Source organism: Periophthalmus magnuspinnatus, chromosome 15, assembly GCF_009829125.3.
Source record: "Periophthalmus magnuspinnatus isolate fPerMag1 chromosome 15, fPerMag1.2.pri, whole genome shotgun sequence".
Classification (NCBI taxonomy): domain Eukaryota; kingdom Metazoa; phylum Chordata; class Actinopteri; order Gobiiformes; family Gobiidae; genus Periophthalmus; species Periophthalmus magnuspinnatus.
In genome coordinates this window covers 2957010-3101188 of record NC_047140.1, presented here as the reverse complement: position 1 = coordinate 3101188, position 144179 = coordinate 2957010, and the positions used below count along the sequence as shown (strand labels likewise).

General features: G+C 39.4%; 1 protein-coding gene across 1 annotated transcript; it reads left to right on the top strand.

Moving 5' to 3' along the window:
• The first annotated feature begins 39726 nt into the window (after nt 1–39726).
• On the top strand, nt 39727–140968 carry sorcs3b (sortilin related VPS10 domain containing receptor 3b). Its single transcript, XM_033980016.2, has 27 exons — nt 39727–40019; nt 81843–81910; nt 88913–89006; nt 90955–91113; nt 91211–91284; nt 97540–97604; nt 99816–99934; nt 103077–103166; nt 103369–103548; nt 107538–107684; nt 109106–109208; nt 112822–112898; nt 113389–113480; nt 114034–114141; nt 114896–115013; nt 116820–116953; nt 118312–118425; nt 119146–119317; nt 121188–121374; nt 124118–124251; nt 125075–125198; nt 126587–126699; nt 127658–127789; nt 128948–129047; nt 132630–132735; nt 133861–134093; nt 140904–140968. Exons 1-27 carry the CDS (start codon nt 39750–39752, stop codon nt 140966–140968), a joined length of 3378 nt encoding a protein of 1125 aa, XP_033835907.2. The 5' UTR covers nt 39727–39749.
• The last annotated feature ends 3211 nt before the right edge of the window (nt 140969–144179 follow it).

Sequence of the window (144179 nt, the reverse complement as noted above, 5' to 3'; positions counted from 1 at the left end):
GTATGTACACTACCAAGGCAAAAGTCTGGACACACCATCACACACTTTCTACATTTTAAATACACACAGAACACATCAAATATATGAAGCAAGATATATGGAATTAAGTAGTAAAGAAAAAATAATAATAAAAAGTTAAGTTAACGCCACTAAATACACCACCAGTCAAACGTTTGGTGGCTACTTTGAGCATTTGAATACAAAATATAAACAAAATAGTATGGTTATTTACCATTTTTCATTCATAATTCCATATATCTCACTTCATATATTTGATGTCTTCTGTGTATTTGAAATGTAGAAACTAGTAAAAAGAACGAAAAAACCAAAACAAACTTGGTCAGGTACTCAGTGTTAAAGTAACTGCCAATAAACTATGAATTATTTTAAACAATGAATTTACAAACATGACATGATCCTCTCCGCTCTTTAAAGTATATTTTAAATAAACTACACGAGTGAAAGTTCCTGCTTGTAGGTGACTGGAGAACCGCTAGTTGCCTTTACCTCTGAAAAGTTATTTTACGACTGCTAAACATTTTGGGTTCTCTGCTTGATATTCACAAGTGTAGAGCAGACTGCTTTAGCCGCCATATCATTACTCCTCTTGATGTCACTTCCCACTTTGACCTTCCCAGAGTGCACTTCTCAGATAATTCCTGATTACTTCCTATTTGCCACATTACTGCCGCTCGACCTTGCGTTGAGTTTTAAAATTCTTCCACTACCATCAACGCAAATGTCTTGTTGTATTCCCCCCCCCCCCCCCCCCCAGAGTGAACGCCATATGATTTATATTAAGTTTGGGGACATTTTCAGAAGCCCCTCCCCTTTCTCTGACCTTGTGGGTGATCATTCTCATCGGGATAAGGAACTGCACTGCAAGACAACTTTGCATACACAGGTTTTTTAATTTATCTCTTGGTGGGGAGGTCCGTTGAAGCCGGGGAGTGTTTGATGAAGTTGCTATCAGCCTCAATGAAAGGAATAATTTCCAAAACAACACATACGTTCAGCCCCCTATTAGATTAAGGCCCAGTTTAATAGCGCTGTGGTGGGAGTGGGAGGGGCGGAGTAATGTAATTGGTTACAAGGCGGAACGCAGGGGGAGAGGAGAGGGAAATGAAAGGGATATGGAACGCGTCGCTTTGTATCTCTTCTCCTGAGAGCTGCGAGGAGCGTCCAGCAGACAGATTCTGCAGCGGAGGTTTAGCTAAATTATAGACTCAGAAGAAACGTTATTATGTTGTTGGATATTTAAGATGGAAGATATGTAAATTGAATAATAAGAAGAAAAATGAACAGGATGTTGTGGAAATTTTAAGCATAAAACTAGTAATTATGTATCACACTGGTACATCAACAGAGATAAACATGATGCTACGTTTTTATGAGAATTTAAGATGCATTTTCTGAAACTTATACAATAAATGCATGTGTTTTTCACTTTGTTTAGGGGTGTTAACCTTTAATCATTCATACCAGAGCGTAGTTAACCTCTGGGCCTGCACCATTAGAGGTTATAAATCGAAACATATCCAGATTTGAATGGACACAGTACTGCAGTTGTTGTAGTATTTGCTGTGTTGTTTGAGAATTCAAGTCTCTGCGTTCTGTACTGATATAAAAAAAAAAAATGTAAATAAACTTCTCTATGACATCCAGTGCCCTGCCTCTCTTTACACCCTTGGGCTATTTATTAATTCTAACATAATTTAGACTTAACATCTGTCTGCCACACACATGTATAGTGAATTCCAATAATATCCAATGTGATAAGTAATGTTTAAAGTCGTGCGTGTGATCCCTCAGGAGCCCGATCTGCCGTACATCTCCATCTCAAAGCCACATCTTTGAAGATAGCGAGGTACAGATCTTAGCCAACGAAAAGAAATGATGTGAAAGGGGAGATAGGGGGGAATTTTTGTTAGGAAAGACAATCCAACTTTGAACAGAAATGTGGGCTTTAGACATCATCTACTCTCTCCTATTTATAAATCCATCGTCACGACCAAAATTAAAACGAGGAAAACAAAAGTATGCTAATTGGTGTGAGAGCAGCCATTGGGGGCAGCCATTGGGGACAGCGATTAGCGGGTCTACTTAGTGCTGTTCAGTAGACCTATCCCGCAAACAGAAGCTGTAAACAAATATTGGTATTGGTGTTAGTAGCTCCTCCCTTCAGACAGATATAAGGCAGTGTCCACCAACAATCTGACCAGAACTGAACTAACTGAACTACTACAACTATGCTCTACACTTTTTGTCCAGTTGACAGAATTAATATTTAAAGTCCCATTATTTGCATAGTAGTATTACTCCACGAAGTACTGATTCCCAAGCTGACGAGTAGAGTGAATCTTTAATAGAATTTCCCATACTCTCCTCCGCTCTTGTACCCTCCCTCCCTTCTTTCCTCTGGGGCGTGCGTCTGGGTTCACTTGACCGTTCTAATCGCGCCTGTCCTGTGATCTCACAAGTGTGTCACGTAAATGGCTCCTGCGTTTTGTTTATTTCCCCACATCTATAATACACAGCTTCTAAATCCTGCTGGTGTGAGCTGGGAGAAAAAGCATATACCCGAAGAAGAGAGAGAGCAAGAAAGAAATTTAAGGAAGAGGAGAAGAGGAGAAAGAGAAAAGAGGATGTCAGAGACAGCTAGAAAGGGTGAGAAAAGACAGAGAGGCAGAAAAGCAGGAGGGAGAGAGAAAGAGAGTGAGGGGAAAGAAGGGGAGAGGTTCATAGACTAAGAGAGGCTGGGAAAGAGGGAGAGATAGAAAGAGTCAGAGAAAGAGAGGGGCATTGACGGGAAATGGGAGAGGTAGAGGGAAAGAGGGATGCATGAAGCAGGCAAGGTGAGAAAAAGAGGGAGAGGGGGTGTGAGAGAAAGGGGAGGGAAAAGATGAGTGATAGAATTGTCGAGAGAGAAAGGGAAAGGAGCCGGTGCAAGAGGAAGGAAAAGAGGGGAGACAGCGAATATGGGTGGAAAAAGAGAGCGATGACAGAAAGAGGAGGGGGTGGGAGAGAGTTGGATGGAGAGGAAATGAAAGAGAGAGGGAGAACGAGAAAGAGTAAAATGTAGAGCGCAGGAGAGAGTGAGAAGATGAGAGAAAGAGGGAGGGAAAGAGGGAGAGAGAGAGAAAACATCAATGGAAAGAAAGAAAGAGAGGCAGCTAGGATGAGAGATAGATAGAGAAACAGAGAGAAAGAGAGTGAGAGGTGGCACGCTAATGATGTATCTGACAAACATGCTTGGAACAAAGTGACACAAACACACATAAGCCCTGGCTGTAGCTGAGGGGTGGTGGTGGGGGGGTCCTGCTCTGCTCCACTGCACCCCACTGCACCCCACTCCACCCTCCTCCTCTCTCCTCCACCCTCCTCCTGCCAGATCCACGGTTTGGGGGCTTAGGAGGGCTTTAGGCTGAGTTTGATACGACTCCTGTTCCACACTGTTTACAATGAGCGCTCTAACTACTGCGTCGCATTCACCTGTTTGCAAGGTCAACCCCACAGTGCACGTTTAAGATCAGCTCTCCAGAAAAATGCAATCGCTACAATCGCTCCCCTGTGTGTTTTTATAGTGTTGTATTGAATAGGGTGCATTGGCATTCCTGGTGCATAGACTGGAGAGGAAGAGACAGAGAGGGAGGGAGTGATGCACCTGTGAAGCCAAATGTGGGGATTGGGAGGTTTTAGTTACAGTGTCCATATAAACAGTAGTCAAAAGGTGATCATAAACACGGCTTGATTTCTGTTGTGGCTGGTAATGTTGACACGGCAACTTTTTCCAGTGGATTTTTACCTATGATGTCACAAAACTGGGAAATTCAAAATCATATGTTGTTATGAGGCTTATGGGGCTGTGAATAAAACAAAAAACAACGGTATGTATGTTTTGATGAGGGAACAATCCAAGAAGTCCATTTTAATTATATTTGTTCTTAAGTGGAATACACCACCAGTTTCCCATTAAGAAATTCAGGTAAAGTGAAAATTTCATATTTGTCGTAAAGTCTGGGGGATCAAAGATTCAGACTCGGAATAAAAAGTTGAGTTAATTTACAAACACGGAAATGTAAATGTGATTGATGGAGCAGATAGTAGAGAGCGGGGTCGTAGGGCGGGGTCAGAGGCTGGGGTGTTTGTACCAGTCGTGGAGAGCTGGGTTGGAGGTGCAGGGTAGATGATCTGGCGATGTGGAGGTGCAGGCTTGATTGCTCATCGGCTGCAGGTGTGTAGTTGGTGGTGCCAGAGTCTCCGCCCAGCTCCCGGCACAGACACAGAAGGGAGGGGGAAAGACAGCACAAAAACACAGGGACAGTCACATTTTTATGTAGCGCTTTTCCACTTTTAAGGCTCTCAAAGCACTTCACAACAAGGAGCCACTCACCCATCCATACACCAGTGTACACAAACACTGGGTTAAGTGTCTTGCCCAAGGACACAGCTATAGTTTTCTCCTGTGCACTGTCATCCTGTGAGCCAGTAGATCTCACCATTTCACTGATGATGTTTATGTCGAGAGCGGGATTTGAACTGCCAAACTTCAGATCCGTGGGCAAAGTCGAAATAATGTATGTATTTAGCTGCATTCAAAAAGCAGTTTGCAGGCCTACACTTTACACAACACTATCTGTAGTTGAATCTGTACCAAAGAATGTAACAGATTCCTACAATTCAATTATGTTTATATTGTGGAGATTCAATCATTGGCATTTAACTTGTTATATTCCAGCTCTTAAAATTGCCATTGTTGCTTAATTTTTTTCACCAATGACTAAACCAAGCATAGAGAGTGTAAAGACTGATGCAATAAAGGGCATATACACTGCTGATGGTGAAGAGGAGGAGATCTAGAAGCTGCTGAGGCTGATTGTCCTGCTGCTACGGTGCATTATTGAATTCCTTGAGAGCTGATTGGTTGAGAGGCAAAGGTGACAGGCTAGGATTGGCAAACAGCGATGTAGTCTTCATTAAAAAGAACAATATAAAATGTCTTCTTTTAATTCATTCACTGCAACAAGTTATTCATTTTTGATAACAACACAGAGCAGAGAAACACGTCCCTGCGAGACCACCATCTTCGTTATCTGTGATGGCAAAACTGTCTGATTAAAATGAAACATAATTGATTACTAATTCTCCGCCATTCCATTCTTTCTAAGTTTCTTGGCAATTTGCAACTAATTTATTTAGCTGAAACAAATCACTGCTAGTTTCACAGGCTAGCCCCAAGCCTTCTCTATCTCCTAGCATTAGCGTGTTAGCTCCTCACACTCATCTAAGCTCATATATATGCAACAGGCTTTGAATATTTCAGCCTCTTTTAACCCTTCGGATATCTGAACAAGTAGAATGTCATCTGTTTTAGGGAGATTATTGGAAGACAGAAAATTTCGCCCAGTGTGTTGCAAACTAAACACACAAATCGTCTTCTTTTTTCAGATGTTTTGGGGCAATGTTGACGTCTAAATGTTGTGTCTAGCAGCGGAGCTTTGTGCATAAGCGGAGACACGGGTGCATTTCTCCTCCTGGTCTACTCTTGGAAGCGCACAAAGCCAGGATAAACAGGTGTCTGTTTTAAGATTATTCTCCGCAGAACCAAACACGCACACGTTCGAAGGAAATTCAGAAAAAGTAAAGTACGCCGTAGATGTGTGCGAAATATCAAATTAACTGGAGGCATGAGCATAAAGGAAAGGAACAAAATGCTGTTTTGTTTGAGTGTCGTTGGGTTTTTTTGAATAAGCTGTCAGAAATACCCTGCTTTACAGAGGTGAGATCAAAGTGGACTTTTTAATACCTGTCTGCAAATGTGAATGAATACAGTACAAGCACAATGGGATAATTACTAGAAATGCCAAGATTAGCTGTCAGCAAGAACGTAGTTTTCAGGTATAATTATTTGAATATTAGATGTTTTTTGTCAATGGGTTTGACAGATTTTTCTCAAATTAGCTGAAATTCTGCATTTTTAGATAAATCTCTCACCTGCTCTGATCAAGACTTCTTCCTATTCTATAACAAAAGTTTGGCTATTTGTCTCAAACCCCTGAGTTCAGAAGGGTGTGATTGACAGGTGGATTAACCAATCACACCCATACTCATGACCCTACCCCTCATGTGACTTACCTCTATCCACGGGTCCCTAATGATGTTCCATTAGTTTACTCAGTATTACTATTTTTACCTTAGTCTGCTGTCTATTAAAGCTCATTTCAAACAGTTCTTTATTAGAGCAAAACATGTCAATGACCAGGCTAAAGATTGTACATTTCCTTAATTAATTAATTAATTACTAATCTGAGGTCAGGTTTGTCTCTGCTCTGGTTGGAAAGGGTATTAAGCAGTTCAAATGTTTAGTCGTATCTTAATAATATTTGTTTTGGCTTCTGCACAAATCTTCAGGGTATTCATTGGCCGTACATAAAAAATAGGACTACACTTTGATTAAGCCTGAAACTCAATCTGGGCTAGAACAGGACCAAACCAAGTCTACATCAGGACTATCAGGATCAAGAACACAGGCTGTATATATGTGGACATAACTAACTCCTATCTGCCGTGTTGCAAATAGGAAGTGAGCATGGCACGTTTCGGTTCAGTCCACTCTAATTCACTTTCCGCTGAAAAATGGTGCCCCCTCTCTCTGTAACTGCTGCTGTCAGACTCGTCATTCTGACCTCAAAATGTTCGTATTAACCCCGCTCTAGATGATCCTGGTGTTTTTATTTCACTATTTGTCTGCAAATCAAGATAGGAACATTAATAACAGGCTAAAAGGTGCCTCTTTTCCCCAAGGTTGCTCCCGCTAACGTTGACAACAAGTTTGATTGACAGCGTTGCTAAGCACTGGCTCCCTGCCAAACCAGCTGTGCAGGCGAAAAGGGGCGTTGCCTTCAACAGCCTCTCTCCCAACTGACTCTTTGGTTGCTATGATGCTCCAAATTAGCTGTTAAAACAGATAACCTTGATTGGCTTCATTTGGTTAAAGTTGAACGCTATGGGTGACGTCGAGATCATATCAGGACATAAATATGGTACTCAGAGTTTAATTGTATGTAGCTTGTAAAAATAGTGTGGGACTGGGTTTTTAGAGTATTTCAGAGTCCAGGGGGCGCTCTGGGACAGTTATCCATTTCCTGTGAATGCTGTCTTTTACTAACCAAAGACTGTTTAACTGTTTGATTTTTTTTTTTTTTACTTTCTGCTGTTTGAATCAACAATTTTGTGACTCCCTGCAAGGTGACAGCTGTTGTGATTTTGGGCTCTACAAAAATAAATTAAATTGACTTGAATGGAGGTGGGCGATTTGATATCCTTCACCTCACAGTCGTGTTCCCAAATATGTAACCTCAAGATTTGCTTAGATAATTGTGTTTATTAAGAAATCTCATCCAAGAAAATCCTCTTTCAAAGATACTCAATGTTATAGTCCACAATAGACCAATTTCAATTAAAGTTACATCATCATCCGGACAACATAATATCCTCACTGTGTTCAAAACATTTATCCAGAGACAAAAATCTATCTGAAACTAAACTTCCAACATGAGTCAAGCTGTGCATTAGATACCCACAGGACACTTATAGTAGTCCACATGCAATCTATAATGTATGCTCTACAGCCCACACACACATGTTCCACTTTGCAAATGTTCCCGGTGTAAACGTGCTCTAAGGTAGTGTAAGGACAGTTTTTTTCCATAATGTATGAATAGATGAGATTGGAAAGTGGTGGTGATAATGTGCCCCACACTGAAAAGTCAATGCACAATATCCATCCATTTAGTTCACAGGTGTCAAATGAATGTGAGTGTTACTGTTTCATTCTCAGTTCTTACATATTTAGTTATGTTTGCTCAAATGTTCTTGCTGTTCCTCTGCAGCTTCACATCTGAGAGGTTCTGATCAAATCTATAGCTCAAGATCTGGAGATGGCTCTGTCTGAATTGAAGAAAGGGTCAAATACAGAAGACACATTTAAAACGATTTACTGTAGTTCAGGTGCTGTACTTGAGTCTTAAAAACGTGGAAAAATGTGTTCGTTTTAAACCGTTTACCGTTTGCAGTGGTCCAAAGCATTCAGAGCGTTCCAATTATTAACTGTGATGAGTTTAAGCCAGAGAGAGAGCAGAGGTTTACCATTATGCTAAGAACTCTACAATATATGCACAGAGGAAGACATATTTTACTCTATAAAGTGAAAATAAAATCACATACATTATTAACATTAACATTAACCTCAGCTGTTTGTTTATTACACACTAAAAACCCCAAATTATTGAATTTAAATGTGCACTATGTAACTTTTAGTTCACAAACAGCTTGTCTAAATGAAATAAATGCAGAAAAATGACGACAAACCGGGATTAGTTTAGTGTTTAGCTTTAGCCTTGTCTTATAGCGCCACAAACTTGGAATACAAAATGTCTTTGTGTGATTTGCTGTGATCAGCCTTATGAGAGGATAATTCAGGTATGATTTAGATTATTTTTATTAACTTAATATTAGTTATGTTGCGGTCAGTTGTTCATGTAGCAGAGCCCTGTCCCTTGACTCAGAGCTGGACGAAACTTGGCTTGAGTTGCTGTTGATCCTTCTTATATTATTACTGTGAGCAGGCTCTCCTCTCCGCAGATCTGACCTGTAACACATTTATACAGCACTTTTCTACCTTCTAGCCGCTCAAAGCTTTACATCAAGGAACCGCTCACCCATTCACTCACCCAATCATACCCCCAGTGTACACAACACTGGGGGCAAAGGGGTTTAAGTGTATTGCCCAAGGACGCAATAACAGCATTCATCTGTGGGAGCTGGAATCACACCACCAACTTTTGGGTCTATGGATCCGACTGCTCAACCAATTATGTTTTCTTATGTTGAAATCAGTGGACAAACACACCCACTTAGCTACAGTTGCTGTGGTTAACGTCTACTTGGAGAATATCACGCATAGCAGATCCTCCACCAGAAAAAGCCACATAATACACCTTTACATCCCCTCTTCTATCCTGTTAAACCAATACCCTTACCCACCCGATCCAGACTGTACACTCGAATGACAGCGCTGCAAAAACTATGGGAAAAGGGAGAAGTGGCTGAACGGCGATGGTGTGAGTGGCAGGAGGAAGATGGATGCCTGTGTGCTTGAGTGCAGAGCTGTCATAGCAGTCCTCCGCAGCTGTTCCGGAGTATGTCACACCATACCGCCACCACCGCACTGTATGGGCCCAGGCAGGAGGAGAAGACCCAAACTGTGTCACCACACGGGGGGGCGGGAGGGGACGGAGGGGACGGGGGGTGTCTAGTGCAGAGGAGGGAGTGAGGGAAGAGGAAAGATGGAGAATAATTTAGTCTCTCAGGAAAGGGTTGAAGCTGGATGGATGGTTCACTCAAGCACTCAGTCATGTCTGCTGTAGTGTACGCCCATTATGGTATAGGAAGGGTTTCGGATCATGGCTAAGTTATAAAAGCGGAGAGTGTGCTGTTATCAAGTTTGTTCAAAGAGGGGTATTTTACTTCTATGGGGCATTAACTGTAACACATAACATATTTGCTAGAAACAACATATTATCGTGTTTTATAAGCTTCACTTTCATTTTTGATGCTCTGAGTCTCCACCTCTCTTAGCTCCCCACGCTAAGTCACTCCCCCTTCAGAGCACTATCACATCACAATCAGTGTACATCCCACTGATCAAACTACTGCACATCGTGTAAGCTGTGTAAAGTTTTGTATCATGCTTTTGTATATTTACGGAGAATTATCGTGTGGGAGAGTGGGTGACTTAGCCTTGTGGGCGGAGCTTTGTACAGAATCATACAGCTCAGTGTAAGAAGGGTTCAGAAGGGCCTGGAAGAGATCTTTAAATTACTCAAACATGCATGGATGACATCTAAAACCTCTTCAAGCATGTGTTTGATGAGGGAACAACATTATAATATGGTTGAAAGCTAAAAAAAACATTTTGCATAATACCCCCTCTTTAAAAAAACAAATTTTAGTATTTATAAGGCGTGGGCGATTTGCCAAAAAGAAATATCACAGTTTTCCTGGAGCCAGAGCATTTTAGCACAATTCATGTACTGTCAGTATCTGTATATTGCGTTGAAGAGGTGTAACTATAGTCACCTGCTCCTTCTGACAGTTCACACGTCATTGCAAATGTTAAATCCACTTGTCAGTCACTCATTGATGAGTCTAGCCAATAGGAGGTGTAGGTGGTAAAAAGAATGTCAAAGAAAGAAAGTGTCAAAGAAAGAAAGCTTAGAAAAAGAGAAAATGAGTGAAATGTATGTCAATTTTGCAAAAATAGCATATCGTCACAGGAATAAGAGCACAATTTGATTTTCATCACCACATTGCTGTCCCTAATCATTTTTCATTGACCCTTAAACATGTTCCCGGGTGCCTTTGCTTTGGTTTCTGATGTTTTAAAGCATAAAAAATACTTAAATTGAAATAATGTCTATCTTCACACAATAGACACCTTGTTTCTACAGATGCGCTTCCAGTACTCGAAACTGGGGCAGCAGAGGCAATTATTACTGAATAAACACAAGAAGCACACAGTTGCAATGAACGCCTCCAGACTTTGACCTGTGACATAACAATTCTGTGAAATTCAAAATAGTGTGTTTTTGAGTGCTCGGAGGGAGTGGACTTACTAAACAGGATTCAACAAACAAGCGTGAATGTAAGAAAGAAAAAAAAACAAAAACAACAACTCCAGGTCTGTTGATGAGGGAGCTGTGTTACAAGGTTAAACAAGATCAAAAGCTCAAAAAAAGTCAATTTTGCATAATGTGTGTTTGTGTTTAAAGGTGCTCTGGTTTTCAGGTGGAGGGCGCGCCACCCGCTTGTCTCCACTGGGATGTTATTGGTTTGCATAGATTGTTTCACAGTAAAGCAATAATCATCTCTCCAGTGTTTTTATCGCTCAAAAATATAAAGAAAAACATGCATTCTTACTGTGAACGGGCTCACCTCTCCGCAGATCTGATGTGTAACTGGGTTGGGTGACGTGAACATCTCCAAGGAGACAAGCACGTGTCCTTTTGCGTTCTGATCTACTTTACCTTTGAACGATTGAATGAGGAACATGTAGAAACAAGGAGATATTAGACAACTTCAGAAATCATAACTTACAACTTCATTTTAAAGTGCGATATATTGCTGAAATAAATATAAATAATAAACGATAATATTGAAACGAAATCATAAAGCAGAATTATTCTCCCCAAAAAATTCTAAATCTACAATATTGTTAAAAATATGAGCTGCAATAAATACATAGCAGCACTTTAGTAATTAGTTTGTGTCTGTAATGAGTCATAGAAGTTCATAATTCAACCTCAAATCTCCTGGTACAGAAAAATAACCAAAACTCCCCCCCACTACAAAGAAAAAGAACCACGATAAATACTGACTCCCAAAAAGTATTGTTCCAAGTTGATATAGTGTTTATTGTGAGAGGCCAAAGTTGCAGGAACTAAACGTGTGAAACAAGTGAAATGGAGCAGTGGTGAGGGTTAATCTGTGATTCTAGGAGTGTCTTGGTTCAAAGTAGAGATAAAGACTTGGTCACATACATGACACACAACTTCTCAGTAATAATGACAGCGTGTGGCATATTCATGAACGGTTCAGTCCATAGTGTGAAGAGCTCCTTTGAAATGTCACTTCAAGGTCCCAGTCTACTTTTGCCCAGTGGTGGAAGATGTTTTTGAGGTCTTATAACTCTTCAGATGTATTGATTTTGATAAAGGTTTTTGCAGAATTTTTCAACAAAAATAATTAAATCAATTGTTTTTTTCCTAGCTGTTTTTTTGTTTGTTTGTTTTTTTTTTGTATATTTTTGTTTGCTCAGACTGTGAATGTGTTAAAGTAAACTCTTAAACTTTTCAGCAGGTCTCAAACTATAATAAAAAAACATTTTCGTTTTAATCCAGTTAAAAAATGTAGTGGAGTAGAAAGTAAAACATATCGACTTTAAAATGTACTTAAACATAAAATTTATTTTTACTTCATTATGTTCCACCACTGGTTTTGTTTTACATAAAACCTCCAAATAACAGGCCACGTTAAACATGAAATAATAATTATAGTAACTGACACACTTCCACAACACACTGCCTTTCTAAGACTAGTATCACATTCAATGTTAAAGTGAAGCGCTGAGGAAAAGTTACATGGGGATGTCTCTGCTCCCCCAGAGGAGGTTGAGGAGGTGTCTGGGGAGGGAGAAGTCGAGTGTAATTCTTCAGACTCTGCTGCTCGCTGAAATGATGAATGGACTTGTCTTTTATTTGCACCTTGCACACAATCTTAATTTACCAACACTTTTATTTTAATGAAAAAAAACTAAAAAAACAAACGTGAAACAACCACACAACATAGTATTTTTATTTTAGAGTTCTAATTACTAAATATGAAAAAAACAAACAAACAAAACTCCAAAAAAGATACTTAAATATTTAAATCCTTGTTGAGTCACTTTATCAAAGCAGTTTAGAGATGTGTGCTTTACCCTTTCCACTATACAACACAAAACTCTTTAAGAAAGGTATTCAAATATATATATATTTTTCTTTCTACCGTGTTATAACTTTGTTCCCTCATCAAAAACATGTCTGCAGAGATTTTAGATGTCGTCCACACGTTTCAGTGCTTCAGTGATCTCTCTATTCAAACTTTCCTTACACTGAGCTTTAAGATTTGTCCAATGCTCAGTCCACAAGGCGACGTCATCCAGGCCCCATGTGGCAGTTCTCTAGAAGTACACAAATAACAGAACACAACATGATAAATGATGTGCAGTAGTTTCAGTAACAGGATGCACAGTGATTGTGCTGTGATAACTCTTTGAAAGGGGGGAGTGACTTAGCCTGGGGAGCAAAGGGAGGGGACAGAACATCAAAAATGAAAGTAAAAGTTATAAAACATGTTAATATGTTGTTTTTGGAGAATGCAGCATTTTCAGAAGAATAAAAGATAACATGATCATCTAAATATGTTATGTGTTAGCAGTTAATACCCCACAGAAGTAAAATACCCCTCTTTAATACCCCATAGAAGTAAAATACTCCTCTTTAATACCCCACAGAAGTAAAATACCCCTCTTTAATACCCCATAGAAGTAAAATACTCCTCTTTAATACCCCACAGAAGTAAAATACCCCTCTTTAATACCCCACAGAAGTAAATACTCCTCTTTAATACCCCACAGAAGTAAAATACTCCTCTTTAATACCCCACAGAAGTAAAATACCTCTCTTTAATACCCCACAGAAGTAAATACTCCTCTTTAATACCCCACAGAAGTAAAATACTCCTCTTTAATACCCCACAGAAGTAAAATACCTCTCTTTAATACCCCACAGAAGTAAATACTCCTCTTTAATACCCCACAAAAGTAAAATACTCCTCTTTAATACCCCACAGAAGTAAAATACATCTCTTTAATACCCCACAGAAGTAAAATACTCCTCTTTAATACCCCACAGAAGTAAAATACCCCTCTTTAATACACCACAGAAGTAAAATACTCCTCTTTAATACCCCACAGAAGTAAAATACTCCTCTTTAATACCCCACAGAAGTAAAATACCCCTCTTTAATACCCCACAGAAGTAAAATACCTCTCTTTAATACCCCACAGAAGTAAATACTCCTCTTTAATACCCCACAGAAGTAAAATACTCCTCTTTAATACCCCACAGAAGTAAAATACCTCTCTTTAATACCCCACAGAAGTAAAATACTCCTCTTTAATACCCCACAGAAGTAAAATACATCTCTTTAATACCCCACAGAAGTAAAATACTCATCTTTAATACCCCACAGAAGTAAAATACCCCTCTTTAATACCCCACAGAATAAAATACATCTCTTTAATACCCCACAGAAGTAAAATACATCTCTTTAATACCCCACAGAAGTAAAATATCCCCTCTTTATCAAATCAATTTAACATTATTTTAACACATATTTCCTCAGCCTTGATAGAAATGCGCTGTCTTCACCCAGTGCCCCACTTGTCCTTTGCATTTGGCCCATCCTTCAATGTCAGTGGGGCAGGTTGTCAGGGGAAACACACGTAGCCACAGGAGAGACATGCACAACCCAACACAGAAAGGCCATGGCCACCTTGAACCCAGAACCTTCTCGTTGTGAGGTGAGAGTGCTACTGTGCCAAAAACGTGGTCTAATGAGATGACAATTTTCACACAAAAAAACAAAAAAACCTGAACACATTGTGAGTGCATGGTTCAATGTCTTCCTCAGACATTCTATCTACACTGCATCATATTCTTATCTTCATGTGGAAAAGAATTAGCAGTCTGAAATTTCATGTTTTGTTTTTTTACTATAATTACTGCAGATCACACAACCGTGAAACAGTGTGACTAAACAATACAGCTCCTCTGAAAAGCACAGTCCATTTGTCTGGGCTTGTGGCTCCCTGCACTACATTATACCTTTAACAGCACAAGTCTTCAGGGGGAGGAGTAAAAGTGTTGTCACTGTGGATAAGATTCAGCCTGGGGCACTCCTCCTGGAGCCGGTTCAAATCTCTGATATTATGAACCCTATGCCGTGGTAACCATTCCCAATCTCACAATTCTCCACTTCTTGCTCCACTTTGCACAGACACTTTGTTAAAACACAAAATTAGATATTTATTCATGCATGTGCCTTCCTTGGAGATGTTTGAAATCCCGCGTATAAAAGATGAACTGGGCTGGACTTAATTACATTGTCTAGAATTCTTCAGGCAAATAAACGGCTGGCGGAAAGCGTGAGATATGATTGTGGGTGATATGTAGCGTGTACATAGAAGTGAATAATTTAAAGGGGAGTTGAAGGAACACAGCTTTATCTTGGCTGTTACAATGCTTCGAGAGAAAATGATTTGAGCAGCTTGCTATGACAAGACCAAACAACAATTTGAAACGCAACTAACAAGAGTTTCAGCCAATCACATCATTGCGTGGGTCTAGTCAATGTATTTTAATTTGTGACTAAAGCAAATGTTGGATGATGCACTGACTCATCAACTTTGGTTAAAGATACAATATGTAACTTTCTGGAGGTAGCATGTTACCTGCATAATTCCATGCAAATAGAAAGTTAAACCATACTTTGGAATAGATTCATTTTATGCAATACATTTGTCCCTCCCTATATCACGGCTCACTTTTCGTGGTGTTGCTGTTTCGCAGATTTTTTTGTGCAATTTTACATGCTTTTTTTACAGAGTATAAGCGTGCATTGTGTTGTGCGTCCTGATTGGCTGTTGGACTGTAGACCATTGTCCATCAGTCTCCTCCGTGCCGTGTCTCCTGTACAGTACAGAATGTGTTCAGACAAATTTACATAAAGGTTGGATCGCAGTGTGACTCTGAAGTGCTGTATGTTTGCAAGTTTTCTCCCCGACAAAACCCACAATGTCGATGAAAAGTTCTGCACTGACAAAGACGCCTACGAAGGTTTGAACTTTGACAGAGTTTAAACAAGAGAGAAATGTGACAAAATGTTAATACCTGTGTGAGAAAAGTGTATAAAGTGTGTGGTGAGGAGTTTTACAGCTGCAAAACATATAGAATAATTGTAAAAAATAAAGCTGATACTTTGTAGATTTTGCCTATTGAGGGTTATTTTTTAGAACGTAACCCCCGCGATAAACGAGGGACCACTGTACTGTGGAATATTATTGCCAAAGGAACAGCATTTTCACAGAAACAAGCAGGAGGAGACCAGGTCAAATAAGAATCAGGTTTGTGGAGATGCAAGCCTGCTCAGCATAACGACACACATTTTTCAGTGTAAGAAAAACATCCAAAATGAAAAAGAAAAAAAATGCTTCTAGTCTATACTTTAGCTATATTTTAAAGTTGCCTACTGTGTCTTTAATCAGTCTTGCAGATTCACAACAACTGGACTGAACAATGAGCTCATGTGCTTTTATTTTAAGGGAAAGACCTCCGCCTCACAGCCAATGTGCTCTCGTCCCAAAAATTAATTATCACAACCTTTTAGACTCTTTCTTGCAAGTTTGCGAGCGATAAAGTGTTTTATAATTAGATGTACGTGTCAAAGTGGAAAGATGGAATGGTTGAATTAAAAGAATATGCTATGGAAAAGTAAAACTGAAGTGGGAGTCAAAAGTTGTGTAAGCAGAACTCAGGCGTCTGCTGAGGCGGGAAAACTAACTTTACTCTTATAAAGGAACACTATGTAACTTTTCCAGCAGGGTCAGTCCGCTACCATGGAGATGTTCCTGCTTTCTACAGTATGGTATTAAACTTATCTAACAAGCAATTATTCAATTATGGGTGTTAAAAATAACTAAAAACATCCTCTCCACAGACTCGACCTGTAATTTGGCCTGGTGCCGTCTCCTGCTTTGTCTCCATGGAGATAAATAAGTTTGAAGTCATACAGTGGAACATTCTAGACAAAGCAATAATATCTAGATGGAGACAAGCAGGTGGCAGGCCCTCCATCACAAAAGTTACACAGTGTATCTTTAATGTAAAAGTCCGGAGCTTTAAGTTTTAGTTCTTGTTCTGCTCAGCTCTTGATTTCCACAGTTAGGTCATAGATTCTTTGGTCATAATGCTGCTTCATTTAAACCAAAGTCCAGTATCTTTCGCTTCTTTATCAGGTTAAATTTAATCATGCCAATGAAGCAGCTCAGATTTTTTAAATAATCATTATTAAATGAGCCCAAAGTGACCAAACAGAAACATGGATGTTTTAACTTTAAACATTATGGTGCCAATTTTGCAAAATGAACATAGTTTTTTGTTGCACTTGCTTCAACTCTGACCTAGATTTAAATGCCCCTACAGCTTTATATTCGAGAAACGTATCCTCCGTACAGCAGAAATGGGGTGACATCATAATCCAAAATTGCTCATTTTTGCACTGAAACCCATTTACGAGTCCTTATCTTCTTTATGTCTGATAGATTCTGAAAATATCATTACTTTATTAATGAAACATATCCATTAGGGAGCCATTGTGCGGAGGGGAAAACAAAACTAATCTCTTCTTCTGGGCAAAACGACGATGTGCCATTTGGAGGAGATGTGCGGGGTCTAATTGCTGATGTTTACCCAGTCAATACAGCCCAGTTTCATAAAGATGGATGGCTTTATACATAACTTATGCAGGTCACACAAACACACAGACATGAGACGAGCCTTAGCCTTGAGGAATATTGAAAGCATTCACCGTTTTATCCAAATATCCACACACCATCCCTGCAATAACCATAAAGCTGCCTCTGCTGTAGAAGTCCTGTACAGTACAAGTACAGGGAACTATCTCTGCATTCACCCACTCAAACAGTATCACCTGTTAAATGATATCCACTAATTACAATGTGAAATTGATTATTTTTGTCATTAGATTCCTAATTTACCAAACATTACAAGAATTCAATTAACGTGCAAATGAGTATAACACATAATCACGCATATAAGCAGTTATTTGAGCACAAAATGGTTTAAAAGTGCATGACTGACAGAGGATTTTTGCCTGGAATGTAAAAGTGTCTATAGTGACAAGCAGGAGGCTCCACCACTGACAGGTCATACCCGTGGACAGGTTTTTCAAGGTATCTTTGAATAATAAAAACATCTGAAGTTGAATAAAAGCAAGGCAGACAAGTTCAATGTCACGGTGTGGAACATTACAGGCAAATAAATCATATCTCCATGGAAACAAGCAGGTGTCAGACCCTCTATTAGAACAGTGACATGCTGTTTTCTGATCAAAAATAAAGCTGGAGTTTAGTTGTGTTGTATTTGAGTTTGCGTAATCCTGAATGTAATCCTCTCTACAGTTTAAAACGCTCCACATTGTGATGTCATTAGGTGGCAGTGCAGTGTTTCTCCATGTCATACACCTTCACCAGGCTCATTCTGATCATTTTCCTACTCAAAGTCCATTTGATTCTCAGATAACCCACTTTAATGTTCGCAGTTATTGTGTCTTTTCCTTCTTACATTTTTATTTAAATTGAAATATTGAAACAGAAATACATAGCTGTCTAAAAGATTTGTGAAAGCATCCCTGATTCCACTCTTGGGAAAGTGCATTGTATATTTTAGGCCAAAATCTGGATTCCTCTTATGGTTAGAAGACAACTTGGCCCTTATTACAGTTTTTAATCTCAAAAGTAAACAATAAGGCACTATAGAAAACTTAGTTCCAACAAAAGCCAGACCAAACCCCATTTTTTGTCCTTTTGCAATAACAGTTATTTAATGTAGCATTCAGGTAATGTTTTCTGGAAGCCTGTGATTGTGCCACATATTTACTCTCACTTATCTTAATGAAATTGCCACTAGCCGCCTGCACATTCCTGATAAATGTGCGTTGTATTTGTGCGTTATTTGCCAGTTGTCCATCATATCCCGACGCTAAAGGTCGCCAAGCAAACCCACAAAGTCCTATACTCCCAACATCGCTATTTCTACCACGCGTTCAAGGGCAGCATGTCTTTAATAAAGCGTTCGTTTAAAGACATGACGAGGACTATCCCGATGCACCATCAGTTTCCTGCCCGTGAGAAAGCTCAGTCTAATTTGGGACTTTCGCAGTTGGATTGGTCTTCATGGACAACAGAAGGACATTGCTTAGTGGACAGCGTCTTTCACCCATGGAATGCTGGCAAAGTAGTTTTCCTCATCCGCTTCGTTGCGTCAAGTAAGACAAAACTGAAAGAATCATCAGAATATAAAAGGCTGGTTTAGTGGCTTTCAGTGGTATTTCTACAGTTAGAGATGGCGTGTTTGCGAGGTGTAATTGATTACCGTAATAGACCGAATAAAGGTGCCTCCATTATATTAGTTGTCATTTTTCACTGGTCTTGTCTCTGTGCGTAATGTTTTTCAGGAGGGAGTAAATGAGATGGAAAAAAAGACCTTTAACATGACGTAGTATAGCTGTACGTTGTTGTAAAAAGGTCGACTGGTGTCTCACGTTTGATGAATGAGACGAACTGGGGATTCAACAGTAAAAGCAAATTAATAAAAAACTGCAATTATTTGATCCAATTATATTTTTTTTACTGAAAAAAATTATATTCATGGGCAATGTCTTATAAGGATGTTTTTTGGAAAGGAGGCTGAAGAGGCTGATGCTGTACTGCTGCGGTGGAGATGGAGCAAAGGAAAGTGAATTTATACCAATGGTTTGAGAGGTGATTGGTCGAGAGGTCAAAGAAGCAGGCTGTGATTGGCTGACGGCAGACAGGTGACAGGAAATAGGAAAATCAGTCTTCCTGGTTGACTATAGCTTCATTTTTTCAGGTTTAGATCATAAAACCACTGCGTATTAGTCCAATTTAAATAGCATGCAACAGCGCAGTCCGAATTATTTTAGCTATTAGCATTACCTGCAGACAAGGAGAGGCGTTCAACTGCACAGAGTAAGAAGCAGACAGAAAAATATGAAACATGTATTTGAACTTTTACTCATTATATCTCCAAAATTTTAGTGCTAATGCTAAATTATTAGATGCACTGCAATGTCTCGTAGCTCCCGCTCGCACCTGTTTGGTTGTTTGAGCTGCAGGCAGCCACAAGAGTTATCTGACAGGTTTTGGAGCAATTTGAAAATGGTTGTTTAGCACACTTGGAGTTGTCTGCACATGTAAACATAGTGAATGTTTTACCGATAGGTCCGACTGATTTAGTTAAAGCTGATTTTTGTTTTCAGTAATTTATCCATACCCATCTGTGGCTGACTCACGCACCTCCGCGCCCACTGCACACTCCTCCTCTCCTCCCTCTTTCTCTCATCTATCACCATCGGAGCCCAAATTAACCTGAGTTTTATAATTAACTGTCCAAAAGGCCCACATAAAATGTTGTAACATTTTGGGTAGACATTTGGATTGAAAATGTTGTTGTTTTGTAGGGCTAGGTATCACAGAGTCCCTCACGACTCAGTACGATACATGGCTACATGCGATAATCGATATATCGTACATTTTAACAGCATTATTTCTTTGTTAACCCTATTGCGTTGGATGATATTGTTGCTGATAGAACGCGGTTGCGGACTTTCCATTACCGTAACTCCGCAACCAGTTGTTCTATCATGTAAATTCAAATGGTGTCTCAAAGCAGAGGCATGGGGCTCTTTAAATAAAAGAGTTTTATTATAAATTTTACTGTCAGTACAGTGATGTGCTTATGTGCCTCGAAGACGACCAATCAGAGTGCAGGAGCCGCTGGGATTCTTCCAGTCACTTTATTTGCGTCAAAGGAAAAATAAGGATGGATATGTAAAATAGAGGTAGTTGTGTGAAAAAAGGCAAAAGTACATGCAATTTTGTACAGAATTTACATGAAATACTCTGAAATAATCATCAAAACAATGAATATGTCAAATCTACTGCATAAACAAGTTTTCTGTCTCTAAACAGGCAACAAAACTGGAGCACTGTCTGCAAATACTATAAAATAAAGCAAAAAATACTGCCAACGATAACAACACCAAATTTCGTATCACAGTATATCAATATTTCAATATTTTTGCACACCCCTTTTTGTTTTCTTATGACAATAAAGTTTTGTCTCTTGAATCTTAACTCAAACCATTTCTCTTATTCGTATGTTCTGCTGATGATGTTGTAATTGTAGCTTTACTTTTTATAAATTATTGTTCCACATCCAGTCCCATGGAATAAATCAAATAGATACATGGATCATTGTCAATTTTATTATTAATAAAATTCTTGGTTCATTATAGTACCCGGTGAGCCTGAATGGCTTTATGGAAATTTCATCTGAATACAAAATGCACATGAAAGGGAAGTAATGCTCCGTGAGTTGTTAAATTTATGATAGCTTCTACGTATAATAAATTCTGCCTCTTCATCTGAAATTGGTGTTAAATATAGAGTGGTTTAAAAAGTATTATTAGCCTGTCATTGTGTCATGCTAACAGAGATAGGAGGCTAACAGAGATAGGGGGCTAAAGCTGTGCGTGGATAATTCAGTTGAGACATTCATCCATTTTTAAAACTTTGAATGGACTGGAACGATGCTATTTCTTTATGCCTCCATGTACCAGGGGGCCCAAACAATTCAATATCCACCTGATGAGAAGTATAGTTGATTCTTAGTTGGTTGTGATATAAATTTACACATGTAGATTGAAGTAGTTATGAAATTATACATATTTGCAATAACCCCCCAAGAAAGTGTTGTGCAGAGGGCCCCAAAAAGACTAGAACAGGCCCTGGACTTGTTCTGGTGGATGATATTTTTGAACAATACGGCAGACTTTTTCTCTTTTTTTTTTACTTTTTAAAAATTAATTTATAATTATTTTTATTTATTTATTGTTACAAAACCAAGAAAATAACTGAATTTCAATCTATTTTTTTTCCCCTACAAAGATAATTAAGTCTACTTTCCAACAATGTAATAGGGCTTTCATCTCTGACTTTACTGCTACTTCAATTTCTATTGTTTTGACAAACTTATGAGCACATTTCAGCCATACCTCGAGTTTTAGGATTCGCACTTCGCACACCTCATGGATTTTATCAAATAATCTGGAGAACATGCCAAAAACTATGAAACTATTCTCCAAACTGAACTGCAGTTTGTTTTTATTTGAGCGTCTTATTCAATCTAGTGTTCCCATTAAGAGAATCATTTAAAAATCTATAATAATCACAAAGGAGCTGGACAACACTAAGTAATTGCTTTGATTTGACAGAGCCGTCACAGCTCCAACAATCAGTGGATTCAGTTTCATTACATTTTCATGTTGCCGTTGGAGTGTCATATGGCCCCACCAACTGTGCAGTGGACCTGTGAAGATAGATGTGTACACCCGAGCCCTCCCAGCTGCCAATCATAATCTACATCCAAATAATAAAGACACATTTATTATTTCAGAGAGGATAGCATGAAGCAGTGCCAAAACAAGGTGATATTTGTGCAGATATGAAATTCTTTTTACTGTCTAAAACCTGGGGAATCTATAGTAGTGTTTTTGTCACTTGACTATAGAAATACATTAACACTGCAGCCCATTTGAGGCAGGTTAAATAATTACTCTTAAAGATGGGGCATTATAATGTTATTCCCTCATCAAAAATATGCTAGAAGAGGTCTGAGCTGTCATCCATGCGTGTTTGAGTAATATAGTGATTTCTCCTGGGCACTATTCAAACCCTCTTTACGGTTAGTTGTAAGATTCTGTCTAATGCTCAGCACAAAAGCCCACGTCACCCATGCTCCAGCAAAGCAATTTTCCATATATACAAAACCAGGATGCAAAACAATATACTACAACTTCACAAATCTGATGCAATGTGCAGTGGTTTCATTAGCGAAATGCACACTGATTGTAAGAAAGTGAAGGAAGGAGATATAAACCCCCCCCCCCAAAAAAAAACAGATTTATTATCAAAGAGGTGGTATTAAGCAAAATTAACTTTTTGGAGCTTGAGAAAATCAGATGCCCAGGTCAGTTTTGTCTGGACAAGGGTCTGTTATAATATTCAGGGTCTGATTCATCATAATGTCATATTCAAGCAGAGATGTTTTTGAAATGAACAACCTCTGCCACTGTGTCCTTGGGCATGACACTTCACTAATAGTTAACACAGCACAGTTTGCATGGAAAGAACCCACACACAGCACATCAAGTATTTTAATACTGAGCCTTGACCAGATTCAGAGGTACTTCTACTTTAAAAAAATATTTTTTCTCTTTTTAATTTGAAAATGTTAAAATGTAGAAAAAGTGCTTCTTTTGACAAAAATCCTTTAGTGGCACCACCAAAAAGTTTAATTCCTTTGGGAGAGGAGACTCACTTTAGCAAAAGGTCAAATTGAACTAATTATTACATTTATCAGTTTGAATGGAATATATTTTGCTTCAGTCTGGCTTTTCCTTTTTAAATACTACTACTGTACTTCATGTTTTACAACCAAGAACAGCATGTCTTAACTTTTTATTAACGTATTAAAAAAAAAAGAAAAAGAATTGCAAAAACAGTTTATTTTAAGCACTGGTCCAGAGCCATTCCTCAGTTGCCTTATGCATTCTGAAAAAAGCTCAAATCAACTACCATGCTAAGCACACACTTCCTGATTATAGGATAGTAAAATGCTTTAGAATCAGATGCAGACTGCACACCGCTGACTTATTTTGACCCCAAGAGCTGTTATACACTATGTCTGTACTGAGGCAAGACACATTTTGCTCAAATATGTGGGGAAAATATCTTTAAAGCTAGTTTTAAGTGTCTGACACCCTCTGCTGACAACGATAGGAAGTCACACATTTTTAAATATAAAATTAGAAGCATTGCTATTGCTCACCTAGCAAGTTGAAACCTGCATCGGTGCTTAAATATGCATGAAATGATTAAAAACAACTCTGAGTTTGTTTTCAAGGTGCAAACATTACATGGTCGACAAAAAAACAATCTCAACTTTGCATAAAATCTGCTTTGAAGTTTTGCACTTTTATCTCTAACTTAAACATTGATGTTACACAAAAACATGGGCCATTTTATATTCAGCTTGCAAAAAAAACATTTATATCCCATCAAAATTCTGCCCTTGTCTTACTCTAAACCCTTTTCTATTGAGCATAATCCTGGGTTTTGCCGAACCATTTTCTATCAGTGAAGCAAGTGAGTTTGCACCGAGCCATGCCAGGATACACTAGCTTGAACACAGCTATTTACGTTTTCATTTGTCCCCGCACATATTTTTGCACACTCCCAGTGACTTCTCATTTTCTCTAATTCTCTGCCCCCCGCTTCAACAATATATCTTGATATCTGCCAGTGCACGTAAGCATGAAGCGCGTTTGACAGATTGAAACCGAAATCATTTTTCACATCATGCCATGCTGGCCAGTGTAGATTTTTGATTAACAGCTGTAATCGAACTTGAGCCCCCTCTTTCTGAACCATTTCCCCTCAGCTGTCCGAAAATGAGAGAAAAAAAGAAAAGTAAAAAAAAAACCCATGGAGGATTTGGAGCTGTGTGTCAGACTTCAAAAGGGGGCCAAGCGGTGAGAACAGTTTGAGAAGAGACAGGAGCGAGAGGGTGGGGCCAGGGCTGGGAATGTGTTTGAAAGACAGATTCAGAGGAGGGGAGGAAATAACATAAAGGATGTAGTTACACTGCTAGGAGGGCACAATACAGTTGTTGGTTGTCAAAATTGAAAATCCAGTTAAAGAACAATTACTCAAAGTAACAGCCTACTTCTTTTATTAATTAAAATAAATCAAGTATTTTGGACAGTCTACTGTTACCTGTGTAATCCCTCAGTCATCCAGGTCTGATCCATTGTAAAAGAAAAATATAAAATCTGTCAGCTAGACAGAAAGTTGTAGGAGTGAAGAAGTTTCACTGCTCATCCAAGACGCTTCTTCAGTTTTGGTCAGATTATTGCTGGACATTTTGCTTCACTTTGGCTATGGAGTGTCCACTCCATAAGAGGATGTACCAACATCGTTGTGAGAGCTCTTTGGGATCCCAGTCTGCTATACATCTCCATCTCAAAGACACAAACCACTCCTTTAAAGATAGTGAGGTACAGATCTTAGTCAGAGAAAAGAAATGGTTTTAGAGGGAAGTTAAAGAAGCTATTTTTGTTAGAAAAGACAATCCTTCCTTGAACAGAAATGGCGGTCTTAGACATTACCGTATATAACTCCATCCTCAGACCTAAATCTAAACAAAGAGAGCAATAGAGCTAGCCTGGATGCTAATAGGTGTGAAATCACTCACTAGTGGCTTGCATGATTATGCTAAGTAGGACTCACACACTTAGTGTAATGAAAAGGTTTAAAGTATTTTGGATAATCTAGGCTACTGCTTGTTACTACTACCCATGCTGTTACTTATATGACTTTCCATACTTCTGATGATGATGAAGCTGGAGCTAAAGTCTACACTCAAACATAATTAATATGACCCATATAAAAGTACTTACAATAGTTTGTCTATTCAATAATATTTCTCTTGCTATAACTGCTGCCACTAAAAGTACTTGCACGTACTATACTTCTAAACATTTATGGCAACTGCTATTACTACTACTACTACTACTACTACTACTATTACTATTACTCCTACTCGAATCCCAGTCTTGACATAAACATAGTTGGCTGAGTACTCAGATTCACTGTTGTTGTGTCCTTAGACAAGACACTTAACCCCCCTCGCCCCCAGTGTCTGCGTACATTGCTGTATGAATGTGTGTGTGAATGTGTGTGTGAATGGGTGAGTGGTTCCTTTGTGTAAAGCTCTTTGAGGTAGAAAAGTGCTGTATAAAAATGTGACCATTTACCTCATACATGATTGACAAGTGGATTAAATAATCAGAGAAGTATATGGTTCACATGGTGCCCTTAATTTGATAGCCAGACTATTATAAATATGGTTGATTTGTCCATTTAACTGTGCAACATCAGTAACTCAATAAGGGCGCCCCAAGAAGCATACACCCTTCCTCCCTAAAACATAGAAATGGCACCAAGTGAATAAGGAAAACAACTAATTGAGAAGCAACTTCAAGTGTAGAAAAATGCTACAAGACAAATGCATTATATTATCTGTTACTTTGCACTTATGTTTGCAAGTAATCGCCTTCCAATAAACTCCAGTGGATGAACAGGCTGAGCAAATCACCTCTGGCCAACTCGTAAAGTCCTCATTTTGAAATCTTCCGAAAACATTCTACCCAGAGTGGTATTGACAATCCTTTTACACCTTAAGGAATTCCTGGTAAATTTCCACAAATGTGTTTTTTAAATGCACAACAAAATCCATCCATTATAGCCGACGAAGAAGACGTCTGTCCCCTGGCTTCCCTCCTGTCCACGTAAAATATGACACCTCGCTAAACTGATTCCACCATTACTTGTTTATGATGTCGAGGCTAGAAGATAGAAGACTTGGGCTCTTTTAATCACTTCTCATTCGGGACACGTACAGGCTAGTTTTAATTTGCTATGTTATACCTCTATAAATCTGAGCAGCCATCATACTAAATTCTAACAAGGGGAGAAGGATTTGGATGGAGCTGGCGCCATGTTGGTTTATCACTTCTTCTCTCATTCAGATGTATGGGTGTTGGTGTTGTTGTTTGCAGTCGAACTTTATCTGAATGGAAATACACCTCAACAATATGGCCTAGCATTCAAAGATGTAAAGTTATGTAAATCACTGTAGCGGGAGTTGTTTATGACGTCCAGTGAAGCTAAGTGAAGCTAACTCTGTATTTCACAATGTGCGCTGTTAGCATGTTTGTTGTTGTGAGTCATAAAAACTAGTTCTAGACCAACAATAAAAAGGCTCCAGGTTCATAATGAAAAAGTTCAGCCTAATTTTACATGAATATATGAAATGTAGAAAAAAATAAACTGAAAAGAACTCAAAACGAAAACCAGTTACATGCTAAAAAGGATTCTAGCATCAAAGAGGGTAAACTTTATTCCAGGACACTCGTAAAAATATTCCTGTGTAATCATAAAAAAGGTGGTGATAAAAAAGGTTCCAGGTCATAGTAAAATTTGATTCATTGTTAAAATGAAAATGTTCCATAGTCATTGTAAAATTTGTTCCACGACTGTTGCATTTTTTTACTACCTCAGAAAATGGGTCCAACATCAACACAAAAACGTCCCAGGCCCAGCCAAGGTTATCGTTAATACGCCATGTTGAAACTCTGATTTGGAACATTCATAGAAACAGTCATGTTTTATACCATAAAGGTGGAACATTTTATTATCCAAAGCAATAACATTTCCATAGCAACAAGCCTCCAGGCCACGTTTGAATCAGGTTTGTGGAGATGCAAGTGCACTCACAGTAAGAGTGCATGCTAGTTAGTGCAATAAAAACATTTAAAGGATCGTTTCACAAAGGTCACAAAGTGTCTTCATCCAAATGTTATATGGGTTATCATTAAGATTATTGACCGGAGTTAAGGCTTGTCAGAGAAAGTTGTTTTAGGAGCGTAATATTCCCAGAGAAATATGAGATGGGATGCTGGGATGCGTTGAGGACTTTTTTTTTTTTTTTAATATAGTGATAAAAAAAATAGCTGCCATTGTTAATCGTAAATATCCAACTTATATAGCATGCCACACAAAACAGGTAATATTAAGTTACTACTGTTAAACAAACTAATTTTTCATGAGTTTAGGTAAGTTGTAAGTGGGTCAAACAAAATAGTAATAACAGATGGTGATAACTTTTATTGGCTGTAACTTACATCCATTGGAAGTGCTTTATAATTGGCTTCCCTCCCGTTAGTACTAGTGTAAAAAGTACAAGAACTGAAAATTGAGCAAAAACATGGTTCCGTGCCACATATTTCTACGCTACAAAACTCATTTGGTAGTTTTTTCCTTATTAACCTCACTCCTGGATGCTGAGAGCTGGACCCTTATGTGGTGCTTGACAAAAAGTTGCCAGTCCTTCACAAGGCTGGCAGTCCCTCACTCACTCTGCCAATTTTCACTGTGCAATTCCCCAACTAGCAGCGCAACAACATGGGACTGAGAGTATGGAACCTGCCACCGCACTGTAAGGGGCAGGAGTGGTGTAATGATGGAGGGACAGAGCCTATAGGGCATTGCTGTGGAGTTATTGTTCTGTGCTATTTTGGGTGTTGTATTATTATAGCAATGTTCAGAACTTTGAATTCTCCATTGATTATTATTAGCATTTGATTTAATGCATATACTATTACCCTGTGTGACTTTTAGGCTGTCTCAAAGCAGTCTTATTTATTTATTTAGATAGGTGCATAGAGGCAGATGAAAAAGAACGACAACATCACAACACTCGATACCATATACAGGGCTGTATCTAGCTTTACTGGGGTCATATGCAAAATTCAATTTGGAGGAACCTATTTGTGATTTCTACATTGCAGCAATCCAAAAACACTTGCGTCGGCACTAGGGCTGTGCAAGCTCAGGTCTTTTTAATGGAGAGGTTTACAGCCAACCCTCTGTCAGTAAAAGCATGTGGTTTGGAGCAGAGTTTTTTGGAGGGTGAAACATGAGCATATTTTTGTGGTAAATGAAAGTGATTATTGTTATATTAGCATTTTTTTTAAATAATAATAATAATTTTCTTGTCCTATCGTCTAACCCAGGTTGACCCAAAGTTTGGACACCCCTGGTCTAGCCCTGTCATTAACAAACATGCCATAATCTATTGAAATTCTGAAAAAAAAGGCTAACACACATATATTTAGACACTTGATATTCAAATTTCAGATGTATATATATAAAAAAAAAATACTATGATTGAAAACTAACATGAGCAAACATCTTGAAAATACTAAATTCAGCTTTGTCTCTGTCATGGATTTAGAGCAGGGGTCTCAAACTCAATTTCACCAAGGGCCACATTAGCAAAATGGTTCATGTCAAATCTGTGTAACTGCGTAACTTCTGATAAACTGACATTTTAACATGACATACATTTAAATTTACCTTATCACGGGCCACATAAAATGACATGGCGGGCAGCATTTGGCCCCTGGGCCTTGAGTTTGACACATGTGATTTAGAACTTTTTTTATTGATCCATTTATTGATTAATGGGGTCAATCTGTGGTCATCACATTCAAACGAATTGTCCGCATCCGTGCTCTATCTGAGAATTATTACTCTATAAAATGTGTGAGGTTCCAGCGCAGAAAAATGTCTTCACTTCACAAAAATATAACACTCACTGTCCATAAGTGTAACCAATCTTTACCAATTTAATTACATCCATATCCAAGATTCACGCTCTAACACCTGTAGAGAAAAATATAGTAATCCGTTTCACTTCCATTCATTCAGACATAGAATGCCGCACGAACAAAGCTACTGCTGAGATAATTGTAATTTAGGGACTTGGCGGCGAAGAGCGCAATATCTTTCTCCGTGACATGTGTACTTTACTGCGGCGCTAGCTAACTGTCCTCAAGCTAACTGTCCTCAAGCACCCCTCACACTGCGAATTCTAAAATGCTTCCTCTTTCATCTCCAAACAAATAAGACTCTACTGCTATCCTCAATAAACATGGAAACGTTGCCTTGTTTTTAATGGTGCCACGTGTATAGGTGCAGGGGGAGAGTGTGCTAGCTGTCTGGGTGATGGCCATTACGCGTGCTGGTGTTGGTTCGTTTGCTCCTTTGGGATCTACCCAAGTGTTGGAACTAACAAGCCAGGGATGCAAGACAGGAGGCACAAATGGGGTTTTTGGTTGGAAAAGCTTTCAGACTACATGCTTCACACTCCCCTCCTCTGCCTCAGAGTGGTTAGCTCGTACAGAGTTAGCGTGAGTTATGGGCCACCCGAATGAGGTGATTACATCTGATAATCTTCCTAATGATCTTTCTACACCAAGGGGGCGACGGAAAAGAGAATTGTACAGGGAGTAGCTCGGTGTAGGTTTCAGTGTTTTGCTTTCATTGGGGGTTTTGCACAATGTTAGATTTTCAACGAGAAACATGTGAAATTGCTGAGCTGGATTGTATTTGTACTTTATTTGATCAGGAGAGTCTTTGATATTTAGCATCTCCTTTATAGGGCAGTCCTGGCGTCACATGGGACCTTACTGTGCATGTGTGTAGTGGTAGGGGACGTGCCTGGGGTAAATCTGCACAAAGAGAACTCCACGCTTTAACGTCCCACTCATTCAGAAGTCGAACCCTGGACCTTCTTGCTGTTACGCTGAAGCTCTAACTACTGCGACCCCATGCAGCTGAAGACAGCAAGCACAGCGCTTTTGTGCCATACCACCTTGTCAATACCTGATCTCATCTAATCTCAGGAGCTCAGCACGGACAGGCCGAGTTAGTACTGAGATGGGAGACTGCTGGGAATACCGGATGCCACAGAGGGACAACAGTGACTCTAGTCCTTAGGCAAGACACATCTCACCCCCTTTGACTTGTAAAGGCGGGTGCAGTGTATTGCCCTCCCTTGAGCTTGTCCTTGTCACTGTTGTTTTGTTGTATAATGTTATGTCAAGCTCATGTGTCGGTGTCTTTTTGTTGCTAGAAAAGCTGAACTCTCAACAATGATTTATTTATGATTTTAAGGACACTTTTTAGGCCTAGCAAAGATTCAGAGATACAGATCAACAGCACCAGTTATGGTAAGGGACCAGACCTAAAGTCCTGATCTGCTCCACTCTGCTTGATCTTTTATCGTAATAGGGTTTTGCCAGGGACATGCTCATCAAATTCAGATTACATAGTGTCACCTGCCTCTCAGCCAATCTGACTGGTCAATATTCACACCTTTGTCGGTGTTGGGTCAGATTTTGTTGGTATTTACATAAGCCAAAATGAAAGCCTCTCACTCAAATGTGCATTAATGAGAAGAATGTCAATAGTAAAAAACTCATGAACATAAACTGCAAGTGCTATATGGCCTTTTAAAAGCCACCATCCCACACAGTCAATAACACACAGGATCAATGGTCATGGGACGCACCATGCTGCTCCATGCATTGCTTAGATATCAGTGTTTGTGGAGCTGCATCTCATCTGAGACAATGTAACTTTTCTGGTAGAGCATTATGGCATTGCTTGGAATGTTCCATATCTATCTTGCATTTATTTATTATTTAAGTCCAAGTTTTGATATCGCTCAAAAATTCCTCAATATAATCTTACTGTGAGTAAGGTCACCTCTCCACAGATCTGATTGGCAATTCGACCTGGTGGCATGTAGTACTTGTCTCCATGGAGATAGATAGAATACTATCTACACATACTATTGCAAAGCAGTAATGTCTCCATGCATATATGCATATATATATATATATATATATATATATATACTATATATACTCTTAACATGCACAGTTATGCATAGAGCTGTGTGTTTATGTGCATTCAAAACATGAATAAAGTTGGAAATGATTAATTTTAGTACAGAAAGTCTATTTCAAAAAAGCAACAAAATTAAAATGCTTGCAGGTTTGTTTTTTTATTAAATGTCACTTTGATCTTGATTTAAAAACACAGCAACACGAAAAATACCAAGGCTAAATTTGCCTCAGTGGGAGAAAGAATCAACATGCATACTTGGACGTTAGAAATACGCTTTCACTGATTTCCATACACCGTTCAGGCCTGTTTATATCAAAGTGAAAGTATATATTTGGACTGCGATTTTCGTCCAAATGATTGACATTCCTCAGATAAATGTGTAAAAAGAGTAACACGGCATTTGTGAGGCAGTACGGAAATACCCCAAATATTTTTATGAAGAAATGAGTCCTGAGATCTGGCATTTGCTGAAAATTCACATAGCACACGAGACAAAATAGACATTCCCGGGAGTTGTGGCCGAGCTGTGGGTTAAGTGTGGTTTAGTTTTGGTATTTATACATTGTTGTGTCCTTGGGCAAGTGCTTTCATCCAGCTTCCTGATTGAATGTGTTGGTATGTGTAGGGGGTCCGAGAGACTGGTGGCACACAGCTTTGTCAGTCTGCCCTGGGGCGACTGCGGCAACATAAGTCAATGAATAATGCAATGTAAAGTGACTTTGTGCCAAGAACAATACTTTTTTTTGTCTCCTGTTTAGTGCCTTGGTCAGATTCAGTTCCTGGTTTGTGATTCTGTTTTTTGCTACTAATCTGTGTATATGGTGTTTTAAAAGCATTATATTCTGTTCTTTTGCCTTCGATCCAGAAGACAAACTTCAATCTCCAATGCTTTACAAAGATGTGAGTCTGATCAGTGAATCGTTGTTTTCAAATGGCCGTGATTGACAGGTTAATTGGGCAATCAGGGACACGCATGGTCCTCCCATATCAGAAAAAAATGACAAAAGGACAAAAATATGACAGGGCTGAAAAACATCACGGATTTCTGCTGAACCAATGAGCTAAGCAGTAACCTCTGTTAATCTGAAGTGAGAAAAAAACATCATTATGTGTAAATCATAAGTGACCAATGAGATCCTTCGTATCACATGTGTCAATGAAAAAAAACAAAAAACAAAACAGATTTGATTGCACGATCACGTTTGACTGGGCTTGAGATGCAACAGTGTGTGAGGACCAGACTGATGTCAATCTGTATAAAATACAGAGATTTGTCAGGGAAAACTGTTCTTAGCAATGTTTTGCCCATTTTAGTGCAAACTAGGCACATTTGCAGCTTTCTGGTTGAAAAAACCTAAATCTAAGTTTGTGCTGCCTTCAGTGGCCTCTGCAATTTCCAGTAGTTGGTGACATCACAAGAGACTGCTCTAATTATAGCCAGGTGTTTCTGATACAAACACCTGGCTGCAGGTGAGATGGAGTTTAAAAACACAGTGGAGCACTTCCTGGAACAGGAAGAATTCAGCCTAAATACGCAGGTTTGTGTGTTACACGTATGAATGAAACAAAACACAACAATGATGAGAAAACAACATTATAACATAGATCAGAAAATTGTGAAATATGGGCCCTTTAAGATGCATAGTTCATTTTATAAATAAATACATCAAAATACAAATAAATGCTGTTTACTTCTAAATGCATCATCATTTTAGACAAAAAATTATAATAATAATATAAGAACAATGTGTGTATGTGAGGGTAGTAAAAAACAGGAATTTTCAGAGCAATGGCTCTTTTAAAGTAAAATGAATGTACAATAAAATGTAATAAATATAATTAAACTTGCTTGAACCACGCAACAATACAACTATGGGTGAGGTCATGATGAGGGAAAAATGTTTAGCTTTAGAGCTGGCTCTATACACTTACATCAGTCCAATCATATTTTGAAAAGTGAGACCAACAATTTTGTGGATGACACTTGGAGCAGCTCGACAAGCACTGCAATAGAACATGCTCACCCACATTCCTGCCCTATCCAGCCCAAGGTGAGGTCCGATTACTGGGATGTCATTGACGGACCGGGCCTCTTCTCTGCTCCTTACCTCTGCCCTGGCACCCATGGGACCGGCCCACTTCATTTTAGCTCCGTAATGGGTAAACAGTGTATGATGAGTCCAATTACCCCCTCATTGAGATGCTTCAGCCCAGTGGAGATGTCCGCTGCTGCACCCGCCTGTGCACTGCAACCCCCAATTTGTGTGAGCAGGCATGCCAAAAATGGAATATAGAGCTTTCTCGTCATCATTGTTTACACCATCTTTGAAATCATTCAGACGCAATGAAATGTCACCTCAACTCTAAAAATGTATTGTTTTGTGAGGGACTTTCAGGGACACTTTGTATTTACCATTGTAAGCCATGTTTCACAGTACAATGAGTGTGGTAGTGTCATGCTAAATGACACAAGGGCCAGTTTGTCGGCTTGGGAATTTAACTCATAGACTCTTCACTAAACATTAATTCCTGAAAATATTATTTGTAAAAAAAATTTTTAAAAAGCCAAGATAATGCACTGACTTGAAGATGGAATGACTATGCAAATTGTATCCATTTGTATCATAGAATATATTTTTGTTAATAGATTTTTAACCCCAAGTGTTTCTGTTAAAGCAGTTTGTTTTTTTTTTGTTCTATTTTCAAAAAGGGATTATTAAAAGTCCACTATGTAACTTTTCTGCTAAACAGTCCTGAGGAACATCTGGACAAAGCAAAGACATTTCCACGGAGACAAGCAGGTGGCAGGCCCTTCACCAAAAAAGTTGCATAGTGCACCTTTAATACTTAGGAAATTATCAAATACTTATTTGAGTCAGTGTCCAATCAGAGTATTCTCTCCATGCCATCAAAACTAGCCCAATGGCACACTGAAGTAGATTCAAGTACACCAAACACTACAAGCATGGAAACAACTTCTGATAAGCACTGACCCAATCAGCTAGTACACTTTGTCATCAAACTCACTCAAAATCGCCAGTCAAGTTTTTCCTACTTCTACTCCAGCACAAAACCACTGCCTATATATAGCACCAAACACTGTTAAATGGAAGCTAGACAAGTTTATACATTTCATTTCAAAAGTTTGTTCCCAATATGTCAGTTGCTACATGTACATGTACAGAGAACTCCATGTGTGCAAATTAACCAAATTCAAATCGCCTTTGCCCCACAGCCTTCAACAGACTTCAACATCCTCGCTCCAGATTGGCTCTTTGGTTGCTGTGATACTCGCAGTCAGAATTACGAACTCCAAATGGGCTCCTATAACGCTATGGGTGACTTCACACTCACTTAGTCCACTTCTTTATACATCATTTTGCAAATAAAAACGACTATCATACAAATAACCTAATTTTTGGCAGAAATACATAAGCGACATCTCATTTACGTTGAGCATATGTTTGTCAGACATGGGAGGAACTGCATTACATTAGTGATTTGCTCTCCACCGCTCAAATAAACACAGTGAAGCTTTGATAGGTTTTACTTTCACTTTAACGTAGCAGACCAAAACTATTAAAAAACACATGCCAATCCGCGGGGAGGGTTTGTAGTTTGTCATCTCTGCTGATCTGACCCTATGCAGTTGAACGCCTCTCCTAGTTGGCAGCTAATAAATAAATAATAATAAATCGGACTGCTCTGTTACATGCAGCGGGCATCCAAGCATGTGTAGACTTCTCCAGATGTGTTATTGGGATCTGGAAGATTCGATCCATGAGACCTCAATCGTAGTCCCTGGGTTCACATGCATCTTGAAAAATCGGTTTAAATTAGGCCAGTTATCCAGTTTTCCGGGCAATTATTTGTCATGTTTTCACACTTGGTTGAGATCACTTGTTTTTAAATGTACTGCACATTATACATTCATGGATATGCTATAGTATCTTTACCCACGCCACAGTAATATATTCTAAAAACATCCGTATGATTCGCCTATATATATATATATATATATATATATATATATATATATATATATATATATATATATATATATATATAAAGTGCACATTGGCTGTAGAGGTTTGCAGAAAGTAATATCCCTTCCCTTCACTTTTACTATTCCGCTCATAAGTAAATGCCAGGCCTGTTTGACATTTTCACGCAAGACTGGAAAAGTATCTACTGCTGGCCCCAGATTGGTTCGATTTTCTGATTTTTTTCTTTTTAATCTACGAATTTATGTTACACATCCAATTGTAACGCAAGGACGTTTTTGATTTTTTTGTGTTGGCGATGTCGTCCTTGAATGAGACGAGAATACGCATGTTTGTGGACAGGCCTGAGGCACCTGTTTATGCTAATGCGCCTGTTATGTGTTTAGTCAGACTCCATAATAATCTGAGGGTCTTAAAATAGTCTCTTCAACACGGATGCTACACTAGGCATGCAATGGGAAGTGTTTGTGAGAATGTTTTCAAGTCTTATTTTATATGATGGGCGTAATTGGAACGTTGTGGCACACTACGATGTGCGTGTTTGAGTTTTACAGATGTAGTCACTTCTTAAAGCTCCAGCGCCCAATTTTTCAACTGTGGTAGGAGGAAGTAGGTATTTAAGTCTATCTAAATCGTTTCTAGTTGTCATAAATTGCTAGTATTCAACTGCATTCATTCATGTACGACTTTCAGACAGTGAGGTGAGGCGGGGTGGATCATAGTCAATCCGAGTGACAATTATGGTTCTTGCTTTCAAGTTTGAGATTTATAAATAGGCAAAATCCGCAATAGGCGAAGTCCGCAAAGTAGTCAGCATTAGTTTTTGCAATTATTATATATGTTTTGCAGCTGTAAAACCTCTCACCACACACGTTATACACTTTTCTCACACAGGCATTAACATTGTCTCACATTTCTCTCTTGTTTAATTAATTAATTGTGACTCATGTGTATTTTCACAGTTCCTCTGATTTACAAGAGTAAAGTTGGGTACCTCTTTAAGTCATGACACCACCAGGCCAAGTTAGAAGTCAGATCTGTAAAGAGGCGAGCATCCTCACAGTTACAGCGCAGAAACTATTTTTTACTAATACAATCTGGCATTTATAAGAAATCCAGATGTGAACTCTTCAAAATTTGGGCAGATAACCAATATGTTTCATTTATGTTCTGCCAATCTTTATGTAATATTTATTTCAATATATCTTTTGTTTCAGACTCAATATTGTGGCCTTCAGAACGTGCATCATGTTGACTATAAGTGTATTCAATAATAATGCCGGTAAATGTACTTGACCCTTTAAGACCATGACAGGTGGCAATACATCCCCTCTCAATGTAATGTGTGTTTGATTTATTTCAGGCTAAGCACAGCAGATGTTTACACTTTTGTGGATACCTGCTTCACACCAGGTGATTGGCTTGGCAAAATGACAGCAGCACATTGTAATAAACCAGGCCGGATGCCAATTGACACCTACAGCACCAACACCTACAGAAGGAGAGAGAGGATCGATAATGATGAATAATAACACTGAGGATGTACTGGTTATGAAGAGTCACAGAGGATGGCAAACCTTCACCAAGCCATTACAGCTCAATCAGTCACAAACAACTGCAGCAATAACTATTTCTTAAGAATCTGTTGTATTTTGGAGGATGATAACCAATAAACTGAGGGGAGACTAGAATTTTAGCTCAATCTATTACATATTATTGGCTTGAAATGTTGTGATGCCACCTGAAATTCAGTTCAATTTATTTTTGTAAAGCCCAAAATCACAACAGCAGTTGCCTCTTAGGGCTGAACATGATGATTGATTTAACCAACAGAAAGTTAGAAAATCAACAATGAAACAGACACTGATCAATAACAAACAAGCAAATTAATCAACAGAAAACAAGCAAATAGAGAACTGTCCCAGAGCGCCCCCTGTCCTCAGACCCTCCACCTGCAGGAACCACTGTCCCAGAGCACCCCCTGTGCTCTGGGACATGGGTGCCAGGGCAGAGGTAAGGAGCAGAGAAGAGGCCCGGTCCGTCAATGACATCCCAGTAATCGGACCTCACCTTGGGCTGGATAGGGCAGGAATGTGGGTGAGCATGTTCTATTGCAGTGCTTGTCGAGCTGCTCCAAGTGTCATCCACAAAATTGTTGGTCTCACTTTTCAAAATATGATTGGACTGATGTAAGTGTATAGAGCACTGTCCCAGAGAGCGCCCCCTGTGCTTAGACCCTCCACCTGCAGGAACCACTGTCCCAGAGCGCCCCATGTGCTTAGACCCTCCTTCTCGACAAGGAACAACTTCAAAAACCCAGTGGGAAAAAGAGAAACCTTGAGGAGAACCACAGTGAAGGAGCGATCCACTCCCATAGACGGGCAGACTGTGTCCAGGACTAATGTGCATCCATTTACAGATACTCAAGACTGTACAGCCAGAGCCACTCAAGACAAAGGGACAAGGAGACTTACTCACAGTAGGGTAGGGGTCATCCCAGCCACCCCAGTATGGAGAAGACACAAAAACGTATTGTGATATAACTGTGAATGCACTACAATGGATTTTATATTATAAAAGTCAGCGTTAAGCAGCCTTTAGGTACGCCATCAAACATGGTCAATGATCACATTTTTATATAACGCTTTTTCACCTTCAAGGCACACATAGTACTTTACATCAAGGAACCACTCACCCATTCACACACACACTCATACAACAGTGTACGCAGAGGCTGGGTGTGAGGCGGGCTAAGTGTCTTGCCCAAGGACACAACAACAGCACAACAATTCATCTGGAATTGTCAAAAGCAGTAATTGAATTGCCAACCTTCGGATCAGTGGACAAACATTCTAATAACTGAGCTATTCTGCCCCGGTAACATAACATTATCATACATGTTCTTTTTTATATTTCCCTGCTCTGATCTTTTGATGAATGAACTGTTTTCCAGATTTCCTTTATGTTAATGTCAAAGTACCTAGGATTTGTCAATATTATGACAGTGAAGAATGGAAGAACTTGACATGGTTCCCCTGCAACCTTTACAAACAACTTTAAATATATGTTTTGTTGTTGTTGTTCTTTTTTACAAATTGCCACCATGCTCCGCTCATCTTTTGTTGTGATTCATTCTACAGTCTCCTGGGGCCTACAGTCTGGAGTAACATCCCTGGTATCACTTTACCTATGGACGACACAGTGGCACGCAGGTTAGCACTGCAGCCTCACAGCCAGAAGGTCCCGGGGATGACTTTGCATGTTCTCTCTCTGTGTCTAAAAGTGCCATTAAAGAGGATTAATAAATACATATACATTATTTCCATCAGTCCCATTTCCGGTTGCATTGTCTAGTCATTGTGTCATGACTTATGCATCTATTTTCATGAGCTGTTTGAGTCACTGAGATTGTATAACTGCTCCTCTCTCCACCCCTGCCCACCCATGTCGAGGCATAGTTAAATCAGCCATCACTAGATTCCCTGATAAGTCTCGCTATGCCCACAAAAGACTAGCATTAGAAGATTGTGGATTTCTGCAGACAGACGGAGAGCCCTGTCAGCAGGAAATGCCAATTGCCTTTTTTCGGGATTCATTTGGCTGGACAAATTGAAACTAATACCTTTCAAATGGCATATTGATCGGAAGAAAGCAGCATTTTTCAGAAGTTGTAAAAATAAATGAACAATCAGAAATGGGAAAGATTAAAACCCGGGTTGCTGAAGAGTTGTTGGCACAAGAAGTCATTAAGATAAGTGACTTCACAGACTTCTTTGTTTCCTGTGTGCTGTGCAGAGAGGGCCGCGGGCAGAGTGCGTCGTGGCATAATTAAAAGAAAAGTCGCGCAGTGTCACCGTAGGGATAGCGCGCTCTCTTCCGCTTCGCTGTGTTTACGCACGAAACCAGCAATTGATTAGGACCAGAAAGTGCGGTCTGAATGCCCCCGCCCTGTGGCACACATGCATACAACACACGACTGACGGGTGACGCATGCAAATCACGGCTCTGTCAGAAAATTGCACTGCATAATAAAGAAATATAACATCCAGGAACAAATTCTTAGACCTATTCGTAAAAAAAAACGGTCAAAATGCTCCGTTCCTGTCGCTCAAGCATGCAATTGACAGGTGATGGACACATGCAAGTCACATCTCTTAAAAAAAGAACTTCATAACAAAGAAATAAAATATCCAGGAACAAATTATTATCTGACAAACTTTTGCTATAGTAAAAATAACGAGCTATGAAATCCAGGCTGTCCCAAACGGATTTACGCACGGCGCAGCTGTTGTTATTGTCCAAAGAGAGATGCAGGGCGCTCTAACCTGCAGTCACTCTCTCCTCCGTGCGTTTGGCTGATGCGCAGCACCTCCCCACAGAAGCCCTCACTTTGACTAAATCCTAGACGCGAGTGGGAGCGCCTTCTGCTCGTAAACATGGGGCAGATGACACCCTGAATATTTCACTCTAAAGCACCAGCGCCGTTTGCAGACTCCTTTTACACGTGTCAGCTGCGGAGGAGAGCGCACACAATGCCCGGACTGTGGATGCTTTGGACTTTGGCTCTTTTGGCTCTACTCAATGCTTTTCATTCCAAGTTTATTTTTGTAAAAGCGGAAATAACTTCAGCTTCTGCGAATAGATTTTACCTCCATGATGTGAAACAAAAGGATGCTGGGGTGCTCGTGTCTCTTTGGGGAGACGCGAAAGTTTTCAGCGCGTCTGGAAAAGGGTTTGTTAATGCTGGAAACAACGAGGAGTGGATGGAGAGCAGCGAGCAAAGTGGACCAAGAGAAACAACACCAGCGGATGTGGGAATAAACGGGAGAAAGTACGGTGACTTGTCTATTGAAGTTGATTCACAACCTCTTGAGGGGCAGATGAAGCCGAGGAAGGCGCGCAGCGTGGGGGCATCGCACGCGGACGCTGTGGAGAGGAGTATAAGTGCCGAAGCGCAGTCCAGGGAGAGCTTTGTGGAAGCGGTACAGGGTGGGTTTAACCCCAGACCTGAGCAGAGACGCCCGGGGGAGGAAGCCCGAGTCTCCAACCCGCGCCAGAATGAACCCCACCTGGACACGTCCACCTTCGCTTTGGCGGGAGACTCCGCGCACAATCAGGCGATGGTGCACTGGTCCGGACACAACAGCAGTGTGAGTCCTGTAGTAACAGTCCAGTCCACATGTAATACACTTTTCACAAAGCACAATCACTCACAACTTAGTGTTTACTTAGTGTTTACCATATACTTTTCTGTGTGCTTTATTTTACGCACCAGATTGTTCCAGAGACACAAAAGCACAGTCCTCCAAACAGCTCTATTCTCGCTGGTGCCATTGTGTTGTTTGATATATCTCCTTTGTCATGTGTTCTCATTGTGTGTGGAGAAAGTGGCTCAGTGCGCAGTGCGCGCCTCTGTGCTGGATCACATTCAGGGACTCTCGCATCAAACCCAGAATAATTCATTCTAACTAACTGTGTGTCACTCCAACTTTACAAGTTCCAGTTAATTAATGTGACACAGTGCACTGGGGAACGCGAGCCTTTTACCAGCCATCACAGCACATTCATTATAAATGAAATCATCAGTAGATGCCTTTGAAGCAGGTGCATTTGTCCGATCTGGCCCTTAATGTGACGCTGATGATGCGCTGTGTGCTGTTTGGCAGAAGAAACGCGCGTGTGTCATTAACATTTGACTCGCACTTGTGCAGTGCGTGTGTCCAAATTGCACAAACATTTTCACTTCAGTGTGCATTAGTGAGTTGTGCACTATTTAAACACAAGATAAGAATGCACCACTGCACACCCACAATGAGATTACACACAATTTTATCATCAAAAAGACAAAGTGGGAGATGCTATCTCTTCTTTAACATTATGCAGCATGCAAAGCACATCTATCACTGCACACATCTCTGGAGTAGCCCGCGGAACTGTCTCTTCTTTATTCAGTGTTTTGTTTGTGGAAGATTAAGTCTGAAAATAAAAACAAGGCAATATATAAACAAGTTCACTTCTTGAGGCAAATTACCAAATGTCCAGTCCAGGGGCCAAATCTGGCCCTTATGAGGGTGGGACTTCCTTGTCTTTGCATTTTTCCCTCAAAAAAGATGTTGGACACATTAACCATATTTATTTGATCTCAGGTACAAAACATTAGGCTGATTAACAAGAGGTCATTATGTCATCATTTATTACTGGCACAGGATGGTGAAAATCTACAGTTTATATATATATATATATATATATATATATATATATATATATATATATATATATATATATATATATATATATATATATGTATAAACTTATTGATTTGTGCATTTACATTTGCACTGTAAATGGCTGTGTTACGTGTAAAGCTATTCTATTTATTATGAAAGGACTCACATTAGACCTCATGCTCTTATTTTGAAAGCAACTGGTAATCTGTCTCTATTGCCATGACTTTGCCTATTTCAGAAACGCACATTAACACGTCATAAAAATATATTAGTGCTATATCTTTTCCTGTGGCGGGCCTTTGTGCATCGGACACTCCTCACCGCATCACCGCTGATAGGCTTGTCACCTCCGCCTGCCACTCTTCCACCACAGATTTATACAGTCTCCACCCGCTCTGTGCTCCCAGAATGCAAGTCCCAAACTGCGACTTTGAAATTGATGACATTTTAGGATCCAAGATGGCATTAGACGTAAATGAGAGATAATAAATCCAATCTTAAAGGGACATTTGAAGGGAAATTACTTCATTCCCCAGGTCTCGGCTAGTTTTATCAAATATTCACTTTTAGCTTTGATGTGACCAAGATGTAAAGTCTCGTGGGGAGTGGAGTAAGGTGAATGATGGTAAAATGCAGTTCTAGTTCAGATTTGATAAAAGAATTGTACAATATAAAAGGTGCCATGGCTCTATAAATGGGTCTCCCGCTATTATTTGATTTGGGCGGTTGTCTGGAACATCAAAGCGTGTATTTTTGTTGCGTTGTGCAGTCGGACTTTATACGAGAGATAACAAAGATTGAACTCAGCCATGGGAATAAAACATGCATGAAAGCCCTTTAAAACCCGCCTTCTTAACTATGTTCTATTGATTTGGAGCATGTTTCGTCTTTGTCTGTCTGGAAAGTGAAAAGAGGTATGAGCTTGGGTCTATTGTGTGAGTTGGTCGGCCATTTTGAGAAAGATTTAAAGGGGCACTATGTAGCTTTTCTGGTGGAGGGTCCGCCACTTGCTTGTGTCCATGGAGATGTTATTGTTTGACAAGGATTGTGCAGGATTTTAGTCTTTAAGCTTTTCTATCTCCATGGGGACAAGCAAGGCCAAGTGACAGTTCAAATCTGTGGAGAGGTGATCAGAAAGGTAAGTTTATTTGTACAGCACAGTTCGTACACAAGGTAATTCAAAGTGCTTTACAGAATAAAAAAGACATTAAAATCACAATTCAACAAATCAAAACATAGATAATCACAAATAATCATCAGAAAATTAACATTAAAGGAGAAAAGTGCAGAATATATGATATGCACAGTTAAAAAGAACTGTTTTGAGTCTGGATTTACACATTGTCAAAGTAGAGGCCTGTCTACCTGTAACTGAATGAATGCAAGATAGATAACTCAAAAGCCATACTGTGAAACATTCCAAAGCAAACACATTTCCGTGATGACAAGAAAATGGCAGACCTTCCGCCAGAACTCCATAGTGCACGTTAATTATATAAATAAATGTGGGAGACATAGACACTGGAGATGATATTACACAATTACTGCAAACGGTTTTGTCTCTCCGCAGATCTGACCTGTAACCTGGCTTAGTTGCATCACTTGTTTGTCTTTGTGGATAGTTTAACGCAATATCGTGGAGCATTCGAGGTAAAGCGATAACATCTCCACGGGTACAAGGTGGCGGGCCCTCCATCAGAAAAGTTACATAGTGCCGCTTTAATTCGTGGGACTAGAACTGCTGTCACGGTGTAATTTTTCTCCTCGCCTGAATGAATGAGATAGATGGACCTTGCTGGCGTAGGAGGTCATGGGAGGAGAATGATAGTCACAACTGAGCCAATCTGGCACCTAGACAACTGTAGCTGCACAAGCAACTTCCCTCCACTAAATGTTGTGAATGAACTAATGAATGAACTAAATTAGAGTAAAAGAAATAACCTAAAGCATTATTATATCTGGACTACATTTGTTTACGCACGTTCCGATTTTGCTACAACTGAAGTTGAAACATGCGACCAAACTATCCGATGTCTGGATTCCATATTTACTTCAGTGTGGAAAAACATTCAAATGAGAGATTAACCCACTTTTTATTCTACTAGTTTTCCAATCAATATTTGTGTCTGCGGTCTGCGTTCTTACCCTGGAGTCTTTTCTATGATTTGAATTCACGACCGATCCCCTTAAAAAGCAAACGTCTTACACTGGGGATGCTCCGGCCCCTCCCTCACCCCCTTTAAGGCATCAGACTTAGTGAGCAAGCCAGATGACTGTTTGGAAGCTACCCCGTATTGGCACCAAATGATTTTTTAAGGTTGTGATCGACCAATTTCTTAAGTCCCCGGTTGACCGAACTAGGACAGCAGTTAGTGGCAGACTTTGCTGATGGAGCGTCCTGGGAGTTCAGCCTCTGCCAATATGTTCACATAATCATGCAATCATCAGCACAGCTTTCAGATTAGACTGCAACAACTTATTACACATGAAGAAATAGTGTATGTTTGATTGAGCACCTTTGCATTTCGATCATTGGTGCTGGTTAGGTCGATAATCTAATATGACTTACAGCAAAGAAAGGTTTTTTAAAGAGGGAGTATTCAGCAAAATCAACGTTTTAGAGCTTTCTACCATGTTGTTTCCTCATCCTGAAGAGGTTTTATATATCATCCAGGCATATTTGAGATTTTGAGATCTCTCCCGGGCAGGGGGCCCTAAGTCGTCTCTGGGGCCCCCGGCAGTGGATGTACCAGGCTCAGCTATTGATGATTCACATTTGACAACATTCTGACTCTGCTCTCATCACCTCGACCAATTGTATTTGTGTTTATATGACCAACATCAGACTGAAAACATCCAGAATGTCACAAATACCACAGTCACAAGAACAGAACACAAATGTGTAAGGGAGGTCTAAGGGCCCTCCCACAGAATGTTTTTATTTTTTAAATTCTAAAATTTTTTTCCTTGTTTCTGGTGGATTTTAACATGTTCCAGTTGTCTACAGTGACCTTCCATTTACATTATAAAATATAGAATGTACTATTACTTGAGTTGTACTTAAGTAATAGCACACTTCAAAATAATATTGAGTACTCATGAAGAAAGAAATACAAAATAGTGTCTTGACCAAAATGTAAAAGTAAGCATAAAAGTATGGTGTCAGAACACGATTACAATTTAATTGTATAAAGGGTTACACAAGTAAATGTTGCCTACTAGAGTAACTGAGTACTATGCATCTCTGACAAAAAAAAAAAAAAAAGATGACTCTGGTCACTGTATTATGCTTGTTCACAGGCCCTTCATTCGTCCAGCAAATGTGACAGTGTTTTATCAATGTTACTAATTTGAAACAGGAGCAGCCTGCGGTAATCTAAACATCACAGAAGCCTAGTGGATGGCTGATTGCAAAAGAAAGAGCCAACAATGAAAAGCAAACAAATGAATAAGCTGACTCACCATGCTGTGTTCATGTCACTCAGATATATATCCTTTACGTTTTATATAAAAGTCCCGCTTCACTGTTTTATCCTGGCATGTCATGTCCTTTAGAGTAATGATGTAATATAAACAATAAGTAACAGGCTATTTTGTGTCTCCTCACCATCTTTCCCAAAACATCTTCTTGTATCCTTGTTGTAATGCTCAGTGCTCACTTTAGATTCACTCACTTTAGATAGAACTTTCAATCTAACTTGTAAAAGAGCCATTCAAATGTACGACTGAGGGATTACACAAACAGACACATTCAAATGGCCTTAGTACACCTCAGGGGAAAGGGCTCTTGCACCGGTGTAAACACATAGCTGCCCACACAGCTGGCTCAAAAGTGGAGGCAGCAGCAGATACTTTGCTACTATAGATTAAAAAAACAACAAAGCAAACTAAAGAAATGTAATCGTTTCAAAAGGATATTTAGGCTGCTGTAAACACACAAGCCCTGTTTTCACTAAAACTTCACATATTATGGGCTCCTGGGGGCCCTCTGGTGGCTTTGGGGCCCTAAGCAGCTGCTTAGTCCACTGGGCCGGCCCTGCTCCTGCGTTTGAACCCTCCTTACGCTTCTGTCCAATGCTTCATCCACAAGTCTACCTCACTCATGCCCCTGTCCCACATGGCAATTTTCCATGTACAAAAGAGTACAAAACAATACACTATGACTTCACAAACCTGATGCAATGTGCAGTAGTTTTATTAGTGGGATGCAGACATGTTAATATGTTGTTTTCTGTGAGTAAAGCATTTTCAAAATGTTGAAAGGGGGCATGGTGATCTAAATATGTCACGTGTTAGCAATTCATATCCCATAGGCGTGTAACAGTCTATCCTGTCCTAAAGTATCGATCCTATATCCTAAAGTGACACAGAGATAATAATTTCACCCAGAATTCTTCCGTAATAGATTTTTAAGTGAGATGTAACAGTAAATGAAACAGAAGCAGTTAAATTGTTAGTTCAAACAGTAGAGATAAAGAAGAGGGGAGAGAGTGCATTTATTGGCTAAAAACAAAAGTTAAAACATGAAAGGAAATTCAATCTTTGTGGTAGGTTAGGTTAACTCATTTGCCAATCATTGGAAACATTACCATTAAAAACTCCAACTTCTTCTAGTTTGGAGAAGTGGCTGAATTCAGATGAAAACATTCAGGCAGAACTTGATGTGATATTTTAAGTACATCTGCTTGTGCGGAAAACTTTTTGAAAGATTGGATATTCTGTAGTGCAGACAGCTACAGGTTCTTTAAATCAATACGTTCTGTAGGTGTCTAATGAGGAACTGCAATGAATGAATGAGTGTGTGTCGTCATTTTGTTACAAAGTTTAAAAAAAGTGATTTGAGAAAGTTTATTGCACAAAGTTTTATTTACCTTAAACAGGGAGTAGATATCGCTCACCGAATAGCAGATGTCCACTTTGTTTAAGCGGCTCAATGCGTTCCTCGAGACTTCTATAATTAAAAATAATAATAATGAGGAGGTAAATTAAAAATTGATTTTGTTGCTACACTTCTAGATAAGATAAAACACACATCCAAAATCTTTTCACGACTCGCTGCTTTCTGTTGTTTACAGTGAGGAAACAACCTTTTGGATTTAGAAAGTACCGCAGAGCACATTCTGTTTTAAAGCTAGGACTAACCTGTAATAAATAGTACAATGTAAGAAAAGCCTGTAGTTTATACTGAGATAGTTAATGGCAGCTGGAATTACATCATATGGAAATAAGCCTAGGCGTATTCTCATCCTTTGTACCTTTATCATGGTTTGGATGATTGTGTGATAGGTATATAAAACATTAAAGGGGCTCAAAAGCAGTAATGGTTTCTTTATTATTTGCCATTGTGTCATACAGACATAAGTAAACCAGAACTAATGAGAAAAACTAAACTACTCACATTTAAATCCAGATCTGGTCTTCATACAGCTGAAACCAGAAGTTGACACGCACTATATAAAAAGACACATGCTTTTTTTTTTCTCACTATCTGACATGAAATCAGACTAAACCGGAGGAACTAGTGTGCTGCAAAAAATAGATGCATCATGAAGAAAGAACATTATGTGAAACACTGAAGCAACATGTCAAGACATCTGTCAGGAAGTTAAAGTGTGAGCACAAACCGGTCTTCCAAATGGACAATGACCCGAAGCTTACTGCCAAACTGGTGACAAAGTGGCTTAAGGATAACAAAGTCAATGTTTGGGGTGGGCATCTCAAACTTGGCTCAGTTACACCACTTCTGTCAAGAGGAAAGGTCCAAAATTCCTTGTCAACTCTTATGAGAAGCTTGTGGAAGGAAATCCAAAACTCTGATCCAAGTCCTATGGTTTAAAGGCAAAGGTACCAAATACTAATGAAATGTATGTAAACTTATGACTTTGAAGAAAGGCATTTAGCAAATAGAAATAATTTTGGTCATCCTAACTGACCTAAAACAAGAAACATTTAGCCTGATTTCATATCAAACAGCGAGAAAAAAGTGTTGTTTTATATAGTGCAGTAAACTTCTGGCTTCAACTGTATATGGAATTGTGAGTTCCAGCTCCTTCCTTCTAGTAGGTAGTACTACTGTACTACCTACTGTTTTCTGATCGATTGTTTGTTAACACATTTACCCAGTTGCATTCATAAGTGGCTTATTATTGCCAGCATAAACACTGACCAAATGAATTATAAATGTCTCATTAAAACAGAGTAGCGGGATTAAATATGGAAATAATAACGTACTATAACATCTTAAAGCGATATAAAATTAATACTAAAAAACATAATCTTTATTTTAGTTTACAATCTATCGACTCATAAGAGCAGATGACTGTAGTTGTTAGCATTGGTCCCAATTACTTATGCATCAATTATACTATTTCATTGTATAAAAATACATTTAACTGAATCTGAAACTTTAGTATTAGTGATCGAATCTTGCTTGTGGCTTGCATATTTCTTTGAGGTTGGGAAGAGTTGAACCAAGCGATCAAATCTGAAACTTCCTTTTTCTTTTTCCCTAACTGGGTAGAAATGAGATGTTCCTCCTGGGCTGCATTGTCCCTACAGTTAATCAGAACAGAGCCATTATTGTTGCACATAATGTCATTGGTAAAAATAGACAATAAAAAGAGGGAAATGACACAGCCCTGGGGGACACCTGTGCTTAAGAGCGCCTCATTAGATCGACAGCCATTCAATTTAACGTGCCGGGCTGATTCCATACAAAGTCCTTGATCCATAAAATCAAATGGAATGCTTTGCCAATCCACGTTCACACTTTTATTTTTCAGGAAATTGGAATGTAAAAGCGACTGTGGTTAGATTTGCAATTTATGTTGACAAATCAGGACACAGTTCACAGTGCACATTTTAAACACATAAAGGAGTACAATGTAATTTGTATTGGGCCCGGCACCTTCTTGTTTCCATGGAGATATAAGATATAGGAAGGAGTATTATGCAAAATATTTTTCTTTTGCGCATTCTTCATGTCATAATGTGGTTACCTTATCAAAAACATGCCAGGTATTAGATGTCATCCATGCATGTTTCAGTAATCTAGTGATCTCTCCGTTCGAATCCGCCGTATGTTTAGCTGTAACATTCTGTGCAATGCTCCGCCCACAAGCCTCAGTCATCCATGCTCCAACACTGTACACAGCAATTTGACAAATCTGATGCAATGTGTAGTTGTTTCATTAGCAGGATGCAAGCTGGTTTTGTAACATTTAAATCACAAATCAAAAAAGTGTGCAACCAACTTGTCCAATTTCAGATTCATTAGGTCACATTTATCACTGCAGGCAGCTAAAATGTTCATGCTATGGTCCTTTCGCACATAACATACTGTCTTACAACATGGTCACAGGCAAACAAAACAACACTAAAACCCATTGGATCATTATACAAACAGACAAGATTCTAGATAAAAAAACCTTCAAGACATCATCACTGCACCATTTTACAGAAGCATAAACTGTTAAGTTGGGAGAATGTCATCAAGTATTCAAACCTCTGTCTAATATATAAAATCATTAATGGTCTGTCATCCCCTCCACTCAATCAGTTTGTGAACACAAGAACCAGCTCTCAGAGGGTCACACGAGGGTCTGCCCGAGGAGACTGTATTGTTCCTCTGAGGAGAAGTGTCTTCAGTCAGAGCCTTTTCAGTTACAGCTGCACAGGACTGGAACTCGGTCCCTCAGAACATCAGAGAAATAAGCACCTACATTCTGTTCAAAAAACATTTAAAAAACTGGTTCATAACACATCAAACATGTCTGCATTAACATTACTAATGACTCCCCCCTGACTAACCAAACACTTGTGTTTTCTCTTGAGTTGGATGTTGTGGAGTAGCTGTGGACTGTCTGTATGATGCCTGTTTTGTTTGTCCTTTCTGAACACTTTTGTTTACAGTGTTTGTTATATCTGTTTTTAATGTTTTTTCTATACTATATTGTAATTTTTACTGTATAATATTTTTACTCTTGTTTTTAGGGAGACAGGTTTGCCATCTGTCCAGGGACAACAGATGAAAAATAGCCTTTTGGCTAATTCTGGTGCATTTGCAGCAATGCTATTGATGTACACTGTCCCTGTCAAATAAACCAATAAATAAATAAATAAATAAATAAATAATGAAAGCTCTGAAGGGGGAGTAATTTAGCGCAGAGAGCAAAGGGAGGGAGAATCAAAACGTCAAAAACAAAAGTGAAACTTACAAAAAATGTACAATACGATGTTTTGGGTGAATATAGCATTTTCAAAATAATAAAGGTAACATGCTCATCTAAATATATTATGTGTTACAGTTAATGCCCCATAGAAGAACTGGAATTTTCCACTTATTTTATATTTCTGGCATTTTTAACTGGAATATAGAGACAGTTTTAATGTGGTCATCTGGAAACTGTTTTTGTGATCAAGCCGTTTCAGCTCCCATCAGGAAGCCATTTTCAGTTTGATGGTGCTGGCTTAAAACACTGAGTTACTAAGTCCAGCCCTAAAGGGAGAAGTTTCAGAGTGAAACTGCCTGCCTGTACTTAACTAGCTGACATCATTATGGGTCGTTATGCCCCTATTGTGTGTTGGCTGTCTCACCTTCAGTCTCTCAGTGTTTTAAGCCAGTACCATCACATTGAAAATGGCTTCTGGATGAGAGCTGAAACGCCTTGATCGCAAAAACATTTTCCAGATGACCACCGTTAAACCGCCTCTACATTGAACCACTCCTGGATGAATGACGGATTACACCGGTGTCTAATTAACTGCAAGCATTCAATTTGATAATTGCAATTCTGATTTGATTGCGATAAGTTTTGCAGTCCCAGCCGGTGCACTAGACAAACACACAATACACTGTTGTTGTTGTGGCGATGTCTCTGTATTTCGCTTTTAGACAAATTTTCCACAGTTATTCGAAGGGAAAAACGGCCTTGATTAAAAGACATAGTCAGAGAGCTCTTGAGTGATATCTGACCTTGTAAAACCTTTTATGGATGCACTTTTCATTACGACTGGCCCCTATGCTTTTGACATGGTTTTGATCCGTAACACATGTCATCCAGCCTGAGGCAAACACATTCTTTTACTGTGAAAAATATGCACCAATTTCCGACGCTGATTTGCATAATAGTCGCTGACATTTCAGACTGCATGGAAGCTAACAAAGTACGCAACTGTAGTAAATTGAAGGTGAAAAGTAATTGTAATATGTCAACTATGCTCCAACCTGGGGAGTAGTGACAGAGTGGGTTGAGGGATCATAAATCAAAGGTTAATCAGTTTTATCCACACCCTAGTGTTTCTCAAACTGTGGTTTGTGAGCTCCTTCCGGTGGAGTTCAGACCTATTTTAGATCTTGATTAGTCTAGTTTAGACCTGGTATCATTCAGGTTCAGATCTGGTGGAACTCATGAAGCTAAATGTTTTATGAGGTAGTAGTTGGTGTGAAAAGTTTGAGAACCTCTGCCCTAGGGCAGTCATTGTGCCCATGGGCAAGACACTTCATCCACATTACAGTCACATGCAGCTGAGAGCGAGTAGAAGGGCATCTGACATAAAAATAATCACCAAATAGAGAATTACTAATTGTAAACACTGTAAATTATAAAAACAGCATCAAAAGAAATAAGACAAATGAATATTTACATTTACATTTTTGTACGTTTTGTAAAGGCGTACAAGATGAATCGATTATTATTTTGACAATGTAAGTGCTGAGAGCTGTGTCTCATCACGTACATGCATTTTAGAATGATAATGAATTATGACAATAAGTAAATGATGTATTTAACATTTATTTCACAATAATACTTTTATCACCTGATGTCATTAAATATTTTTATATCATTTGTGAACTACTGTGTCGTTTCCTTGTGGTTCAGTCTTTGTGGTAATTGAGAGAGTAATCATGGAGAATCGTAAAATTGGGATGTTCTCACAATAATAGTAACTGTAAAATACAACTGGGCAATTAATTCAATTTTAATCGAGATTTAGATTCAGTCATGTGGAATTATCAATCATATATTTTATTTATTTTAAATTGAGAGGTCGAGGTAGAGTTCAAACATTGGAGGAATAAATCAAACTATTTTTTGTCTTAAATGTCACACATAAAAGTCTGCTTGGTTTATGTTCATGAAATCAATGTTTTATTTTGTTTTTGAAAAGAATAAAAAAAAATGAAGACAAATGTTTTTGTCCATTTCGCCCAGCCCTACCATAAAATTGCACACATCTATAGTTGTAACGATTGCAGTGGTATCATGGAATGTTCTGCAGGTGACATTACCGTATAGACATACACTACTTTATATACTGTACCACATGTATCTGTCCTCCTCTGTCCTCATGTCCTTTATCCCGTCATTCCCACACTCGAGCTCATCAGTCGCAGCTGTCTCACGTCCTTAAAACCCTCTGTCCACCCTGTTCCCATGACACGCTGATGCAGCCCTAAGGGGGTGCAAAACACATCCAATTCCACCAATCTTAAACATTGACACTCAAAATGCACTCCCCCTGTTGTTTTTGCCTGCACCGTTTTATCGCACCACAGTAATAACTCACGCTAATCTTTTTTTGTGCCTTTAAATGACATCCAAGTGTGCCCCTGTTTTATAAATCACCCAGGAATGATAATGCAAAACCATCAAGACAAGCGTTCAGTACATCGTCAGTACTTAAGACTCGGGCTGTGGTTTTGAGGACCTGATAGATGCCATCAAAACACGCAGTATTATTTTAGATTTCTAGAAGTAGGAGTGAGTCGTATTGACAAATGAAAATCAGTACTGTTTGTTTTATTATCTTGAAAATAATATTCAGATGATATTTATTATTTATTTGTTAACAGCACCCTAGAAATGTGCTAAAAATAAAATGAAATCATAGACAATCAAGGGACAATCCAGCAAAACTGCACTTAGACTTAAGGATGTGCAATCAAAACTGCACATAGACTTAGAGATGTGCAATCAAAACTGCACTTAGACTTAAGGATGTGCAATCAAAACTGCACATAGACTTAGAGATGTGCAATCAAAACTGCACATAGACTTAGAGATGTGCAATCAAAACTGCACATAGACTTAGAGATGTGCAATCAAAACTGCACATAGACTTAGAAATGTGCAATCAAATCTGCACATAGACTTAGGGATGTGCAATTAAAGTGAATTAAAACCACCCATAGGTTGAGGAAATGTGCAATGAAAACTGCACATCTGCTTTGGGAACATGCAATCAAAAATGGGCATTGTTTTAAAGATAAAGATAGTCTGAGGAAATGTGCAATTAAAAGTGCATATAATATATATTTAGGGATGAGCAATCAAAGGTGCACATAGCAAATGCGCAAAATTATATTACCCTATTTACTTCATTTACTTTGAACGGATCATAACATTAACTGCATAAGTGCGGAAATATCACCACATTTGAAAGATTACACTAGGTTTTTGCTTCTTTTATGTGCCATTTGTAATTAGGATTACGATAGACTTGATATCCAAATTTTGCATATCTCCAGAGCAACAACTGTGATTATTATGATCCATTTTTTGATATATATCTCCCATATCTATTAGGACGTTAGTGTGCGCGTGTCACTTGATTTTGTCCATATTGATGTCCGCACTTGCACACCTTTAATGTTGATCAAAGTGGCAAAGTAGATGCTGAATCACTGGTGACAGCTTTTGCATGTGATTAATTAGTTTAATAACTGTCGGCGAGTGGAAGACACATATTATAGCTGTGATTAGGTTATGAAAACAAATTTATGCATTTTCTGATTGAGGAAAATGACAAAATTGAAATTCAAATTGGGAGACTTTATTAATTATCCCACTGGCACTGTCGGAATAAACAGCGACACTTCCATGTAAAAAGTTTTGCCTGTTAAATTCAAAATGTCAAAGCTGATTTTGTTTTCTTTAATTTGAATACAGTTTGTACTAGGGGTGAATAGTGACAGCTACGGAAGCCTCACAGGGACATATCGTATAAACACCTCTCAGTGGGGAAAAGGTCAGATCATAAATTCTGAAGCTGTATTAATTTATTTGATCATAACATTTCGAGCCTTCATGCTAAATGTTGTGTGCCAAACATATCTGCTGACATTATATCAGGCGTAATGCATTTTGAAGAGTTTTGCGAAATATTAAGTAACTGATATAATTGGACCTGGGAACAAGTGAACCCATGAGCCCGTGAGTTTATCATTTTCAACTTTCTTGTTCTTGGTGTAGACAACGCAGGCTGTGTGCCACAACTAAACGGATCCTAAAGATTGTTTTCTTTACTGTGCTTAAAATGATGGTGGATCACACAAATCTAGCTGCGACCTTGTGGTTTGGGGCGATCTATTTTTTTTTATGCTCAAAAAAACGAGGCTGTACAGTAGAGGTGCTGTGGCTTGGGGCAAAATCTAGCCCTCAGAAAAAAATACATAAAAATATTGATCTTCAGGACTCCTGCTGAAGTGGCTCAAAAGATCTCTGGTGGTACCTTTTACTGCACGTGTAAGTCTACAACTATAAATGAATCGACAAAAACACGTGCTGTCATACAAACCTAAAACTGTCAAACACATTCGCATGACTCACTGCACTGAACATCAGTCAATGGGCATCAAGCCTTGAATATATCATCACATCAGGGTTATCTTAATACCATAACCCCAACTCCTTAATTAAGTAGTTACTAAGCCTGACTCATTCTTAATTTGCAATTTTTTTTATTCATTTTCATTCATTTTTATTTATACAGGGAGAGCCCCAATGAGAGCACTCAGACTCTTTTTCATGAGCACCCTGTTCAGATACAGAAAAATAAAAACAAAAACAAACAAAAGAAATGACTGCATAGGGCCATTTAAAACATTAAAAACAGGAGCAGGTGTGCTTATAAATGTTTATCACCAGATTATTAAAGTGCATTAGTGGCACCAATGTATCCAGTTCTGCATGTCCTTGAAATATATTCAATTTTTGAGAAGCAAAATATTCAAAAGCTTTTTCCCCATTTTAGTTCTAATGTGGCCAGTTTTTAGACTTTATTTTTATTTTTTTGAGATTTTAGAGATCTTGTATTAAAGGTTCCTGTAAGGCTAATTAAGGTACAGTATGTTATTATATTAAGTCATTCCAGATGGAGAAGAAGTGAGAGATGCACACACAAAAGCTCCACATACTTTGGGAATTTGTGAATCGTAGGAAACATTAAACCTAGTGTCTGAATTTTAAGTTGTTGTGGACATGTGTTTGGGTGTAGCAGACCTCAGTATTTTGCCAATGTAGTTTCAGCACATCAATCATTATCAATTCTAAAGTGAAAAGTTAGCAAAGGGAGCTGACTATGAGATCCAGGTGCTATTAATCAAAAGAAAACTTTAACTAATATCTTTACAACAGCCATTCATCATGGCTGCCTGACGATGTCTTATTCAATGTTTAGCTTCTTTCGATTAAATGGCAAAGAGAATTGGTATTGTCACAAAGTCTGGGGGAGATTTTAAATTCTATAATTTAAGTAGTGTACTGTAAATTAACATTAAAATACAAAGTTGAAAATGATCCAGTTTCTAGATTCTTAAGTAAGTTATTATCACATTCTTTGAAGTGGTTCTTGATCTGTGAGCACCTTATGGTACAGACACTTTTTCAGCTCCAGGTCTGCCCCATTTATAATCTAGTCTATTCCCATTTTGTCCTCCTTTGGGTATTTTTTGGTTAGAACTAATGTGGCAATACTTCTAATAATAGTTCTAGAGACCAGTTTTATCACACACTGAGGTTTTATAAAATAGGTTGCACTCACAAAAGGCGTTTTCACACATAACAGTACTAAGAAGTCCAAGTAAAGTGTGTATTATACAGTATTATTGTCGCCAAACATTTCCTGATCTGGATGGAAAGCATTTCCCAGAGCAGCAGCTAAAAAGTCCCCAAAATACAGCCCTGGTCCGTAGTTCCTGGTCTGTGTAAACTTCAAATGGGGACTAGTACTACAAAAAGTACGAGGAACTGCAAAAGCTTCCTACAGTGTGAAAAAGGCATTCTATAATTGACGTTATAAACACAGCTGAGTGGTGAAAGTCTAACTCCACGGGCAATTATGCTACCACTATAATTAAAAATGAAGACGCAATATGGATTGGCCCAATGATTAAAGAAATATTAATCATAAACCAAATCAAAACAGTGACAGTTAAAAATTGAATACTACCATAGCATTTATTCATGGCATTATTTATGGGACCATATTTTGTTTTAAACTGTCAATTGCCATGGCGACGGTCCTAATTTCTCATTATTCTGAACCCCATGGATAGACAGTTTAGAATGTGATTAAAATGAAAACCTGTTGAACTCTGCAAATTCCTCTGCAAACCTAAAGTATAAAACTTGTATAAAAATATGCTAGCATTAGAGTAAACCACCATTTTTATCCTCCCAACCCCTGCCAGCGCTGATTTTGTTTTCTCTATTTAAATACAGCTGTAGCCGTTGTCCCAGTATGCTAGCTTTACACACTGGGACTAGCCAAGCCTTGAAGCTGCGTATTGCCTCTAGCGACACCCCGACTGTGCTCACTATCATGTTTAAAGATGACTGGGGCTGCTCAGGTGGCAGTCAGCCTAAATAATGGTTTAACGTGGCACTTTACGCTGACAGGAATGTATTAGGCAGCAGGAGAAATGGATTTTCCCATCTAGTGCAGACCTAAAGCACCACACACTGTGCAATCAATGGAGATGATGAAAGCCCCCCAAATACGGAATGGCACGTTTAGGAAATAGAAAAGTCTATCTGGATGGGCGACAGGCCACAAAGGCTTTCAGAGTAACTATAGAGGTGGAGGTGTGGAGAGCAGAATAGCTTATATAAAACATAATCAAGTGAATCAGTCACCGATGCTTTGAATGTGTTGACTCGATAACGGAAAGAAATTTGACTAAATCAGTGAGATTTGTGTTATATTATTCACATTTTTGGACATTTAGAATTTCAGGAAAATATGGCAATTCAATAATAAGTACACTTTTAACAGCCCTGACAAAATATGAACAAATGAACAGATAGTTAAGAACTGTATGGAAGATTTAGATTTTCAATTCCATAAACATGTCTTATCTGTGTCTCCTAATATGAGGTAAAAATGATCAAATCAATTATAACTTTTACTGAAAAGAATTGCAATTCTGATTTATTCTTACAAAAACATTTGGACATGATTTATTTGAGATGATCCAATCAGAAAGCAGAATGAGCCTCCTATGAGTCTCATTTGTGTTGCCAGTTTCAATGCTGAAATCCAGCTGGTTTAAACCAAAACGGACTCTGAGCACCTGCATGTGCTGTTACATTTTTTCCCAACAGCTATTGCAGTTGTGATTACTTTTGCGATGTAAGTTTCAAAATCTTACCTTTGATTCACAGTGCACTGCATAAACACGCCAAAGAGAAATACATTCAGACATTTTATTTCCTAAATAACTGCACTTTTTGCCACCAACCATTCATTGTGGTGTATTTGTTGGTATGCATACATCGGTATGATGAATTGGCAAGCTGCTGCAAGTGTCCTGCATGGACCAACCTGACCTATATATTTTGGTGTGCAGGGGACATAAAAATAACATGAAAACTTTTCCAGTAGTAGTTCCTGTATTCCCTGGTGTTGCCTTTCTCTGAGTTCAAACCAGATCCTTCCTGAAGTCTCCCACCAACTACAAAGCACTGACCAACAAGTCTGTCAATTTGTAATAGTTAACTTTTCATTTTCAAGTAAAAATGTCATTATTCAAAGTAATTGAACACATTTTCCAATAAAAAAACACTATAGACTCTTAATAGGAAAGAATATAAGAAGATATATAAGATCTATATGCCAAAATTCTTTATAGTGGAATAGATATATTGGTATCGTATCGGATTGTACCACGATACTTGCCATAGTTGTTACTGGTTCAGAAAAAATAATGTGTATCTTTCATCACTACTGTCTGAGGTTCCCACAGGCTTTTACCTGTTTTACATGTCATTGAGGTGCAGAAGTAACTTAGTGCAGGGAAAGCCACGCGCCTGTATCCATGGAGATTTTATTGCTTTGCCAGAAAGGTTCTAATCTACAGTACAGATATGTGTAATATCTAGTGATACCACCAGGCGAAGTTACGTGTCAGATCTGTGGAGACACAAACCTGCTCACTGTAGTGACATTGTGCGTTAAGAATAACAATGACAAAGTTGTTGATAGTGACATTTGTGAGCTGGCAACAATTACAATATGAAAAATTCTGAATATGCTTTTAAATCATTTCAGGAAAAAGGTGCTCAGTCACAAAAAAAACAAAAAACAAAAACACTTAATCCTAGAGCAGGATTTTGTATTGATTTATCTTATTCACGTTAACGACATGTCTGACTCGGTGAGATGTGAGATAGAAGGTATGTTTCAGGATGACCTACAGTGTTCTCGTGGTGACATTTAAGTGTAAGAACTGCTGAGGGAGGTGAGCTGTGAGTGTTACGCAGATAATGAAGCCTCATGACATAGACATAGATAGACAGGGACAGTATGAATAAGGCGACACAGCAGGAGGGAACAGTTTGCAAGCTGTACTAAGAACTTCAGTGTACAGTTTTAATTTCAGGCTGAATAAGTTAGAAAATGAAATAACAATGTCACTCACAAATATAAGCTTCAGGGCAGTCCGCTTCAGTTTAAGATGTGCAGACACAGCTGTGGTTGTTTGTATTGTCACTGTCCTTGTCTGATTTAAAAATGGACCAGAGCAAAAATGAATTGAATTGAAATTGAATTGAAATATTGAGAATTTGGTCATGTGGTCCACTGTTTGTGCATAGCTTCCTTTTGGGTGCTCTGATTTCTTCCCCTTCCACAAATTTGAAGGTCAGGTTTGTTCATAAAAGTGCTGTCACAGTGCTAAAATGTCGAACTCCGATAATAAGGAAAATGCGCAATACTTATTTCAATATATAGAACTTGATTTTCAACATAAAGCAATCGTAATATATTTGTCACTCGCTATATCGCTGTTCACCCCAGACTTTTTTAGTGCAGTTTTGCTGCATTTTTTTTTAAAGCATATGAATGTACATTGTGTTCTGCTTCCTGATTGGCTAAGGGACTGTAGAACCATTGTCAATCAATCTCCTCCGTGTCTCCTACATGTTCACTCAGTGCTGTATGTTTGCAAGATTTCTCCCCGACAAAACCCACAATGTCGATGAAGTGTTCTGCACCGACAAAGGCGCCTACAAAGGTTTGAACTTTGAGAGTGGCTAACCCTATTGCATCGGATGCTAACATTGCCGATAGACTCGCGGTTGCGGACTTTCCATTACCATAACTCTGCAACCAATTGTTCTATCATAGAAATTCAAATGGTGTCTCAAAGCAGAGGCATGGGGCTCTTTAAATATTTTACTGTCATTACGATAATGTGCTTACATTCTCTCAAAGCTGACCAATCAGAGTGCAGGTGCTACGAAGATTTTTCCAGTAAGTTATTTGATGCGTTAAAGGAAAAATATGGATGGATATGTAAAATAGAGGTAGTAGTGTAAAAAAATGCAGTACATTCTGATACTTCCTTTAACATGATTTTTATGGCTAAAAGGAATAAAAGTTTAGGTGAGCCATACAGGGATAGAATGTGCTCAGTCCTTAAAGGGTTAAACAAGAGAGAAATGTGAGAAAATGTTAATGCCTGTCTGAGGAAAGTGTGTAAAGTGTGTGGTGAGGGGTTTTACAGTCTTTAAACATATATAATAACTGTAAAAAATAAAGCTGACTACTTAGTGGATTTTGCCTATTGCGGGTTATTTTTAGAACGTAACCCCTGCAATAAATGAGGAACCACTGTAAACTATCTCTCTAATCTACAAAGATACAAAAATGGGCAGCTAGTCCTGACTTGTGCTGGTGGTTGTGGGGAAACCTCCTGTTGCTGTTGGGCTCATGGACCTGCTTCTCCACGTAATCGCCCTTAAAGATACTCATGTTCTCTCCAGGTTTGGTCTCTGCGCCCTCATGGCACAGGCAGAAATGGGACTTGTGCTGGTTGTCCCGAAATTGCACCTGGCGGATGCCAATCTAAAGACAAGTTACAAAGTCTTTTCAAACCAAATTTTGAGATAATAGATGAATATTTGGGTGTTTGTTCTTACTTGACTATAGACGAGGATGCAGTCTTTAAAGGCATACTTGTTGTCATGATCAGAATAGGGATATTTTCTGGGTTTTTGTGGAGGGAAAAAAAAGTAATATTTAACATGACTTTTATACACAAAAAAGACATCAGTACATTTTATCTGTATTGACATTGAAATTATATACATATACATTTTCATCTGTATTGACATTGAATATATATATATATATATATATATATATATATATATATATATATATATATATATATATATATATATATATATATATATATATATATATATATATATATATATTCAATGTCAATACAGATGAAAATGTACAGATGTCTTTTTAAATTGTGATATCATTGTTAATAGTGACATCATGGCACGGTCGCCATGGCGCTGAGTTACATCTTGACGTGCACAAACAGATCAGGTCATTTGAACAAAGCCTTTGACAGAGACAGTCCACTTTCACACGAGCTCGTACAACCACTGACTTTTGCAATGTCTGCATCACTTTCCTCACCCGTCACCTGTCCTCCATCAGAGGAGGCCCGCCCCGAGCTGGGAAACTACACCATTCTGCAGTTTCTTGGGGAAGGAGCATATGGAAAAGTGTTTAAATGCTTTAACTCCAACACCAAAGAGGTGGTGGCAGTGAAAGTATTTGAAGATGATTATGAGATGCAAGTGGAGTTGGACAACATCCAGCATCTGAGCAACATTGACCCAGATGAGGTGAATATCGTCAAATACATCGAGCACTTCACTTTTGAGAAGTACCACTGCATCGTTTATGAAATACTGGACTGCCGCCTCCTGGATCTCGCCATTAACCGCCCTGGAACTCTTTCACCGAGTGAGATGAGGCCTGTCGCCCAACAGCTCCTTGTAGCTTTTAAAGCACTGAAGGAAGCTCAAATTGTTCATGGTGACTTAAAACCTGACAATATTATGTTGGTCAACCACCAAGAGCAGCCATTTAAAGTGAAGCTGATCGACTTTGGCTGTGGGGGCTTCATCTCAGACCTGGAACAGGGCATGGATATGATGTGTGACGGATATCGTGCTCCTGAGGTAACCCTGGATGCTCCCCTGTCCGAGGCCCTGGAGATGTGGAGCCTGGGCTGCTGCCTTGGAGAAGGCTTCTTAGGCTGCCAGCTGTTCTCCGACGTGTCCTCCTATGACCACCTGAGGACCATCATCCACCTCCTTGGACAACCCAGTGATGAGATGCTGCAGAGAAGTGTCTACGCTGATAAATACTTCCTCCAGACAAACATCCAGTGGAGATTCAAGAGCCCCATCGAATACCAGGCCACAAACTGGAAAAAGCCTGAGGTCTCTGAGTGTGAATTGGATCAGTTTTCAAATCTAGAGGAAGCCATAATGCTACGGGCTGATGGCATGGACAAAGATGCTGTGTTAGATTTGGAGGTTTTCCTTGATTTTCTTAAAAATCTTCTCCATGTCGACCCTGAGAAGAGGCTGACTGTCGGCCAAGCCCTAAGGCACCCGTTTATAACAATGGAACACCTGATCAACAGTGTCAGCGAATATGTCCAAAGTGCAAATGATCTTATGGCAGTAACCCTGAAGACCTCCAATCGAGCTGAAGGAGATCCAGACCAGGACCCTCAGTCCTCTGCAGCTTCACTCGAGAGTCCACAGTCATCTCTGGCCTTTGGAGATGTGAGCTCTCCTCCTGAGGACCATCATATGTCATCTGAACCTGAGGAATCTGACTGGTCCTACAGCCCTGTGACTGAGACTGACAGACAGTCTGTCATGGGAAATGATGATGTTTCCTTCATCATTCAGCCTGTGGAGGAGAATAACCTGTGCATGGACACAAACGTCACTGACCCTGATCTGCTCTGGGACAAAGGACCCGTCCTGTTCTGGTTTGAGATGGACCAGTGTGTGTGCAACAATTGTGTCCACAAGAGCACCTCCGTCTGGTCAGGCATCAAGAAAAGGTTTGGAGATGTCATGGCGCATTTATGCAGATCCATGGCCCCTGTGCGTCGTTGCTTCACCTCCAGAAGGCGTTAAAAGGCGCCACTGTAAACTTATTTAAATAAAAATTGTTCATTAGCATTGAAATCTATTTGTATTTTGTATTTTTTTCTAAAATTCAACTTTACAATTTTAAATAGACAAATAACTACAACATATGCTTGAAATGCATTTAGCAGGAATTGAATTAATATAAAAATAGAAAACTGTAAATTGAAGATCTGCAAAAGAGCAAATATTAATTCATATTATGTTAAGTGGCACTGACCACTTTATAAAGTTGCGTGCACCACAGTACTGTAACAGTTTAATGTTTAACCCTGTGGTCTCATACTGATATAGATTAAGACCATTATAAAAGAAAGGTTATACAGTATAGTCATATTTATTCATTTGCTTCTGTATCAGTACTTTTTAAATGAGTATCTAGTTTCAATACTACTTTTAGCATTGATTAGTAGAGAGGCAACAATACAGTTTTCCATAGCACTATACATTGAAGTAATACTCAATTTTGTTACTTAAGGAAAAGTACAGATAACAGAGCAGAAAAATACTCAGGTAAAAGTAAAAGTATCACATGAAAAAAATTACTGAAGTAAGTATTAAAGTACCTGTTTAAAATGTACTTAAAGAGTAAAAAGTAAACGTATTTTGCACCGATTTTGAGGTCTTATAAGGCTGAAAAGTGATTTTGATAAAGAATTGTGCTGAATTTTGTTCAAATTAAATGCATCGTGTTTCCTAGTAGTTTTTATTGGTATAATTGTGTTTTCTCAAACTACTAATGTGTTAAAAATAAACCCTCAGCCTTTTCAGCAGATCTCAAACCATAATGAAAAAAAATACTTTTACTCTTCAGTCCTGTTCAAAAATGTAGCGGAGTAGGAAGTACAGATACTGCTCTCAAATGTAATGAAGTAAAAGTAAAAAGTATCCACTTAAAAATGTACTTAAGTAAAATACAGATACCAAAACATTCTACTTAAGTACAATACTTTACTACTTTTACTTTGTTATCTTGGTTTTCCCGCCTGTGTGACTCGTGTGTATTGTTTTGTGCAGTTGTACTGAATGATATATTATATTGAGTATTGTTGCATCTCAATGGATTAGTATCTTGACCTTCCATCTGATCTATACTGTTTTGTTGTACAACTTTTGTCAGTTAAAATACTATACAAAAGTGAAGGTATTGCAACAAAGTTAATCCAGTGACTGAAGGCTGTGCAATGATAGCCTCTACTGCTGCAACACTTTCACATTGCATTTGGAGAGTTGTTCTAATTAGGTCTAACTGCTGTAGAAGCCATGTCTTTAGCTGTCTAATCAATCATCATTGACAACAAGCTGGCTGGCCAATACATCACCCCGGCCAAAATCCACACAGCTCTTAAAATGAGCACTAAGCATTTGGTGATTAGCTGCTGTTGCAATACATAGAAGGGTTATTAAGAGGATTGTTTTTGAATTGACGTTAGCATGTAAACCAAAACTATAGCCTCTTAATAAGTCAGATGTGTATGAATATTTAGGGAATATTTATTTAGATGTGTATGAATATTTATGTTTAGGGGGGAAATGTGCACTTCTGACAGTGTTTCTCACACTTCTGACATTCTGCACTTGGACATTTTGAAAGAGAAGTCTTACTTGAGTACAAAGTTCAAGGTTTCTTCATTAGTACACAAGTCTGAATTTGTTTGCAGAAAGGATCACAGCAGTTCAGTAACATTAAGATTAACACATGACACAAAATGACATAAGGCACTTAACACATATGTTTTACCCTCCAATAGTCACAGTGTTAGCTCAGCAGAAGACTCGGGTTCTGTTTACACGTGTATTTCACGTGGACACCACTCCTGTTCAGTGTTCCTATCACTGCAGGAACAGAACTGTCCCTGTACTGTTGGGTTTCTCCTGAGGGACCACGTAACAGCCATAGAGCAGTGACACTGGAGCGCCGGGTGCAGCAGGTGTGTGCGTCCATAGTGATTGACCTGCCCTTGTGCAGTAGCTGAGTGGAGTACAGCTCTGACACACTGTGCTGAGGCGGACCCACCAATCTACTCACACACTTCACCACCTGCTGCAGGAAGTTCCTCCCTCTCAAATCCAGGTCACCAGAGGCCACAATCTCCAAGAACAACAAAGGCTGACTAAAGGCTCTGTGGAAGAGTCAGCATGGTGCTGCTGCAGGTTTAGCTGCTCTTCCCAATATAGAGTACCTCTACACCCATATAACTTGTACTTTTGGTTATTTGTTGTGCCTTAAAGGGGAAATATTATGTAAAGCAGAGTTTTATGAGTTTTTAACCATGTTATAATAGTGCTCCCTCATCATTCGCTTCCTCAAGTTGTATTTTGATTGATTCATGCATGTTTAAATAGGCTTGAGTTCTCAGATCATTTCATTTGTCACCTACGCCCCATCTCTGCCCACTGTTCTGTACTTATTCATTTATTATGATTATTGAAGAAATGTATACTCTGGGTCTGGAGGAGGGGGCTCATCAGTTCTGAAGTTTTGAGCATGAAGTGTGTGGATTGTCTGGGCATTTGTTATAGTTTAATATTACCTGAAACAAACAACTATGACTATGACTATGAGGGTGACTATTTCAGCTTGGAGTAAAATTATTTGAACTCCACTGATCTTTGTGAAAGTTATACTGATTAGAAAACACATTTTATTTTGAAGTCTTTCCTCCTCTAAAGAATGCTTTGTAGTGTCCCTTTGTCGTTGTCTGGCCTCATCCCTTAATGTTTTATTTGTCTCGAGTTTGAGATATCCATCACTTAAGTTGTGTGCTGCCAGCCCTGCACAATGATGACAAATGGAACGGGACCCAGGGAGCTCACGCGACTGAAAAATGACATTTAAAAAATCAACAGCAATGCGTCTTCCTCCCAACTCCGTCCCCCTCACCCTCCTCGTGTCACCGTGGCCCATTAAATGGATTTGTCCCATTTAGAGTCTCAAAATTGTAAAAAGTATGTCACTTCTAAAATGAGATGGGGACAGACAAAATGCAATGGAATCTATCAACTACTGGCTTAAAGTGAGCACGGCTGACATAAAAATAAAAACATTTTTAAAAATCTATGTATTTTTGCAGTGAATAAAAAAATGTATGTATTTTGAATTTCTTTTAGAAAATTATTATTATTTTTTTAATTGGTCATACAAACTCACCATATTAGTCCTCAAAACAACTGCTTTTGTTATTCAAACTGCTGCTGTGTACATTTTAACATACAAAAGTATTACATGACTACATATTTTAAAGCAGACCTATTAAGCAAAATCGACTTTTCAAAGCTTTGAACCAAATTATTGTTGTTTCCCCATTTCATTTATCCTCTTGAAGTAGTTTTTGAAGCGATTCGTGCATTGTTTGGGCAAAATGTAATCACTTATCCCTCATGTTGTCCTCGGGTCATAATGACCCACTATTGTGTAAAAAAAAAAAAAAAAAATCATCTTAACGATTATTTTTGATCTTGAAATTTTTGGACTTTTCCTAGATTGACCCAAACTTTAGAAAAAGTTAATTATTGCCTTTATTCACATTATCATGCATGCTGTACAAAAAAAGGTACACAGGTCGTCTTCAGGCCAAAATGACCCAAATGACCCAACAGTGAAATTCAATAAAAATCACGGTCACAGAGTCATTTACACACCACAGAATGTGAGAATGTTTTAGTTCTGTCTCAGATCAATCAGTAGCAGATGTAAACAAGACAACACAGGAGTCCTTCTCATGGACAGTGCCTTTGATCTGTGGATTTCCAGAAGTTATAAAGGTGCAGATGACATTACCCCGAATTCTCTCTGTGCTGAAGCCATGAGTGTGCGTCATAATGTCCAAAAGGCTCTAGAGCTGATTTTTCCCAATGTCCAGCAAGACAACTCTGATTCAGAGGAGGAAGTGGAGGATGTATCAGAAGAAGAAGATGGGGAGGAATACAACCCAGAGCATGATGAATCATCTTCAGAAGAAAAAGAAAACGCTGAAGCTGAAAGAGAGACTTTCGGCAAAATCACATGGTTCTCGCAAGCATATGGCCAACATGGCAGGGAGGCAGAACAAAATGTCATAAAGATGACCCCAGGACCCACAAGATATGCCGTTTGTTATGCCCATGACATTGTCTACATTCTACCTGTTCATCACACCAGCAATAGAAAAAATAATCCTGGAGATGACAAATCTGGAGGGTTTTCGCAAATATGGAGACAGTTGGAAAAAGATGGATGAGACTGACCTGCGGGCCTACTTAGGGCTGCTCATCTTAGCAGGTGTTTACAGGTCCCGAGGTGAGGCTGCAGCTAGTCTATGGAATGCAGAGAGTGGAAGGCCAATTTTCTGAGCCACAATGCCACTCAAACTCTTTCACACCTATTCAAGACTGCTACATTTTGATAACCGTGAGTCAAGACCAGCGAGACGTGAAACAGACAAACTTGCAGCCATAAGAGTGGTCTGGGATAAATGGGTGGAGCAGCTGCCCTACCTCTACATCCCAGGGCCTGATGTAACAGTGGATGAGCAACTGGTTCCATTTAGAGGTAATTTATTTTCATATTTCTGTGCTTTTCACTATTGAATTCTATGACTGTTTTCTGTGACTCTGATACAAATCACTGATGCTAATCTCTTCTGTCCAAAGGTTGTTGTCCTTTCCGACAGAATATGCCCAGCAAGCCCGCAAAATATGGGATCAAGTCATGGGTGGCTTGTGATGCCAAATCAAGCTACGCTTGGAAGATGCAAGTCTACACCGGGAAGCTGACCAGTGGAGGCTCAGAGGAGAACCAGGGGATGCGAGTTGTACTTGATGTGACCGAGGGACTGAGGGGTCACAATGTGACATGTGGCAATTTCTTCACCTCTTATGAACTCAGACAGCAGCTCCTGAGGAGGAAGATCACCATGGTTGGCACAGTTCGAAAGAACAAGCCTGAGCTCCCTGCACTGCTTGCAACAAAGGAGAGAGAGGTCTTCTCGTCAAAGTTTGCCTTCACATCCTCCACCACCCTAGTTTCCTACATCCCAAAGAAAAATAAGAATGTAGTACTTCTGAGCACACTGCACACAGACGCTGGCATTAGCGATCGTGAGGACAGGAAGCCATCTATCATCCTAGACTACAACTGTAACAAAAGAGGTGTGGACAACCTAGATAAGGTGATTGGAACATACAGCTGCAGAAGGAGGACTGCCCGCTGGCCCCCGGTCATCTTCCACAACATCATTGATGTTTCCTCCTACAATGCCTTTGTGATTTGGAGAGAGATCAACCCAACCTGGATGCCTCGCAAGCTGAACAAGAGGAGGATGTTCCTGGAGCAGCTAGGAAGGGAACTTGTAACTCCACTCATTGAAAGAAGGAAGCATGTTCCGAGTTCCAGAAGCTTCTGCAGCAGTTGTCAAAGCTATACAGAGTGAAGGAGCTCCTGATCAACCTGAGGATCCAGCTGCCACAGCCGCTGCCCCAGCTGGGGCAAGTAAGAGGAAGAGATGTCAGTTCTGCCTGCCAAAGTAGGACTGTAAAACACAGACTGTGTGCTGTAGGTGTAAGAAATATATCTGCAAGAGCTGTACATTTGCATACTGCCCTACATGTACTAATTAGTTGAATGAGTTATATTATTTTTTGGTTGTATATTTTCTTACATTGTTCACTGGTAAAAAAAAAAAAAAAAAATCAGAAGAATCTGACTCATTGGGATGAATAAAAGTGCATTAAATTTTTTTTTTGCACATTTCTTTTGTTTCTAAAGCTATAGAAATACAGATGAAAAGGGAAAACTCAAGTTTCACATATTTTATGTTTCTTCAAGCAAAGTAAAATTTGGTGTTTAAAATACAATTAAACTGCTTATATTGGGGTTTTAGTGAAGATGGGTCATTTTGACCGGGAGGACAAGGGGTGTATACAGAATATGAGGACAACATGAGAGTTATTTTCAAGATGCTATAGTACACCTGCATGTTACTGTCACATACTTAATCTGTGATACTCGTAGGATTCGGCAGCAGAGCGTAGTCATTTTGGTACAAATGAAAAAAAATCTTCAACTTGCTAGTGTAATCTGTAGCTATCCATTGGAGATGCCGACTCTGTCATTTACGATGATGTCAGCTCCCAGTTTTCTAACACAGCAGTCAGTGAACTTGTTTCTTTTATTAAGTCGTTTTAGATGGTGCGATTTAAAATGTGCAAATTATAACATAATGACACGTTATATAGCAGACACAAGCACAATATGTCTGCTTTAAAAAATCTGAATTATTGACACATTATGCAAAATTATGAGTCACTCCAACTCTCAGAACATGTTACACAAGACTCATTTGGAGATAATGCTTGAAAAGAACTGAACTATCCCTGATTAAAGTGACCAGTTGTTCCATTAATATTTCTTTTAGAACTAGAAAGAAGCATTTTTTGCTTTCTCACCACAGACCTGCGAGACAAGCTCGGCCTAATGTTTGTCCCTAATGTAATGGGAGGCATTGTTGTTGTCTAGGCCAAAGACATAACTTGCCCATCATGACCGGGTCTTCCGCCCACAATGGAGAAAGCATTTGAAAGCCAATCCCCGGTACAGCCAGTCCATTTCATTAATTTCCCGCTGTAATGGACTGAATTGATTGCCGCGGTCCTCTCAAGCTTAAAGCATCAAGAGCTATACGACCACAGCTAAGGAAGTGGGTAGGGTAAGCAAACTCGGAGGCGAGCTAATGCACGGGGGACATCTGACAGGAGCGCACTTGATGAAAGCACTATCCCCGGAGTATGTTTTTCACCCGCAAAAGTACAAACAATCAATTTAGTCCAGCGATAAGATGAGGACAGACAAGAGAGGAAGGCCGCTAGCTAACAGCGCACGCGCCATTTCTCCTCAAGGACAATGGGCTTTTTTCCACACACATCTTCTACATATGAGCTTAATTTTTCATCTGGGGTGCAGTGGGTGATCGTTAGCTGCACTTTGTGCTTTTGGTTAGACACATTTGCAGTGCACAGGTGGGAATGATACAACTGTTTGAAACACAATTAAAACTCATTAGGATTGATAAGCTCTCTTGCCTCTGGTCCTGGATGTGACTGTACCTTCTGTTCTCATCTCTTTGGAATTTTTTGCTCATTTCCCCCAGAAATGTTTAAAGGTTTGATATGATAAATTTCTCTTTTTAGCTATCTTGTTGCAGTTTTAATCTAGTTATTCCCGATTAAGAGCCAATTTTGGTTTTCCAAAGATTCTGAAGGGGCTCCTGGAGTTCCTTCCTCCACAGTAGAAAGCTCGAACTGTAATGGAAGAATGATGAAGTGATGGTAGAAGAAGAAGGTTTGGGGGTAACATCATCATCAGTCCTTTATGTGGATGTTTGTCTGCTTCTCACAACAAGCTCATGGTGTGGTGTCACCAGGTGGTAACCCAGTAGGAGTTTTTAAAATCAACACACTTTGGCCAGACTCATTCTAATCTTTTGAGCTTTCACATCAGCCACACAGAAGGGCGTCTCAACTTCTCATCTCAAGCAGCTATTGTTTTAACCCATAAGAGAGAAGCCAAGTCACTGCACAATTCGCTCATAATTGTGTTAATTTATTGAGAAATCAAGGCTTAGCTCTACTACATTATTTTAAGCTTTAAAACTGTATCAAACTTCGTCCCTGAATAGCTCAATATAGAGGTCCTTTAAAAATGTAATCAGCTATAACGTATGAGCCAAACACATTTCAACAACATTTTGGGAGCATTTTTAGACACAATGATGGTACTGTTAATTTCTTTTTTGCGAGACAGTGTTATAACTTTCATTTCCACACACCAAAGCACAAACAATCAATGTGTTCTTCTTCCATCCTCCAATCAAAATGCTTTTTTTTACCCCTCAACACAGCACTTAAATTTCTCTTTTCTTTTTTGTCAAGCCTTAAAGAAATGTATGCTAATTTCCAAACGCGCTGTTATCTCTGCAGGTGTTTGTATCAGATCACTTTCATAGATGCGCGAATACATTACCGTGACAACAAAAGAAAAAGATGTTTTTTGTGTCGTGCTAAACAGGGTGAAAGCTTTCCTTCCATTCTTTTCAATTCTATTTAGCTGAACAAGACACAGTCGAATCCTACGCTAATCTCCCAATAATGAGATTTTTCTTTTTCTTTTTTTTTCTTTTTTTTTTTTTTTTGCACCTGAAATATCCCGAATGGAAGAAATTATGTGAAATAAGAGTTTGTTAATTAGCCAGTTGACTTAAGAAAAACTGTTTGTCAGAATAATCAGGTCCCATGTTTGTCGCCCTGGGGTTCGCGTCTCTATCCTGCTAATGAAGCTGAGGATGTAATAGGCTTCACAACAAATCAAATTGTCTGTATTTTTTTATAACGGCCGTGCTAGGCTAATGTAGAAATATAGTGGGATAAACAAAGCTAGAGAGATGGCAGTTTTCTTGATATCCTTTGACATTTAGTTCACCTTTGGATAGTGTTGTGTGCATTTTAATATGTAAAAGGCAGGTTCGCATATGTGAGCAGTGACATGCACACAAATGAAGTTAGTCCTGGTTATTGCCCTTGATGTAAAGTGACAAAACAATTACAGCGAGCTAAGACTGAGCTAATTAGCCGCTGAGCAGATTAGCTGATCCACAAGAGGATGTACATGTGTTGGAAAGGGAAAATAGGTAACGTAATGCAATTTATATTTTTGATCTATAACTTGATTTAATTACAAAATTTAAACAAAGTATATCCTTTAAAGGTCCTATATTACACAACATTTACTCCTGACGCTTTAAGTCACGTTATAACAATGATATAACCTCCTCAAAAACAGACCTGTTGTGTTTTGCAAGTTTAGAAATACAGTGGAGCACTTCCTGTATTACTGTGTGACATCACAAGGTGGAACAGAGCCTAAATTTGCAGGGTTTGTGTGTTAAACATGTGTTTGTGATGAGGAAACAACAATAGACCAGAAAATAGTCTAATATGAGCACTTTAATATATATAGACCCTCAACTGCTCAAACAGAAGGCAGAAGGTGTTGTTTTTTTTAGTGTTTAAAATAACAATGACTTGTAAAATGACCATGTCTAATTATCTGACTGAACTGAAGAATCCAAGCTGTTAGCTCATCCCTTCAGCAGATATAAGGCAGAGTCCAGCAGTAATCTGACCAGAACTGAAAAAGTGGCTTGGATGAGCAGCCAAATGTCTTCACTCCTACAACGATTTGTCCAGTTGACAGATTTATCTTTTGCTTTTACAATCCAAGCTGTATTTAGCCCTAATAAAATCACATTAAAGTGGGACTAAAAAACAGAACTCCTCCCACAACCATATTTCAAATCGAGCTGCTGACACTGTGATTGGTCTAACAGGCACAATTCAAACTCTGCCCAGGTGTAATCAGTTTTGGATTGACTGCATTATACCTGGTTCTAAAGCTGGGTATAACGCCACTTTAAAGGGGCACTATGGGGCGGCACTGGCTAGGTTGGAGTGTTTGTCCATTGATCCAAAATCTGGTGGTTCAAATCCTGTTCTTGACATAAACATAATTGGTAGAGCAGTCCAATCCATTGACCCACAGGTTGGCAGTGCGATCGCAGCTCTCCCAGTGGATACACTGGTGTGTGTGTGAATGGGTGAGTGCTTTGAATGCCTTGAAGCCGGAAAAGCGCTGTATAAAAATGTGTTAGTACAGGGCAAGTTTTTTTGGGGTATTTTTGGCAATAAAAAACAAATACAACAAAGGTAACTTTAATGCCATAATGTAAAATATTTCAAGAAAACCAATAACATGCAGATAAAATGGTGATAATTCACCTTTTAAAATCAGACGTGTGCGTTCACTGAAATGTGTCTGTAACATAAGTCAGTGTATGTGTGTAATTAGGATACAATGATCAGAGATATATAACACTCTGCCACAGGTAGTGTTTTCCCTGGTACAAAGTCACTTCACAGTGATGATAAACAATGGCCTCTGTGCACAGCAGCATGTTAGCTAGCTCACTGTGTCTCGAAGCCAACAGTCACTTGATTAAAGTCGGAAAACATACAATAAACAACCTATTACAATTAAAATTAATTAAAGTAGACTACCTCAAGAATATCTCAGTTTGTGGTGCTGTTTTAATATTAATTATGCCTCAAAATTAGCATTAGCATTAGCATTGAGACACAAACCTCCCTTCTGCTAAACACAGAAGTGTCCTCCGGTTAAGTAATCATCTTTTTTGTCTAGTTTTTAACATGTTCAGTGACATTCACCCGCAGCTCCCTGTCCACTGTCTGACCATAACCCCCTAACCTCTGACCCCTGACCTTCCCGCAGCTCCCTGTCCACTGTCATGGGCCTAACCCCCTAACCTCTGACCCTGACCAACCTGCAGCTCTCTGTCCACTATGTAGCAGCCAGCGGCCCTTTGCCATGAGCTACTAGACTAACAGAGTCCAGAGGTGTTAGAACGTGTGGTTAAAGAGCCCAATACTCGTGTGTTCAGTGTAGAATCCTTTCATTGCCATTATCTACACTTACACAACCACGGTCAAAAACTGTCTGCTCTGTAGCACTACTCATCCATTAACTAGCCTTTAAATAGGCACACCTGGGCACACCCAGCAAGACCAACTAGGAAGCACAGTGCCACACAGTGGCTGGCAGTGTAAACATACACAAGGGTCTCACAATGGCTCTTACACACTATCTGACCCTAACACCGTAACCTCTGACCCCTGACCCACCCGCAGCTCCCTGTCCACTGTCTGATCTTTAGATATTTATTCTCTGTACTGTGACTCTGCAAAAACCTCATAGAGATAAAATTGGACAGGAAGTAGTGACGCTAACGGTGGTTGGTGTGCGTTGTTGTGCACGGAGCCTTTTGCCCTGTGGCTGAATACCAAACATATGGTGGCCCGCTGCACTTCCAACCACCAATCACACACTATCACTCATACACAAACAGACGAGGTGAATAAAAAGAAGGCATGAAAAGTATGCAGTTTATGGAAGCTGTTTTGCCGCTACTGCCCACATGTGTCTTGCTTGCATTGAATAAAAGTAAAAATGCAGTAGAGTAATTTGTCATAATTTGATCTCGCAATGTAAACACAAGCTTTTCATGGAAGACATTTGCCTGCATATACCACATATTCACACTTACCTGTCCTTGCTGGCATCAAAACGTGTACGGTACAGTCTGAATGGAGCGCTCGCTAATCGCTTGATGGATTCAGATCAACCTCTTATGGGTCACTGGGCTCCGGAAACGCCAAGCTGAAGGAAAACATCAACTCCAAGTGTCGAAAGAAGGACACGCAGCACGAGAAAAACATGTCATGCATTTCATTTGTCACTTATGCAAATACGTTGAACTTTTCAGCAAATGGTAAATAATGATAAAATGTTGTCGTATGCTTGCTAACGCACAAAGATCATGAATTCACTCGCAACTTGTGGGTCCCCTGGAAATTAATTTAGACCTGCCAACTGTCCCTTTTGGTTAGGGTTCAAAAACAGTTGCAACTTGAAAGTAATTCTTGTATTTCTTGCAATGGCGTGCGTATGTGGAGGTGTGAGGCCAATTAGTACAAGATCATATTTGAAGGAAACCGCAATGAAAGCGTTACTGGGGGCGCAATTGTCAACATGACTTGGATTGCGGAATGCATAATAAACCGGTCCCATTTGTTTTAACATGGAATAGCTAGATAGAAATAGCAGCTGGAGTTAGCATGGTGCTCACGTCAAGCAGCAAGCAATTTTGAATTTTGAAAAATAGGTTGTTATTGAATGTTGCGGCGCTGAATGGCAGTGTACGGCGGCATATACGCGCCACATGCTTGACTGGCTACACAAGTTGGATTTGTAGTATGGGATATTAGCATTGAGGAGAGCAGGTAGTATCACTATATGACATTATGCCTGGGACATTGGTGGTGCACAGGGGAGATGGGTAATGCAGCCAAGCGGAAGAGTCCAGACCTGTGAATGGACAAAAAGGGAAGATGTTGTAATGTGTTTTATCATGGGAATAGGACATGGGAAAAGCAGTTTATGGCTTTTTACTGTAAATAAATAGACGTGTATAGACGTGACTGTGATAATTCAGCATTTTATTATGTATGTGTATGCAGAATATGGGTACTCTCAGTATAATAAATGCACAATTATTTTACTGGAAGAGACAAAAAATGACTAAAAAAAACGCTACCTGTTGCTGATGTTAATGCATGCCTCGAATATTCCACTGTATGGCATAAAAAAGACATGAAAAACATTAATTCCGACAGATCTGACCTGTAACTCAGCTTGGTGACATGGATACAGATAAGTTTAATACCACACACAACATAAGCAGGTGCTGACATTCCATAATTTGACTATACAAGAGGCTTTAGCTTATCAAAACCAGAACATTTACAATCAGAATCATTTATAAAGCGTTGTTCTTTATGCTCCACACTGATAGATTACTTGCTTTAGCGCTTTGTAAAAAAATAGGAGATTCACAAATTCTCTGCTAATGAAAATAAAACATGTAGTAATAGTTTTCTGTTAGTTCTTATATTGCAGGAGTGTTGGTGAATACTCCTAAAGTAAACGGTTGTCACAAGAATAGCATGTGTGTGGATATAAGGCTGACTAAACCCCAGCTGCTCTGAGGGGAGAGCCAATTTGAAAAAAATGATTGGTTGACTTACCCGGGGCAAATCTCTCTCTCTCTTTGCTCACATCAATAAAACATAAACATGAATAAATGCACTGCTTTTGGCCTTCCAGGGTCCTTACTTAATTTCATGTACGGCAGTGAGCGATGATATGCATGGAGAATTGTATTTACCTCCCAGGCTCCAAAATACTTCTTAGACCCATTTTTGTCTGTCGCACATATTTACATAAACCGCACAATAAAAATGTAATACTTTTTGGTCTTGTTTTTACGATTCCAATGTTGCATGCAATGATTTGGATGTTGCAGTAGTCCATTTGCAGGAGTTGTTGCATTTCCCCATTGACCATAGCCACAGATGCGCAGCCTATCAATAATGCCGGAGACACGATAACACCTACTGCGTCTTGATGTGCACTTGAGGTATCCACTTAGGAACAAATCATCTAAACAGTCATCTGCTTCACTAGTCCGCACTCCCTATGGTGGACCGAAAGCAGAGGGTCAGTGTTTGGTAATGAGACAGCAGCGAAAGTAATGTGACAACTGATAAGGTACAGGTTTTATAGTGAAATAATTCTGCCCTGATGTCTTGCGTTGCTAAATTACCCATGCAAAAGTTCAATTCAATTGTATTTTATATAGCACATATAAAAAACAAAGTGCTTCACATAAAAAATCTACAGTAAACAAATATACAGATAATACAAAGGCAAAGAACAATACAACACCGAGATATCCAGTCTACCTCATATTAAATGCCAGGGAGAAGAGGTGGGTTTTCAGTCTCATCTTAAACTGCCTTAAAAAGTGACAACTTATGTGTGTATGTACATTATTATATTATTAAGTTATTCTAAACTGCACTATAGGTCTAAGGTTGTTGTCATACATGAGTGACTCTGTAGAGCGCCCCCCAGTGGCAGTAGAGTTTGTTCTGTTTCCTTCACTTTTGGGTCGGTCCTGTTCAAATACACCGCACATCCTTCACCCCAAACCCCAGGAGCCATGTGAGAGTCAATCAGCTCATCTCCAAACTTATTTCTATGACAACTTGCTTCAAGCAGACAGAGCCCTGTGAATATGCGCGCTCACGCTCTCTTCCCCCATACACAGATCTTTTCTTTCACCTGTGGCTAAATACACCATGAGGACTGTACGCACATGTGACAGAGGAGAAAAAGCTTTTTGAATGACCCAGGCTCACCTGCGCAGACAGACCCAGGCTCACCTGCGCAGACAGACCCAGGCTCACCTGCGCAGACAGACCCAGGCTCACCTGCGCAGACAGACACAAGAGAAGACTGTGACTGATATAAACATTCATACAAATATATATGATCTGATCAGAGCGTTTTTTTGCCTGATTCCAAGCACGTTTACTGTCACAGCTGGCTGCGTAGGTCGGCCCGAGGTCGGTGCGAGGTCAGCGCGAGGTCGGCAAGAGGTAGGCACGAGGTAGGCCCGAGGTTGGCCCGAGGTCGGCTGCGTTTGAGTAGAGCCGTTCCAGGATCACCTGTTTCAAACGCTCTCAGGCTGTTTACTGCAGTCCAGAATGCGCAGAGCGAATGCTCTTTTATTTCAACCCAACTAGTGTCAGTGAGAAAATGACCTAAAACAACTTCATGAAGGAAGCAGGTCTATTGACTTCCAATTAAAATCTGCAGAACTAATAATCTGCTGCTGCCCTGCCTCAAGTAGCATTTACACTGTAGCAGCAAAGTTACAAGTTTTGTAATTGGCTCAGAACCACCACATGTGAGTACAGGGCCGTGGGCAAAGACATGAGATACAATCCAAAATTGTTTCAACTATTCAAATATTAAGGTAATTAACTTTATAATAGGGCTGCAATGAATAATTACAACATTTGTGAGAACTGCAAACTGAAATGATTGTGGTCATCATTATCTGTAAAACACGTCAAATGTTTACTAAGAAAGACAGCAGCATATTTAAAGCACATGTGACAAAAGAGAATAAACCATTTGTGATTTGTATCAATAATAAAACTTCAGTCTCCATATTTAACCTTTAAAATCTCAATGTACAAGATTATTATACAGATATAATCATTTGACTAGACTAATGAAATCATTCGCTTACTGCTCGACCACTAAAATAATCGTAAGTTGCAGCACTTTCTATGGAAATGTGTGCTCTGTATTTGGCACATGCTTTAATGTGAGTGAGAGATCCTGCCAGATATAAAGCATCTGGATTAGCTGGACAAAAGTCCACTGACCAAGAGGGAGACCTCCCATTCAGTTCCAGTAAATAACTGCAAAGCTTATGTTGGTTTTTAAGATTGTAAGAGCATTCAGATATTCAAACACTTATGATAAAAACAACAAAACAAAACAAAACAAAAAAGACATTAAATGGAAATGGCGAAGGACAAAGATCAAGACATTCCTGCCAAAAATTTCATTTCTGTTAAATAAAGCCAGTAGATGCTTTGCCAGTTTTGTAACGTTAAGAAAATGAAGTTGGTCAGTTCAGTTTATGTTTTGTCTAATGGTCTTAACGAAATCCACAAACTCCTGATTAAAATGAGAACCACTGCTAATTGCACAAGTGATTGCATCCAGTAAAAACTCTCAGCATTTGCAATTCATTTAATTAATTCATTAAATGGTTGGTACCTGACTTTTATTTCTTGTAGAAAACACTTTCAACTCCATACAGCACGTTGTAAAAAGAGCTATTTGTGAAGACAGAGACTGGATGAGTTTGTCTATGCTTTGAAAATATTTTTGGATGAGAACCATATGGAATCAACTGCCAGAGACATACAATTTTATCCAAAGACATTTCTGGATAATAAAAATGTGGAAGTGCCTGTGAATATACCAGAAAGTTTCTTCTCTATCACGGTTCATAGGATAAGAAACAAAAAATGAGTGTAAGAGTAGGGACAAAGTGGGCGGGGCTAATGGTTCATTCTGAAAACGTGCTCTTCACTCTTTGAAACGGGTTTCAGTTTCAACTGATCTTTGGAACTTGTCCTTTAAGGAGCTCTACCCAGTTTTTTCCATGAGCTAAATTTTGTTTTGCCCCAGTATAGGTATATTCTAAAAGGTCTTAGGATCAATAGGAAACTCCTGCCTGAATCTAACTATAAATCGTTTTAACCTCTGAAACAGAAACTGTACTGTTAGCATGCTACATGTTGTTAGCATTACCATGATGGCAAAACTCCACTTTCTCGAATCTGTGAAAAGGATTATTAAATTTGTTGTGGGGTATAACTAGTAATCTAGGAATGTTTTGGGAAAGTGAGGAATCATTTTGGACAGTTTAAATGAACTAGTTCTGTTCTTCACATTTTAAGATGCAGGCAAAGCGCACATAACCTCATTTGGTTTGTAAGTCCTAGTTGGACTGATAAAATGCATAGTAGCTTCAGTTTATCATTCAACATCGATAATATTTCATGGCTCTGACTCATTGTTGTGAGGAGAATCACCATCAACACTTTACCTGAGTTTTCTTACCCTATCTACTTTCCAAATAAGACAATTAGGCCAAACATCACAGCCATTTAACTAAGTCTGTCGCCCAAATTGATTCCGACTCCAACGCTGGACCTTGCAGACATGGCGCATTTAGTTATGCAAATGCTTATCTGTCTGTGTGATTGGTTAATTAACCTGTACCGCAGACAGTCCCCGCCGCGCGCTGGCCGTTTGATGGCTAAATCGCGGGTCAATTGGGTTTTTAACATTTTCCGAGCAGACTCCGAGACGTGCCTTTGTTCCCCCCAGTCGCACGCGGCATCTCTGGGTTTAATGAGTCATTCGTCGGGTCCCCTAAGGTTAATGTGTTTAAACTGACTGTAATTGAGCTTTCGACCTGTCTTTTCAGCCTTTCAGACATGTGTCATATTAAGCCATGTTTCCACACTCTGATTGTTATTATCTACTGTTCCGGCTGTGGACGGAGAGAGAGTCTAAAACCTAAACTCCACCGCCGCCGCCACCCCGCTCCTCTTTCCCCCTGAGTTATGAGCACACCCCTGGGAAGTCGTTTATAATGCCATTGGAGTGACAATAATGCCTTTGCACACCATTTCACTCTGCCCTCCGTCTTTTATGGGCCACAGTTTTGTTCCTCCAGAAAGACATTGTCCAACCATCCTCAGAGCAGAGCCAGGCCTGGACCATTTCCAGTCTGGGAAATAGAATCGTATGCTCTATTTCAACTTGAGTGATGCAGTTAGTTGTCTGAGAAAGCAAGAGAGAATTAGATGTTTTTCTTCTAGAGACATCTTAATACCTGTAATGAATCCATACGCTAACTATTATGTTTTATTTTGCACCATATTATGTATGTTTAAGAAATGTTCACCAATTAAACTGGGACTAAACGCACACGCCCACAAGCACATTTCAAATAGAACTGCTAAACTGGGGCTCGTTCTGTATTGTTCAGATCATAACTCCTCGATCCCAGGCTCTTTCACCTAACTCTTTTACCTGTGGTCAACCATAAGAGTCCCAGGCAGGTAGGAGAAGGAGCTTCAACTGCCTCTGGAGAATCTGACCATCCTAATCAGCATCCTAATCAACGTCCTAACCAACGTCCTAACCAGCGTCCTAACCAGCGTCCTAACCAGCGTCCTAACCAGCATCCTAACCAGCGTCCTTACCGGCGTCCTAACCGGTGTCCTAAACAGGGTCCTAACCAGCGTCCCAATCAGTGTCCCAACCAGTGTCCTAACCAGCGTCCTAACTAGCGTCCTAACTAGCGTCCTAACCAACGTCCTAACCAACGTCCTAACCAACGTCCTAACCAACGTCCTAACCAACGTCCTAACCAGTGTCCTAACCAACGTCCTAACCAACGTCCTAACCAGCATCCTAACCAGCATCCTAACCAGCACCCTTACCAGCGTCCTAACCAACGTCCTAACTGGTGTCCTAAACAGGGTCCTAACCAGCGTCCTAACCAGCGTCCTTACCAGCGTCCTAACTAGCGTCCTAACCAACGTCCTAACTAGCATTCTAACCAGCATCCTAATCAGCGTCATAATCAGCGTCCTAACCAGCGTCCTATCTAGCGTCCTAACCAACGTCCTAACCAACGTCCTAACCAGCGTCTTTATCAGCATCCTAACCAACATCCTAACCAACATCCTAACCAACATCCTAACCAACGTCCTAAACAGCATCCCAACCAGCGTCCCAACCAGCGTCCCAACCAGCGTCCCAACCAGAGTCCTAACCAGCGTCCTAATCAGCGTCCTAATCAGCGTCCTAATCAGCGTCCCAACCAGCGTCCTAACCAGCGTCCTAACCAATGACAACGGAGCAGTCACATGAGACTACAGGTGTTTAAGAAAAAACTACATTCACAAAACAAACTACAATAATTGCTTCTGATTCTCCTCAACTGCACTGATTTGAATGAAAATTTCAACATGACCTTCTTCCGACTCAGCTGCACAGCCTCTGCTCTGTTCTCTGTCCCAACAAATATCCTCCTGTCCTTTAGTCCATACATGGCGGAGCATAGAGCATTTCGATTCTAAACATAAACAATGTGAGATGATCTTTCCTCATGTGACGCACATCCCGTTTTGGCTTAAGGAGCTAAGAACTTTGTGGCCAGTTTGACTAATTTGGAATTAACCTGGACAGTATCTGGAGGACTAAAGAACAGAGGGATGAAAGAGGGCAGGGTCTGGAGAAATAAAGAACAGTGTGGTTGATCTAACAGGAGTCCACACTTTAAACTCCCCCTGCAGCCAGGTGTTTGTATCAGAAACATCTGGCTTTAATCAGGGCAGCCTCTTGTGATGTCACCAACTACAAGCAGTTGCCATGGCTACTGAAGACAACACACGCTCAGTTTTACACATTTTTAAGCAAAATGAATTGGAACTATACTGTATGTGCTATCAATACACCATACACACAGTTAAGTACCTAAATAAAGTTGATTTAGTGTTTAAGTTTCACATTTTATACATGTTGCACTAAGAAACTTTTAGGAAGAGCATTTAATTTTATTCTTTTTTATTGAAAATGTATTCATTTTAACATAGATATCCCTCAGGAAGAGATTCAAGTGACACACTGGAGGTTAGCAGGAAAAAATTCTTTAAAAAAGACATCATTGTAAAACTTTCTGTCATTTACTTACATAAATGTGTGAGACAAAATGTAATACACTTTTTAATCCTGCTATTTTTTTCATATCCAATCCCTTATACATACATTGTGAATCTGAGAAATTGATAGAGCCAGGCCCAAACCTGGAATCTCATTTTATAATCTAATTAAGGGAGTTCTGGCAGCAGAGATGACCTATGCAGACAGACAGTTTTCGTTCCAAATATCGTCAAACTGGCCACAAAGCTCCTAGCTTCTTAAGACAAAACCGGATGTGCGTCACCATCTGCCATGATAAGGACTGTCCCAATAGTCTGCTGAGTGAGGAAAAGGAGCCTGTGTGCTTCCTTTCATAGCTCCTTTAGCATAGGAACCTTGGGAGCTTAACCTGCAGTAAGGAGCTATGAGGCCTCCCACAATACAGTGCACATATTTCCCGAAGGTTTCCAAACAAAACTGATCACTTTATTCATGTTTATGTCTGGAAATGAAACTTACAGCCACATGGCTGATTTGCATAAACTCTGTTCTATGCTTCTGCAAGTGGACTAAAGGACAGGATTTAGTGGAAAACGTAGTCCATTTGTGGATGTTGTAGTTTTTCATTAACCAGCTGTAGTGTCATGTGACTGCTGGTTGGGACAATCGGATTTTCCAAACGCAAATGAAGCTCCTTCTATCTGCCTAGAACTCTTATGGTTGACCCCATGACCCACTTCCAGAGGTAAAGGAGTTGGGAGCAAGGACCTATGATTTGACAACAAGTCTGTGTCTAGTATAAATGTGGTGTTGTTTGTCCCTTAAAGGTACACTATGTAACTTTTCTGCTTGTCTTCGTAGATGTTATGTTTCTATTAAATAAACTTGCCTCTCTTCACTAGATGTTTTTTTTTGTTCCTTGATGATAAAATACCTTGAAAAGAGAGTTCAGCTCTCTGACAGATGGACATGGCCAGGTCCCAACACCGGCTTGTCTCAATGGAGGAAGATAGGTTTAATGCCATATTGTGGAACATTCCAGGCAAAGGAATAATAGCTCCCTGGAAATAAAAACAAAAAAACAACAACAACAACAAAAAACAACAGAAAGTTACATAGTATATTTTTAAGCCTGTTAACTGTTGGTGTACCCTTTTGCATTAGTATTCTGAAGGTTTTTCTATATGCTACCTTTCAAAAATAGTATGTTATGAACAGGGAACGCTTGACCTTGTGTAGGGAAAGAACACCACGTAATAGAACAGAAAAGATTTTTATTAAAAAATTCAACTGGCCTTCCTAATTCCAAAGATTTCCAAGAGCACCCATGTATACCATCCTCTGTCAAACCTACTTATTTTTGTTTTGGCATTTTTGGATTCTTAAAGACAAAAGGCTCCACAGATGAGAAGGTCCTGACAGAGGGAGAGGTGTGGAGACTACATTTTCGCTTATTGCTCAGTGAACAATTACGTGGAGATTGGGCTGTCATGTAGCTATCATTCCACATGAGGTGCACACGCTCATTCGACAGCGTACACTAGTGTTTCCACAGCCTGCCTGACACCTCCTGACAACTTGAGCAGCACTTGCCACTGGGATGCTCTATATGCACATATTTATTAATGGGGGGGCTGCATGCTGTAGAGGTAGCAGGAGCATAGATGTGGTAGTTAAAGGAGGAGTAGTGCGGTCTAATTAAAGGTGTCTGTTGTACTTACTCCACAGGTGATCCTCATCTTGACCAAGCTGTACGACTTCAACCTCGGGGCGGTCACCGAGAGCTCTCTGTGGAGGTGAGGATGTGCTTTTAGCTGATGTTTATCATTTGTTGCACATGTTAATATTTTGTAGTCGGTAATATTGATCCAAAGCAACTTAAAGCTGCTCTGTAACATCTCAATCTAGACAAGCAGGTAATGGACCCGCCTCCAAAAAAGTTACACAGTGCACCTTTAAAGATAATTTTATACTTCTGAAGTTAAATAATGCCTATGCTTGAAAACAATCCAAAATCTACTGAAAAACATGGAAAAAACATGGAAAACACAAACACCAGCCGGCACGCTAATGTATAAGCATGTAGTTGAAATGAAAGTGATTTGAAGGGAGAAATGCTCAACAAATTTGGCAATGATTTAAGGACTTTAAAAAGCTCAGGAGACCTTCAAATTTCTATCTGTGATGCAACAATTCTGGGAAAACTGAAACAGAAAAACAAGTCTGACTCTTCATAGTCATTACAGTTCTCAAATGAATAACTTAAAACGATAAGTAATATAAACTACTATATATATATATATATAAATACTATTATAGGCCGTATCATGCAATAAAAATAAAGCTAAAATAAATGTATATCAAACACCACAGTCGGCTGGTGCACAGAGAAGAGAACTATAAATTAAAAACAATAGCTGCTAGCTTCAAAGTTGAGGTACATTTTAGTGCAGGCGATTTGAGCATTGAAACGATCAGTATGATTCAGATAATGTTTACAAATATAAAACAGGTACTTCCTGGAAGACGTTTGATAAAATGGTCAGATGTAATCATAGAAAGTGCCTAAAAATGTGAATGCTTATACTATACTTATTGAACATTCATCTAAAGGACATCAGATCTGCTTTTAGACAAATATGAAAGGTTTGGTCGAACAGCAGGACACGTTTATATTGACTCATAGATTTCTCATCTTCAGTCCAAGTTATGTCTGTGCCAAAATTTTATAAAAATGCAAAAGCACCGTCCTAAAAACATTAGGATAATATATGCAGTGAGGATGCTGCGTTCTGGAAGTGTGATTTATGGCGCTCTCCTCTATGGGGATGTGAACAATCTACTTAAACTGGGAGCCAATATGAAGTATGTTTTAATAAAGCCTCTGAAGTAGCTCACAATGAAGCATCTGTCTGCGCTTCCTGCAGTGTCATGAATATAACAACTGAGACTGAGCTGCAGCCTTCACAACCAGAGCCTGTTTTATGTCCATCAACTTGTCCACATCTCCACATTATTTTGAGCAGCTCCCCTGTGCCATTTTTTATTCCTCTGGGAGACTAATAAAGTTAACTAACAAAAATGGTGCACTGTTTTTGCACTATGATCTAGAAGGACCTACATAACATTTGTGGATTAGTAGTAGTGTTGAGCACTACTTACTTTTAGCTTTAATATATTCCTCAAAATCTATTTTAAATGAACTTAGATTTTTGAGATTAATTGTAATATTGTAGTAATAGTCATTTTGGACTTGATGTTCAGTGATCGTTCAGACACTGGATGATCCCTCCTTTTTGCCTCACACCAGAAATGTCCTTGTTTCATATCCAAACTGTTCTGTTTTCTGTATTGAGTTTGCATGTTCTGTCTGTGTATTTTTGCCCTGGGTAATCTAGTTTTTTTCTTTTTCTTTCTGGGAAACCAATGTCCAAACAGCAAGCAATATTATTTTCAACAATACTGTACATACATTTTTAAACATTCTAAAAATCCAAAACAATACATTTTACACCAGAGAGCTTGTCATGTGATGTTGCCATACTTGTTCTGCTGTCTAAGCTATTCTTGGCTCACTGCACATTTTAGCGCTTCTCCCATCTCAGATTGTGACCTGCAGCCTTTTTGCTACAAGGCCAATTGACATGCAGTCTCTCCTGTATATCTACAGTTACGTCATTGAGTATGCATTGAGCTCTGACTTACGGTGGCCTGTCGGGTCATAAATAAGACTGGAATTCATTACGGATTATACCACAGTGCCCAATCCAGGAGTCCGATATGGCCTCCTCCCTTCACCTCCTCCATAGCCTGCAGAGAACTCATTTCAATTTGAAATACACGAGGAATAGAGGGACCACCGGCACACCAAGCATCCACTTTGAAATTAATATCTGTTCCACCAGAGGCACAGCGAAGATTTACACCCGACTCGACACGTTTTGAAATCCCATATTGTGTACAGCAGGTCTTCCATCATCAAGGTGTCTGCCTAACAATGGGACGATGACTAAATTAGGGAGCACCTCGGGGTGGCATGGCGCGCGTCTTAGCAGGGTGTTCACCATGTTATGAAAAGACTTCCAGGGGTAAATGATTCTTATGATCGCACAATAAATGATTCAGGAGAGCAGCTCGGGGCACTTTGAGCGACACTAGACCAATGGCTGAGTTAGAACAAAAACACTTATCAAGAATGTGTTGTTTTCAAGATGATTAGCTTTGATTAGCTATTACTAACTATCCTCTAACTATTATTTTGTTACGTCTTCATATAATTGTATTCCTTCCACAATGTTTTGTCTCAAATTTTGAACTTAATCAGAAAACTATATATTATATTTTTATTTTATTGTTTTATTACTTTCTCTAAGGAACCATGTCCTGTCGCCACTAACTTTGATGGCTGTAATTGACAGTGGGTCAAAGAAATGCTAAAACCACTACTACTTGTAAAAGAAAATTGGATTCTGAATACATTAACACCACTCATCCAGGTAGTTTCTTCACTTTTGACAGGGTTCTAGTCACTGCCTTGTATCAGTCTGAAGGGAGGAGCTAACCACAATGAAACTAAACCACTGTTTGTTTACACTGTATGTGTCAAACTCAAGGCCCGTGGGCCAAATGCTGCCCGCCACACCATTTTATGTGGCCCACTACAAGGTAAATTAAACGGCATGACTGTCTTAAAATATCAGTTTATCAGGAGATACAGTTACACAGACATTTTTTCATATCTATGCAAATCTATATGCAATATTTATAACTTGAATAAGTAATAAATATAGAAACTGTTAATTAACAAGATTAAAAAGTAGTTTATTTATTTTACATTACATCTGGTTACATTTAGTTACATTTATACGGTCTTACAGTTACATCTGGCCCTTTGAGAGCGACCATTTTGTTGATGTGGCCCTTTGTGAAAATGAGTTTGACACCCCTGGTTTACAGTAAGGAGTATCGGTTATAAATTAAGTTGATTAACTGTTACCTGAGTCATATTTTGCATAATCCGTACTAAGTAACACTTTTCTAAATAGCAAAGATGTTGGTAGTATTAGATTCACTCCATTGCCAAGTGTATTTTGTGTTGTGAAAATGATTAGCTTTTAGTGTGCCAAAGAAACTTCACATTGTAATAACATCATAATCAAAGAGCGACGTGGTGTCTGCGAAGAAAGACAAAACATACTGAGGGGCCAACTCTTTGAAAAACAATGTCAACAAGCAAATGGCACTGTTCAGATTAATGCACAGACAATGAGAGCAGACTCGGCCTATCTATCCAATTATGTGTCGAAATTACATTTGGAGGCACTCAGGTAGAACTGAGAAAGATGATTGGCCGGCGCTGCACAGGAAGAAAATGAAGATTGTTACGACTAACTCATCTACCCTTGTCAGCGGAGGGGGACATGAGATATCCCTGTGTCACTGTATGCTGCTGCTGACGCATGTGTGAGGCTTTGACTGATGTAAACATACACTTTGTTCAGACAGACATAGTTAGCAGTGCCTCTCGCAAAGCTTTTTCTATTATTCCATGCCAGCTAAGAACTAGCACTCACTATGTAAACTGTGTTCCCCACTCTGGCCATTGGTTTATTGGTCCAATAGCAAAACAACAGGAATCTATCCATCTTATTTTGCCCCATCCATTTTAAAATCTGACTGCGTAGTTAGCACTCCAAGCAAGAAAGAAAGTTCTTGATTCAACTCTTTCGGGTCACACGGGCCTTTCTGTTTATTTCTGCCCATGTCTGGTGTGTATCCTAGCTTAAATATGACTGCTACTAACCTGCATTTACAGTGTGATTGGCACTTCCGGTTAAGCAGAAATCCACTTATTTCAAGAGAGAAATTCAGTTATTTATTTTTATTTTTTTCAGTTATTCTTTTTATTTTATTTTATTTTTTTATTTTTTATTGCATATTCTGCGTGATTTGTGTTTTGCTTTCTGAGCCCATATTATTGCTTCCCATTAATATTACCACTTATTATGCTTATCATACTTAGCTACAGCTATTATTATTATTAATATTTTATGTATTTTACTTTATGCTTTTTTATTTTTACTTATATGTGTGCATATATAGGGATGTGTGTGTGTATGTATATACTTTTTCTGTTCCTGTGCTTACCCAGTGTCCATCTGGGCGAGAGGGGTGGGACGACTGTAAAATGTTAAAATGCAATAAAAAATATGAATAATAAAAAAGAGAGAAATACAGAAAAACTGTGCTGCTAAACAATGATATAAAGTAGTTTGATTTGTGCAAAATGTCTCTTTATGTGCAACCACAGTGCAGCTTTTCTTTGCGTGTCTGTATATAACTTATTTGCTTGTTAAATCGTCCGCCCTATGCAAACTCATGCAACAGGAATGATAACGGCGACACCCGCAGCAACTTGGAGAATAAGGTCAATAGCAGTCTGTGTGAAATATCTGCCCCAGTGTTGTATTGTATCCAAGTTATAAAATATGTTTTATAACAATGTCTCAATACAAAAAGAGAAATCATTGTCTGCTTATTTGAGTCTAAAATCCTTCAACTACAACAACCAAGTGGAGTACGATATGCAGAAGGGTAAAAGAGGCGGAGGGTAGCTAGACTGTGATTTTTCTGCTGTGCCCTTTGGCAAAACACTTCATCCACCTCAGCTGCATGTGTTTGAATGTGGTGTAGTGTCGTCAGTGAGTGATTGACAGTGGTCGGAATTACTGACATAAAATGGATGTGGATTTTTGGGATTTAATAAATAACCCAAAGCAATTTCAATGTCTAAATGGGACTATAGGATTATTAAATGAAAAATATCCAGGCTGAATTCTTAATATTGAATAATAAAGTCATTTAAAAACAGGAAAGTTAAGTTTTCCAATCATAGTTTTAAGTAAAAGCTGTAAATATCGATATTATTGAAAAAGGCTGTATATACTTTATTCAAATATTGGCAGCTGCATGGCTTGTCAGTTCTATCTATTACTTATCAACATAGCGCAGATACAAATGCCACGCTCCATGCCCAGAATTCTTATTACAGTTGATGTGGCAATATTTGGACTCAGCTTCACACCACAGTAAATGTAATTAAACTTTCTGGCACAAGCCGATTGAAATTCGGAATCTTTTCCCTGACCCCGATAGTTGCACTACTTGTTGGCAGCGAGCTCTGACGGATTTTCCAAGTCAGAGCATTCCTCTTCTTTATTTTTACATGACCTTGTGTTGCAGGTGCCGCTACTACTAGATGCATGTGATCCAAGATTACACTCAAAGAATTAAAGGTGCATTATGTAACTTTTTTTGAAAGGGGTCCACTACTTGCTTGTCACCTTTGTCTGGAATGTTCCACAAAATGGCATTAAACTTAAATAACCTATTATATTATATTTATTCAATTACATGTGGTTTATTGCTCAAAAATGCTTTGAAATACTGTACATGCATTATACATTTAACCCCATCACAGATCTGACCAGTAACTTAGCCTGGTTACATCACCTTCTTGTCTCAATGGAGAAAGATAAGTTAAAAGCAATACTGTGGAACTTTTCATGCAAAGCAATTAAAATCTCAATAGAGACCAGCAGGTGGCTAGATAAAAATCCACATGTGTTCCAATCAAACACTGTGTAAAGAAGTGGAGTAAGTGAGTGTGACGTCACCCACAGCGTTCAGCTCCAAATGTAGCTCATCGAGGCTAAAGCAGTTATAGGAGCTAATTTGGAGCAGAGTTCCATATTTGGAATTCCAACCACGAGTATCATAGCAACCAAAGAGCCAATCCGGAGCAAGGCTGTTCAAGGTAACGCTCCTTCCCTCACCACTGGTTTAGCAAGGAGCAGGCGCCTAACAACACTGTCAATCAAACCTGTTGCTAACGATAGCGGGAGTGACCTCGGGGAAAGAAGGCGCTTCATTTGGATCGTGTAGAGCGGGTTAATACAGACATTTTAAGACAGCGGTTATGGAGAGAGGAGGGAGAGTTTTTCAATGTAAAGTGAATTGGAGCCAGAGTCGCTGAAGCTGTAAGTGCGCTCATGATCACTTCCTGTTTGTAACGTGGCAGCTAGCAGGTTAGCTATGTCCATTAATATATACAGCACATGTGTCAAACTCAAGGCCGTGGGCTAAATGCGGCCCGCCACGTCATTTTATGTGGCCCGCGACAAAGGAAATTAAAAGGTTTGACTGTCTTAAAATGTCAGTTTAACATTAGATTCACAGTTAACCAGGCATTTTTTCATGTCTTTGCAAATCCATATGCAATATTTGTAACTTGAATAAGCAATAAATATAGAAATGGCTAATTAACAAGATTAAAAAGTATTTATTGTACATTAAATTTGGGTACATTTAGTGACATTTATCTTACAGTTAGTTACATCTGGCCCTTTGAGAACAACCGTTTTGTTGACGTGGCCCTTTGTGAAAATGAGTTTGACATCCCTGATATACAGTGATGGTTCCGATGCAAAATAAAATGACAAATTCTGCTTAAAAACACATTTCCGATGATTTACCACGGTATTTCAAAGAGAATAACAGCTGCTTAAATCAGTATCTATCAAAATTTGATGTTTAGCCTGCAAACATAACATTAGTGTTAGTGTGGGGGGAAAAAAAATCAATGAAAAGACGAATTGTATACTTTGAGAAGTCAGTCAGGTCGCAGGTTAATGATTTTTAGTTAATGGATTAAAATCAGTCTCATTCTGAAATCTTTGTGGGGTCTTTGGGGTCCCACGATTGATCCGTTTGGTAATGTGTTCCTTGGCTGTGTGCAGGTCCAGTGATTATGGAAGCACCTATGTCAAGCTCAAAGTGGGATCCAGGACGGTGCTCAGCTACTTGTATGTGTGCCCCACCAACAAACAGAAGGTACAGTGCGTCCTTATGCTCATATACTGGACAATTATTGGTAATACATTATAACTTCATAACTACATCTTAATTTGGCATAATAAACCATGAAGAAAGACTTAATTCATATAGAAGAGAGCACGTGCTTTCTAATTTCAAACATAAACAGAACTAATATGCATCATTTACTGCAAAGATATGATGTACAACTAACACTACTACTTACTATTATAAAGAAATGAATCACTATTGAAATAGTTTATAGCAAAAGTTGGAATGAAGCTACAGTAAGGTTGGAAAGACTATAATATTGTGCTATTTGCTATCACAGTGGGGCAGAATCAAGAAAACATGTGCCATCGCCTTTAGGTCCTTTATAATAGGCTTTTCACTTCAAACACTTTAGTTTGGGGATTTTTCTGAAATATAACAGTAGATAATATTTTTGTCTGGGATTAAAAGCTCTTTGTTCTATCGTATTTGCCATCAGAAGCTGAGTTGGTAGAGCTTTTCCCACAGATTCACTTTTTGATCCCTGTTGTGTCCTTGGGCAACACACTTAACTGTCCTTGCCTCCTGCTGGTGGTGTACCCTCCACCAGAGAAGTTACACACTGCACCTTTAAATAAATGTACGATAAGCCCCCCACATGCCACAGGATCATTTCTACATGACTGAGGTGAAACTTGATTTTGGCAGCCTTGCTTCCGTCAGTCTGCCCAAGGGCAGCTGTGGCTACAGTAGTAGCTTACCGTCACCAAGTTTGGAAGTGAATGAATAATGACTATAGTGTAGCGCTTTGAGAGGCTTTGACAAGCCTGTAAAGCCCATTACAAGTGTAAGGCATTATTATTATTATTATTATTATTATTATTATTATTTTGGATATTCGTATGTGATTTTGAATCCACGGTGCTCCTCACGTGTGCATCAGCCAATAAACAGAGCACCAGGGGCAGGTGGAGTGACAGACACAGAGGCAGAAGATTCAAACTCAGGAAATGGAAAAAGGACAATAATTGCTTTATTACTCACCGAAGTTAAACTGTAGCGTTCATGCATGTCCTTATAGTGTAGTGTTTTAACCACAAATCCATGGCACCCAGTCTGCAAAACATTCTTATTAATCCACTTTGAAACATTCTTTAAAACAAGTAAAAAGTGACAAAAAGGCGAGAGTAGATCTTCACATGTGTCTGTTTCCATAAATCCAAGCTGCTGCTACACTATTTCCATTGTGTTTATCGCAGCTTTCTTTCTATGCAAAACATTTTACAATCCAAGTTTTACAAAATAATAACACAGGTTTGGCTTGTTGATTGTTTTGAATAATTTAGAGTCTCAAAGTGAGTTGTTTTACTGTGGACAGGAAACAGCTGACGTGAGGTGCGCTCCTATAAATGAGATGTGCTAGCTTTAGCTTTAGCTATCTCTTACAAGTCTCACTCACTCACTTTTTGTCACACATTGAAAATATGTTTAAGACTCGAAAATCCTGTTGTGTGGTGGGTTATTACTTTAATGTCACACTGTGACAAGCAGCTGACTCCACCAGACCCAGTTGACGGTCAGATCTAAGCAGAGATCTATGTAATTTTTCAAGATATTTAGCTATAAAAACACCTGTAATTAAATAAATGCAAGGTAAATAAGTTAAACACACATAGCCATTAAACATATTTATCTCCCTGTTTCCAGTAGACCAAGTTACATTTCAGACCTGTGGAGAGGCAAGCCCTCTTACAAAAAGAATGTGTTTTTTTTTAAGGATTTTTTGCTATAAAAACATCTATAAATAAATAAAATATTCCATCAGAAAAGTTACACGGCCGCCTTTAACATTCTACTGAAATGAAGTCCATGATGTTGTAGCAGCGTCTCATAACAGCAGCACACTTGTGAGAAATACTTGAGAGTGACAGAGCCTCCTGAAGCTGTATCCCTGTGTGCTTACTGTGTACTTTAGATACTGATGCTTAGCGACCCGGAGGTGGAGAGCGCCGTCCTCATCAGCTCAGATGAAGGGGCCAGCTTTGAGAAATACCCCATTAACTTCAACATCCTCAGCCTGCTCTTCCACCCCGCACAGGAGAACTGGATTCTGGCGTACAGTCACGACAGTAAGGTAAAAGCAAAAGGGAATCCATCATGTTGTGGTGGTAGTGTGTGCTGACAAAGTGATGGCAATGTCTAATAACTGTGATTTTTGTCTCTCCTCACAGCTCTACAGTTCAATGGATTTTGGAAAGAAGTGGCAGTTTGTTCATGAAAATGTCATGCCAGGGAGATTCTACTGGTATGATTTTTCTGATAACTCTGATGTTTATTTCGGGAATGATTGAATTTCATCACAAGCGTACAAATTTTTTTCAGAAATTCTCACTAAAAACATGTCAACCAGGCAATTTTCGAAGCACAACTTTGATTTTTCATGTATTGACCCCATATTAGAATTTGTTATCTGGCATAGTTTCCAAATCAAAATTTCAATCTGGAAACTAGTGTATTTTTTGACTTGTTTTTGACTTTTGGAAAGTAAACAGTTGAAGTGCTTTTCCTCGATGAATGCTATGCTAATAGAGTCATGCATTCACAATTTGCCTGCAGAATGGGTTTAGAAGTCCAGAGTTTTATCTATGATGCAACTAAATGAGTTCTCAGAGGAAGCAACTTTGGATTTATAGATTAATGAAACAAGCGTGAATGAAACAACATACGACTCCAGGCATATTTTAGCAAGAGGACAACAATATAATATGGTTATGAAGCCAATTTTACATAATATGTGTTCTTTAATGACTAATATTAAACTAATACAGAGGTAGATACTTATATCGATTGTGTAGGCAGAGATTCAATTTTTTGCATTTGATTTTTATGTCTGATACCCTTCCTACGATCATTTGCATTTTCAACATATCATATTCATTTCTGACAGCCCTAACCTACTGAAAACACATTTTGCTGCACTACATTTTGCTTGTTTCCATTAGCTTGCAACTCTCACACTATGAATCGGCAGACTGTCCTTCGCTGAGCTTGCACTTTTAACAGAAAGATATATGACAGAAAAAGTGCTTTCCATGTGAGTCCTTGGACATCCTCTGATTGAAGTCTCTAATAGTGATGTTTTAAAATAGAATTTTTCACCTTTTATTTCTGACACCCGTAAAACCTTTAGAAGCATGCCTCTCGCCTCGGGGGAGGTCAGAGCAGTAGTGTGCGGTGGCTTTTATGGGGAGACTTGGGGTGGACATCAATATTTAGCAAATAACAATTTAATAATGCCACTTTTTATACAAACTTAAACTTTATTTTTACTGACACATGACAAGCACATATACTGAGTCATTTGGAGTCAAATTAGACAAGCCTAGACCTTTAGTTTATTCATATTTTGGACTGTATTTGACCCCCTGCTTGTATAAACAGGGCTGGTCAGTGAGCTATTTGTTTCTTCACATTTGTACTACTCCTACACCTCATTTATGCAGCTGAGCTTTCAGTGCTATTGTTATCTCTGTAATTACGCAAACACAAAATGTACATTCATAAAACGATACTAACAGCAACTGTGCAGTGGTCAGACAGGTGCAGTGGTCAGACAGGTGCACTTATAATACATCCTCATGTGTCACAAACGTCCCCTTAAACAGCCCTGTGTTAGAACAGTGCTCACACTCACGTCTTAAAAAATGCATATTAAAACCACATCTTTCCTGAAGAAAGACCCGTAATAGTCCCGTTATTCCTCTACCACTGTTGCTTCATAAACACAGGTCACGAACCAAGATGCGCCCCTAGCTGCCCAACCACTGTCACTCCACTACTCCACCCGGATCCTCCATTTCACACAAATTACCCTGAAAGTAGCTCATTATTTGATTAAACATTGAACTCACAGAACAGCCAAGACTCTGAATAGCTTTGGCATGACACGATGTATCTAATAAAGCAAGACTGATATTGACCAGGTGAGCAAAACTGATATTGATGTTTATGGTAAACTTGACCCGACTCCTCAATATGAAGTGCTTGCTTTGTCTCTTTATTCACCTCATAGTGGTCAAGTGGTCACTTGTCAGCTCATTTACTCAGGTTTTGGTGCTGTCTTTCTAACAATAGAGGCAGGACGGTAGAGGCAGGACAACAGCACCATCTGCAGTCTTCTTCAGGACAGTGTGTCTGGTGTGTGTGAGTGAGGAGTTCCCCTTCTCCCAGTTTATTGTCCTGTGGGCATATTTCTGTCCTTCTAATGCCTCCCCAATCCAGCAATGTTGTTGTCCTTGTCTGGTTTACAATGAGCAGAAATTGCAGATTTCTGTGCTCCATCCGTGCCGGGTAACCATCTCCTGATCTTTAGTCATCTTGTTCAGGAGTACCTAACCGTAGGATTGGTATATTGCACATGAAACAGGTTGATGGAGGTTGATATGAAGAGACAGAGCTCAGTAATTAATCAAACTGATAACACTGACGTCAATTATTATGTTATTCAGTTACAAGACTACAATTAATTACCATCTGTTCAAATTGTTGTGTTGCTCTGCCACTCAAAACTGGGAGCAATGCCACATATCAAATCTGGAAACAAAACTGTAATAAAACATTGCAAAAAAATAACAACAATTTCAATTATGAGCCAAATGATCACGATGATCATTTTACCATATCGACCAGCCCTATTGGAGATTATGCCACAACCCAAGACTTTCTGAAATTGAAATTTACAAGATATAATAAAATGCTTTCTTACAGCTAACAGTTTTCTAATAAATGCTGAGTGCTGACACTCCCATTACTGCCACCTTATGGTGTTTAAGCTCCTGTAACATAAATATATACCATCTCAGAATGTGAGATGCCCCATTGACTAAACATTGCTGTGGCGACGGGGCAGGGCAGCTCTGAACAGTGATTGATGCTATTTGCATAATCACAGCCCTCCTGACCCTGTGCGGTCAAATGTATCCCGCGACCTTTCTGTCAAAAACAAAATGGCTCCTCCGCCGTGAACCATAAAGTAACACGAGGCTTATTACAGCCCTGTCACGTAAGCATGGCAGCGTGAATACTGTCCCTGTGTACCAACGCACAACACAACATGCTGTTTTGTGTTCACTGTCATTTAGCCTTCTCGACTGCTCGCCGAATATTGATGGAAGACACTTTTACCATGCTCCTCATAGCACGTGTCAAAGCTAGTGAAATTGCAAATGCCAGAAGGAAAGGACAATGCATGTAGGACAGATGCAGTAAACGCTCCATGCATGAAACGGATAAGAGCAGCACTACAGGTGTTTCAATGCATTATATTCACTCTGGGAAATGCATACTTCATTTGAAATAGTCTACAGGTATGGGAAGAGATAAGGGATGACAGTAGTCTGAAGATTTAAGGTTAAGGCTGTTAAAATGGTTACATGTACTTTGCTTCCAATTTCCAACTACTTCAAGAAAGTTAGCTGCCTACTAAATTGCTCCTTGATACTTTCTCCTACTTTTAAAATATAAGTTTATGAATGAGGAGCTAAAAGCTCAGTTGGTGGAGATGTTTGTCCATTAAACCAAATCTTAGCTAGCAATACATACATTGTCGTGGCCAAGATACATCATCCTCCCACCCGCTTAAATGAACGTGTTAGCTCGAGAGATTCTTGTTATGTCAAGTGTCAGGAAAATGGTGTGCATATGAGGCTGTATTTTTATTATTAGATAAAAATGCTGTATCTAAGGTATTTCAGACATTTTAGCCTGGGTCTTCCATGTTGTAATCTATAATTGAAAACCAGGGAAACAAGAACTCCAGCTGCTGGTGCAGTGTTTAAAAGTGGTAACAGTAGAAAGTTGGTTATGAAGACAATTTGAGAGCTGAAAGGATCAGAATTGGTGAAAAGACTTGAAAACACAGAGGAGACGTTATGAATTACATAATATGTGATGACATCATGCAGTGGGGTCAGTGGCTCAGTGATCAGAGCATTTGTCCACTAGCTAACAGTTGAAAATTCAATTCTCACTCAGTTCTGTTGTTGTGCCTTTAGGCATGACACTGGTAATATTACTATTTAGAAAAAAAACATTCAGTCATAAAAAAACAAAAAAACATTCAGTCATAATATTACAGTTTTAGTTGAAAATAAACTGCATGTTTTAGAAAGAATGCTGAAGATATTACATTTCATTTCACAGTATTTTAGAAGTTTTATTTGGAAATAATAAAAATATTCCCAGCAAGTTTCAGCTCCTCATATTGCATTACCTTTATTGCAGCGGTCTTTTCTTTCATATTTCCAGAGCTGTATCTTTCTCTATATCTGCCATGGAGGATCACAGACGTGTGTGTGATGTTTATGGACTCTCTGATGTGTTCGGAGTCCTGCCTCTTTTCTTCCTTCTGGATTGAGACTAATTGCCGCAGGTGGAGTTGTGCTTTCACATTGTTAGGGCTTCAACAGGATAGAGCTGTCCATCCACTCCTTGCACTCTTCTACTGTTATTTTTTTCATCCCCCTCTCCCCCTCTATCTCTCCTTCTCCCTCTCTCTCTCTGGATATATAGTGTTTACCTCCAACCTATACAATATCCAGGATGAAAAAGAAAATAGCGGTCAGATATGACAGTAGAAATCTTGCCACAAGGGGTCAGTGATCATTCTTCACTCTTGAGCATTTACCTTGTTACTATAAAAACTATTAGCAACATGAACCTAATGGATACAATTATATACTTTGTAATAACAGAGTTTTGAGCTCTGGAAGGAGATCTTTCTAAGAGAACTGTCAAGGCTGCCAACTCTCACGAGTCTGTTCACACACTCTCATGTCACACTCCTGATAAAACATCACCCCATTTCTTTAGATTGAAAACAGGCACAGCAGTGGGAGCATAATGATTTCTCCTGTAATCCTGCGGAATATGACATTTTATTTACTTCAAATTATTTCTTGTTAGTCACACCTCCTCTGCTGACCCTGTGTGTATGTGTTGATGAGTGTACGTGTGTGTATGTGTGTGCGTGCGTGTATATGTGTGTGCGTGTCTGTGCGTGTGTGTCTGTGTGTGTGCCTGCGTGCAGGTGTGTGTGTGCATGTGTGTCTGTTCATGTGTGTATGTTTGTGTGTGTATGTGTGTGTTTTGTGTACGTGCGTGTGAGTGCGTGTGTGTGTGTGAGCATGGTGTGCGTGTGTGTGCAAATGTGTGTGTGTCCATACGTGTGTGTGTGCATGGTGTGCGTGTGTGTATGTTTGTGTGTGTATGTGTGTGTTTTGTGTACGTGCGTGTGAGGGTGTGTGTGTGTGTGAGCATGGTGGGGGTGTGTGGGGGTGTGTGTGCAAATGTGTGTGTGTCCATACGTGTGTGTGTGCATGGTGTGCGTGTGTGTATGTGTGTGCATATGTGTGTGTGTCCATACGTGTGTGTGTGCCCATATTTGATGGCACAGTAACATAATGCTGACAAACATGGATTAAACATTTTGACAGTCTTTTTCGTTATTATGGTTATTATGAGAAAGCATTAGATTAAAACGAGAAGTTTTTTTTGTTAACACATAATGATTACAGGTTTTAATGACTTAGTCTCATGTTTTAACAACATCAGTTTCTTGTTTTGCTGCTTAAATCTTATAGGACTTTGTGCCAGATTCTAAGTGTTCTGGCTACTGTGTGACCCCCATTAAACATGTGCAGTGCCACTGACAGTAACACAGGCCTAGCACAGAATAGGGCCCCGCTGAAGTCTCACCTCAAGCTTCAGTGAAAAGTTAGCAGCTGTGAACTATGCAGGACTAGGCTACTCAATATGTGAATGAAATGAAGTCGGCTAACACTCCAACTGATTTTATTACAGCTTGTCTAATTATTTCCATATTGCAGAATAAAATGTGGCCCTTCCTGTATATTATATAAGCAACACTAAAAACAGGTTGTTATACGTTGTCTTCATCTAATTATAAACTTGTTTTAATCAATCACAAACCCAGAAGAAGCGTCTGGTGCAGTTAGCAGGCTAGTTGTTGTTAGGACTGCAGTCATGTGATGATGAAATGTCGCTTTAACCCTTAATAGTTTTAAAACATGCTAATAAACTCCTCCCAGCTGTTTTGCCTACTGATAGCTAGTTCTGTATTTCACAGATTGGCAGGGTAAAATAGTTTGCCATGTAGGACTTTTAAAGATTTTGTGTAATTGTGATTTGACAAAAACATTATTCCTGTTTTTTTTGTTTTGTTTTGTTTTGCTGCAATGAGCACAAAAGAGGGGACTTGACAAATTGCCTTCACTACTATTAAAACAATTGTACTAGTTGTTGTTATTGCCAGCTACGTCTTTCACAGGTTGAAAGGTAGAAAAATCGTTTGCCATGTAGGTAGGAACTTGAAAGATTTCATATAATTGTGATTTGACGAAAACATTCTTGCGTTTTTGTTGAATGATAGGACTAGACAAATTGCCTTTGCCCCGATCAACACAATTGTACTTCAACTAAAATAGACCTGTCCTCCCATTGCCCCTGAACACAACCTCTTTCTCATCTCCTTTGTTTACAGGGCTGTGATGGGTCTGGACAAAGAACCCGATGTTGTCCACCTCGAAACGCGCATCTCCAAGAACCGTGAGTCCAAACCCCCCTCCTTCTCCTCCCTCGTCCTCTTCCTCCTCTTCCTCCTATCACCAGGGACCCCCAAGGACCCCTCCGGCCGCTCATTTACAGCGAGGTCACAGGCAAGATGAGACCTGCCCCGGCTGCTCCGATTGCTCCCCCAAGTCTTGTAAAGCACAAAAGGCACCTCTCCAACAAAAGCGCAGAGTTTTAGAGGCGTGATGGATGTAGCCCGTTCGCTAATCTATCCCCAGTGTCCCGTAGACCCATCCGTGCGACTCCTGCTTCTAAACAGTGCACATATTCCGTCAAAGCAATTACGAGGCTTTTCCACGGCACCGGAAAAAAATAACTGGTTTTGTTCGTGCAGCGAGAGTAGTGGAGTCGGAATTAGCATACAATTTTAGTTTTGTCTCACGAATCTGAACTAGGTCTCAATTGAAAAGTTCCACTTCAAAAGCCTGTATTACCAGGTTAAATCTCCTCTTATTATTAATCCACCCCAGCCAACCCTCCATTTTGATTTTGCAGCTGAACTTTTGTACTGTTGCGGTAGATGCTCTAGCTAGTTTTGGGAGTCTTAAGTTTTGTAGGAGTTTTAACTATACTATGGTGTTTCGTGCGTTTTGAAGACCATACATCACAAACATTGGGCTTGAATACAACAAAACAGAAGAGCTGAGTGAAGGTGGAATAATAACAGTCGGAAAATACATCTTTTTAATTCATTTGTGTAGGAAATAGAACAATTATATAGGTATTATATGAATGAAATTAACTGGTGAAATGTACGCAAATGTACGCAACTATGGAAAGAGTTATTCAGACATTTCTATTTGGTCATTAAAATGTCTTTCTGAGTTAGTAGCAGGTATCACTGCTTACACGTTCATTTTTAACTTTATTCAAATATTTATGTTTCTATATCGTCTTTTGTCGTATCATTTATAAGAACTTCCACATTCATTAATATACAGCAAAGGAAATAAATGGGTTTTGACAAGGTGGTGACAGTTGCTCAGTTGGTAGAGCGTTGGTCCACTCATCTGAAGGTTGGATTTTTGTTCTCGACATAAACATCATTGGTTGAGCGGCTCACGGGTTGGCGGTGCGATTCCAGCTCCCACAGATGAATGCTGTTGTTTTGTTCTTGTGCAAGACACTTAACCCCCTCACCCCTGTGTCTGTGTACACTGGTGTGTGAATGTGTGTGTGAATAGGTGAGTGGATCCTTGATGTAAAGTGCTTTGAGTGCCTTGAACGTGGAAAAGCGCTGTATAAAAGTGTGACCATTTACCAAGAGTATGACTAATTAAAATAATGGTGGCGGTTGGTATATGTGGATGATTTATGTTTTGGTTTTGTGGGAGCTTCCAGTAGAAAACCCCAGCTAACCTCAAATTTCAAAAGAATGAATGCATGGTAAATATGGTGACTGACGGCTTCTAAATTGAGAATATTTACAAATAAAGTGTATTATTGATGAAAATGAGAAGTTATTTATTATTTGTTGACATTTTGATTTAATAATGCCACTGTTTTTGATAAACATGTCTATTCATACACGTTTTAGAGTTTGTATAGTAAGTGGTAAATGGTCACATTTTTATATAGCGCTTGTCCACCATCAAGTCACTCACCCATTCACACACACATTCATACACCAGTGCACATAGACACTGGGGGCGAGGTGGGTTAAGTGTTTTGCCCAAGAACACAACGGCAGCATTCATCTATGGGAGCTGGAATCGTACCGCCAACCTGTGGGTCATTGGATCTGTCTGCTCTACCAATAATGTTTATGTTGAGAGCGGGAATCGAACCGCCAACCTTCCGATCAGTGGACAAACACATAAAATTACTCACTTATGATTATCAAAATACGACTGTGATTATTTTTTATACCCAACTAATCACAGTTTGTTGATTAACCACTGCAGCCCTAATTTTGTGTCTCTAAATAGTTTTCTCTTGGTCATTTTTAGGCTTTATATAAGGGCTATATAAATATATCCAAATAAATAGCAAGAAAATTAGCTTGGATGAACAGTTTTTGTCCAGTTGACGGATTTAAAATGTGTCTTTTACTATGGATCAGACCTGGACGACTGAGGGATTACACAAACAATGGAAATGTATTGTTTTCCAGGGAAGCATCATTTTGAAAAAGACAGAAAAATATCACAGTGATTTTGGACCATAACCATGTGACTTTGTGCACAGGTGCTCAGTATGTAAAGTGCCGGGCCCAGAGGTGCAGTGAAGCCCAAAGACAGTACCTGTTTCCTGGACATGTCGATACCAACTCCATGGTGGTGCAGGATGAATACGTCTTCACCCAGGTTTGCATAACGATCCATAACACTCTTTTTCATTATTGTGGTTGCCATGTACACACACACACGCACACACAGGTATAACCTATCTCTGGCATCTCAGTGAACTTTTGTTTTGCCTTTTTCCTTCCATCCAATCCCATCAAAAGCCATGTAATGATTTTGGCCAACACACCTGTTCCCCATGGGCCTAATGTGCTTTTTGATTATGTGCTAGACAGATACGGTTGGCGCACACAAAGAGAGAGAGAAAGAAAAGTGCGAACAGACACGGCTTGGCGTCCTTATACCTGGCGCTCTGACTTTGACTCCCATTAGACCGGGTCATTATTAGAAATTTAATTTTACGACGCCCTCCGATGTCATTGATTCTCATCCCACGGTTCAGTCATTTTCTCATTCCTGGTCAACCTTGGTGCGTTTCAGCCCAGTCTTTTAATGCAATAATAGCACTTTTGGTAAATAAGACTTTGAATGTCTTTGTGGAGGAAGGTATGTTTTTGTTAATGCTGGTTTGGTTGTTTTTGGCAAGTTAGTTAGAAAAACAAATCTGGTGATTATCGGTAGGTCGGGGTGAAGGATAATGTGGTTCTTTCTTCGCTTTTTTGAAGTCTTTTAAAAGTAATTATAAGATTGATTCAAGGATGTCTAGAAACCATTTGTTAGGATAATAACAAACTTACTTAAAACCTTTTTGGGCTCTCAAAGATGCTTAAAAACATTTTCTGTAGATTGTGTCTATGTGAGAAAAAGATGTTGTGGGTAGATGAAGGAGAGGGCAACGGGAGTATGAAAATCTAAAACGGAAGTATGAAAATTTAATAATTCTCAGAAAAAGTTAAATTATGAGAGCACAATGAATGGAAAACATTTATTTAACCAAGATTCTTCCAAGTTAACAAAACTAATACATTTGCCAGATAGGGTGAAAGGTACACACTCTCACCACAAGGGGCCATTGAAGACAGAATATTATTTTATGGGGTCCGATTTACCAATGTGTGAAAAACTAACTTTTATATTTAACTAAAAAGTATTTTGCATTTTCCGTCTGATCATACATAAAGTATATTGTCTATTGTCTATGTGCAATGCCTTGGTGGTGGTCTGCACATTGCGTAGTCCTTCTAGTTTGGAAATTGCCCTCAAATGTTTATCTGTTTTCATATTACGACCAAAGCTTTAGCCCTGACCCACTTTTGAAACTAATCCTCGACTTGATTGAAACTAAAGTATGAAAAATCACTTCACAGCATTTGACGAAAATAGTGATTGGATCAAAAAAGGAAAAAATACCCATTCTATGAAGTTATTGACCAGATAGGCGCAGAGACAGTGGCTGAAAATAACTGGACACTGGTTGTCTGGTGGTGCCGATGACTTTCTTGTGACTTTCATTGCTCGGGGCAGTTGGATTTAACTTGACAAAGAGTAATGAGGTTATCGATCGAGGGACAACGAAATAAGCAGTCTTCAACACCTCCCCAAACTCTCCAGGGACCCCGAGTACAGCCAAGTGCAACATCCTCAAAAATGCAGCCTGGGAAAATGCACCCTATTGATTTTCGATAGATTATTCCATTAGGGCTCTAATGTAGTGTGTTGGGGGACAAACACAATCCTTCTAGTTGATTAGAAAATAAGCAATCAAGTAGCGTGGGCTTCAGCTGTAAGTGGATGGCGAAGTGTTGCCGCATTAAGATCCGGGAGATGTGTGCCATAGATAAACACAGTAAGATTTTGATTGATTCTAAGAGTGCGACTAATTAAAATAATGGAGGTGGTGAGGTTTCATGTGTGAATCGATAAAAGTGTATGATTCATGTTTTGTATTGTGGGAAATTGCAAAAGAAAACCTCAACTAACCTCAGATGAATGAATGCATGGCTGTGTTAGGTTGTTTTGGGAGCTAATGTAATACTGTGTGTTTCTAATTGGTTGACTATTTTGGTGCATATTTTCGTCATGCTTTATTAAGGCTGTATATTCATGATGAACAAATTGTGTTTTAAGAATGATTCAGGCTTAGTAACTACTCTCTATCATGTTATAAAGTTCTTCCTTCATGAAGAACATACCTGAGGAGGCTCTAGATGTTATCTTTGCACGTTTCAGTAATTTAGCGATCTCTTCCTGACCCTATTCGAACCCTCCTTACGATTAAAAGTAAGATTCTGTCCAAAGCTCCACCCACAAGCCTACATCACCCATGCTCCCACACGACTATTCTCCATAAATATTCAAAAACATGATACAAAACTGCACAACAACTTCACAAACCTGATGCGATGTGCAGTAGTTTCATTAGTGGGATGCACGTTGATTGTGTCGTGATAGTGCTGTGAAGGGGGAGTGACTTAGCATGAGAGCAAAGGGAGGCGAGACTCAGAATGTCAAAAATGAAAGTGAAACTAATAAAACTTTTTAATGTTCAGGGAATATAACATTTTCAAAACAATAAGAGATGATCTAAATATGTTATGTATTAGTTATTATCAGTTGATACGCCATAGAAGAAAAATCCTCCATCTTTAATTATGAGCTTAAGGTTAAGAGTTAGAGTTAAATTATTAATTAAGTAGTTATCAAACCTATCTAACTATTGTTCATTGTGAATCTAAATGTACTGATTTATAGTTCAAACTCAAAAGAGGGCAGTAAGCACAGAAACTTATTATTTTCAAGAAGGGCAAAAAGTATAATTAACTACAAAACAACAACCGGATGAAAAAATATGTTAATATGAAGGCGTTGGATTAAAAGATACAAGGGCTTGTAGCAGTAAATGAATATGCAAAAAAGTCATACACTACCACCACCAGTCACAAGGGGGCTTTCCATTCAGGTGATATTCAAAGTTTGTGGGATTTGTGACCTTGGTGGTATATATCCTCTTGCAGATTTGATTGGTTGGTTTGTGTTCACGCACTTTGAATGAAGGAGCTAATGCCTTGGCTGAGGTCTGCACTACGCCATTCTACATTTCCAAAACAGAAACCCATTTTGATAGCAGGCTTTATTTCTATGCCAAGTATTTGTTGACGGGAAGCATCTTTCATTACTCCAAACAAAGTGCATTTCATGTTTTTCTCTTACATTTTCTCCCATTCAAATATGATTGACGGCGTTTTTATGTGTGCACTACAAGGTAACCAAGTCCGGCCGCACAAGCTACTTTGTGTCCTACATGAGAGAGTCCTTCAAGCAAATGAAATTACCCAAATACTGCCTTCCGAAGGTACGCATCAAAGACAATACATAACCACGCTACAATAACCCATGCTTAAGCTATACATACCTCCATTTCAACATAAGTGACTTCAACAATGTCCCTTTGTTCTGAAATGTCGCCATATATATATATATTGAATAGACTATTTTTGTCTATGTGCTCGGAGACACTTGTACACACTCGTCCCTCATGTCCCTCTCCTCTATAGGACATGCATATTATCAGTACAGATGAGAAACAAGTCTTTGCAGCAGTACAAGAGTGGAACCAAAACAACACTTACAGCCTGTACATATCAGACTCCCCGGGGGTCTACTTCACCCTGTCATTAGAGAACCTGAGGACCAGCAGGGGACTGGCCGGGAATCTCCTCGTCGACTTTTATAAGGTGAGTGTTATAGGCATTATATGGCTCTGGAAATGTATAGCAACGTAAACATTTGTAGGCTACTAATTGGTACTTTGCATGTTTTAGAAAGGAGTAATTAACAAGGAGTTATCGAAGAAAACTGATGGCATGTCATAGAATGTTGAGTTACACGACTTGTTATGCAGAAACATGTTAATAAAACTGGAAATATTAAACACTTATTATCTAAAAAAAAGTTTAGACACAAAACTCTTACTGTATTTTCTGGAGTGTAAGTCGCACTGGAGTATAAGTTGCACTGGAGTATAAGTCGCACCAGCCAAAAAATGCATAGTTATGAAGAAAAAACATATTTCACATATAAATTGCATCTGAGTATAAGTTGCACCCCTGGCCAAACTATGAAAAAAGTGCGACTTATAGTTAGGAAAATACGATATTTATACCATCACACATTTAAAGGTGCACTATGTAACTTTTGTGGTTATCTGCCAACTTCTTGACTCTACAGATTTAATTCTCTTCTCGCCTTTGTTTCAGTACCTTGAAAAACATGTGTGAGCAGGATTGCCTCTCCACAGATGTCACCTGCTTGTGTCCATGGAGATACACGAAAATGTGCATAGTGCTCCTTTAATACAATAGTTGGTTTCATTGATTTCATTGATTTCACTATATACTGTTAATTGGATTGATCTGAAATCTTGGATCATAATAAAGGTCAAATTAAACAAAACAAACATTAGCAGCTGTAAGGTGTTACTGCATATTGGCAATGGAATATGGCGAGTTATAGTATGCAGTTATAGTAGTACACCATGTCCTTAAGAATAATCAAATATTAAATGTGCCATTAACTTAAACCCTCTCTGGAGTAAACACACAGATTAATCATTCATCCCCGATTCATTAAAGTCTTCATTACGACTGTTCAGACATTATAAATGCATTGACACCTCTCCATACAAACACGGTGTAAGCATTAAACCTGTGTGTGTCTGTGTGTGTGTGTGCGCGCTATACTGAAGTCCTGATGAAACAGTCACTTCCGATTACCTCTCTGTGAGCGCCCCCAGCCACATAACACTCTCCCATTTATCTGTAATTATGAACAAATTAGTCACAAATTATTATTGTGGCGTCCGAGTTCAAATGGAGCATACAACAAAGCGCTGTGCATGATTACATATTATTACACCAATTAAGTCAAGTAGTGTAAAGTAAGTGGTGTATTACTGGTCTAATGACATGTACAGACTGTAAACAAAAGGGTTTTATACATATGCTGTGGGGGAGTGCAATTAACACATAAATAAATGAGACACATGTTAGCAAGAAGTAAATGTAGGAAATACTTGAGTTAGCATAACATCAGTTTCATATTGTGCATTGCTGTTACGACTACTGAGTCTTAACTGCCATAGCGGTCTGTCTGCATGACTCTCTTTGATGCTATTCCTTTTGAATGTTTTGCAGTATGGCATTAATCTACTGTATTTTCTGGACTATACGTCACACCAGCGAAAAAAATGTGTAATAATGAAGAAAAAACATATATAAGTCGCACTGGACTATAAGTCACATTTTTGGGGGAAACTTATTTTACAAAATCTAAGACCAAGAACAGACATTTTATCTTTAAAGCCAAGTTATAATAACAACAATAAAATAGAGAACAACAGGCTGAATAGCAGTACAGCACGCTAACGTAACACATAGACAACAAACTGAATACATGTCTGGTATGTTTACGTGAGATATTAACAGTTAATCAGATACGCTACGCTAATGTAACATATGCGGCTTGTCCACAAACACAAGAGACACAAGAGTTCTTTTCACTGATGTTTACTGTGGTCTTACTTCTTCATCACAGTTCACACCGTAGAACTAGCAAACACATCAAATATAACATAAACTCTGGCTCATATCACATATACACACAAAACTGCACATGAACGCATGGAAAATAAACATACCACTTTGGCCTGCGAGTAAACGAACCAGTGAACTGAAAACTTTAAAACCTTAATTGTTTCTTAAATAGGACTTCTCATTAGTGTAAAAGGCTGAACCAGAAAGCAGGAAGTAGTTTTCATGACCTTAAACTAGACTTATGATAAACTAAACATTTACAATATTGTTCCAAATGAAAAAATGATCACCTTTATGGTCTTATAAATGAAGAGGAAATAAATAATGGGAAAATTAAATATGAAATGCATAAAAGAAAACAAGTCAAGTAAATTTTCTTACAGGTATTACAAACACATCAGCACCATCTAGTGTTCAAACAAGTGAACTGTAACATGAATAATCAACCGTACATGTTTACATATGTGTAAACATATGTAAACATGTACATGAAACATGAATAGTGAACTGAATACATGTCTGGTATGTTAACGTAAGATATTAACAGTTAATCAGTTGACTAAAGCATAAAAAACAAGCTAACAAGTTTACTGTGGATCTCTCCAAATCACTAAATCCATTGAATTCTTCATCCTCGGTGTCGTTTCTGAACAGCTCCACCAGCTCCGGAAGTAGATGAAGTGCCGCTTCTGCATGGCTGACGCACTGGTACACAAGTCTAGAGTGCCTTCGCATTCTCATAGTTGTCACTGTGGCAATAACGAAGATGTGAAATTATATATTTTAATACTTTCATATGTAAGTCACATCTGAGTATAGTCATAGTTTGCACCTCCGGACAATCTATGAAAAAAGTGCCACTTATAGTCCAGAAAATACGGTAATCACAATATGAACACCTTTGTTTTTTAAAGAGGGGGCATTTTCTATCTGCTAACCACAGACTGTATAAAGAGGTGGACTAAGTGAGTGTGACATCACCCAGAGCGTTCGGCTCCAGCCAAATGAAACTCATTGAGACAAAAAGTTAGCAGAATTCTGACCTTGAGTATCATAGCGACCAAAGAGCCAATCTGGAGCGAGCAGGAGCGACCTCCGACCCGTCTGTTATTAATGTTCATATCTTGAAACACAGACTAAATAAAAACCCCAGATTCACGTAGAGTGGGTTAATAAGAACATTTTAAGAATAAATGACGAGGCTCACTGCAGCAGTTACAGAGAGAGAGGTGACCATTTTTCAGCGTAAAGTGAAATGGAGGGTTAGGGTTAGCGTTCATGGAGCCGGAAGTTCGCCCATGATCACTTCCTATTTGCAAGTTAGCTATGTCCATTTAGATATATAGTATATAACATATTTAGATCACCATGTTACTTTTATTGTTTTGAAAATGCTATATTTGTATTAACATCAGTTCTAAGTTTCACTTTAGTTTTTGACGCTCTGAGTCTCCTTTAGTTTTAATGACATACTGCAGAACATTCCAGGCAAAGCAATAATATCTTCACCGTGACAAGGCTGTGGTGTAACCCCCATCAGAACAGGTACACTGTGTCATTTTTGCTGGTTCATTTAATCTAATAAATTAAAATTGTCTGCACAAATTAGCAAAGTAACATATTGGGATATTTTCAACCTAGTCACAAATAGTCAATCAGAAATTAGATATGGTTAATTATGATTTTAAACATTGTGTTATGGTAGAGTATTACATCTAGTTGACTTACTTGAGATAATTAGGAAATACATGTAATACAAGAATTAAGAGACATAGCACAGCTGTCACTCTGAGGTTATCCAGTGGCCGAACAGTGTGTGCGCGAGTGGAATTTGAACAGCGGTATAGATAGAATGATGCTTCTTTCTTGCTCCTAATAATCTTGTTACTTGCACCTGTCTGCGGTATTGTCCCAGTATTCCGTGAGGACACTCGGAGAAATGGGAGTAATGGCAGCTCGGCAGGGGTGGAAAAAACAGACCCTTGATTTTCTGGAGCCAAAAAAAAAACATTGATTGCCCTTTGAAATAATTTATCTCAAGTTTTGTCAGAAATGTCAAGGAGTTTGTACATATTAGAGATGGTGATTGGTTCATTATCTTAGCCGTGTGATTCTGGTGCTTCTTGTTTCAGGTTGAGGGCATTAACGGCATGTACCTGGCCAACAAACTGGTGGATAATCAAGTCAAGACGTTTATAACCTACAACAAGGGCCAAACATGGGCTCTGCTGCCTGCCCCGGCTGCTGACATCGCGGGGAACAACCTGCACTGCATCCTGGTGAGTGGGACAGGGATCTGCTTAATGCTGGAAAACTAGTGCTGTGCTAATGTTTGGGTGAAGGGTGAACGGTTCTGCTAGCTATAATATAGTCATTAAAAGGCTCGTAAAAGGTCAAAGGTAAAATGATTTGTATTGAGTTATGTTTGTTGGTGTGGTTGGATCAGTGCATTAGCAGAGGCCTTTGCTTACTTTGTTGTGTAGACCCGTCTTTATTTAGTAGTTTAGCCTGAAAACTTCAAGCTAAAATATTTATACTTCATTCTGGACACCATTAATTCATTATTTCTAAAAATGCAAGCGAATATACCATTTTATGAAAAGCAATAGCTTGAATTCAGGATATAGTATTAATAAATAAAATCACCCAACTGCATGAGAATCAAAAACATGCACTTGGCTAATCCTTCAGCTAGGTACTCCTGACCAAGACCGCAGCTGAAAGATTTGACCTACTGTGCATGTTTTGTCATTAGTTTTGGATGCTCGATATCAAATGATCATGACATTTTACTACAGTTACTGCCTTTGCATGGTCGTGTCGTGTAAGGTTTGAAATTAAACATGATGCATTTGGTTAAATAAACATTGTTCTTCAGTCTATTTACAGTGTGTTCTCAATGTGGAATGTCTCATATTAATGCAAGCCTTACCCATAATACATTCCCATACAAAGTAACACCTAAAAATGAAATTAAATGAAAAGATGAATTCTGGGTAGACCACAGACATCGCCTTTTTTCTCCCTCACATTAGTAGTGAGTTAGCTTGAGCGTGCTGTTTTCTTATCTGCACTAACTGTCTGAGGAGATGCTTGGGTGGCCTTGTGTTATTATCGATGGGCGGCCCGCAGTGTCTTCAGTTTCTGGGGTCTGTCTTCCCATTAACCTCTGAGATTTCAATTTACTACCTATGGTCACGCCGCCTTAATCAACATAAGATTACATTATATGACCGCCGCTGCTATTAACAAGGCATTATATTTTCACCTCATCCAACCACTAGCTTCTTTATAATTTATGTTGTGCACTTAACAGACGTTACCCACTGCTGTGCACAAATGACCGCTCAGCTCCTCTCCTCTGCTTCTCTGACCTCGCCCCATGCCCAGCCATTCTGAAAAAAAAGCTTTATTGATGTTTTTCGCTGCGCTTTAGTCTGAGAGATGAGTCGAAATGATTTGAATCAATTTCGCCAGTTTTATCCGTGCATCTTGGCGAATTTTAATTACATGCCTTGTTTGCTTTAGAATGAAACAATTCGAATGCCCTTTGTGTCCTCCGAAGCTTTGAAGAACTACGAACGCTTTCTTTTTTCGCAACCGGTCCGCACTTCTGGCACAATGGGAGAGAATAGACAAAGTCAATTGTAATTACACGGGAGGAGATTGTCTTGATACATATTTTTCATCTTCTTGGCAGCCATTTTGTTCGCTGCACCTTCACCTGGAGATGTCCGAGAATCCGTACACGTCTGGACCAATCACGAGCAAGAAATCGGTGCCGGGGATCATAGTGGCTACAGGTATGGTTACGTAATGTGGAAGATGAATTATGCTAGTCAGATTGTAAATGACAGAGGTGGTTAGCATCACTGTACATAGCGTCGTTAAAGTCGTATCTGCTCTGTCAGGTAATGGAGAAGAGCAGTGAAAGTTAATCAGGCAGTGGCCCCCGATCTGTCACTGAAATTAGAAATGTACTTCCCACTTCAAAGCTGGGCCCCTGTATTTTGATTGGATTAGCGCTGCAAACTACTTAGAAAAGTTGGGGCTGCTTTATAAATCAAGCTGAGATATATTGTATATTGAAGTAATAAGTTGCTTTCAGGTTTGATTGTGTCTATAAATACGAAACAAAACAAAAAAAATCTGTACAACTGAAATTTTGACAAAGAAAAATACATAACAATTACCCCTGCCAGAGGTGTTTAGGCAGGGATCAATAATGAGTTCCATCCACTTTTACAGAATACTGCCAAACAAATACTATATGGGGATAAGTGATGGGACTGTTGGCTTTTTTATGGCATCTGAATCTTTTGGGTCCATTCATTTCACAGAGCCATTAAAAAGACTGGTTCTTTTACTGTTGATTTATATGACAGAGGCCAATGTGAGAACTCATTTTAACAACAAACTAATCACAGACAGAAACAACCAAGGCTTAAATGTGTTTAAACTGGTTCAAACTGAGAGTGGGAGAGTGTTAAGCCTTTGGAATTATGCATAATCTAAATAAAATGTTGGACTACAATAATAATCATTTTAAAACTGCTAATATTATGCCAAATATGTTTTTGTGCACAAAGCTCTCACTCGTGTTGCCTGCTCTGCTTCTGTGCTAATTCTGTGTCGGTTCAGTGTTAATCAGGGTAAAAAAGCATACAAATTAGAAAGAACAAAGATTCGGCTCTTTTAAAAAATGAGATCCGGATTCAACCACTTGAGTTAAGGAACCGTTCAAAAGAGCTGACTCATTCATGAACGCCACATCACTAATGGGGATATTGCTTCAAAATATCACAAATGTGTGCAAGCAAACTCACCAAAAGGTTAAAATTTAAATGGCCATTTTTCAATCTGCTTTAAAATGAAACAATTGAAATGACTTTTTGTGCCTGCTGCACCTGAGAAAAATGTGCTCTTTTTGCAAATGGCTAGCACTTCTGGCACAATGGGAGAGAATAGACAAAGTCAACTGTAATTATGCAGGGGTCATTTTTTGTTGACATAAAAACGTCCCTAGATAATTTGTTTTGATAAGTGAAGATTTGATGTGAACATAGGCCCAGTAATTACCAAAATCCATACAAATCAAAAAAAGAAAACAACATAAAACCCACTTAAACAGCACAATTAGGATTTAGAAGCACTTAGAAACGTACCATATACCATAGGCTGTTCAAAGCTTTCTTTGTTACTTGTTGTTCCTTGTACTGAGGTATAGTGCTTTTGTACACCTGAGTTTGCTACCAACTCTTGGGCCTGGCCACACAGGACCACAACACAATTACCAGGCCTTGGTGTATCCAAATAAGCTCCATTCACTCAGTGTGCTCAGCTGACCTGCACACACAGAAGGACATGCCCCTCATGATAGGCTCTGCCTGTTTCCATCATCATTGCCATGGCGACATGTATACGTCGAGTCCTAATACGGTTTTCTCATAACGTAAGACGTTGAAAAGCCCAAAACTCAATATTTGGACATTGTTGTACGTGTGTATCAGATTGTATGAGCTGTTCTGGATTCCAAGTTGTTTGACATTTTGTGTTTTGCGATGTATTATTTTATTTATTTTTTACTACTAAGAATTTTATATTTTTGAAGTGTTTTTTGTGTGATTCCAATCATGAAGACACAATTTTAAGTGTTCACAATTGAACAGTACCTAATATACCTAATGTTAGAGCAGTTCAATTTCTGTGCTGTACTGTGGGAACACTGCCAGCTCAGTCCTTGTCGTCTTGGCCTCCAACATCAGAGGTATAATACTCCCTAAGGCAGGGGACTTAAGTGTGCAACTACATTGTACAAAAACGTGAATAATTTGTGCAGCTCAGGGAGAATGCTAATGATCCAGTCCATCCACATAGTTTGCCTTTTTGTGCATAACATATTTAGAGTCACCATGAGACGTACCATTCATCCATAAGATGTAGCTTACAGTACAGTACAATGTTCCTCTTTTGGCCTTACTATCAAACACAAAACAATTTTTTTACCCTCAATGATAAAAGTCTGTTAACGTTTCTGTCGAGGCCCAGAGGGCTTTAGTTATTCAAATGTAACATATCAGTCAGTAGGCTGTGTACACAGTGTGTCTACAGTGCACACTTCTAAGAGCATGCTTCTAAGTGCACACGGCACAATGAGGCACCTCCTCCTAAGGCCACGTGGCTCAGTGCAGCACCTCATTCTATGGCATTGTCATAACCAGTGGGGTTGGGTGGACCAAAGACCTGCAGACTCGGGGCAGATTTACAGTGTTTATTTACAAAGTGGTGAAATTCAGTTCAAACACAATTATTAATCCAGCGGGGAACAGGAGCCAGAGTCCAGGGCAAGATCCAGGAGCGGAGCGCGCGGTATGGCGCCGGAGCGAGGTGCAGAGGACGATCCGGGAACGTGGGCCACAGAGGCAAAGACCAGTAGACCAGAGCCAGGGAAAGGAGCAGAGTGCAGGGTGAGGTCCAGGGACGTAGTGTGCAGGAGACAAGGTGAAACAGTACCATACCAGGTCGGGGAAGCCAGGCGGGAGCGGAGCCGGGAGTGCGGGAGCTGGAGCAGTGCAGGAGACAGGATCAGATGATGATACGCAGATGAACCGGCACTGAAATAGGATGTAGATAAGCAGACAATCTCACCCTGAGTGTCTGGTCCTGGCTCCACTTATGCTCCGCAGCAGGTGGAGATAATTGCGCTGATGCGCTCCAGGTGTACGTGGGAGGAGCCAGGAACACCGCCCAGCTCCAGGCTCAGACAGGTGAGGGAGGGGGAAGAGCACACAGGGAGACAAAACAGGAACAGAATACACGCATCATGACAGGCATGGGACAGGTCCTGGTGCATTTATGAAGTTATGTGGAGGGAAGCTGCGAGCCGCTGCTATCTGGCCATAGCAGAGTTTAGTTTGAAGTTTGCTCGTTTTTTGTGTGGAGAGGATGCGGTGCGTGCATTTCCACTTCAGTCATGGTGATATGAAGGCTGTTATTTTTGCTACTCCATGTGTCTATGACAACACATTGAAGTCCATAAATGTCCAATCAATTCATTCACTTCGCTGTGGATTTGCGATTAGCACGATTATATACAGTCCATGGGTACGATGGATAAAACGTTTGCCTCCCCCAACGCAAAAGTCAAACTCTGCTTATGGTTAGAACTCCAGCATCACGTCTCTTCTCTTCAACTTTCAGGCGATTACAATCTATTCTACAACAACTATTAGTTTAGGCTAGCATTTTTGTGTTGATAACCCATAAACTGCACCCCAGTTTTACCATTCATACAATTTCTTACGTGGATATGTTAACAATTCTGAATAAACCTGGCAATAAATCCTTCAATTATGTATATTCAAATAATATGTTTAAAATTTAAGTAAACTAACATTTTATTTGTGTTTTTCTCAGGGAATATTGGCACTGAGCTGTCCACCACCAATCTTGGCATGTTCATAACCGCGGACGCTGCAAATAGCTGGCGACAGGTGACACCTACCACAAACCTACAACTCACTTCCTCTTTTGTCCCTCCCCTGCCACTGTACATGAGAATTCAATTGAGATTAAACACCTAAACTCAAATACAGCTGCTAAACTGGGCAGTACCTGGAGGACTAAAGAAGAGAGTGAGAGAAAAAGAAGGATGTGGTCACGACAGATGAGGAACAGTGTGATTAGTCTAACAAGTATCCACACTTCAAACTCCTAATCAGAAACACCTGGCTGTAATCAGGGCAGTGCTGCGTGACGTCACCAACTACTGGAAATTGCAGAGGCCACTGAAGGCAGCACACACTTCAATTTATTGATTATTATTGACCAGAAAGTTTCACATTTACCTAGTTTACACTAAACTTGACAAAAATGACTAGGAACTGTAGATAATACTAGTAAAACAGCATATACACAGTTTAATAATGGTAAAGTGGATTTTGGTGTTAAGTTCCACTTTAACCTCTCTAACTTATTTTGCAGATATTTGACGAGGAGCATAACATTTGGTTCCTGGACAATGGTGGCGCACTGTTGGCAGTTCTACATGCCGCCCAACCCATCCGACACTTGTGGTGGGTGCTCCGCGACATCCTTTAACTCCGTAATTACAGCAGATGCTTACAGACTAGAGTGGGAAATCACCTGGGTGCAATTCCATTCCCGATGCATGATTACATTTAATGTTTTGGAGCGCTTGATAGGCTCAAGTTTGCAGGATTGTGTCGCCGGGTAAAAAAAAAAAAAAAAATGTAGGGAGCTCGGTTACAGCTTTGTGCCGTGATGGGTTGAAGTGCTTTTATGCAAATGAGGGTGGAAAATATGAGGCACGGGATGGACTCGTAAGTTGATCATATTGTGGGAGTCGTAATGCTATCTACGTTCCCCACGCAGTCGGGCAACTGTCAAAAGTGATTAAGTCGAGAGAAAGGTGATTTGAAACCGGCTCGCAAAAAAACAATCTATTCCGCACCTGAGTTATCCAGCCATATTCCACTGTTTGTCATGTATACGCAATTCACACTCAATCGCTCCAAGTATGACCTTTCCGTATTTTATGTTGCATTGTCCAGGATTACATGCGTGGAGATGTTGATGGACAAATGTTTTCTTATATATTCCGTGCAGGATCAGTCTGGATGAAGGAAAGAAATGGGATCGGCATACTTTCTCTTTAGCACCTTTGTACGTGGATGGTGTCCTGATGGCACCCGAATCTGAAAATCACATTATCACGTAAGTAACAGACTCCCCGAGAAATCCGTGTGGAGTCAAACAATACCAGTCAGGGGAAATTATCTGTAGCGCAGGCATAAACAGGCAAATGCTCGCTGCTTTGTGATTGGCAGTTAAAGGTAGACTGGAGCTTATGTGCTTTTAGTCAAATTAAGTATATTTTTCAAAGAATGCACACAGCAAACAGACATACTCTTATCTAACAATTTTCAAGTCACTTCACAGGGTACATTTTCACAGATGCGAGGTGGGTGGGTGAAGTGCTTTGCCCAAGGACACGGCAGGATAAAGGAGAGGATAAATATGCTGATAACAATGCATTGGATTTATATAGCGTCTTTCAAGATTTCCAAAGATTATACATTGCATTATTTATTCATTCCAAGCTAAGCTAATATTAAACTAATTGCTGCACCTCTCATACAAGTATTTATTCTTCTATTCTATCTATACTTATCAATATTATTTATGTATTCTGTTTCCTCATTGATTTCATTTTATATTGTACTTTTGAGCTACATTATTCAAGTAATCTGCCCTGTGGGTCACGTACGTTTGGCCAAATTTAACGTTGAGAGCTGGTTGGTTTAGAGGCAAAGTTAGCTGGCGATGATTGGCAAACAGCGGTAGACAGGTGACAGGAAGTGAGAAGACATATGACAGGAAGGAAGGATAGTGTCTTCCTGGTTGAAAAGCTACAACTCTCTTTTGACATAATATTAAAGTTTCACTTCTTTGCATTTGCGTTCCTCAGGTTCTTCGGACACTTCAGCTACAGGTCGGAGTGGCAGCTGATCAAGATCGACTACAAGGGCATCTTCAGCAGGAGATGTATGGACGGGGATTATCAAACATGGCACCTGCACTACAAGGTAAGAGCAGTATTGAGCAGTATGGATTGACATGCGCGCTGGTGTTGACTATGAATGCTCTATCCCCATATTATACATAAACAGTGCTAGTGCAGTCCATCGAGTGCTAGTCCATCTTAAAGGCAAGTGCATGAGGTCCTTCTGAATGATCAAAAATGCTTGGTTTTCAGCTTTACCTTAGTAACTGAAACTTTATGGTAAATGGTCACATATTTATACAGCACTTTTCCACCTTCAAGGGACTCAAACCGCTTTACATTAAGGAACCACTCACCCATTTAAACTGGAGCTGTGGCTAAGTGGCTAAGCAGCACTCGCTCTTTACAGCAAGATGCCCCTGGTTAGATTCCCACACACAGTGCAGGTCCATTACGTGGGGAGTATCCATGTTCTGTCCGGGTCTGTATTGGTTTTCCCCATTAAAGTGGCTCTAGCTGTTACTTTTGGAAAAAAAAAGTTTTGCCCTAGCGCAGCAGTTCAGCAGTTCTGAGGGTCAAAATGAGAGTACTGTCTGTTGCCTGCTGTCTGCTTCTGATTATTAAAGTGTTTTATCATTTGGGAACCAAGAAGGTCACTGTTAGCATGCTAGTTGTTGTCAGCATTACAGTGACGCAAAACTGACCTCTGAAAGTTGTGACAAATATTTAGAAACTTATTGTGGTGCATATGTAGTATGCTAAGTACGCATTATGCATTAATGTGAGGAATATTTTTGGATCATTGCAAACTGTTTAAAATGAACTGGTTCTGGATCTAGTTCTAGTTCATATTTATAAGACTGTAAAAGTCAGATACACTGACTGTAAAAGTCAGATACACTGCGTTTATCTCAATTTCTACATCAACCCAAAACATCCGCAGTAAGATAGTGGGGTTATCCTGATCAAGATCTAGGTCAATTTAGTATTTAAATTGCCTTCAGTTTGAATCTACTGATAGAACTGGTTTTGAATACACTAATTTCATACACTATGTAACTTTTCTAGTGGAGGGTCCACCACACGTCTTTTGTTATTGTTTTGTCTGAATGTTCCAAAGAACATATGTGTCTTCATGGTGACCAGCAGCTGGCACCATTGAGTTAAGTAACAGGTCACATCTGTGGAGAGCCGATCTTGCTCACTATAGAGCACAAGTTTTTCAATATTTTTAACCAATGAAGTGTCTGCAGTTGAATAAATGAGATATATACACTGCCTGGCCAAAAAAAAGTCACCACCAAAAAAAACAGTCACACACAATCTAATTTTCTGTTGGACCGCCTTTAGCTTTAATTACGGCACACATTCGCTGTGGCATTGTTTCGATTTCGCTTTTGCAATGTCACAAGATTTATTTCCATCCAGTGTTACATACATTTTTCACCAAGATGTTGCATTGATGATGTTAGAGTCTGACCGCTGCACAAAGTCTTCTCCAGCACATCCCAAAGATTCTCAATGGGGTTAAGGTCTGGACTCTGTGGCTCCTGAACTACTCTTTCACAATTTGAGCCAGATGAATCCTGGCATTGTCATCTTGGAATATATATCCAAGATATCCGTGCCACCAGGGAAGAAAAAAATCTATTGATGGAATAACCTGGTTATTCAGTATATTCAGGTGTCAGCTGACCTCAGCAACCCCAAACTATCTGCTGAGTTAAATCCAGGTGGAGACTTTTTTTTTGGCCAGGCAGTGTATTAGTCAAATTCTGTGGAACATTCTAGGCAAAGCAAAATGTTACAAAGTGCAGTTGTACATTACCAGTGCCAGTGTGTTACAGTTTAAAGTATAAAATGTGGCTTGTGTTTGTGTCTGTGACAGGGGGAGCTCTGCGTGATGGGGGAGAAGCAGATCTATATGAAGCGACGACCGGGGAACCGCTGCATGCTGGCCCAGGACTACTCCCGGATCTATTCATCTGAGCCCTGTGTCTGCAACTCCTATGACTTTGAATGGTAATGCCGCCTTTACGGGACTCATGCCGGGAGAGAAGCACACTGGGCTTTTGTTCTGTGTTTACCAAGACATTTCTCTCAGTTGAAGAAATATTACATCAGGTTTGAAAAAAAAAATGTAGGTATGATGTACGAGACTTAAAACTGGGTTATTTAAATTTTCCTATTCAAAGAACACCAGAAATTAAGTATATTTTATATCAAACTATCTGCTGATATGTTATGAAAATACAAAAACTAAACAGTAGTAGTAGTAGTAGTTTATCCTAAATGCTAACCTTGAATACTGTTTGAAGCAGTTAAAGACAGGCCACTAGAGCCCCCTCTGCCCCCACCAACTGTGAGTATTCAGAAAGTACAGACTCTGCGTCATACAGGGTCACAGAGCCATTTTTCAACAACAACACTAGTATCATAGTAACCAAAGAGTCAGTCCGGAGCAAGGCTGTTGAAGGCAACGCCCCTTCCCGCCCCCACAGCTGGTTTAGCAGAGAGTGGGTGCTTAGCAAAGATGTCAATCAAACCTGTTGCTAATTCTAGTGGAAGTGACCTCAGGGGGAAAGAAGGTGCCTGATTTGTCCATTATTAATGTTCATAAATTGATTTACAGACACAGTAGCAAAATAAAAATACCAGGATCACGTAGTGTGGATTAATACAAACATTTTTAGACTAAAAAGCATCAATGCTCACTTCCTAATTGGAACATGGTGGTTAGCAGGTTAGCTATGTCCATGTATATATACAGTCTATGGTTATAGCTGCACATGGTAAAGGTCTGGATAGGTGTAATATTTTGGTCCATTTTGCAATTTTTGACCATCTCTTACAGGGTTTCATCTGTATTAAATATTATTGTCCTATAGAATGTTGTGATGTCATCTGCGACCCAGTCAATAGACTGTGAGCTATGACTTAATGTGCCTATGTAAACTTTATTCATTGATCATATCTTTAACAATGTGCGTTTAGGTGATTTAACAGACGAGAGTGTGAAATCATCTCCTGTCAGCTTAATAACTATGTCAAATTGCAGTGTAACGGGCTAAGCCCTGGATCATTCTGATGGATCTGAGTTTGGAACTTTCCATCACTCCACTATAATCTGCATAATGTGGGGACAAGTGGCTTTTTAGAATTCAATTAATAATGAATGGCCAAATTAATTTTAAATATCTTTTATCCATCTGTGCGAAATTCTGTTTGATCCTGCATGTCTGACAATCATGTCTCTCTTAAATTATGCCACCACGCTCCAACTGTGAAGTATTTGCCCTCATACATAAGAGACCCGGAATCTGGCACTTTATAATTTTATGAAGCAACATTTTTTCCACTTTTTGTTCTTTTTTTGGCAGCGATTATGGTTGGGAACGCCAGACGGACGGAAAGTGCTCCCCTGCCTTTTGGTTTAATCCAAATGGTGCTGCTAAGAGCTGTAGCAACAGTCAGAGTTTTCTTAACAGCACAGGGTAAGTGGCCTCCAATGCTCAATCCATCACAAAAGGGTACTATTCCATTCCAAGACATTTGTCTTTCGCTCCTAAACACAATATTTGCCTGTTGTTGCAAAGAAAACTGAGAGGAAATATGTGCAATTTTGGCTGTGTTTAAACCCAGAATGGTGCCCTTGAAACTGGTGCATAAGATGAACAAAGCAAAATTATTTTTAATGAATTATTAACAGTGCAAGTTTATCCCAGACTTACTACCTCACTCATACATCATATTCATACAACAGCAAGTGTCTTGCCCACAGACACAATGACAATATACACTGAAATTGAACCATCAATCTTCAGAATTATAGGCAAATGCTAAGACCAGTTGCTGATCTATTGGACTGGATGATAATGCTAAATAAAATTCACAATATCTTTGGTCATATAGATCTGATTTGTTGTTTTTTTCTTATAAAATACATTTAAATTATGTTCATTTAAATTTGATATAAAATGGCTTCCAAAAGACAACATTTCATAACTACATTTCAAATTAGCTTTTTTATTTTCTTCAAAATATCATGCTTTTCCTCATTGACCATTTGAATGTCTGGATTTGATAAAAAGAGTATGATAAAAAGTTGATTAATGAACCTGCCCTGGTATAGTTACAGAAATGTAGAAATAAATGTAGAAATACAAAAATTGCATTGCCATTAATCACCATATATGACTGAAATGTCCTTCCAGGTACCGTAAGGTTCTATCAAACAACTGTAAGGAAGTGGGACGGAACACCTTCTCCCCCAAGAGGCAGACCTGTCGCCCCAGAGCACCCCAGGGCCTTCGCCTGTCCACCAGCACTGGAGAGCTCAGCGCCAACGTGGGAACCAATGTCACCTTTATGGTCCAGCTGGAGGATGTGAGTCAACCTATAGCCCATTCATTATAACCTGTCGCTAGGGGTGGCTGATATAGTGGGAAAATTCATGTCACAATTTTCTCCTGCAAAAATTGTTAAAGGTGTTGTACCTTATGTACACTGTATAAAAATGTGCACAGAACTATTGTAGTTCATTTTAAACTGTTTAAATTCCTCTAGTGTCCTAAGTATGAGTTTGTAAGCATGTTTCTCAACCTTCAGAGGCCAGATGTGACTTTTGCTGTCACAGTGTAATTACAGACCATTACAATGTATCTGTATTGGGGAAAGAAAAGATGTACTTATTAAGATAAAAGAAAAATAGAGACAGCCCCTTTTAATTTAAAATGACTTAAATGCTTGTACCTGATTTTTCCCATGTATTTGAGCAAAACTTGTCAGCCCCAGTACAGACACATTGTATAAACGGCTCTTGAGATCAAAATAAGTCAGTTGCATGCTGTCTGCTTCCAATTAGAAAGCATTTTATTGTCAGATAATTAGGAAGTGTGTGTTTGTATGCTAGTTGTTCATGGAAAAACTCTTGTGTCTGAGAGTTGTGAAAAGTGCTAATAAACTCATTGCGGTGAATAAGGATGCTTAAGGGAAGTGAGGAATGACTTTGGACCATAACTAGTTTTGTTTTAAGACTGGATTTGGGCCTGTCCTTAGGCCTGTCACAATAAACACTATATCGACTTATCGTTCAATATGTGTTAGATGGAACAATACTTCTTGGAGGGTCAGTATTTATCATGGTACTTTTTCTTTGTACTAGTGGGAAATAGGTGGCTCGGGCATCTGCTCAGGATGCCTCCTGGACGCCTCCCTAGGGAAGTGTTCTGGGCATGTCCCACCGGGAGGAGGCCCCGGGGAAGACCCAGGACATGCTGGAGGGACTATGTCTCTCGGCTGGCCTGGGAACGCCTTGGGGTCCCACCGAAGGAGCTGGAGGAGGTGTCTGGGGTGAGGGAAGTCTGGGAGTCCGTGCTTAGACTGCTGCACCTGTGATCCGGCCCCGGATAAGAGAAAGAAAATGGATGGATGGGATGGAGTGGGCAATATTTGGTTATTTTTCTGTACCAGGAGATTTGGGCTGTAGAAGGTTGAGTTCTGAACTTGTATGACTCATTATAGACACAAAATAACTTAAGTGTTACATTCAGCTATTTATTTTTTGCAGCTCATATTTTTTAACAATTATGAATATTTAGAACACTTTTTTGGGGATAATTTTGCTATACGGTTTGGTTTCAATATTATTGTTTATTGTCTATATTGACTTCAGCCATATATCACTACTAGTTCGTTCTAGCCTTGTTCGGGTTTAATTGAGGCTTTAGGCCTTTAGATCGTGTGTTTGTAAGTGTGAACACACCGTAGAATTCTGTACATTTATCTTGATTTGAGAAGTTTTGATGTTTGAACTTTGAATTTCTGACAGTTCTACACCAACTAGCTAAATAAATCTGAATTAATCAAGAATACATCTATATTAATATTCTAAATTCAAGTCATTTTAACAGAAAAGCACTGCATCACAATATAACCATCTGTCCAAATTGACAGAACATCACATCAGTTCTCAATCAAAGTCCTATCATCCATTCTTACCAGTCGTAGTTGCCTTTGTTAGCCTCAGATTTATTTTGGTTGATAGGCCCAGATAAAGTCTTAGCTCAGCCTGCACTTCACTTGTTCAAATCTCAATAGAATCCCTGTCTCCTCTCACTGATACCCAGCTCCAAAGCACTACTGACATGTCATAAGGGGAGGTGGAGGTGTGAGCACTTTGGCTATCCGGGGATTCATTCAGTCCTAAGCCCTCATGACAGCTGGGGCCTCTGCCTATCTCTGTGTGTACCTCCAGGGAGACGCTCAGAGGACTACCATGCAGCTCGACTTCGGGGACGGCATCCGAATCACCTACTCCAACCTGAGCAGGACCAACGATGGCATCAGGCACATCTACAGAACCACAGGGATTTACAGAGTCTCCGCCCACGCCCAGAACAGCCAGGGATCCGACAGCAGCGCACTGTTCCTGCATGTCACTAGTATGTGAGAATGGAGGGAGGGAGAGAGAGGGGGAGAGAAGGGGGGAGGGAGAGAGGGAGAGAGAAGGGGAGACAATGAAGACAAGGGAGAAGGGGGGGAGAGAGAGAGAGAAGGTGAGAAGGGGGTGAGAGAGAGAAAAGAAGAGAGGAGGGGAGAGGAGGAGAAGGGGGGGATAGAGAGGGGGAGAAAGAGGGAGAAGGGTGGAGAGAGGGTGGGAGAGGTAGGGAGAGGGAGAAGAGGGAGAAGGGGGAGAGAGGGTGGGAGAGGTAGGGACAGGGAGAGGGGGGAAGAAGGGGGTAGAGAGGGGGAAGGGGGGATAGAAGGGGAGATGGCGAGGGAGAAGGAGAACGGGGGAGAGAGCGATGAGGGAGATTGAGAAGGGGGAAGAGCGAGGGAAGGGGTAGAGAAAAGGAGAAGAGGGGAGAGAGAGGGAGAAGAAGAAGAGAGGAGGAGACAGAGAGAGAAGGAGGGATAGAGAAGGGGAGAAGGGGGAGAGAGAGGGAGAGATGGGGAGGGAGAAGTTTGGAGAGAGGGTGGTAGAAGGGGGAGAGAGAGATGAGGGGGGGAAGGGGGGATAGAAGGGGAGAGGGAGAAGGGGGGAGAGAACGATGAGGGAGATTGAGAAGGGGGAAGAGAGAGGGAAGGGGGGTAGAGAAGGGGAGAAGGGGGGAGAGGAGGACAGAGAGGAAGAAGGGGGGAGAGATGTGAGGGAGGTTGACAATGGGAAGAAGGGGGACAGGTGAAGGGTGGAGGAGGGCGATTGAGGAGGGCGAGAGAGGGAGAAGGGGATAAAGAGGAGTGAGAGAGAAGTGGGGGGGAAGAGAGAGGGAGGAATGAAGCAGGAGAAGGGGGGAGAGCGAGTGAAGAGAGAGGGGAGGTGCATTTGGGATACTATAGCTCACAGGAGAGGACGTAGTGGGGTGTGTGTTGATGGGTAGCTGGCCTAGGCTGTGTCGGTCATGCTTGTACTGTCCATGATGGGGTTTAAACATGAAAGTACTGCTCAGACTGTACTTCTATAGGCTTACACTCGCTGTACATGTGTGCATACTGATAAAGAGGGTACAGCATTTTAGACTGGACTTTTAGAAGCAAGGATAATGCTCTATAGAAACAGAGGGGTAGAGAAGCCAAACGTTTACTCGAGTAAGAATAACATTAATGCCAAATAAATTATACTCGAGTAATTTCTTGGACCACTACTTTGCAATTCTACTTATGTATTTGGGAAAATGTAAAAGTATGCTGCTAGAAAAGTATTCAAGTAAATGACTACTGCCTATTTCTGTATATAAACCATTCATTCTGAAACTTAAAGGTGCACTATGTAACTTTTCTGGTGGAGGGTCTTCCACCTCGTCTCTATAGAGATTTTGTGTTATGGCTTTAAACTCACATGTATTCAGTTACATTCCTAAAAAAAATATTGAAAAACATGCATTGTAACTGTGAGTGGGGTCACCTCTCCACAGATCAGTAACTGCTTGTCTCCATGGAGATAAATGCAGTGCCATTCTGTGGAACATTCCAAGCAAAGCAAAATAACACTCTATGGAGAAAAGAAGGTGTAGAAACCTCCAATACACAAATGCATCAGCCAATGTATTTATTCCGATAATAAAAGTAAGTTGTATTTTATTACAGACAATGGATCCAAAATTCTGCACATTTCTGATTTGTGAACGCTCAATAAAAGTAGCCTGAGGAAACAAATGACCTTGTATAAAGACACACTTTTGGCTTGAGAATGGTTAAAAACAGTTGGATTGTAGCATTGTAGTCTAATCTGCATCATCTAAATTAATATAATCTAATTTATTCATACATTTTGCTCACACTGGGTCCTTCCATAATGATCCACTGTACAATTAACCTACTTAAAAACAAGTCCCCTGTTGTTTCGTCCATTTTAATGAGTTAGTGTTTACATTCAAATCCTCACAGAGGTGTAATTTTATACAATCAATGATCTGAACATTGTCACGATTCAAAAGTTTTGGCCCTGAATGCATCACTTTGATCAGCCGCGTTTACTGTTATAAACACTGGAACTATTACGAGGACTTTTTCACTCTAATCTCCATCTCATGTCTGGAGTGAAGTTATCTTTCAAAATTGTTCATATTGACCATAAAATCTATGGAAGGCTTTTTCAAATATTTATGTTAGACTGACTACAGTATTTCTCAATTGTAGGGCCAACATCGGTGCAGTAGATGGTTCTAAATTCTGTTGTGGTGATGTTGTAATTAATTAGGGATTTATTTGAGACACCACTAATATCCAGTATTTGTCTTTCTGCTGTGGCCGATACTAAGCTTTTAAAATGCGGAGCAAGTGCCACAAATGTATGTTAAGCTATAACGATATTCACTTTTGTAAAGAAATAATACCAAAATGCATTTATCCAGGGCAAACAGTAATTTGTTGCATGACTGTGTAAACATAAAGCCTTACTATTGCTCTAACTGCTATTTCATTTTTCATTTTTACTCCAGTCTCAAATATGTGGAAGGGCATCTGGTGTAGTATATTGGCAAATTAGTCAAAGCCAAAATGGAACTTTCACAATTTCAAACCTATAGATAAATAAATAATTTGTCAGTGAACAGAATGATTTTGACAGCAAAAGAACTCGTCTAACTATATTCACAAGAAACATGTTTGTGTAATATGCATCCTTATTCTAATCTGTGTCTCTAGAGGTTAATGTAATCAGCTCCTTGTGTTTGTGCGCCTCAGGTCCAGTGGAGCGCATCTATCTCTCGTCTCCCATAGTGACGGTCCGAGGGAAGGAGGCCAATCTAAGCGTGCTGGTTTGGCCCAACCACACCAGAACTCTGACCTTCTTCTGGTGGTTTGACAACAGCTCCGAGGTTAGCAAAGACGGACGCATATGTTTCTCAAATATTTGGATGTTTCTTGATACAGTTTAATCAATGTTAAAAACTGGCCCTTGCCCCTCCTCTGGGAGTATGATGTCATCACATCCTACAATCTGAAAACAACCACAAGTTTTATTATCACTTTTTAACTGCTATTAGGATTTACTGCATGTATACCAAACTTTAGTCCATTACAGGTTGAAAATACTTATTTTACTGCAGCACTACAACAACTATTACCATTACTACTCCTGGGAAGACTACACAGCATCTTCAAATCATGCCATATTTTTAAAATGTCACCAGCTCTACTGAAATGAATTATTTATTATAATGTTACACTATACATTTCAGTGCATTTTTCTACTTATATTACCAGGTGAACTTTATTTAAATACAAACATTTAATGGCCTGTACCCATTTTTCCCAAACATTTGTCAAAATTTGTGACTGTCTGTAGTGTTTTACTGTGTGAGAATCAGGAAATGCACTCAGTTAGCATGCTAGTTGTTGTTATCATTAGTTGTACTCATTGTGGTGAAAAATGTGGTTACTTGGAGGTATGTGAAGGTATGTGAAGAATAACTTTGGACCACTGTGAACCGTTTAAAATGGTCTAGTTCAGTTGTCATGATTTTAGGAGAGTAAAAATAGAGTGCAGCGTCTTTAAGAAAGAATTGTGCTTTTACGTGTTTAACTTACCGCCGCCTGTTTATCCACCTCCTCATTATGCATTGTGTCAAGGGCTCTCTCGTACTCTTCTCCATTCAGGGTGCTCACTCCACTTTTCTCCTCTTTTCCCTTTGATTCCAGCCGCTCATAACCTTGGAAGGAAGAACCTCGCACACATTTCAGAGAATCGGCCAAAACAAGGTCACGGTCCAGGTGGCCTCAGGGAGTAACGTCATGCAAGACTCCAAAGTGATCACTGTCAAAGGTGAGCACAAAAACAGCCAGCTTTAAACGTCTAGTTACTACGAGCCAGTAAAAGTGAGTATACAGTGTGGAGGAAATGTGGTGTCTTTTGGATATTATGTATGCAAGATTAAAATGCACTTTAGGATAACAAAATGCCATATTAGTATTCATCTTGTACAAGTATTCCCTCTAATTTATTATTTACAAGACACGACATCATTTACAATTACAACTGTGTTTTGCTCTTTTTTTACTTAAAGCAGCATTACCCAACTTGTGGCATACTGTATAAATGAGTAAAAGTGGATTATAAAAGCAGAACTTTGTGACAAAAATCAGAACACACTGTCTTGATCTAACTAGAAACATTTATCTATTGCAAAGAGCTATGTGAGTCACTGTATGAATGTTTGGGATGAGATCAGTTTGGCTGAGCAAAGGTGGTCCTCCCTGCTTCACTTTCTAAACTTTTCAGGCGCCAAAAAATCCACAAATACGAGTCAATGGTCCAAAGTTATTCCTCACTTTCCTAAGGTATTTCTAGCATCATCATTACCTTGATCTCAAGACAGAGCGGAGTTTTGCCACCACCACAATGTTAACAACAACTAGTATGCCACACTTCATGATTCTCAGAGGATAACACACTTTATGATTAAATGCACACATACCATAAGAAGTGCTTATACAATATATCTGTACTGAGGCAAAACATGTTTTTCTCAACTGCACAGTGGTTCCTCGTTTATCGCAAGGGTAACGTTCTAAAAATAACAATAGGTAGTCAGCTTTATTTTTTACAATTATTATACATGTTTTAGAGCTTTAAAACCTCTCACCACACACTTTATACATTTTTCTCACACAAGCATTAACATTTTCTCATATTTCTCTCTTGTTTAAACTCTCTCAAAGTTCAAATCTTTGCACGGCGCCTCTCCGTGCAGGGAAACACTTTTAATTCCAAAGCGTTTCTGAAATTTGTCGGTGCAGAATGTTTCATCGACATTGTGGGTTTTGTCGGAGAGAAAACTTGCAAACGTACAGCACTTCAGAGTCACTGCAATCCAACATTTATGTAAATTTGTCTGAACACATTCTGTACTGTACAGGAGAAATGGCACGGAGGAGACTGATGGACAATGGCCTACAGTCCAACAGCCAATCAGGACGCACGACACAATGCACACTCATACGCTGTAAAAAAGCATGCCAAAAATTCCATTCAAAATTCCACTAAAAAAACAGTGAGGCCACGGAAGGTGAACCGCGATATAGTGAGGGACAACTGTACATTAAAAAAAAATATATAGCCTCTTTAAGCACATTGGAACTGCGAGATTCTGCAAATCAACAACAATCCCAATCCTAACATCCCTTTCTTGTTTTTCTTTCTCTCCCCCTCAGATTACTTCAGGTCTCTGCTGCTGTCCTTCTCCCCTGCACTTGACGAGCACAACCCTGACATCCCCGAGTGGAGGGAGGACATAGGGCGCGTGGTGCGGACAACTCTCTCACAGGTACATCGCTCCCAGCCTCTCCCCAAGCTATTCCCCCGCAACCAAACCCACAACTAACCCCCCCACCTCTCCAGCCAGCCCGGGCCAGGCTACGGTGGCTCTCAGGGACATTACTTTTTCATAGCACGGTCTGGCATGATACAAAATTCATTGCGTTTTATGGTTCACATGACAAACTTTTAGCCTGCTTTTTATATGACCTGTGTCGACGGTAAAGGGACAAGGCTGTATAATGCATTAGTCCGCTGAGATTACCCCCTGATTTAAAGCAGAACATATGGATTTGTACATGATGATGATGATGAAGATGAGGAGGATGAAGGGTGGTTTGAGAAAGGGAACAGGGTGTGCGGAGATGTGCTGTTGCTTTAGACTATTTATAGCAGTGATGGGACTTTTATCCGTTTTTTACTGGGAGCCGAATCTTTGGGATCTGTCCATTTCAAAGTGCCGTTCAAAATACTGTCTCTTTTTTGTATTTATTTATATTGAAGAAGTCAGTGGGATAATTTATTTTATCAAAGAAATGGATGTTGAGAGATTTGACCAAGGCATTCCATTCGTCCCAACTTAGCGAGGGACTGTGTTTGTCCTTTCAAATGAGGAATCAAAATGAAACGTCATTTCCTTTGCTTGGAATGTTCCACAGTATGACATGGAAACAAGCTGGTGACGCAAGCCAGGCCAGTTTATAAGTATAATCTGTGGAGAGGACACCCCATTAGAAAAGTTACACAGTGCACTTGTACAATCGTAACAGGCCATAGAACTCTGCTGACCTTTTTCACAACTTTCCGAACTAGCATTCAAATCACTATGCCATTTTCATCCTAACACAGTCACACCGCTGTGCTGTATCCACTACACAAGGGAAGGAGAAATAAAAAATAACTCATGCTACCCCCTTCTGTGTATTAGAAATGAAAAACGCAGTGATGCTGGTGGTGTGTTTTGACAGGTCTCAGGTGTAGCGGAGGAGCAGCTGTTGGTATCACTGTACCCAGGACTGCCCACCACGGCCGAGCTCTTCATCTTGCCTGACGCACATGTGTCTGGGGAGCACAAGAGGAGGAGCGAGGAGCTGGACACGGTAAAAGACAACTCAAAAGTCAATCGAAATGGCAATAATAGCAATAATTACCTCACCCAACCTTGACCTTTTGAGTTTAGTTACTTCATTTATCCCAATTTTGGATAAAGATTTATTATACCGACCATTTCAGAAATTATGATGCAAATAATAATGCAATGGATTTATATAGTGCCATTCAAAACACCCAAAGTGCTTTATATTGCAGTATTCATTCACTTCATATTTGGTGGTAGTAAGCTAATACTGTAGCCACAGCTGCCCTAGGGTAAACTGATGGAAGCGAGACTGCAAATCTGTGCCTTTGGTCCTTCTGACAACCACTAATATTCACGCACACATCGCTTTAATAAAACGCGATGAGGACGAAGTGTCCTGCCCCACTGTGGCACATGGTACTCCAAGTGTTCTCTCATCCAAGTATTAACCATGCCCAAGTATATATATATATATATATATATATATATATATATATATATATATATATATATATATATATATATATATATATATATATATATATATATATATATATATATATATATATTTCATTTTATAGAATAGAATAGAGCATTTGTCAAGACTGGTCTCCATTGCACAACACAGAGCCAAGTTGTAGTTACTCATTTGCATAGGTATAGCCGCTCTACCAATGAGCCACAGTGCAGCTAAACACAAAAAAGCAAACAGATTGACAAAAACACGAAAAACATTGAGCAACCGAAAAGTTACCCATTAATTGTGAATATCGGTAAATTAGTAATATTGTTTTGAATAAAGTGTATAAACAGATTAGAGTCAGCACCAGGCTGCTGTTTTATTCTGTGAAGCTCCTCTCACTTCTCATTAAATCAAAGTGTTCAAGTCGGTATTTTTAAATCACTCTGACGTATTTTTCCTTTTGCGCAGCCTCCATGTTTAATTTCATCCACAAGTGCAAAGAAGCTTATGCTTTTCAGACCAGACCCCCTCTTTATATCTGTGTGTGTGTGTATATATATATATATATATATATATATATATATATATATATATATATATATATATATATATATATATATATATATATATATATATATATATATATGTAAAAACCTTGAATACTTGTCTGGTATAAGATGCTCTACTGTGCTAACCCTTTGATGTTGTACATTCCAGATATCAGATATTTTTGTCACTGCCCTGAATCAAGGCTTGGTCCAGTTTGAACTCAAAGCTAATATCCGCATCATTGTGTACGTCACTCAGCAAACTTTAGGTAAGTTTGAATGTTTCTGTTCATTTCTGATTATTTGCAAATGTTTTAAAACACTAAATCGGCCCATGGAGAGATATGCGTCCTATCTGAAATCATTAATCTCTAAAATATTATGAATGCAACTTATCCATGGGTTTCAGCTTTCTATTTAAAGGAGATTTTGAGGAATTTTACCCATTCTTTCTATAGATAAAATATTTAGTTTTGAATTGTTTATTGCTATGACAACAGTGCTTTTCATCACTAAATAGGTAAAGCCGATTCCAGTAAAGTTCATGCATAGTCAAAACTAATACAACTATATGTATTTAGGAAAGGCATTTGGCATAAAATGTACAGAAAATGTATTCTGTATGTAACTTTTTATAAAAAAAAAAAAAAAAAAAAAAAAAAAGATTAAAATAAAAGCATGTGTTTCATTTTAATTGTGTTCATTGCCCTGAGAAACCTGTGCCCTTACTCTGAGCAGGCTTATAGACCTGGCTCTTATTTGGTCTGGAGCAGGGCCTTTCCATGGAAATGTTGTTCCTTTGGCTATAATATTCCACATTGGGACATAAATCTATGTTCTGAAGTATAGTTTAAACTTTTTATTACCATGGTGTCATGCAGGTGACGTAATATCTCTAGAAAGTTACAAACTGTATTCTACTGTTAACAGGGCCGGCCCAGCCTATAAGCAGAATAAGCAGCTGTTTAGGGTCCCGAGGCCAACAGAAGGCCCCCAAGAGCCCATACATTTATACTGAAAATAATATATCAAGTTTTATTGGACACAAGGCTTGTTTGTTTTACCTAAATATTCCTCTAAAACAATTACATTTTATTTTATATCTATAGTAGCCAAATATCTGCTGCATCTACATATGTTTTTGAGTCAGGCAGAGGTGATGGCAGCTCTGTGTTTACACTGGTGCAAGGACCCGACATAATGTAAACGTAAGCCCACTGTCGCCAACTGTGGCTCAGTGGTTACAGCTTTGGTCCCCCCCAACCCGAAGGTCGGAGGTCGAGTTCTGTCGGACCAAGTTCTGTCATTGTGTCCTTACGCAAGGCACTTCACCCACATTGCCTAGTATGAAAGTGGGGTGTGCATGAATGACTGTTGGTCAGAGTAGCTTACCATCACCAAGTGTGGAAGTGAAGGAATAATGACTATAGTGTAGAGCTTTGATAGGCTTTGACAAGACTGTAGAGCTCGTTACAAGTGCATTATTATTATTATTATTATTATTATTATTATTATTATTATTATTATTATTATTATTATTATTATTAACTGAAATACATTGAAATCCACAAAAAAACAAAGAAAAAAATGACATCCCTTATGTTTGTGTGCTGTTCTTGTGACTGTGGTAGCTGTGACATTCTGGATGTTTTCAGTCTGATTTTGGTCATATAAACACAAATACAACTGGTCAAGGTGGTCGGAGCAGAGTCAGAATGTGTCAAATGTGAGACAATTTCAGCTTAGGGCCCCCGGAAAGCTAGGCCCAGTCCTGACTGTTTAAAATAAATAAATAAATAAAAGTCACTATATTTGAACTTCTTGCTGCTGCGCTTGCACTTTGCACTTTATGACCTCTGTCCACTGTACTGTACACTTCTATACGACCCCCGATCAATGGCATGAGTGACAAAGCAGGTGTTTGGTATGCCGCGTGGCCGGTGGGCAGGGTCAGCGGCTGATTAGCATATCGTCCCAAACGTGTCCATCACTGCTGCGTGTCTTTACCCTTTTCATCCACCAGCGGATCTGTCTTCATTTGTGTCTGCATACAAAAGGTCTGGCTCGCTTTTAAAATGATCCCCTGAAAGGTCAACCCGCTTCATAGGCTTCAGTCTGCGAGGAGAGGGGCTGGGTGGAGCAGCACTTTGAATATTGCGTCTCAGCATTTCCAAAAAGCCATGACTATGCATAAGACAATCGCGCCAAGATCCCCAACTGAGACGCCATGAAGCTCCCGAAGATTCTTTTAATATCCTTGCGGGGGATAGGTGGACGGGCGGGATGAGATGGGAAGTAAAACGAGCTAGCATTAACTGTCAGGAGTAATGAGGCGTGTGCAGACCTGGGAGGGATGAGAAGTGATGTGGGGATCAACTGTTTAAACTGGGACTCAACCTTTTGCATAGGTTAAACTCCACCCACTGGGAAGACTGGAGAAAGGAGCGGAGATGAGGGAGAGGGTGTAGTGGGCGGGGCATGGAGATTCAGATTGACAGATGTGTGTGTAGTAACAGTTGCTTTGTTGGGCCTTACATAAATATAATGAACTATTGCCCCACCCACTTCACCCCTTACTCCCTCTGAACCATGACAAACAGCTGTCTAGTGTAGTTATAGACACTTTTTTCAACATGGTACTTGTTCTGCTGTGTCTTTGGGCAAGACACTTAACCCACCTTGCCCCCAGTGTGTGAACAGATGAGTGGTTCTTTGATGTAAAGCGCTTTTAATGTCTTGACGGTAGAAAAGTGCTATATAAAAATGAGCCCATATTGTCAGTCCCTTGCAGTTGCTTCCTTATGTCTCATCAAAATGCTGTTTAAAATGTAAAGGCAATTTCATCCAGTGCCTTTTTTAATAATAGCTGCAAGAGGAATTTATAGTCAGGAACGCTTTAATATATGCTTATATGCAGTCTGAGAATATTGTACTAGTGCCAATCAGCTTCTTACTTGTTACATGATAGGATGTATAAGTGTCCAGAATATACTGTGCTATTATGGTTATTATGGTTAGTGTATCTTAATTTAAAGTGAATTTGACAGAATATTTATTTATTATCTATGACTTGACTTGCTTAGACAGCACCTAAGATAAATATTAATCCCAATTTTACATCAGCAAAGTGTCAGTTTAAGAAGACAAGGAGACAACAAAAAATACAAAAACACAGGAAGTAGTGCTGAAGTACTGTTCTGAAACATAATGCTTCTACCTATTTCAACAACTATCATGAATTCATTCCAAAATGCAGAGATAATTTTCATTTTTTGGACAGTTTAAATCTTTTGTTAACATGGCTGCTTGGCAACATACTTCTACATACAACCTTCACCAAAATTACAAAACTAGAACAGACTAGGCAAGATTTTTAGTAACATCTTAAATATAATGATGCCAACTATGTTTTAGAAAAAGAATAGTCTAACCTGCCATATGCACTTTCAACTTTTTTTTAAATTCACTACAGATTAATATTTATAATTATAAGCATATATATTTCTGCTTGTGTGTTTTTGGTAATTGATAACAACATTGTCAAACTTTATTTCAGTACGGCCATTTAAAGCTTGGTGTGCCAGCTTTGTTTTGGTGTGCTGGTGACTGGAAGTGTTATAAGCTGCAGTTATTGTTGCCTCTGTCAAACTGCACACTACAATGGATTGCACTCGGCACTGATTTTGAGAGTGCAACATTAGCATAACATTACAAGTTTCTGTTGAACTGCGGGGAAGCATAATCAATTCAAGAGAAACGTCAAAATAGTGGGACTAAAAGGGACAAAAAGTGGTTTGGAGTGATTTTGCATGTATGTTTCTTGTTTTGAAACTTTCTTTCTGCACTTTTAGCTCCTCTGGTGGACTCCAACTCCATCCACAGTGGGCCGGCCATGCTCATGCTGCTCAGTGTGGTCATAGTGGGGGTGGCAGCCTTCTTCATCTACAAGTTCAAAAGGTGGCTTTATTCTTTTGAAACTTTCAAATACTGTTAGAAAATTTCATCTATTTACTATTATTATGAACGACTTAGGTACTGATTTGATCACAATATCACCTTTTGTTCATTATAAACTGCAATATTAATTAAATATGATTAGCCTAATATTATGAGACAACAGGTCCATTGACTTGATAAATCTCACCTCTCCAAGGTGGAGTTTCTCTGTACCAAGCATCCATTTTTGTGTTTTTATTGTTGAAAGTGGCTATGTGACATTTTTGAACCCTACATGTATGAGTCTGAATTGTTTTGAATAATAAGTACAGAGCAGTGGGCGGACATAGGGGTAAGTAAAAACAGAACATTTCTGAGCACTCACACCACTCTGACAGAAAACATGGAAGTGCAAGTTTTTTATGTATTCTCTGTGCTGCCATTTTCACATATCAAGTAGACTCTTTAGACAAATCAGACAAATAACACACACTCTGTACTGTGTGAACAACGAGGCAGTGTTAGTTTCTCGTATTAAAATTCCAACCAGTCTCTTATCAGAGCTGTGTCAGCATATTCACTAACACCTTTGTCCAACTGACAAAACTCCACCTTCATTTGCTATGGAGCCTTTGCCTGGCAAATCCAGAATGATACTTCTAAGTATTTTTTAAACAGAGGGATATCACTGTGGTCACCACTTCTTCTGTCACAGCTCAAGTCTGATTCAGAGAGTACTGTGCAATCAGATGAGTTTATTTTTGTGGCCCATGTGAAACAAAGGAGCTCATTCGTCATCTATCAGTTTGATTATAAATTTGACCATACATTTGATTAACATATTAACCCAGAGTTTAGTGCTTCGCTCAGTGATTCTGCACAAATCTGTGATGTTTTTCAGTGTCTCTGTTCCCTTTTTTCCCCCTTTCTCTTTTCGGTACCACTTATTCACAGCCATATATTTTTTGGTTGTTCTGTCAATCATGCCCATCTGAACTTGATACAATTGGTGACAAGACTTACATCTTTGTAAAGTATTGGAGAAGTGTGTATTTTAGATCCCAGGCAAATGTACCCTCACATTAACTTATCTTTCTCACTATTAAAAGTTAAGCAGTTATTCATTTATTCATGCCATGTCTTCAGGAAAATTCCTTGGATCCACGTGCAGACTGAAGACACCCAGGAGAAGGAACCAGAGGTGATCAGCACAGTCAGCCCCAATGACAACATGTCCACCCTGCCCACCATGTCCAAAATGTCCACCATGTCCAATATGTCCAATATGTCCAATATGTCCACCCTACCCAAGATGAAGCTGAGCGACTTCCCCTGTCAGAAGGAGCTGCTGGAGAAGGAACTGGAGGCGCGTAGCCGAGGTAACGCTTCAATATTTACTACCCTTCAAATATTATGAGCGTGTTTAGTGCGTACACAGGGGATTTATGTCATAGTGTGTTAATATGAGGTCAAAAAAACTACGCAGACTCCATTTTGTTTGACAGGGGTAGACTGGCTACAGATTATTCATCACTGCATACAACACTGAGACGTTAATACTGGATTTATACTGCAACTGTCAGCACAGAAACTGATCCTGATTAACATTTTATCGCCCTAAAAACACATCACCGCGCATCTGTTAGGAATACGTTTAAAGTAGCTCTCAAGAAGGCTAGGACTATACCACAATATGCAACTATACATTCAGTGGGGCGATTTTTTATTTTATTTTTTGCAAATTACATTGCACAAATGCAAATTCTCACTGATGTAATAACTTTGTAATAACTCAAGCATGAACAAAGACTTAATTCATAATGAACAAATAGTTGAATGATTCAGGCTTAGTCGCTACTTAATAAGTAGGAGTAATTGTAGTCAGTCAAACCAACGGCTTAAGCCATGAGATTAATATGGAAAGTTTGTGGCCCCAACCCCTAACAAACATTTAAGTTCAACATTTATGGATTTGGAATTTTGGATATTTCTTTCTACAACAGCAAATCACCCATAGAGTCATAAAGTCCCTTGCCCATCATCTGAGATTACGACATTGACATTACATGAACACAGCCCATATATTTAAAGCAGTTGTCAAGAACTCTATATTAAACTCTATGTTTAATGAGAGATTGTTTTTTTTTTGTTTTTTTTTTACAAGTTACACAGCACAGACACAACTTCTCATGTTGACCGGTGAACTTTTTCATTGTTACGACTGACATACAGCTTGATGTGTTTTCTGTGCATACCATGGAGTTGACAAAAGCAGTGTTGCAATGCCCCTGACAGACATGAATGGCTAGCTAGCTGCACTCGTGGTGCATTTATGGTCACTCAGCAACTTGGGACTATTCTTCACTTCTCAGCACCTTTCCACTGATGTGAAACAAATGAGCTGTGTTCAGGAGCCATCAGAGGTGTTTATTTACAAAGAGAGCAGCAGCGTGGGGGCTTTGATTGGAGGCCCTCTAGATTAAAAATAATTGACGGCCCGCTGGTTAAAGATTGCATTAATGTGCAGGGCTCTGCGGGACTCTCACAGAGGCTGATTGGGGCACAGGCCAGAAGGTTCATCAAAGTGCACAGTGTTTACACTTGAGTGGGTTTGAAAGAACTTGAATCCATTGTTGTCATTGTAAAGGGAAAGAGCAATGTTTTGTTTTTTTCAAAAAATATTATTATTCCATAAAGATGTAGAGATCATTTGAAAGCATTTCATTGTCTTTCTTTCTTTGAGTTTTATGTGTACCTGTAACAGTGCAAATATATTGCATAAGGAGCTCTTGAGGTCACAATAAGTCTGCTGTGTTGTCTACATCTAATAATATTAGCGGGCTAGTTGTTGCAAGGTTTACTGTAACAGCAAAACTATGCTCTTGTCTCTGTCAATCAATGTTAAAATAGTGAAAAAAATTGCCAAGTGCAGCGCTACCTTGCCTTTACTTGACAAAGGCTGTAGGAAACAACGTGACAGAGAAATTCTCATATTCCTGAGCCTGTCCACAAATTGGGTCACGACAGTTTCAGTGTAATCCCTCATTCGCCCAGCAGTGGTTCCTGGTCGAAAAAGTTTCAGAGGTCGTCTTTTGGACAATGTTTTTGAAATCGAGATGTTTCCACTGCCCTCCGGAAGCCATTTTTAATCTGTAGGTACTGGATTGGACCTATAGGTGAACAAAGACTTCTGGATGGCAAAATTTCAGTTTCAAAAGCATTGTCTAAATGACTACCTCTGAAACTTTTTCAACCACTGTTTGGTTTAAAATGTTTTGAATTAACTTGAAGGAAAAATTGAAACCAGCCAGGATGGAAGTTGAAAGTTAGTTGTTGATGGTTGGAGGGAGATATGGAGAGGAGAGTTATACTGTTGTTGTGAAGGCAGATCCAGTTTGGCTAAAATGGGAGGATGAGGGACGTGTGATTGTGCGTATGGAGAGGTGAGAGGTTATGTAGCAGGCTGAGATCAGCTGCAGGCAACAGCACAAAAGTGTTCCCAGCTGCAGGGCTGTTGGCCTTTAGTTGATTCATCCGTCGATGGTGTCGCAGTTGAGCAGCATTTATATTAGTTGACTTATCATTTTATTTAGATTGTACGGATGCACTCTTCTGTTTTAATGTTAATTTTATGATTATTTGTGATTAATTATGTTTTGATTTGCGTGACTTTCTTATTCTGTAAAGCACTTTGAATTACTTTGTGCTATACAAATAAACTTGCCTTGTCTTAAGGATGTATCTGAGACAACAGCAGGATGGAAATTTATTGAGTAAGTTAGTGAGTGAGCTGAAGATTTTGTATTTTTTGGTACTTGTATGATGCAGATTAAACTCATGGTATCTATATAAATACATTGTGTCTTAGTTCTTTTTCCTGCATAAATAAACACAGGACGCCACTCACCCCCTCCAGGACCATCTAATCCCTCTGCCCTCAGGACGGAGGTATAGGGCGATCAGGAGGTGCAGGAGGGCACGGTTCGGTAGAAGCCTGGTCCCAGCGGCCATTGCTTTCTTAAAAAACAGGCCCCGCGGAGGCATAATGTCTGTTTTTGTAATGTATGTTTATGTGAGTGTGATGTTTGGTGTTTATCTGTGTATATGTCAGACGTGCTCTGTGTATGTGGAAAGGAAACTCCCCCGGGGACAATAAAGTAAAGTCTAAGTCTAAAGTCTAAAATGTTTTCGTGTGAACTCTGATACCGGTGTAGTTTTGTGAGTGTAGTTTGAATTAGATACATAAAGATGTGTAATGGCTTTGAGAGTTTTTGCCGCTCCCTCTTTTTAGTCAATCAGCAGGACATGTCTTTAGTCGACTACAACGCTACCAAGTTGAATACATCAAAGTTAAACATTACTGCAAATATTTTTGATCAAATTATTCCCTAAAGGGTGAGAAAACTCAGCTTCACATTGATACAATATTGCCACAGATTCTGGTTATGTCATTCTGCAAAGTGACACAACTGTTACCTGAAATGGGGATATCAAAATGCCGATCAATTGAACAGTAGCAGAACTAAAATTTGTAAGAGAAATGTGCCCACAACAAAACTTTCTCCCTCAAAAAATCCACAAACATTTGAAAAAATCATATTTTCAGTCACTTCCTACTTGCCAACCTCAATTAATTAAAACGTAATGAAAAAGCCTGCCTATTTTTTCCTCCTTTGGGTCTAATTGGATTTGCCAAAAAAACAAAAACGTGTCCATGGCTTCTCATCACCACACCGGTAGAATAAATTAAAATACCTAACCAGTTTTGTGAACTCTGAAACACCAGGACTTGGCAGACTATTAAAATAGAGATTAGAATATACACGCTAAATTAAGACAGTTTAGCGTAGCGTGCTAAAGAAGAACGTTTTTACCAAATGATAACAGCGCTGCTCTCTAAAAAGGCAGGGAAGATTTTTACTGGAGTTGAAATGTAGAAATCATTAAATATTTAAATAAAAAATTACAAATTGCGACGCTTTAAAATTCTGGCAATCATGCTGAGTTTGGAGGAGTGATTGCTGGAGTCTCATGATTAGCTTCAGAGGGTCTGGATGGCTCAGGGAGAGAGGGGGCATTAGAATAAAAAGAAGTGATATAGGAAGTTATTGAGGTTGTGGGATGGATTCTCGCACTTTGGGTCTCCGAACAGTCACTTCTGATTGGTGTGAGCGCAGCTGGAGATGAGGCGCCTGGACTTGTGACCTATGACCTACAAAGGAAGCCTTCTTATTTTTGGATACGTGTGCTGATGGGGAAACGGTGATTGTGTTGGTCAGGTGATTTCTGGTAGATCGGGTCAAATGAGATATTTGATGATGAGATCGTGTTCAACAGGTGGAAAACTTGTGGGAGTTTGATGGTGGTTAGAACTTTATTGTGCATTCTACTGTGTGTGTGTATATATATATATATATATATATATATATGTGTATATATATATATATATATATATATATATATATATATATATATATATACACCCCACACACACACACACCCACACACAATCTCCTTATATAAGAGCAAACCTATTAGGCAAAATTGATTGCCTGGTAAATCCAGAATGATTTCTCTCTGTATTTTTTATACAGACTGATATCAGTCTGGTCCTCACTCTCTGTTGCTTCTCAAGCCTGGTCAAATGTGATCATGCAATCACATTTGTTTTTTTCAGTGACAAATGTGAAAGCTCATTTGTCACCTCTGATTTACAAAGAAAATCAACTTAATCTCACCTCAGATTAACAGAGTTTAGTGCTTTGCTGATTGATGCAGGAATCTGTGATGTTTCTACTCCCCTGTAATATTTCTTTCCCTTTATTTTATTTCCGGACCATGTAGGTCCCCGACCTATGAAAACATAAAACATGTGGCCTACAAAGGCATAAATACAAATAACAGTAATTTTGTATGTAAATATGTTGCAATTGGTCCAGTGTCTGGTTAAGATGAGGCATGAATCTGTAATGGTTAAGGTAAGTAAAAGGGTTTAGGCTCATCTTTAATGTAAAGAAAAACAGGGAACAGTGGACTTTGGCGGTCTCTTGGTATGGCTGCTTTTTGTTGACATTTTTGGACCTGTGGGTGGAGGTAAGTCATGTGAGGATCCTCCTGACGAAAGTCTATTGGCTGGTCCTCTATGTGGAGGTCTACGGGCTGGTCCTCTATGTGGAGGTCTACGGGCTGGTCTCTATGTGGAGGTCTGCGGGCTGATCCTTAAGGCACCAGACTGGCTCAGGTTTGCAGTTTCAATACAATGTTTAGATGTTAGCTTTGGTGTTTGCTCACAAGGAAGCCCTCTGTCATAGCAATGACACTTGTTAGCGTCTGTGCCTAGTCTGGTGGCTGAGCCTGCCGAAAAAAAGTTGCGGCTTCGAGGGCAAACACCAGCAATTTACATGCACATTTACGAGACAACCTCCCTGCACTGTTTGCCAAACTTGAGCCAAAATCACAATCGCAAGCTAATGTGTGTGTTTAGCGCTGAGGAACAAAGTTGGCATTGTCAGAAGTTTATTATGCCTGAAATCGACAAAAGAAATGCAAAAGTGACGGAGCAGATTTCACATTTGGAGTACTTTCCTGCAGCAGATTGGACATGGAGGATCTAACTTATTTTGTGAACATAATTTCTTCACTGGATTATATTCTCTGGACCTGTACAGAATCAATGAGATCAACTTTATGGGAATATGTATGTATGTTTGACAGAACCAGAACCAAAGGTAAGTGAAATCCAAATTCGAATTTTTGGCTTTTCTGTAAAAACAGCTTTCCTGCCAGCACTGTGGTGATTGCAGGTGAATACAGTTTGCATATTCAGAAAGACGGGCACTGTAGCTTTCATTTGATGTGTGTATTGTTTGGGTGGGTGATGCAGAAGTATGTACATTGCTGTAGAGTTGTAAAGTAGACCCGGGCCCTCAGAACTTTAACAAGTTAGTAATTATCATTATAATATCATTAATCGTGATTATTTTGGTCACAATGATCGTGAGTCTAAATTTTAATATCATCCCATCCCTAGCGGGCTGGGCCTTTGTGTGGAGGGTGGTCCTCTGTGTGGAGGGTGGTCCTCAGTGTGGAGGGTGGTCCTCTGTGTGGAGGGTGGTCCTCAGTGTGGAGGGTGGTCCTCTGTGTGGAGGGTGGTCCTCTGTGTGAAGGGTGGTTCTCTGTGTGGAGGGTGGTCCTCAGTGTGGAGGGTGGTCCTCTGTGTGGAGGGTGGTCCTCTGTGTGGAGGGTGGTCCTCCGTGTGGAGGCTGGTCCTCTGTGTGGAGGGTGGTCCTCTGTGTGGAGGCTGGTCCTCCGTGTGGAGGCTGGTCCTCTGTGTGGTGGGTGGTCCTCCGTGTGGAGGGTGATCCTCCGTGTGGAGGGTGGTCCTCCGTGTGGAGGGTGGTCCTCTGTGTGGAGGCTGGTCCTCTGTGTGGAGGGTGGTCCTCTGTGTGGAGGCTGGTCCTCCGTGTGGAGGCTGGTCCTCCGTGTGGAGGCTGGTCCTCCGTGTGGTGGGTGGTCCTCCGTGTGGAGGGTGATCCTCCGTGTGGAGGGTGGTCCTCCGTGTGGAGGGTGGTCCTCTGCAGTCAGATCTCTCTCGTTTTCACCTCGACCGGCTTAATCTCACTACTCTGTGCTTACATCGTTCTCTAGTTTTATTTTATTCACAACTTGTGACACATGTGGATTTGACAGCGACACATTGCTATTTTGGTACAAATGGAAAAAAGGTAACTTCAGCTCATGGTGAAAATTCTAATAACATGCATAAAAATGTAATAAAAAATAAATAGATTTTTTAAAACTAAATGTATTTAACTCCATGAGTTAGATTTTGTTCTGTCCATGTTCTTTCAGCAGACGCATGTTAAGTGCCTTTTTAACTCCAGATAACCAGATGTGTCTTAAAGTTTTGAACCACTTTTAAGACCAGGTTGAAACAAAAATGCTTCCTGTGAATCATGCATGAAATGAATCAATTTAACATCTCTCTCCCCACATGTCGCACAGCCAGCGCACGGCCAATTTCAGATGCTATTTTTGCACAAGAAGTCATTTTCATTCACATAATTGTTTCATGATTCTTTCCTGTTTATTCCCTCCCGTGTAAATTTGATGTACTTGTCATTTTCTGAACTGCTTTCCTACTGACTCGATAATATGTTTTTTATGTTTTTTTATTTTTGCATTTGTAGGAACTATGGGCCGGAATATGGACCGAATTGTAACCAGGGAATTCCCCAACTGTACCAACGTGTAAGACACTCACTGTACGCACTTCAAGTACAAATTGTTGTGTTTGAATTGTGATTAAAAAAAAACATTGTCGACATTGTTATTTATTATTAATATTTATATAATTTATACATTTGATTGCATATATTACATGTATACTATCTACTTTGGTAATCAAGAGTCAGGTTTTTGGCCACTACTTTATGGACAATGAATGTCAAAATTATAATTGTTGGGTCCATGTTTGCATCCAACTTTTACTGTGACAAATGCTTAGTTGTATTTTCTTGTTTTCTTTGTTTTAGACTCAACTTTTGAATACATGTCGCTGTCAAATTTAAATTCAAATAAATGAAATGATATACAGTCACTTATCAATGTATAGTTTTGTAATGTTTTTGTTTTTTTCATTGGTTCACACTGTCCCTGCATTTTTGCCATTGGAGCTGTAAAAAAAACATTTGTAATACATGTTTTCTTGCCTTTTCAAATGACGTACTGTATATTGGCATTGTTATTGTTTAGACATATCTCTTCAAGCATAGTTAATGACCAAATATTACAAACAATCATATTTAAAAGAAGCCTGTGAGACGGTGATAGGCAAGGTCCTAACGCACAAACCACTTGGACACGTGTGAGGCTATTTATATCACAAAAATAAGTCGAGAATTGTAATTAATAAGTCATTTCAGGCTCTAATTATCATTCTGTACGCTGAACGAAATGGGATTTGTTAAATAGGCCATTCCAACTTCTGAACAAAAAGTTAAGCCGCCGGATAATATTGACATTCACTGCCCTACGAAGAGAGGCCACGTGGTGCACACTAAACCAATATAGCGCAATCAGTATCTCATCTCTCCTGACTGTTCATAAGAGAGATCATGTAAGATACGCTCTGAAATACTGTCTCATATGAAGAATGTGAGGACTTGTACATAGACCATCCCAGAATGTAAATCCAACAGCCTCATGCTCATTGTAAACATCACTAAAGTGTACTCTCCAAACTGTATGTCCTCTTTTTCACTCATTTTCTACAGTAGCATGCCCGACTTATATGTGATGAGACTCTAGACTCTTTTAGACAGGGCACATGCTGTACATACCATGGTGGTTTTAAACACATTAAACCAATGATTAAAGAAACATCTAGTCTAGTCGTGCGGTTGCCTCCATCTGTGCATGCTCTATGATATTGTTCACTTTCTGTTGCTGATACATCTGGACCACATTTCCTACTGTGAACAACTTCTTGCCATTTTGACAATGTTTAAAATAAATGTATTTTTATATTGAAACTTGCTTTTTTTTCTTTGCCTTGAACATAAGAAAATATGGGAGGGTACGCCGTCTGCATTCTTGCTGGTTTAAAAAGGGAATTACAATCACAACGGAACCTAGGTTGACAGTGTCTTAACCTGCAGATCCACTGTTTGGACAAAAATAAAGTCGCCACCTGGATTTAACTAAGCGGATGGGTACGAGCCTCCTGCAGTTGGTCAGGTCTAGGTTCAGCAACAGTCTGTGCTCAGAGAATGAGGTCAGCTGACACCTGAATATACTGAATGACCAGGTTATTCCATCATATTTCAAGATGACAATGCCAAGATTCATCAGGCTCAAATTGTGACAGAGTGGTTCAGGAGCATGAGACATCATTTTCACACATGGATTGTCCACCACAGAGTCCAGACCTTAACCCCATTGAGAATCTTTGGGATGTGCTGGAGAAGGCTTTGTGCAGCGTCAGACTCTAACATCATCAATGCAACATCTTGGTGAAAAATTAATGCAACTCTGGATGGAAATAAATCTTGTGACATTGCAGAAAGCAGGCAGTGTATAAGGCATACACAGTGTTCTCATCCTCAGTTTATGGACAGGCCTCATGTGAAAGCGTAGAACCACCAGAATTCACTCACTGAGCTGCGGAGGCTGGAATAAGGCTGTTTAATGATTGGCTGGAGGTGCTGGGGTTTAAGTAGTGAGAATTCAGATCAGAAAGAGGCATTTTAGGTTTTAACCAACAGGATTTCAGCATTGAACCTGGCAACTCATATGAGACCCTCACGTGAGGCTCATTCAGATTTCTACTTGGATAATCGTATTGAAAACCCAAACGTGACAAACAAAATGACAACATGTACTTCATCGACAACATGTTCAGTGTTTCTGCAATGAATAAATCTTCATTACAATTGTTTATCAGTAATTTGAACAACACGTCATACCACAAATTAAAATGACGTCTGAAATTTGAAATAAAATATAGACGCCCTCTCTTTAAATATCGCTGTAGTAAATGTTGTGAATTGCATTTGAAAAACTTCTCAAGAATGATTTTAAACATGGATTGGTCAGAGATATTGGCTTATAATGGAGTTTATGTGTTAGCAATGGCAAAATGAAAGTTATTGACTGTAACTGTAAAACAATACGCCCAAAATACGCCCAAAATGAATTGTAATATTAAGTGTTTTTTTATATATATCTGACATAAACCCATGGAGTCACTTAAAGCAGAATTAACAATCACTACATTTTCTCCTAACACATAAACCCAATTGGTGCCTTAGCCCAATTCTCATTTCCTTTAACTATTGCCAGTGTCCTTGTGTGAGCAGTGGTGTCTAATAGCAACGTGAGTATGCCCCTCTCAGCAGAGCTCTCTTAATGATCCCTCCGTGACTCTGAAGTCCACTTTAATGGGCACAAGTGTGATAACGGCTACGTGCACGGCCCACCTGACACTCACTGCTGCTCCGCTCACTTCAGTCCAATCGCTCCATCACTCCCTCACACATGGAGCCTGCACCACACATGATTAGAGTCCACAGTGGTCCAGGCTATTTTATCAGGGTTATGTAAGAGAATAGGTGACAGATATGGACACGCTTTGAGAAAATTAGGGGGAAAATGGGTCTGGTTACAGGAAGAGTAAACTTTGTTGGCTTAAATATGTAACCTGTAAGTAAACATTCACTCAATTAACTACAAAAATATATGCACCACCTTTATCTTAATTAAAGGTGCATTGTGTCTGTGTAATCCCTCAGTCGTCCAGGTCTGATTCATAGTAAAAGACGAAGGAATGTTCCACGCACTCTCTTGTTTTTATTCAGTAATTATTTTGAAAAACATGCATTTCTACTGTGGGTGGAGTCGCCTCTCCACAGATCTGACCTCTAATGTGACCTACTAGTGCCCCCTGCTGGTTTCCGTGGAGATAT

Bases quoted from the DNA above. Each gene is read 5' to 3' on its own strand.
- sorcs3b (XM_033980016.2), top strand. From the start codon at position 39,750: ATGAAGCCGAGGAAGGCGCGCAGCGTGGGGGCATCGCACGCGGACGCT. The intron at 40,020-81,842 runs GTGAGTCCTGTA...CTTACTCCACAG, and splicing joins GGTCCGGACACAACAGCAGT to GTGATCCTCATCTTGACCAA. The intron at 125,199-126,586 runs GTGAGCACAAAA...TCTCCCCCTCAG, and splicing joins CAAAGTGATCACTGTCAAAG to ATTACTTCAGGTCTCTGCTG.